At 41.4% G+C, this 142,175-nt stretch overlaps 13 protein-coding genes across 17 annotated transcripts; 9 read left to right on the top strand and 4 right to left on the bottom strand.

Annotated features, from left to right (window-relative positions):
- Nucleotides 1-3,479: 3,479 nt before the first annotated feature.
- LOC145437493 (uncharacterized) lies at nucleotides 3,480-11,382 on the top strand. Its single transcript, XM_080314753.1, has 4 exons — nucleotides 3,480-3,696; nucleotides 7,334-7,521; nucleotides 7,605-7,784; nucleotides 10,653-11,382. The coding sequence occupies exons 1-4, from the start codon at nucleotides 3,573-3,575 to the stop codon at nucleotides 11,355-11,357; spliced, it is 1,197 nt and encodes a 398-aa protein (XP_080170879.1). The 5' UTR covers nucleotides 3,480-3,572; the 3' UTR covers nucleotides 11,358-11,382.
- A 4,331-nt stretch (nucleotides 11,383-15,713) lies between these two features.
- LOC145437498 (uncharacterized) lies at nucleotides 15,714-23,125 on the top strand. Its single transcript, XM_080314757.1, has 4 exons — nucleotides 15,714-15,953; nucleotides 18,071-18,258; nucleotides 18,588-18,767; nucleotides 21,712-23,125. Exons 1-4 carry the CDS (start codon nucleotides 15,836-15,838, stop codon nucleotides 22,507-22,509), a joined length of 1,284 nt encoding a protein of 427 aa, XP_080170883.1. The 5' UTR covers nucleotides 15,714-15,835; the 3' UTR covers nucleotides 22,510-23,125.
- Nucleotides 23,126-23,520: 395 nt separating this feature from the next.
- Nucleotides 23,521-42,063, top strand: LOC145437499 (uncharacterized). Of its 3 annotated transcripts, XM_080314759.1 has the most exons (5): nucleotides 23,521-23,943; nucleotides 25,307-25,379; nucleotides 26,324-26,514; nucleotides 37,559-37,738; nucleotides 39,890-42,063. In XM_080314759.1, the coding sequence occupies exons 1-5, from the start codon at nucleotides 23,935-23,937 to the stop codon at nucleotides 40,631-40,633; spliced, it is 1,197 nt and encodes a 398-aa protein (XP_080170885.1). In that variant the 5' UTR covers nucleotides 23,521-23,934; the 3' UTR covers nucleotides 40,634-42,063. The 3 variants fall into 3 exon arrangements, with proteins under 3 accessions (XP_080170885.1, XP_080170884.1, XP_080170887.1); XM_080314758.1 differs by having other exon boundaries at nucleotides 23,521-25,379; XM_080314761.1 differs by lacking the exon at nucleotides 37,559-37,738 and having other exon boundaries at nucleotides 23,521-25,379.
- Nucleotides 42,064-48,804: 6,741 nt separating this feature from the next.
- LOC145437500 (uncharacterized) lies at nucleotides 48,805-57,138 on the top strand. 2 transcript variants are annotated; one of them, XM_080314762.1, is made up of 4 exons: nucleotides 48,806-48,991; nucleotides 51,242-51,432; nucleotides 52,416-52,595; nucleotides 55,267-57,138. In XM_080314762.1, exons 1-4 carry the CDS (start codon nucleotides 48,862-48,864, stop codon nucleotides 55,999-56,001), a joined length of 1,236 nt encoding a protein of 411 aa, XP_080170888.1. In that variant the 5' UTR covers nucleotides 48,806-48,861; the 3' UTR covers nucleotides 56,002-57,138. The 2 variants fall into 2 exon arrangements, with proteins under 2 accessions (XP_080170889.1, XP_080170888.1); XM_080314763.1 differs by lacking the exon at nucleotides 52,416-52,595 and having other exon boundaries at nucleotides 48,805-48,991.
- Nucleotides 57,139-57,309: 171 nt separating this feature from the next.
- Nucleotides 57,310-67,192, top strand: LOC145437497 (uncharacterized). The gene is made up of 4 exons (XM_080314756.1): nucleotides 57,310-57,484; nucleotides 63,012-63,202; nucleotides 64,359-64,538; nucleotides 65,111-67,192. Exons 1-4 carry the CDS (start codon nucleotides 57,310-57,312, stop codon nucleotides 65,879-65,881), a joined length of 1,317 nt encoding a protein of 438 aa, XP_080170882.1. The 3' UTR covers nucleotides 65,882-67,192.
- Nucleotides 67,193-67,968: 776 nt separating this feature from the next.
- On the bottom strand, nucleotides 67,969-74,044 carry LOC145437503 (uncharacterized). Of its 2 annotated transcripts, XM_080314766.1 has the most exons (7): nucleotides 73,250-73,472; nucleotides 72,957-73,189; nucleotides 72,000-72,167; nucleotides 71,859-71,931; nucleotides 71,283-71,391; nucleotides 71,065-71,223; nucleotides 67,969-68,622 (listed from the first exon to the last, which is right to left on the bottom strand). In XM_080314766.1, exons 1-7 carry the CDS (start codon nucleotides 73,309-73,311, stop codon nucleotides 68,398-68,400), a joined length of 1,029 nt encoding a protein of 342 aa, XP_080170892.1. In that variant the 5' UTR covers nucleotides 73,312-73,472; the 3' UTR covers nucleotides 67,969-68,397. The 2 variants fall into 2 exon arrangements, with proteins under 2 accessions (XP_080170892.1, XP_080170893.1); XM_080314767.1 differs by lacking the exons at nucleotides 72,957-73,189; nucleotides 73,250-73,472 and adding an exon at nucleotides 73,916-74,044.
- LOC145437508 (uncharacterized) lies at nucleotides 73,977-80,011 on the top strand. Its single transcript, XM_080314771.1, has 4 exons — nucleotides 73,977-74,110; nucleotides 74,950-75,098; nucleotides 77,634-77,771; nucleotides 78,606-80,011. The coding sequence occupies exons 1-4, from the start codon at nucleotides 74,011-74,013 to the stop codon at nucleotides 78,921-78,923; spliced, it is 705 nt and encodes a 234-aa protein (XP_080170897.1). The 5' UTR covers nucleotides 73,977-74,010; the 3' UTR covers nucleotides 78,924-80,011.
- Nucleotides 80,012-87,166: 7,155 nt separating this feature from the next.
- Nucleotides 87,167-91,071, top strand: LOC145437509 (cilia- and flagella-associated protein 107-like). The gene is made up of 5 exons (XM_080314772.1): nucleotides 87,167-87,357; nucleotides 88,265-88,416; nucleotides 89,709-89,851; nucleotides 89,909-90,099; nucleotides 90,602-91,071. Exons 1-5 carry the CDS (start codon nucleotides 87,247-87,249, stop codon nucleotides 90,683-90,685), a joined length of 681 nt encoding a protein of 226 aa, XP_080170898.1. The 5' UTR covers nucleotides 87,167-87,246; the 3' UTR covers nucleotides 90,686-91,071.
- LOC145437507 (mitochondrial coenzyme A diphosphatase NUDT8-like) lies at nucleotides 89,944-94,988 on the bottom strand. The gene is made up of 4 exons (XM_080314770.1): nucleotides 94,684-94,988; nucleotides 94,072-94,201; nucleotides 93,926-94,006; nucleotides 89,944-91,785 (listed from the first exon to the last, which is right to left on the bottom strand). Exons 1-4 carry the CDS (start codon nucleotides 94,986-94,988, stop codon nucleotides 91,552-91,554), a joined length of 750 nt encoding a protein of 249 aa, XP_080170896.1. The 3' UTR covers nucleotides 89,944-91,551.
- Nucleotides 94,989-95,099: 111 nt separating this feature from the next.
- On the bottom strand, nucleotides 95,100-98,198 carry LOC145437506 (WD repeat-containing protein 82-like). Its single transcript, XM_080314769.1, has one exon. The coding sequence runs from the start codon at nucleotides 97,514-97,516 to the stop codon at nucleotides 96,572-96,574; it is 945 nt and encodes a 314-aa protein (XP_080170895.1). The 5' UTR covers nucleotides 97,517-98,198; the 3' UTR covers nucleotides 95,100-96,571.
- Nucleotides 98,199-102,843: 4,645 nt separating this feature from the next.
- Nucleotides 102,844-119,290, bottom strand: LOC145437490 (uncharacterized). Its single transcript, XM_080314750.1, has 23 exons — nucleotides 116,496-119,290; nucleotides 116,112-116,435; nucleotides 115,701-115,930; nucleotides 115,527-115,642; nucleotides 114,435-114,569; nucleotides 114,217-114,371; nucleotides 113,951-114,154; nucleotides 113,778-113,883; nucleotides 113,594-113,713; nucleotides 112,631-112,739; nucleotides 112,485-112,571; nucleotides 111,513-111,628; nucleotides 111,352-111,447; nucleotides 111,047-111,151; nucleotides 109,929-109,987; nucleotides 109,627-109,868; nucleotides 108,494-108,711; nucleotides 107,256-107,387; nucleotides 106,820-106,985; nucleotides 106,063-106,172; nucleotides 105,907-105,998; nucleotides 105,009-105,296; nucleotides 102,844-103,577 (listed from the first exon to the last, which is right to left on the bottom strand). The coding sequence occupies exons 1-23, from the start codon at nucleotides 116,670-116,672 to the stop codon at nucleotides 103,383-103,385; spliced, it is 3,582 nt and encodes a 1,193-aa protein (XP_080170876.1). The 5' UTR covers nucleotides 116,673-119,290; the 3' UTR covers nucleotides 102,844-103,382.
- Nucleotides 119,291-119,533: 243 nt separating this feature from the next.
- On the top strand, nucleotides 119,534-123,899 carry LOC145437492 (uncharacterized). The gene has a single exon (XM_080314752.1). It carries the CDS (start codon nucleotides 121,208-121,210, stop codon nucleotides 122,255-122,257), a length of 1,050 nt encoding a protein of 349 aa, XP_080170878.1. The 5' UTR covers nucleotides 119,534-121,207; the 3' UTR covers nucleotides 122,258-123,899.
- A 19-nt stretch (nucleotides 123,900-123,918) lies between these two features.
- LOC145437491 (kelch-like protein 18) lies at nucleotides 123,919-141,672 on the top strand. The gene is made up of 11 exons (XM_080314751.1): nucleotides 123,919-124,052; nucleotides 124,408-124,551; nucleotides 125,992-126,141; nucleotides 128,982-129,185; nucleotides 130,774-130,950; nucleotides 133,911-134,077; nucleotides 134,138-134,309; nucleotides 136,227-136,351; nucleotides 138,168-138,411; nucleotides 139,205-139,320; nucleotides 141,228-141,672. Exons 1-11 carry the CDS (start codon nucleotides 123,945-123,947, stop codon nucleotides 141,349-141,351), a joined length of 1,731 nt encoding a protein of 576 aa, XP_080170877.1. The 5' UTR covers nucleotides 123,919-123,944; the 3' UTR covers nucleotides 141,352-141,672.
- The last annotated feature ends 503 nt before the right edge of the window (nucleotides 141,673-142,175 follow it).

The raw sequence follows: 142,175 nt of genomic DNA, 5'->3' as shown, positions 1-142,175 counted from the left end.
GTTTCGGAAAAATCATTTACCTGCCGTTCCATTACCGTGGCTTTGTGAAGAAAAGGGCTGTGGGGCCGAAATTTTTTTCCCGGTTTTATCTTTAATTTGAGACCACGTCATAATTAGAACGCAGTGCCCCTTTAAGAGTAATGGAATGATGTATAATTGTATATATATTCATATTCACATTTCAATATGAATATATTATTCAATTGTATATTGAAGAAGCTCTTCAATTGTATAAATCATTGCTAGAAACCAAATAGGCCTACCTATAGTAAGCCGACCGTTTGTGAATCGCCACATACTTCGGAAAGAGTCCCTTTTTGTGGATGTTATGTTTAAAATCTCGTGAAAAAATGCACCGTTGCAGAAAGGAGGTTCTGGGGGTCAAGTCAGTCGCAACAAGAACTAATGACAAAACCAACCCTAGCCTAGAGATCACGAGAGGTCACATCAGGGATGATCCATATAGCCTTGTAAATTCACGACACAATGTTCAAAAATCCACTCCTCTATACAATGGATAGGCAACGCATTACTATAGTGTGACGATGTTTTGCCGTAAAATGTATTCATATCTCATTTTAAAACCGCTAGATGGCACCCAAGAATCTGCGGATTTTAGGCCACGAAAATATGGTAACCCTACGTCTACAAGCTTGCCCGGTGGAAACAGCGAAACAACCGCAGACTGCTGTCAACTACTTCGCACGTCGGACGAATTCACGTTGATTTCCTCTTCCTTTTGACACGTCTAACTGTAAAAACGAGGTTAAAGTTCTAAGACATCACCTGTACACGTACAGTTTCCGAAGTATATTTCTGTGATGCAGCATTACTAAAGAAATAGTCTCAAGACAGAGGTCGCGTCGAGAAAGTACAACAGTGTAGAAATGCGTGCCATAAATTTCGCAGTGGGTTAAGAACCGATGACGACTGATGAGCAGGCCTGTTTATTTTTGGATATTGGGTTTTATTTTTGGAGATTCTCCAAAAATAAGATTTGAAAACATCCAAAAATAAGCTCTTTTTGGATGATGTTTTTTCAGGTTTTTTAGTGAAATAAACGAGTCAGAGCAGCTGAAATACTGCTGCAACAACCAGGGAACTCATAAAAACACGCAAGAAACAGCATGTATGTGTGAGAGGGGGTCTCCGAAGCGCTAAAAGTACTTCCCCTTACTGGATTGATCAGAGGCGTGGCGACAAGGGTTGAACAGGCAGCAGCGTAAGAAATTGTGCGAGTGCGGTGCGGGCTGCACCACTTAACCTTGTGGCGCAGGCCGAATACCGCCAGCTCTACAAGAATCACCTCGTCCACACGACAATGGGACTGAATAGCTACATCAGACGGCAACAGAACTTGATCCGAGAGATGAAAAGTACCTGCCCCAAGTTTGTTGACACCGGTTGATTGGCAATTGGGAACGTGAGCACTTGCTGGGCTAAGTTCACTGAGGCACACAACTTCGTGGAGGATCAGGGGCGTGCAGTCCTCGACCTCGAAGGCGTTCGATCAGGCGACCAGTCCTCGACGAAGAGGAGACACACCACACGTTCGATACAGCCGGGGGCCTATTGCAGGGCTCATCGACGGCAATAAGAATATCGAAGTTGCCGACAATGAAAGGTCCTGCCCTGTCTATAACACCAAGTGGTGCAACCTCGTGGGCCGTGAGAGAGGACACAACAAAAACTTCTTGCTCTTTTTGATTCTGATAATATAAACAACAATGATACATAGGCTACTTTATTTGCGGCTCCGTGAATTGATCCACAAACACCGAGGTCGGCTGTCGATCAAGTGAACATCCGAGTAAATACAGAATATCGAAGACCAATTCCAATCCATGTCTTTCCGATACAAAATGGACGTCACTTCCAAGAGCATTATTGACCAGCGCTTGTCAGGAGAAAAGGCTTGGAAGATTGAAGAGTTTGAAGCCATCCGACAGTTCTTTGGGCCTCTATCGGCTCGATGTTTCCCACAACTGCGACGGTCGAAGCCGATTTCTTGAAAATCAAGTGCGAGAAGGGTCTCTGAAGGGCGTCTGTCACTGATATTGGAGGGCATTCTCCAGGCCAAAGCCTTTATGATGAAAGTATTGGGAAGTTAGATCAAGATCACTAATGATGTCGATACGTTGGAGGACATGAATACATGATATAACATACTTCCGGTGAAGTTTTCTAGCGGTATTAGGGATATAAACACCTTCATTCCTTATTTTTGGAGATTCTCCAAAAATAAAATTTGAAAACATCCAAAACTAAGCTATTATAGTTATTTTTGGAGAAATCCAAAAATAAACAGGCCTGCTGATGAGTGATCTCGATGCCACAAGATATGTAAGTGCAGCTGGACTGGAATGGTAAATTCCATGAAAATCGACAGTCCGAATACGGGGAATTTGAGAAGAAATTGGCTGCTGCAGAATATATTTCTTATCTTTACCTTGTTACATTTACCTTCTTTTATTTCTTCTTGCATTCGAATTGGTTCTTGCGTTTACCTTACGTAGCAATTGGAAAGTTTATCTGAGTCAGGCTATTTTGGATAGGAATTTAGCAATTGAACTCGGGAATCGAGTTCACGTGAACGTTTCATGCACGACGATGGTGCGTCGTGATCGTGAACTTGATAATTATTCACGCCAGCACAGGTCACGTTCAACTCCCGACGGACAATGGTGCATACGTCCCTTATATTTGTATTGTATAGGCTAGTATTAGTAATAACTACGAAGACAATGTTGAGAAATAGTTGCAAAAAAATAACGAATGAACAGAAAATACAACTTTTAAAAGAGAATTGAAAGATATTGATGATACCTACATCTTAGTACTAGTAAATAATAGTAACTTTAAACGTCATTACAAATTACCCACCCAAATCGGAGTTACGAAGGATTAAGCTTAATGAGTAAATCTTTCCTGCATGTCGAACCGGTCGAACTATTGAAAACTTTCAGCAAGGAAGCTGAAACAGCCGCTAAGGCCATTTTCATTGTATCGCGAAATTGCCCAGTCCAATTGTTCAGTTTTGACCAGCCGGGCTGAACGAAGTGTCCCACGGTGCTTTGGCGTCATTTCAGTCGAATTTTAATCACTTGGCTCCCAGATGGAGATTCCCAGTATCTCCACACAACAATAGTCACTATTTCGTAGACTCCACTTCATTGTGAGTGAAAAATTTGGTATTTGGATTTTTGTGCTGCGACTCTTTTAAAACTGCCTTTTGCGACATGCGACTCGCACTTGTAACAAGTCTGGCCACCACTGCGTTAGAAAGTCTCTGAAATTAAAAGAGTATATAGTAATCATGGGATAACACAGAATAAATTGAACTCTCTATAAATATGCGCAAATACTTGAGATGACATAATCTTTGCTTTCTCGCGTGTTTATATGATTTACCTATATAGATAAACTGGAATTTTTCAATGATTAACCAAAACGACACAAAGAGTCCTATAATATATGCCTGCGATATGAAATCGAGCGGTTTGCTACAGACTATAACGTCCATGAAGAATCATGCTTCTGCGTAGTTTATTCAAAATTCGTATTGCCGTGTCATGAGATTGAAGGCGGCGCTTATGCTAGGTACCTTCGCCTACGTATGTGGAGTTCCATCAAACTGTGGCTGCGTTAAAAAGATTCAATGTGAGTGCAAGGATAATCAAACAGTGATCTGCAAAGGTGAGTTCCGAACGCCAAAAAATGAGTATGAAAAGTGGCCTATATAGCAGGGTTTTGAATGCGGGATACGGGATATGGGATATACATTGATAGGCAGTTGGAACATGTCATCATTTCACGCGAATCCCCGAAACCGATGATGTATAGCTCGTGTGTATAAAACAATGCTAATTATTAAGAATATTTTTTGATTGAATTAAACAGTAAGGTTATTTTTACATACAAGGATTCTACTTACTAGGATGCTTATGTTCGTGGACAGCTCCTAGTGCATGAGCGATTGAACACCTAGTGTCAACCCAGAGGCAACATCTTAACAAATAAAATAGTCTTTAGTGTAAAGTGGTTTGGAGACACGCAAGGTAATTGCCTATCGATTAACATCATAGTATATAGTCAATGAGCCAACCTTATCATTGCGGAGAAAACAGTTTCTGGAAATTGTGCCTCTATTACAGCAATATTATTCGTTCTACGACAGGAGTGTATACGGCCAGCCAGACGGTTTCATCCGGCCCGCGAAGCAATTCCGAATAGGTTGAAAAATGCTGCATCACATATCTAACAAAAATTTGGATTTTTAAAATGGAAATACTTCTAATAAATAATCCCTCACGAAAGCAATTGTAGAGTATTTTCATAGCCCACATTATAACCATTAGACCAGTGGTTCCCAACCTATACCCCCCCCCCCCCCTTCAAGGGCGTGAAAAGGGGGCGAAGAAGCGGTCAACTGAAAAAAATTAGCGATCTGCGCGATTTACCTCCAATTCACGCATGTTTCTCAATATATTTCATATGTTTTAATTCTCTCATCAACATCATAACCTTCCACGCCATCAAACAATCTGTTGGGGTTGCTAGCATCCCGGTTGGATTTTGTGATATGACGATAAGGGGGGTGCGAAATTTTTCACTATCATAAAGGGGGGCGTGTCTAAAAAAAGGTTGAGAACCACTGCATTAGACGGTGGTGTTGTGGTTTCACTCAAGTCAGGCTAGGTCGCTCACATTTACGCCCAATTCCGAGAAGGCACAAAAGTGCATACATAGTTATGGAAACACGAACCCAAAAATAGCTATACACAGTAGCGAAAACGCCAATGCGAAACCCATATATGCAGGTTACATGGAGAATGTTATAGAAAATTCAAATATGTGTGGTCAGCCTTTGTATTACTCACAACGAACACGCAGGGCTGACGCCATAGTATACGACTAGAACAATTGGAGCATAGAAATATGGCAACTTATATCATCGTCAGAGACGCTGCTTTGGCCGTTTGTAACTGAATTCAACCACCACCCCCAGTCATCGTATTATTGCCAATTCCAATTTTTACGAATAGTGATGCAGTGACTAGAGCCCTTATATGATCTGAATATATCATACACTATTGTCCATATAGGCGTGATTGTGATTGTTTGGTGACCTTTGAAAGAAATGCAACTATATGCCATAGCCTCTACTATACTGCCAAGTACTCTTTTGATTGCATGGGATTTAGCGAAGTTTGTTTGAAAGTCTCAGTAGCTTTCACGGATTACGTTTGTGACGAGCTGTGGGCTACTATTAAACAGTTTCGTCACAGAAGATTCACACCGTTGTGACGTACGGCCAAAGTCTGAAAGTGGATTCTCTATTGCGCCACCGTGCGGAAAAATACATTCCGGACTTTTGAACATAACATAATATCGTTGGGTTATATTTTTCATCGGAACAAGTCACACAAAATGTACAATGCGATAAGATTCAACGCGATGTCATGAACAGATAGGAGGATGTCGAACGACACGCATCAGTAGCGATCCTTTACTCTAACATCCACCTCGGCCTAGAGTGCCCGATGTCACAGTTTTTTTCGATGTTGATCTTTTTTGAAGCCGCGGCCCTTTCTACTAGTTCTTTCCATTCCTTGTGAGTGCTTTCTTTCGTCGGGTCTTTTACTGGGCTTTTTTGAAGTTGCGACCATAAAAGTTTGGAAACCAACGGATGTGCAACCTGATGGCGCGGACCGGCATTTCGTCCCATTAATAGTCTTATCCGTGTGACATGAACATTACTTTGCGACATTCAAATATTTTCCCTACATGTTCAAAGTCATCTCCACCAGCTCTACCGCTAACTTTGATCACGTGGGCTGAGAGATGGAAAACATTTTTATAGTGATTTATGGAAGAACCAATATTATTGACTGAGTTCATTCACAAAATTTAACAACCACAGGCACAATTGCACATAGAAACCAACTGCATATGTCCACCAGAAGTTGCATCGATCACACTATGGTTGGCCCCAGACCAGTGTTTTTGGGGCGTGAGTTGGCTTAAGTGTTGTTTCGACCTTGGCTACAACATACGGTGACATATCTGAACCGATATAACAGGGCTGTCAAACAAACGGCCGGCGGGTCAAACAATTTTATCCGGCCGTGAAGAAGTCTGTTGCAGACCAAATGAGAATACCGACCCCAGCAATCACCAGAGCTCAAATTACAGACGGCCCAATTATCTAGTTAATTCACGACCTAAGTTTAAAAAAATCCACTCCTGTATAAAATCGACACAGGCACACATGGCCAGTGTGACGTCATATGTCCATACCTTCTTTAAAAAAACGCCAGGGGGCGTTAGAGTGTGTCCGGCATTTTGTTCACGAAAATATGGTAACCCTACTATATACCACTATGAAAACTATTAGCAAAACCATATTTCTCTTAGTGGCAAGGAGCGTTAATTTCAATACTCGAAGAAATCTTCTCTATCACTATTCGACTCAAATGACGACTCGAATAAATACTCGATTCACAATCAAGTACTCGAGCCTTATAGCCATAGTCAAACGGATCAAGTTCGTTTTTCCCTCCGACTGGAAATATTACATATAATCAGTTTTCATCAAAGCCAAATGTCTTGGGTCAAGATTTCCGTTCAAGACATCAGACATGTCATACCTGTGTTTTATATGTAATACAAGGACAGTGGTCTACAGCAGGGGTTCCCAACCGGGGGGTCATGGGGGCCATGAGCCTTTCTCGGGGAGGTCATGAAAAAACTTGAAGAATATATCATCTCCAATTGATACTCCACTGTAACAAAAGAAATAAATTAACATTTAATAAGAGTACAGAAGTAGTATACAGAAAAATTTCATGTCATTACTGTTGCTTTTCCCATCAACATTTTGCTGTGAATGTGGGTTTTCAGCTATGTTACTTCTAAAGACAAAGCGGCGCAATGTCTTAGATATTCGATTTGACACGAGACCGGCTCTTTCCATCGCCAAACCAGCATTTAAGACATTGTCAGGGCAGAAACAATGTCAACGATCACGTTAACTGAATTGTAATAAAACTAAACGTAATTATGTTTATTGTGTGTTGTGTTTACATCATTCTATCACTCTATTAACTACTGGTCCCTGTATAAACCAGATTATTATTAAAAATAACGGTTCTTACTGGCTGGAAAATAAGTAGGCCATCAATTTCCTAAATTCTTCAAACGGGGCCACGCTGTGAAAAGGGTTGGGAACCCCTGATGTATAGGCAGATGATCCATAATACCCTTTAGTTTAGTGATAGTTTTTAACCCCTCGTTTCCCAGGATAACTCTCTGCATCTTCAATTGCTCGCAGATATCACGCATGTGCCATCATGCTTGCCATCAGACACGAAGTTCTTACACATAGTGAAGTCGCCAGGCTTCGTCGAATTGACAGCGGATGGCTTGAATACATATTCGTCACTCAAACTTCTCTCGGTCAGTGACACCGGACTTCGCGTATTCGATAAACACGCGCTTCGCAAATTACGTGATTTGGAGGTGGGATATGAAAAAGTGTTATTTGTAATATGGAGACTACGCGGTAGCATGAAAGTATGTGATTCCATGCATTTTGTGTTCAGACATTGGAAATCATAGCCGCGAAAGACATCAAAAGCTTTGCTAGCGGCACTTTCGAATTCAATGGAAATCTGAGGACGGTTAAACTCGAGAATTGTCCATCCTTTCGTACCTTGCCTAGCAGACTATTTGCTTCTCTGCCTTCTTTACAACGGTTGGATCTTAGAAATAATTCTATTCATGTAAGCATTGTACATATGTTGAATGGATTTGTGATATGGAACGATAATAGAGTATCATGCGTCGAATATTTTGAAATACTTAACATCGCTGTCATGTCTTCCAAACGTGATAAATCTGCCTTTGCCTTCCACTTACTTCATTACGAACGGCTGCACAAGTGCAAATGCAAACTTCAGTCTAATTGTTAATAAATAATTGAATAGATGAATATAGATTGAATACTATAAACATAAACATGCTACCAGTCAACTAAAGTACCAAATAACTATAGGTATATCAATAAAGACGCGGTTGACCAGGGTGTTGTTTCGTAATAATTCCTACGAATTCTGTATATACCGTGGGCTAACCAATATTTATTGTTGGCCTTGTTGGGTTTGTCAATATTTTTGTAGGCATTATGTCGATTTTGTACGTCATATCCCGTAGGCTTATATTGAAATATTGTTGGCAATATTAGCGATAATGCTGGGAAAGCGATATAGTCGCTGTACTCTGGACAGTGAACGGCCATCGGATTTATTCACTGCGCGCTGTAATATACTAGGGTCATACATGTCCTCCGACGACTCCCAAATATCCTCCTTTTTTGCAATTCGTCCTCCTTCATAACTTTGACAGCCAGGCGATTGTACAGGCACAACTAAATCGCCATAAATGACGCGAAATCTGGAATCTGAACGTTCGAGCGGGTATTTTGGGAGTCTAGTTTCAAATATGACCTTTTCTAGTCAATACAACAGTATTTCCCGTAAAGATTTTGAGATTACCCGTTTTCTCGTCCGATGATATAAATTTTGTGATTTGTTAAAGTATCCTCTTTTCCGGATATCAAAATATGGTAACCCAAAATATACTCAAACAAATGTTGTGAAACAGCACACCAGTAGCATCATCGATCGAAAAATTTATAGATGACTAACGCGAGTACGGCCAACAGAAATAATGAAAGTCTTATTATCGCTTTTATAAGGACCGTAACTGCTGCACCCCAACCCTCCGAATTGGGGGGGCGAGCTCGAAGGGGCCCAAAATTATTTCGTGTATGAACATAAATTATAGAGTATTTTTTTAAATTATGCAACTTTATTCAAATTTTTTCCGCGCTACGCGCGAGCTCCTGTTGCCATATATCTTGATTAGTGGGTGCCCTCTCCCCCGAGGAAAAATACGCATGATTTATAGAAATGGGCATTTCGTCAATATACATGTATGTTTAATTGTCCATAGGCGCCTAAATGGTTGTCGCCGAATGTTCCTGTCCACCCAATCTGAACCGCACAAAACAATTGCCATCCCGAAGAGAAAAATTATTTGCCACAGTGAAGAATTACCAATTTGAAACCGTGTGCGTCTTTTAGTTTAGTACGTTTGGGCGATTTCGATATCTTTTGACATGGCAGACAGGGGGTCACGAAATAACATCCTGTAACGAAGTCATTATACCAACGGGCACGCCCGAATATGTTAATTATTATTTACGGGCCCTACATTGCAAGAGAAAATCTCACTCTGCTCCACCGGTAAATCTCATTACGTGGGCAGAGAGAAGATAAAAAATATTTAGCAAGGTAGGCCTATATGCAATTGTTGATATTATAGATCGATTCAATCATGAATTATAGGAATTTTTCGCGCTCGGCGCGATTAGGCGATATAAACCGGCTAACTAATTAGTATAATAAATCTCGCTCAGAAGTCGCGGTGAAAACATACACCCTTATAGAGGGTCTGGGAGCGAAGGCCACCAGAAGTTTGGATTATCACCCTGTGGGGGGCCCGAGGTCAACGTTTTGGGGGGGCTAACGAAGTGCTGTTTCGAGCCTGGCTTTATACTAATATTACTACTAATACTATAGGGCTGAGCACAATGATTCGAGTAATCGAATCTCAATCGAGTATTAATTCTAATGATTCGAGTCTGGTAGTGGGAGATGATTTTTTCAAGTTCTGAAATTGTAAGGTCAACAAGAATTTCAGTTTCCATAATATTTTCCATAGGGGGAGCCTTGAAAACTCGATTGGTCCTAACTAGGGTTGCATTTAAAACAAACGGTGTTTTAAAACACTTTGTTTAAAACATGTTTTACACGGTGTTTTCAACAAATGCCTTTTTGAAAAAAACGAATTTTTTTTCAAACGTTATCTAATTATGCCATAATTGTGTAAATACGTCCTAAAAACCATGTAGTATGAGCCTACGGATGATTTGCACCCAAAATGTTCGATGTATACGATGTGGGGTGTCTGGAACCCTCGCAATCGTCGTCGGTTCAACAGTTTTTGCATGTAGATATAGATCATTTGCACGGAATGGGTGTTCTGATGATGATGACCACCGACCGAAAAAATGCCGCATAACGATGTAGTCCTGGTTAAAGATATTGTTGGTCTGTTTATGACAGTGATCGGAAGCCCTTTTCGTCGAAGGAGCCATATTTTCCTATATTTTCAATTGTCAATGTCAATCCACTGTGACATCACAATTAAATATTCGTGACGTCATGGCTAGAAAAAAACTTTTAAAAAAACAATAAAAACATGTTGTAAACAAGAGCCTTGTTTCAAACATGTTTGTTTTATATTTATTTTTGTTTTAAATGCAACCCATGGTCGTATCGCAGAATACGAAACGTGTAGTACAAAGTTACTGTGAATGTACTCGATCTATCCAAACCCTATATTAAGTCACAAAGCAGACGCAGTTAGCTTAGACTTCCCCGCGAAGTGCTGAGGCTGTAACTTCACTATAATTCGTACTCGCTTAAATTTAGCAGTAATGATGATCGTCATAATTACAAACAATGCACATTATGGTAAAAATTATTAATGTGGTGATACATTAATATATATTCTTCTTATCCCAGGAAATACGAGAAGATATCTTACAGGGATCTACGAACGTGCAAGTGATCGACCTGTCGGATAACACCTTTTTAAAACAACTCCCTCGGATGACATTCGCGCATTTGGAGCTGTTGAAACAGTTATCGGTCGCCAGCTGTGACCTGGAAGTGCTCTATCCCGAGCACGTAAAAACTCCGTACGAAAAAGGCTCATTGACTCATTTTAAAGCCGGTTCAAATCCGTGGAAATGCGATAATAGGATGTGTGACTTCGTGACCTGGTCAAGTAACACTGAATCATTCAGTGATATCGCTTCCGTGGGGAATTGCACGTCGCCAGAACACTTGAAAAATCATAGAGTGCTATCTTTGCAGCCCGCCGCATTGTGCCCCTCCCCATCACCAAGCCAAGCGAACGGCGCTGTTTTCATTGTTTTAGTTGTTATGGTCAGTTGCGTGCTCGTGGTGGCCGCTTGCTTCCTATTCGCTGGGCGCTTAGCGAAATCGTGCTACCCTGCTTCAACCTCACTCAATCCAGTAACTATCACTAACACTAGAAGAAATGGCGCTGAGAATTATAGCTGTTCTGACACACAAGACAGTCACAGGGAACCCGTAGCAGCTGGATCTGTAACTACGGATTCCGCAAGTCCTCCACCATGTTATGATGACCCTCCTTCTTACGATGAAGTGGTAAAGGATGGATTTGATTTTCAAGTGCAATAATAAAAAAATCGACGCTGGTTAAAAAGTCTCGCGTACTTGTGCTGATTGTGTGTGGTTACAAGTCGTTCCGCGTCGCGAAACGTTAGTTGAGATAGCGCAGACATGTGGGTTGCATTTAAAACAAATGGTTCTTGAAACACTTTGTTTAAAACATGTTTTAAACCATGTTTCAAACAAAGGCCTTCTAAAAATGTGTTTTTTCAGGTTGTATAATTATGACATAATTATGTAAAAATTGAAATGAACCCGAGTATTATCGGCTAACAAACGTCAGGGGTAACCGTCAGCAACTAATAGAGAATTGGAAAGAACATTGTACTTCAACAATCGTATCACGAAATATGACGTCACAAGCAAGAAATTTGAATAATCGCTTAATCTCAATGTACTATTTTTAGATGGTACACGGAATCATTCTGTTGGCACAAACATGGTTGGAGTATTTTGATAAAAGTCGACTCCAAGGCACTCAAATCAAAGTATGGAGGCCTCTCCCGACGACGCAAAATCTGCCGTCAAAATAATTTTTCGCACCAACAGAATTATCCAACAAATGTTTGCCAATGGCAGAATTCGTGACATTTGCCTGTTCTGAATCAAGCTCCAGGGAATGGGTCAAGGGGTGAGCTTTTCTCCGTGCGTGACGCACATGTTTTAATAAATCTAGGGGCATGCTGTTTTATGCGGTCCCGGAAACGTTGTGACGTTCTTACCACGTAGCCACAATAACTGTGATAATTATATTTATTAAGCTAGCCCTTGTTGACTCATACCCTGAAGCTTGATTCAAAACAGGCACAAAGGCCATGAACTACAGTAATAGTCTTGTAACAAAACAAGAGCAGGCTTAAACTCGTTCAGTATGCCTATACATTAAATGTTGTTAAATTATGTGTAAGTCAATCAACTATCAATAGGTTTTACCGTCTCCGTTACCTCACAGACTCATTAAATACATACCTATAGTTTCATTGCATCACAATCTTGTGGAACGGAAGCGATGAAACATCGGTCACGTCTTCACCGCCGGTATCGCGCTCTTAAATATGATGTGTTCGCAAGGTACTAGCCAGAAAAAAAATGATGGGGGGGGGGAATTTTTTATGAGTTCAGGGCACTCCTCCCAGAAGAGCGTTCCCAGACCCGTCCATCACTCTCAAAGCAATTTCATCACTACCATTTATACATATGATTCATAGACACACACACACCGGTATCACACGACTCACGAACGAAGTATAGTTTTCGTAAGGGCGAACTCAAGACTTATCCGTTCATATCAATTGGCTTACCACGCACTAGAATCCCTAATATTAATGTTATGAAACGTCATTGTACTGTACATTTATGTTCACCCGAAGCGCGAAAAATTTGCAAAGTTAGTGAATAAATTTGGTCAATATTATTGATACTTGCATTCACGTTATCTGATCTACCGGAGCTATACATGAACGATTTTCTCTACTAAAAAATATGGGAATCGCTCACACGTATACCACACCAAACTAAAGGAAGATTTGGTTCTGGTTGGGTGCAGCCTATCACGGGTGTATATTCACACCTGTAGGTCACGGGTGTGCACATGGGTGTGAAAGCACACTCTTTTCGCTGAGAGCGTATAGCAGAGCTTTTGGGATTCTTTAGTGTATGGGCGTGTAACGAGTGGGTGCGTGACCATGAGACACATGTGTTTCGAGGCCAGCGCCTTCCAAGCCGAGACACATGGATGTATGACGTGTTGTCTAACATGCGGCTGGGTGATGTGCGGTGCCAAAAATATCTGCCGCAATAAAACCTTAGTCAAAAAAGACCTTCGATGGATGTCCTAAACCTTCGATATTGATATGTCCTGTCGTCGAAATAGTCAGCGCCGAATAGTCCCAGCCTTGCAGTCTGAGTAGACGGTAGTGCAAATGCAGTACAAATACACAGAGCTGCGTCGCGCACTGTCTGCGCGTTTTCTCTATACATGGGAAATCCATAAAAAGGTATATCTGCACCTTCCTTGTCCTGCGCCATATGCTCATCATTAGGGCTGGGCACAATGATTCGAGTACTCGAATCTGAATCGAGTATTAATTTTAATGATTCGAGTCGAGTAGCAAAAGTCGATTTTTTCGAGTACTGAAGTCATACGCTTATCGCCACTGAAAGTTAATTTATCATCTAGAATTATAGTTTCGATACTATCATCCACTGTTGAAGCCTTGAAACCTTGATTGGCGGTATCGTAGCATACTAAACATATCGTACAAAGCTACGAAGGTTACTAGACGTAGCACATTTCCGAAGTCATGATTATCCCACAACATTGTCACCAAGTGGAATGAAATCGGTATGGTCGAAAAATACCAAAGTATCATTTATGAGATGGATAACAGGCATTATATTCTTTGTGGTGGCATAAACGGTACATATTTGAACTTTGACGTATTACATTCTGTTATGACGTCATAATGAGTGATACTCGATTACTCGACTCGACTCGAAGCATATTGCATGATTCAGAATCGAATCACTCAGGTACTCGATTTTGCCCAGCCCTACTCATCATGCACTCATCGTGTGTATGTATATCATGGGTCGGTGTATATGCCGCAAAAACATCAAGGACAAAAATAAACTACGTCCTTTCCTTTCATACATGGGAGTTATTCTAGTGTACTGTTGTCTGAAGGTGGTATAGAACAGTGGTTCTCAACCTTTTTGACCTCGCGGACCGGTATAACTACAAAACGAATTTTGCGCCTTAAAAAACCAAAAGCCACACTAAATTTAATTAGGACAATTGCATGCAACTTAAATGTAACATTAGAAACTAAATTTATTGATGTGTTTTTGATAATAGATATTTTACGTTGTTCCAATGAAGTTTCTGCCAGGCGAAACTCGCGAAGTTCTGTGACCAACTAACCTGATTGTGATTGCTCGGTATCCTTTGAAAGAAATGCGACTTGGATATTTGCTATTGGCTTATTATACTGCTACGTGTCGCCTAATTGCACTGTCATAAACGTGATTTAACGTTTGCTGAAAACTCTCTGTAGATTTCACATATAACTTGTCTGAAACGAGTTGTAAGCTACTTTGAAACACTTTTAAGCACTTGCACCATTGTGACCCACGGCTTGTGAAGCATTGGACCATGAACTATCTATTGCGATACGATACGAAAAAGACGTTCCACACTTTCAAATATTAAATGTAAATTTGATGTTCTATATCTCTAATTAACGGATAAGCGCCCAATTTCTTGCATTGTGGAATTGAGATATAAAAATCGCATATATCCGGAGGACCGGCAGGAAACTTGCCTCGGACCGGCGGTTGAGAACCACTGGTGAACATTATTCACGAAAACACAAAATAATATTTCTGTAATCGTCCCTACAGACATTATCGTAATGTAATCCTCGGAGAATATGTGCCTTTAGCAGACGAACGCTTCAGGTGGTTTAGATGAGGACTTGTCAAAATATTTAGGCCGGTATGATCAGTTTGAATTCTTGTTACGCTATTAGCGAAAAAGGTGTATTCACCACACCCGTATACCACCCGTGATATACAGGTGTGAATACACACCGGTGGTACACCAAACCAGACCCTAACTCAGACTTATACCACCGTATAATTCAAACACAACATTTTATTTCAAATTATGCCTGTACGTGGGGACATAGGACGGTATGCACATAGGTACAGTACAGGCTACGTCGAAATTACATTAGTGGATACTGTATACATAACTGAAGAGTGGATAGAAACCAGAACATGTTCTGTGCCTTTGCGAATGTGAAAAATAAAGGTGTCGATTCTGGATATGAAGTCCGCTAGATGACACTATAGGAAGTCTATCGCGTTTGACCTTACGCCAACTTTCGCAATCCAGCTAACGTCAGCAGATATGCAGATCTCCTGGCCTTGAAAGCTTTGAATAAACGGTGCCTTGTTTTGCGTGAGGATACAGACGAAATCAAAAACGAATTGTTGATCACAAGGTAACTAACCAGAATAGTGACACTAGTGGTAAATCCGAATTTAGATATGAAAAATCAATCTATTCTTCAACAAAACCTCAGATTTGCTCAGAATAATTATTATTTACCACTCGCTGTGAGATTATTCAGCACCACTATTGATATACCCTTTTTCATATAACACAACTGTGATAGCCTTCCATCGGTGGTGATCGGATAGTCGTTACTATGATCGTCACAATTTTGGACTTTACACAATGTGAACGTGAAACACCTTTTTGAAGTACTTGCTCCCCGTGCGATGCGATGGGGGGGAAACTGTTTTGATCAATGATTAACGACAGTTTCGTCCATTTAGCCGCGGAGTTGCATAAAACCGTGCATGTTGTACAACTATAGCATCAGCAGACCAGCGATGTGATGGTACAGATGTAAATCAAATTTACAGGTGAAGGTATTGGGATCGATTTATGAGACAAGAGAAGATTTACTTGCCATGCCATGACTCGTAAACTATTGATGGTGATTGCTCTGAGTTTCTTGGGATTGACTCAAGTACGTTCTGACGATCGATGCAACAAACGATGTACATGTGATAAAGATGTTGTGATATGTGAAGGTAATACTACAGTATCATTAGAGTTTTCGACTGTCTACACAAATTTTATTATATATATGTATCTTCGATAACTACAGATAGTGCGGTTTGTGTGAAAGCGAATGGCCATAGTTCTATAAATCAGTCACAATAAAATGATATGGTATTATATTGTATAATATATACGTAGGCCTACCTGATAAGGCAGTGTCTAGGGATGGTGTGAACCTCTGAAAGGTTCAGGTTCGTGTGAACGCGAACCTTTTTGAAAGGTTCTGTGTGAACGCGATCGTGAACCTCGTGGCGTCACATGACGTAATATTGCTAATTCCAGCCCTACATTTCAGTGAAGTGATATATATAAATGTACACGTTGCCTATAGCGACGACTCGGGCCACATAATGTCACATTGCCGAAGTACATACTGACTTTTTAAATGTCGCCAAATGTATCAACTGAAACAATCAAATGATATAATAATCCCTTAGAATCATCAATATCTTCCGTCGCTTTGCCAACAATTTCGACGAGGACTTACAAGGGAAGATAAGATTACGCCTTAACGGTCTAGGGCAGACCGGACAATGTATTCGGCGTCTGAGTATTGCTACGTTGATATTGAGCAGAGTGTGAAACGGGTTTTACCACAATAACAAGTTATACAGCAGTAGCCAACACCCCAATCGGACGGATTTGGTTTTTATGATACAATAAACCTATGAAATCGCGAGATTGACCCCGCACGCTTGCTAGATTTTTATCATCAGACAACGATATCAATTTGATTGATTGGTTGAATAAGCATTATTCGCTGACTACCTTCATGTAACGTATTTCGTTCTTGATGTTGTTGATTCCGGGTCAAGCTCACAGCAGAGAGTCACTAAATATTCACAAACAGAAAGCTGGATATTTTGAGCACACTTTTGTAACAAAGCAGGTAAAATTTTTGAGATTGTCAAGGTGCATGGTCGTTTAGTGTTGATTTTTAATTTTGGCAGCGCCATGCATAGAGTGGCCCGCAGTTGAAATGCAATAAATTTCAACCAAAGATGCTATAATAACGTGAAAATTGTAATAGATGAAAAACGTTCACAGTGCAGAACCTGCCAAGGTTCGTTTGTGAACGTGAACCTCTAAATTTCCGAGCTTCACACACCGAACGCGAACGTTCACACCATCCCTATACAGTGTACACCGTACACTCTCCACTAAAGTAGACAACTACTTCATTTAATGTGAACTGTATGTATTGCCTTGCTGGTCGAAAAGTAATGAATACTATCGCAATGTTCTAGATCCGTAAATTGAAGGATATGAATTATACTTTCTCTGTCATTGTGTCGACGACATGAATCGTAGAAATATAATCGTAGGGTGCAATAGCGTTGTATTGGGCAGCACCGAAACATTCAACGGGTGCGTGATATTGTAAAAAGAGACAAAATAAACTGGGTTAGAGATGAATCCGAAAACAGCAAATAGGCTACATAACAAAACGTCGGTCACTCCGGATGAACGGTTATAGAGATCCGTCTCATGGTTCATAGGCGTTACATGTAAGTAACTTCGTTCAAGAAAGTATATACAAGCAGAAGGCAAGGGTGGAGTCGGGTAAGAGAAAATGCAGTTTGGGTAATTGTTTAGAAGTCATCCCTGAACTAGGCGTAGAAATGGATTATGTAACAGCATGTGGCGGTGGGTGTCCTAGGTGAGGCCAGGCCTACGATATTTGGATATTTGGTAGTCCCCTACTTAATCACTTCTTGTCGTTATATTAACACCACTGTTGCCCTACCTTGCCCACACATTGCTTCATTCATCGTTTGATCATTTGCTACCATCGTTTGATTTTTCATTTATATTGTCCTATTTTAACCAACATTTTTTTCAGCCAGACTGGTATAGAGCCAAGTGTACCTGTTTGATGCGGATGTGATCAGACTAGTTGACCTACACGGTCATATCGATCATTCCTATCTGATACCGAATACTTTGGAGTGTGCATGCATATTTTCTGTATAAGCATCATTGCCGTCTGTTTGTTGTGTATTTTGGTTGAATGAAAATGAAGTCTCTCTCTCTCTCTCTCTCCGCGTGGAGCATATTTTCAGTGCGTGACTGCCTTCATTTGCAGGCATCAACTCGATGCCGCGAGATCTGCCCGATGACACAGAAGTGCTGCGCATAGTAAACTCACCCAAATTAATGAAGATTGGCAGATTTGACTTGGACGAATATGAAGAACTACAGACATTATCGTTCGACAATACTGGGATTGGGGAGTGGCATCAGAAAGCTCTATCGAATCTTGAAGACTTGAGGGTAACATATACTAAATTCAAGTCGCGGTTTCTAGCATGTTGTTCTGTCATTGGTTATTCTTGCAATTTCAAACGACATGGTCATATGCGCCCATATTCGATGATTTTTTTATTCAATCCTGTGATGTCGGCTTGATGTTGTCACAATCTCAACGAAAAAGCGGTAATATGCGGGCCTACTTGGTGGAATGTTATATAAACTACAAGTAGGTTACAGATAGCTTATATTGTGATATGTTCTACAACGAGTTCGAGTCCGATATTGCCGCGTATGTTATACCTTCACGTCACAACGATTATAACGTTGAACTGATGTTCACTTCTGTTCAGACCTTCGAGATCATATCTGCGTCAAACATTAGAAGTTTCGAAAATGGATCATTCGACGGGAACGGAAAGCTTGAGGCCATAACTGTTCGCGATTGCCCGCTGTTTAGTTTATTACAGGATGGAATATTCGGAAATAAATATTCGTTGGAAAGGCTCGATCTTATGAATAATAGTATTCAGGTAAAAAAAAATTGTTATGACTGCCACATAGATACTGGTACAATTGAGTTCGTATGTCGTTTTTTAAATACATTGTTACTCCATATTTTTCCAAATTGGTTTTCCATTTGAATTTCCCTTTCATATGTTTACAGCGCCGTTGACTCTAAATAGCGGGCACAGAAAACGTCTTCGAGTTAAACAAATTAATCTGCAATGAATGTAGCACTGAAATCAGTATGAGTTTAATTGGTAGGATTTTATCGATGCATACTTTGATTACAGCAGTGGTTCCGAACGTGGGCGAATTTGAGAAGCAGAGGAGAGAAAATAACAAAGGGGCGATTGGGGGCGAAAACGTACGAAGGGGGCGATAGGGGGTGAAAATGTTAGCACGTTCAGTCAGATAAATTTAATTACCCGGCAACCGGCACAAATTACACGTGGCAAATGGTTATTCTGGAACTGCCGCGAAAGTTGACTAAAAAAGTTCAACTCGCCAAAATTATCCTCTGATACTGGGACGCCGCGAAAAGTTGCCCTATATTTTTATTTAGTCAATTTTAGAGTTAGCACTATAAATTTCCCGTTTATATGTCCTCTTTCTCGGATCCGAAAATATGGGGGGGCAATAAATATATGTCGAGCTTGATATGGGGGCGATGAGTGGAAAAAGTTTGGGAACCACTGGCTTAGAGAGTGTGTAATGAGTGAATGACTAAAGTAAGTGCTACGTGCTATCACCTTGTGGAAGATTGATTTAAAAATGGCTGTTCCAAATTAATAACTCATAATCGTAAATGTGAGAAATTCATAAATTCGGATCATATTGCCATTACATACACGAATTTTTATCATAAAAAACTTGGTTGGGAAGGGTTAACTCGTCAGAGCTAATCCTATTATACATAGAATATTATTTATAGATTGACAAATAAACTTTCCGTTTATCGGGCCAGCTCTGTTTATTTCATACTGGCAATGCAAACACTATACCATGTGATTTTCGACAAATATTTGGTGTATAATGCTAGTGGCTCTTAAACTGGGGGCGGAAAGACTACAATAAGGATACGTTCTTGAGTTTGAGTTTGGATTGTGTTGAATCTTTAAATTGTTCCAAAATACCAATACCAATCAACCTTTACTAACCTGCAAAACACCTACCCAAATCTGCAAGCCTTCACTGAACACCAATTCCCGCTGAGTCATAAAAACAAAAATCGACCGCAATACGCATCTAACTACACATCTAATACATCACCATAGATCACTGGTGAACAAAATGAACTAAACATCAATAGACTGTTAAAGGAACAAAATCATTCAAATATAATTTTCACGCGAAACGAGAACATTATAATGAATATGCATTGCAAATCAGTGATACTTCTTCTACTCCCTTTCATGTAGCAATTCAGAAATACGAAACTTCACCTTGGAAAGAGTCATCGTATTGTTCTGTCAAAACGCAGCAGTGTGATAACAATTGCTGAATTACAAATGAGCTATAGATATTGTAGGTAGAATTAGCAGTTCAGAAGGACGGGGTTTCGATTTTGAGCATCCACCTCTCGTGCATTCGCCGCTGTACCTAACGTACCACCACAACAGTAGCAATTCGACAACTGATGGGGCCTAATTACCATATTTATGAGTTGAGTGCATGTTTTGTCCTTCATGGAACCTTTGAGACTGGCTTACGGAGCCCCTAATGTTCCATGGAATGCCGTTCAAGCATAGTGTCCTATATGGTGTGGACACAGCGAGAGTGAATGACTCGCTGCATTTGGGTTACGTCATACTTTCCATTAGACCAAAGGCAACTTTACGGCCATTTTTGACCCACTTGCCAAGCGCCAAAATCAATAAAACGGGTATCATTGGAAAGTTGCTGCTATACTGATTACGAAAATATAAATATGATTCTGTTCATGATCCTGGAACCCCCCAAAATCAGCCTAGAATTTGCAATGTTATCGACTTTTTGTCATTGTGACGCAACAGAACTGTCTGGCGCTTTCTTCTCAGCTTCACTCTTGTTTTGCCAGACAGTCCTGTTGCGTCACAAGGCCAAAACTCGATCACAATGCAAATTACTAGGCTGATTTTGGGGGGTTCCAGGACCATGAACAGAATCATATTTATATTTTCGTAATCAGTATAGCAGTATAAATTTTGTTCTGCTCATTGTCCAGGAACCCCCAAAATCAGCTTCGAATTTTGCATTGTGATCGAGTTTGGATTAGTGACGTAACAATTCTGTCTGGAAAAACGAGAGTGAAGCTAAGAAGAAAGAACCAGACAGCATGACACGCATGACACCGGGGACTACGATAACTAAGTCATGGAAATTTAAATTTAAATTATCGCAGGCCTCGTGAACCCCTTGAATTTGCAAATGCCCATACCTCGGACCGAACCTGAATCGCCTAAAGCTAAACGTATATCTAAATTCAACCAAATAACCAAATTTTCCACTGTGGTAAAAGAGCCCCTGTATCACGGTTACAAAATATATGTTCGAAGATTGCATCTACTTTTAACACTTGAGATCATTTGAAGTACAAAACATGTTTTAGGTTTTAGGATCATTTTTATGAGTGAAATTTTGAACATATATTGTTACCCTCTAACTGAATAAATTGTCTGAAATTGTTGCTATTTGCACTTTCATCAGTAATTTTGCATTAGTGGCGAAGATACATCTCGCATCTTCGAATGCACCCATCCCCCACTCACTGTATGCATCTCCTCGAGCCTCTTTGGAAACTACTTACTCGTATACTTTTCGTATCTTCCACTTGAAGTAGTCTTGGCATGTCTCGGAAGTCACTGCTTTTACCTGTAATTTGAGTAGAAATTTATGACATTTTTTCTACTTCAACTTGAGTATCAACGCCGAGACCTTTTATCATAGTATGAATCCGATTTACCAAATTGCTATCGTCTTGAACCATTACAGAGTTTTGCGGAAGGCGTACTACGCAATTCGCCACACGTGGAAACGATCGACTTGTCAAACAATACCCCCCTGCGGAGTTTACCTCGCTACGCGTTCTCCCACCTGACTAGCTTAACGACCTTGTTGCTCCAAAACTGCCAGCTTGAAGTGCTCTATCCTGAACACGTCCAGGCGTCGTACGAAAGCGGATCGCTGTCCATCTTCGACGGACGCGACAATAATTGGCACTGCGACGATATGTGCGAGTTTATCGCTTGGAAGGACGACGTTGACAAGGCCAACGACGTTTCTAGCCGCATGGGATTTTGTTCGTACCCCAAGGACTTGAGAAGCAGCCGAGTGCTTTCTTTAGAGCCGTCGGACTTGTGTTACAACGCCACACCCAGCGACGCGTTCATTATTACTCTCGGCGTATTATTCGGATCTGTCATCCTAGTGACATGCTGCTTCCTGTTGGCTGCGAGATATTGCTTGGGCGGTTTATTTTCCAGGACGCCAACCCCTGCAGCCTCCGGCACTAGCGCCGTTGGTGAAAGACGCAGGACTGCACAAACTTTACAAACCAACTCTGATTTCGCGGATATCGAAGGCCAGCGCGGCTCGTGTGATGTTGTTAACGGCGCTTTTCAAGCGGATTGTGAAGTCGGCAGTTGGAACATTGGCGACATCGAGCCGCCGTCGTACGATGCTGTATATAAAATCAAACCAAACTCGGAGGTTCGAGTGGGGATTGGGGAGGATGATATTGAGACGGGTGAAGACATGGCGCCGCCGCCTTACGAAGAACGCAGCGCCTAACTATAGATAACTAACCTGAGGATAGATGCGCAACACGTGATTCACGATCGAGTGATTCGATGGTCGGCCGATTGTTTTCGCTTCATAGCATGAAACGGCAACGAAATTGCTAATCCCATAAATCACGACCAGCTACAGTCGCACTGATTCTGATAATATACATCAAACTTTCGTCAAGGCAATGGAACCACCCCGAAATAGCCTTCAAAATCTGAAAATCGGCGTTGTTCTGAAAAATCGCAACCACGCAAGGACCGCTGTTATGGTCATTGTGCTGCGTCGTTGCGATTGTTTAGAGATCAATGAAACAAATCTGCCGATCATCGCATCACTCGACCGTGAATCACGTGTTGCACATCTATCCGTAGGTTAGTTATCTATAACCTTACAGCACCTGCCATTTTTATCTGTGGAAAGTTTTTTTTATAATATATAACGGGTACTTTCATTTTCGAGTTTTGTAACATATTTTATTGTATTTGGAGCATGAAAATAATCACGTGCATCATGCGGTACGTGAGCTATTGCTGTTGTTGTTGTTATTTGTAGTGTTCGTGTTTTTTCCGACTGCAATGGTCATTTACACCATTGCGATATTATAGATTTTGATTCCGTAGCGGCCAACTTGTGACACGACCCACCGCTAAGCTTTTAAGGCATCGCTTGCGGGGATCAGTTGAGCAGAAGGAGCCTAGATAAATCTCCGGAAAGGATTCTGGGGTCGATCTCGGTTTTTAGTGTTAAGACTGTAGAAGTTATGACATTATCCGCAAAATTACCAATGACACGATAAATAAGTGCAATTTTCGGAAATATATTCAGTTACAGAGATACAGAGTCTCTGTCATTCAGTTATCGTGACGATGTCGTTCACAAGAAGTGATGCAAGCATATCCAAAAACTATTTTCTGTTTTTCAAAATACAAAGTGTAAAGGTAAACAGTTTTGCCTGAAACTGAGTTAAGTAGAAGCGGAAGTAATGCATTTGCGAAGTTCTGTAGCAGCAAATTGCTGTTATCAAGTTCACCGTGTTTACGGTGATATGTTTCTAGTTTCTTTGTTTTCTCCGCTCCTATTCTCGTATAAACGTAGCCTGTCTCTCGTTTTTCACGCATGGCTTGGCCGCTTGAGAATCGTACCAGGGATATCTAGAACTTCTAGATATCCTTGAATCGAACGCTGGTATGGTAGGCTGCGAGCCCTGTGCGAGGACGAGCTCATGTGAATCGGGCTTTATGCCTTTTCGTACAGCTATAGGGGTGATTTCGGAATTGTAGAGGGGAATTGGAGCAGCGTGCGTAATTTAGAAACCTTGCCTCTGCTTGGATTTAAAGAATTCACCACGAAGTCGCCATAAAGTCAGCACGTCGCGGCCTTGATGATTATTTACACCTCGTACACTATGGTGGAGGATATTAGCAAGGAATGATAAATGTATTACAAATTATGCCAATTTCTGAACGGATATTTTGCTACGAATGCCGATGTGAGATCAACAATGTCCTAATGTTAAGAAATAGTTTACAATTGTGGGCTACCGCTGTCAGTTATAGTATTTGTGGATATCGATTAGCATAGTCTTGGCGGTCAGAAACAAGACATTTTCGCAAGGCGAACTCATCAATATGCTCCAACGGCATGGGCCTAACGAATAATACTTCGTATTGCAGTCCTTACGTAAGGATAACTGTCTGTCACGATTATTTTGACGTCTATATGCCAAGCGGGGAACAAGTTTAAGGTTACTAAATTCAGCCTTCGGCTAGAACCACCACGCTGTGACATAGGGATATCTAGAATGGTGACGTAATGGCTGAGCTTTGACATACTGTGTGACGTTACTCGCCTCAGCCGCATTGAATGAAGTGTAGAGAATTTGTTTGTCTACAGCGGCCGCGATGGGAATTTTTCGTAGATTAGTTCTACCAGAACCTGTTTCATTTTATTGTACGGTTACCATACGTCCACTTTTAGGAGGATTTGTCCTCCTTTTTCGGGTTTCTGAAAATGTCCTCCGAGGACGCCTAAATGCCCTCCTTTTTGGCAATTCGTCTTCCTTTACAGCTTTTTGAGCCAAGTTGATGGGTAGGTTCGAGTGAAAATGGGCATAAATGACGCGAAACAGGGAATTCGTGGTTTGAAAGTAAATGACTCGATCTTTTTTTTTAGTCAACCGACCACGAATTGGGAAAAATGTACCATATTGTTTCAAAATTTCCCTCCGGTATTCTAAGTTTAAAAATATTGAAAAAATGACCTCCTCTCCCGATTCCAAAATATGGTAACCCTATTTTACTGTTATGAAGTCTACTTCATTGCTTGTGTAAAAGGAGAAGCAGGCTATATTTAATAGGATTTTACATTGCGCCGGACCTGGTTCACTTCTACCAGGCCGCCAAGGCCCCATTAGCGTATAAGTGCCAGAAATTCTTTTGGCTGAAGTTTAATTTTTGCAGTTGGACCTATATAGTCATTGCTTCCAAGCCGTTAAATAGAGTATTATATGGAAAGTCCTACATTAAGTATGTATTCATATTCTTTTAAGGGGTACACCATATACGCATGTAAATCGAAAGAGTCGATAAACGTTTCAGAACTCCTGCTGGTCACGATTCGCGAATCCATATATACCTTAACCATCTGAATTTTAATGCAATATTGTCGAAATGAATGCATTGTGTGCCACGTATTGTAGGGCATATGATTAATGGCCACAACTGAGGGTATATTACTAATGACTATGTACTTGTACACGACGATACTGATTATAACTGTGGTAAGCTCTTTTGCCGCGCAGGTGATCACCGCAAATGAATGCGCATGTGATGATAAATGCGAATGTATGGATGAGTCAGTGGTGAAATGTCAAGGTGAGTAGCCTTTGACTCTTTACACTCTCCTTGTTTTAGTCAAATACGTGAGAAGCGTTACGTCGAATTACAAATCCTGAAGGACGCGATACACTGATACAGTGGCCTATAGTGTTGTCGTTTGAACGCATTGGGTCATTTTCTGCAGAACAAAATGCTTTAGGCCTACTATACCGATACATAGGTGTATTATGTATAGAGATTCTAATACGTCCAACGGTTACTGTCATGATACTAGGTAAAGTAAAATTATATTCACCCCGACGGCGTTGAATAGGTTTCAAGTATTATAGTTACTTCGTGGCACACAAGACCTTAACAGGTCATAAGTGCCACACGAACCTTTTTACAATAACAATAACAATAACAACAACAAGTATTTGTCATATAAATACTTATGGTGACCAGTGGCCATCACTCATCTTGCTTTGATCACCGAGATTTTTGAGCTATTATGATTGGCGCCTAATTTCGTTTTGAAAATATTCTGTGACCAGCCACTCGGAAAATAGAAGTAATTTATTCCCTGTGCCGTAACGTATCCAGTAAACAGACTCGTGAACGGTATACGACATCAGTGATATAAGGTAGACCCTGGGAATTCACCTCGTGGTGGAATTCGGTTATTTTTAAACCATATTCTTCTTCATTACTATAGCAACTGTGGATTCATATACTGTGGTTGAATCTTTTCACCTATCCTGATTGCGTCGGGGCCAAATAATTCTTTGCATATTTCGACCTTGATAGATGTTGTTTCATGTCGTTGGCTCCCGATTACCATGACAATGAGGTGTAACGCTTGAAGTGGCATTCATTGGTAACTGAACTGCAAAATGAAACTAAACTTTTCACAAGCTTCTCCTATTTTGAGGTAGCTCAGCGGCCCATCTGAAAATGCCAATGTGTTTCACATGATTTCCGGTACCACATTTCTACCACAGACATAGGAGTCCACATCCCAAGGTGTCTGCCAGACAGTACTAAAGAATTGCATGTCAGTCACTCGCAGTCCTTCACGGAACTCACGAGTGAAGACTTGAGTGAGCTGAGGACGTTAAGAAGTCTGCACTTCTATAATACAAATCTGTCCGTAATCAACAAGTCCGCCTTGAAGGGTCTCGATTCCTTAGAGGTAAGAAGTGGCCAGATCGTTAACATTCCATGGTATTGTAATTCAGTGGTTCTCAACCTTTTTCGCCTCACGGACCGGTAAAATTTCAAAAAATGTCCGGCGGACCGGTTACCTTCCAAAATTGAAATGAAGCCAAAATGTAAAGTATGCAACCGTTATTTGCAATTGTATGGTGCTAGTGTGACATTTGGAGGGTTTTGATCATAGTCAATTATCTTCATGATGGCATCCATGCGATTTTATGGTAGTGAGTCAGTCTGCTGAGTGGAGGTAAAATTGCCTTGTCCAGATATATGTGCTACCGTCGAGAGTCGTTTAGAGTCTTTCGCGCAGAAGGCCGGCCGTGGGTTTAACCGACTATGCCAAGACGAATATTATTCTCCTATTTGATAATATCGAGAGAAGAAGCGTTTCGGAGTAGAACCAAGCACCTTGTCGTGCTACCTTGCTCATTGCCCACAGCCACCAGACGCAGGCGACTCTGGCAACTACGATTACAATGCGTGCCGCAAGACAACACATTACAGCAGCTATACCGGCCATGCGAAAACTCGGACCGAAAAATGACTTCGTCAGCTCACCCCAAAAAACGCTGGTCTTGGCCCCCACAGGGCGATAAGCCAAACTTCCGCGGGCTTCTCCCCCAGACCCTACAGTTGGATGGATGTTTTCACCTGCACTATAGTGAGCACGTTCATTCTACTCAGTGTAAGCAGAGAGTTTTTATGTAGCTTAATAATAGCGCCAATAGCGAAAATTTTCGATCATTCATGACTGAATCAGTATTCTCGCAGCCGAATTTCTGGCACAACTTTCGGAGTCCTATGTTAGCCTGAACTTCATTATGTGTTGGTACGTCGTGGTGCGGTAATGGCTGACGCCGAAATGCCTATTTGTATAAATCATGCGTATTTCTCGGAAAAAGGACACCTATAAGCAAGGCATTTAGTGACGCTAAATCGCGCAAAGTGCGAAAAGAAATTGAAAAATGTAGGAAAAACTTTCAAAAAATTACGCTATGATTTATGTTCATTTGCAAAATAATTTTTGGCCCTTTTCAAGCTCGGCCCCTCTCCAATTAGGCGGGTTTGGGGTGCCCCAGTTACGGTTATGCACAAAATGAATGAATCGACAACGAATGCAAACTGCGCTGCATGCTTAGCGATGAGTCAGCTCGTGTCTGTTCTGTACTTGTCGCCTTCAACATTGCATATTGAAATTAAGGTATAAAATTGTAATATACCTGACGGACCGGCAGGAAGGTCGTCGCGGACCGGCGGTTGAGAACCACTGGTATATAACACTGCTCCAAGTTTGAGGCTTGCTACTTGAAGATTAGGGTAGTAATTTCTTTTTCGAAGTTCAGTGTGTGCGAATCCATCATGTACAGAAAACATATTTTACTCAAAAGCCGATGTTGGTCTCCATTGATTTTGACGATGTTCCATACCGAGATCGGTCATGACATTTGGCACGGTAAGTCTTAACGATAGTATCGACCGCTGTAACAAGTTTTAAGTTTGTCACTGAACGATGTGGGTGGTAATTTCGTTTCCTAAGTCGAGTGAGATCTGACTCGTCATTTATCGCTAACAGATTTACGCAAAAGCCGCTATTGGTCTCTATTGATTTCAACGATGCTCCAGTGTTGGGATGACTCGAGTCAGACTCGAGTCACCTTTTTCGCATGACTTGACTTGACTCGAGTCACTTTGCTAAAATGACTTGACTTGACTTGACTCGGCGTATCAGAAATGTGGATTGACTCGTGACTCGGAGCAAAATTCACGAGTCAATTTCAAGTCATCAAGTAATCGGTGTCGATATAAATCACAGTATCTTGCATATGTTCGGATTGTTCGCGAAACGCTTGTGTAACCCATGAAAGCGACCAATCATTCAATGACCGTGCGTTTCACTGAGCCTCGATTGTTCTCTCACAAATAAATTGACCGCAAACGAAGTGATATTAGCTTACAGTATACGTTGTCGTAACTCAAGCAGTAAAGTAATAGAATAGCAAAATGTATATTTCTGTTATCTGTTCTTACCATAACCAAACCTCTTGTTTTATTGAAATTCAAGTCGAATATAGTTTATGTAGTCCTCGACCATTGTCGCAGGCTCCAATAGTATCGTATCTATTTGTAACTGGGTAGGCTACAATGTATTGCATCATTGTCATTCCGATTCTCTATTCTCTATTTTGGCTGGTAACCCTAAACTGAGACTATGCAATTACGTAGTTTACCAGTTCTACGCATATGTGACCGATACAGCACCTTCTTGCGCATATATTTAACTCTATATTCGTTCATCGGTTCGGAATCAATGACCACTCGAACTGTATTTCAGACAGCTAGCAAATTGCAATGACGTATTCATGCCTCATACGTACTTCGAAAGGGCAACTTGACTTGAAATGTGACTTGACTCGTGACTTGACTTGACTTGACTTGACTCGAGTCACCTCCAAAAATCGAGTGACTTGACTTGACTCGAGTCACCTTTGAAAATCGATTGACTTGACTTGACTCGAGTCAAAATGTGCAATGACTCGAAATGACTCGTGACTCGAAGGTAGTGACTTGATCCCAACACTGCGATGCTCCATACCTAGATCTGTCATCAGCTTTTGCACAGTATGTCTTGATTTTAGTGTCGAACGCCGTGCTAAGTCTCAACGTTGACACTCAATGATTGAGGCAGTTATTTCGTTTTCGAGATCGAGAGATGCGCGCTGACCTTATACTCACCGACATCATTGAGGATTTCACGCAAAAGCCGGTGTCGGTCTGTGATAATTTAGTCTGCGTTCCATAACGAGATCGATTGAATAGTATATTCATATTGAAATGAACCCGAATATTTTCGGCTGACACTCGTCAGGGGTAATCAGCAACAAGTAGAGAATTCGAAAGAACAGCGTATATATCAACCATCGTAACACAAAATATGACGTCACCAGCACGAATACGATAGCGTTCAATGTACTATTTTTAGATGATACACGAACTCTTTTTGTTGACACAGCCTTGGCTGGTGTATTTTGATAAAAGTCGACTCCAAGGCACACAAATGAAAGTGTGAGCGACCCTTTCCGAGTATGCAAAATCTGTCGTCTCGATAATTTTTCGCACAAGCGGGATTATCCAACAAGTGTTTGCCAATTGCAGAATTTATGGCCTTTGATTGTTCCGCATCAATCTTGAGCGGGTGAGTTGAGGGTGAGCTTTTCACCGAGCGTGTTCTAATGAATCTAGGGACATGGTGATTTATGCGTTCCTGCAAGCGCTTTGACATTCTTCCCACGTAGTCACAATTAGAGCCCGACCGATTATCGGCTCGCCGATAATATCGAGTCGATATCACGCTTGGAGAGAAATATCGGTATCGGCCATTGAAGGTAAAAAAATATCGGCCATTTTCGTGACGTCACAACATGGTGGCAGGGAGTCGAAGAAGTCGATAGAAGACGTGAGGACGGTAAATTATAGAGGACGGTAAATTATAAAAATAAATGGCCAAGCTGCATATAATGCATACTGCATACAGGCAGTAGACGTGCCTATCAGAGATGAGCGGATTTGAAATTTCTATGTCCTAATCCTAATCCAATCCAAATCCGAACCTTCAAATCCAAATCCTAATCCATAACTTTTTCATATTCAAGTCCATGTCCAATCCTAATCCGATTCCAACTGGAAATTAAAAAAAATACTAATTTATGCAATGGAGGGATTCGAAAATTTTCTTTCCCAACCAACGATTCACTTGATTCAAGATAACTTAGTAACCATAAGTATATTAATAACTGATCTGAATAAAGTTTGTCGCCATTCGCCACACGACATTTCCATCTCCCAGAAAATAGTTCAATCCAATCCAAATCCTAATCCGTTCTGAAAAAAATGTCTAATCCAAATCCAATCCAAATCCGACAAAATTTCACAAATCCTGTTTTTTCAAAACCTAATCCTAATCCATGCTCATCTCTGGTGCCTATCTGAAAAATATTGTAGATAACTAACCACCGTATTGATGCCCCACTGACTTCGTGGGAATCCCCCTGCAGTAATCGATCACCATGAAGACACTAGACCAGGGGTGGGCAAACTTTTGAGCTCGCGGGCCGCATTCAACATATGAATCCATTCGCGGGCCGCACTTTATAAAATTGAGATTATAAACCCAAACGCGATATTGATATTTGATTATAGTGAGGCCATGGAGATAATATATGGGCTCATCTAAAATAAGCCAAACATTGCTTTGATGATATCGTACACGTGTCAGAAACATAAAGTGGCGAGATTTCATTGGTTATTGAGGTCCGCCAGCCTATTTGTCAAAACTACAGAGATGAAAGTCGGTTTGCCCGATTCTTAGAAAAGGATTGAAATTTCAAACTGTGACAGCGATCTGCACATAGATTTACTAATTCCACTTTTGGTTAAGTTCCAGGACACACAATTCTGACAGCATCGTAACCATGTTAGATTCCAACACGCTTCTGCTATGTGTAGATGAAATATAAATACCCCGATTCTACTCATATAGACAACGAATCTACCTAAGACACGCTCGAATCGTTTTTACAAGCACAACACTGAAATAATTAAAAATGGAGTCATGGCCAATCTGAAATACCACCCGTGATCCAAATTACGTCAACCTCATTGCAGCTATCCCGCTGTGACATTAAGTATTTACCTTGGATCAGTGGTTCTCAAACTTTGTAAGACACGCCCCCCCCCCCCCCCCCCCCCCATATAATGGTGAAATATTTCGCGCCCCCTTATCGTCATATCACAAAATGCAACCGGGATGCTATCAAACCTAACGGGTAGTTTAATGGCATGGAAGGTTACGACTGTGGATGAGAGATTTTTAACAAAAATCTCTCATCCAGACTACATGCGGAGCAATAACTTTGAAACGGATGTGAATCGCGCGTAGCGCGAAATTTTTTTTCAGTTGTGCTCAGCTTCGCGCCACCCCTCCAGATGCTTTCAAGCCCCTAAGGGAGACGCACCCACCAGTTTGAGAACCCCTGTCTTAGAATTATCATGGTGAAATATACTATGAAAAATTTAATCAAATCCCTGCATTAATTCGATTTTTAGTACGCATTTTATCAATATTTGAAAAAAGTTTCTTTAGACTCTCGGGGGCCGCACAGAACTGTGTCGCGGGCCGTAGTTTGCCCACCCCTGCACTAGACAGAGAGCAGCTGGATGGATAGTTGTCTGCAGAAGATTTCAATCAGTAAGAGAAATGAGAACTTCAATCATGCTGGACTGACCCTCGTGATGATAGAGAAAAGCGTCGCGTCGAAACATTTCTCTGAAGATAGTACTATTGGTTCGGTACCAAGACCAACAGAGCTAATTATACCAGTAATGTATGAATTCGTCTGACTGAGGCCTGCGGGGCCACCATGATAGGAAATGTGCAAGCATAGAGGGCAAGAAAATCAAGCAAACGTGGAATAAAGCAAATAGTTGATACGAAAATTTTTGATTCCATGATGACATTGGTCAATTATTATTGATCAATTGATTGTTGAAATGCTGGTCATGGTCCAAGGCCTAAGGGGATGGGTGGAGCAGTTGCAGACGTGGACAATCTGAGTTGATTTGCTCATTCTCTTCAGCTATTTGTTAATGATGTGCTGAAGTCTCCAGGTGTACTGCCAGAAGAATATCAATATTTAGTGAAACCATGAAGGAAAGATCCCCTGCAAGGGAGCGGTGAAACCGAAATGAAGAAAGATTTCCAATTCATGCTGTGCCACTAACTATGGTACCAAGTGAAAGACTGCTCACTGTGTTTAGTACTATATACATCATTTATGGAAGACCACGGAAGTTCACTCCTTGGAGAAAGGGCCGAGAAATTGTGCTTCGTGAACTGTAATCTGCAACTGCTGAATTGGTGCTTTTTTATATATTTTTATAGCCCCTATATCATTTATTTCATGTTCAAGCATATCAATGGCCGTAAAGTTGTTGAAATAAATGCTCTGAGGTGTTGAATATGGGCCTTGAGCTAGATTCCACATCTTTTGAATATCGGCTGAATATATCGGGGTTATCGGTGGAGGTACTGGATATCGGTCTTATCGGTATCGGCTCAGAAATCCAATATCGGTCGGGCTCTAGTCACAATCACAGTGACACTTAAATTCGTAAACTACATTGCTTTGCTGAAGTGCGGGTAGCACGTCTTTACGTGTTGCAGGGAGCAGTTGCGTTGTCGTCCCAGCGTGTGTCCGTCAAACCGTTGTTGTACCGACGTTATGTAGACGATACTTTTGTCATATTCAGAAATGAGATGGACTGTGATCAATTTCTCATTCACTTAAACTCGCTTCACCCGGCTCTGCTATTCACAATTGAAAAAGAACGAAATAACTCATTGTCATTTTTGGACGTTTTAGTCGAAAAACATGATACCAATAAATTTGAAACATCAATCTTCCGGAAACCGACATTCACTGGCCAATACCTTCGTTGGAATTCATTTAGTCCTTGACTCAGAAAAATCAACCTCATAGGTACCCTCGTGCATAGAGCGTTGATGATATGTTCGGGTAATAAACTGAACTCAGAACTTGACAATATCCGGAAAATCTTACTTGATAACGGTTACCCTGAACATGTCATCAACCGCGGCATAGAGAGGAAAGTAACGCATTTCAATGCAGAAAAGTCAACAGAGCCTACCGAACGAACAACCAAAGATGTTTACATCCACCTTGGATAGGGCCTATTTCCACCCGCTTTGAAAAGCAATTGATTTCAGCGGTCAATAAGTGTTACGACACAGTGAAGACCAACGTGATTTTCACGACATCGCAACTGCTCCCTGCAACACGTAAAGACGTGCTACCCGCACTTCAGCAAAGCAATGTAGTTTACGAATTTAAGTGTCACTGTGATTGTGACTACGTGGGAAGAACGTCAAAGCGCTTGCAGGAACGCATAAATCAGCATGTCCCTAGATTCATTAGAACACGCTCGGTGAAAAGCTCACCCTTAACTCACCCGCTCAAGATTGATGCGGAACAATCAAAGGCCATAAATTCTGCAATTGGCAAACACTTGTTGGATAATCCTGCTCGTGCGAAAAATTATCGAGACGACAGATTTCGCATACTCGGAAAGGGTCCTTCACACTTTAATTAATAAACGAGTGTCAGCCGAAAATATTCGGGTTCATTTCAATATGAATATACTATTCAATTATATATTGAAGTTCTGTACCTCAAAGAAGCTGTTCAAATAACGAGATCGGTGATGATATTTCCAATGGTATATCTCGATGAACGCATGAAACTGCGTACTAAGATTCTCGGTTTGCATTCGAATATTCACTTAATTTTATGTTCTCCAATGCTCATTTCACTGTGAAATTGTGGCCTTCAAACCATTTGCTTACAATCCCCTGTCAAATGTGATAGCTATTTCATTTTCGATGTCGGCTAACAGCTGATCAGTGATCACTCGATCAGCCTATTCCTCGATCCATTTTACTCAAAAGTTCGGTGTTCGTCTGTCTGTGTTGATTTGGACAGCTATGTACCATGCCGGAATGGGTCATGAGATTGCGTATGCTACTTCTCGATGATGTCATGTCACAGTGTACTAAGTTTACGGCTTTCAGTCGCGTATTTATTGAGTAATATATTTTCCAACGGCGATTTCGCAGCAGGCTTATAGACAGTAAACCGTATGTGTTGTGTCACAGTCTCCAGTTTAAGGCCAAAATGTCCTATGTTGATCCGAGACCGAAGTTCCGAGGCTGCTACCCAGTGTTGCCAACTCCGGATGGAAGAAAATCGCTAAAACCGGTGTCAAAAATCGCTAGATGTCGCTAAATATTGAAAAAAAAGCGCTATGAAATAGCGCTAAATCTGCATTAATTGCCCAAGGTGTTAAATTGAACCATTATATCAATACATTCTTCTCAGCTATATTTCACTCGTCTGGGGCCAAAGTCACTTATCATATTTCTAGTTCATAATACGTAATAATCATCTCTAAGCGGGACAAAACATGCAATGCATTTCGATCAAGCAGATCGCTTCGCGAAATGATCGCTATACGTGACCATTGACCACTGACCAGGTTTGCAGGCATAACGGCTCACTCACAGCGTGCCTTGGTCACTCACAGATCGCTTCGCGAAATGATCGCTATACGTGACCATTGACCACTGACCAGGTTTGCAGGCATAACGGCTCACTCACAGCGTGCCTTGGTCAATGCGTCCGTGAATACGTGTTGCGATGCACCGTAGAAATGCGCTTGACTTCTTCTCTAGCTGTGTTGGAGTACTTGAACACGAAATGTGACTTGACACACGTGTACACGACATGCGACTTGACGTGACATAACACGACTCGAACCGGGTTTGTCAGCCGCTAAGTAGAGACCTTACGAAAATAATCCGAGGACCAACCCGGGTTATGAAATGTAATTAATCTGGTCTTAAGCGAAAGTTAGTGACACACTGATTCCGACAATACGAACTTGTCAAGATAATGGAACGACCTCAAAACAGCCCCAAAATTCTGAAAATCGGCATTGATAAGAACAATCGCTGAACGAAATTGGTAATTGTTATGTTCATTGTGTTGTGGCGATGTCATTGTTAGAGTAATGCCTGTTTTCAGACTTTGAGGGCTGTTTCGGGGTGCATGGTTCCATTGTCCGGACGAGATTTAATTTTGTATTTTCGAAATCATTGCGACACTATCTTTCGATCATGGCCAATTATATTAAATTTCAGCGCTCAGGTCGCCAGATGTAGCACTACCAATTATGCTACTTTTACATTACTCAGCAAGAAGAGACACTGTTTAAACCAGGGGTGGGCAAACTACGGCCCGCGGGCCGCATGCGGCCCTCCACACCGTTCTGTGCGGCCCGCGAGAGTGTGAACAAACTCATTAAAAATATTGAGAAAATGTGTAATAAAAATCGAATTAATGCTGGAACTTGATTAAACTTTTTCTTAATATACTTCACATGATAATTCTAAGGCAGTGGTTCTCAAACATGGGGTGAAAGCATTTGAAGATGGGCGCGGAGCCGAGCTCAACTGAAAAAAATTTTCGCGCTACGCGCGATCTACATCTCATTTATACTTGTTCCTCTGTGTTTTGAGTCTGAATTTCCTATTTAAATATCTCTCATCCACAGTCGTAACCTTCCATGCCATATAACTATCCGTTAGGTTTTCTAGCATCCTGGTTGCGTTTTGTGATATGATGATAGGGGGGGGGGCGAATTCTTTTACCGTCATAAGGGTGGCGTGTCTTAAAAAGTTATTGTGTGTCCCGGTACTTATCCAAAAGTAGAATAAGTACATCTATGAACGGATCGCTGCTCACAGATTTAAATTTCAATCCTGTTCTAAGAATCGGGACAACCTACTTTCATCTCTATAGTTTTGACAAATTGGTTATCGAGGTCGACCAGCTTATGAAATCTCGCCACCGTTTCTGATGCCTGTACGATATATCATCAAAGCAATTTTTAGATTGTTTTAAATAAGCATTATCTCCTTGTCCTCATAAAAATAATCAAATACCAATATTGCGTTTCGGTTTGTAATCCAAATTTTATATAGTGCGGCCCGCGAATGGATACGGATATTGAATGCGGCCCGCGAGCTCAAAAGTTTGCCCACCCCTGGTTTAAACCCATGCGTAACCGCCGGGAGTTACGTATCTACTATCTATCCGTAGGTTAGTAATCTATAATTATAGATCATCGGAGTCCGCACTCTGGTGACCGGTATAGCCAGTGCAGTCGTCAGCCAGAACTGATCTTTATTTGTTATGTTCGGTAACAAAGCGCTAAATAATCGCTATAAACTTTTTCAGAAATCGCTAGAATTATCGCTAGGCGCTAGATCCATATTTTTTGGCGCTAAACCGAATGAAAAATCGCTCGATCTAGCGCGAAAATCGCTAAATTGGCAACACTGCAGTGCTACCTTAGTTCTTCAAAGACCATTCAAAATGATGTTTGGGATTCAATATGACAGGCCCAATCTATGAGATAACAATTGCGCAATGCGCATGTGTCCGAACTCGTTGACCTTTTCAGTTAGGCTTACGCAATCTCTCGAGTTCTAGTCATTAGAATTAGTCAGGTCAAGTGCGAACATGAATCGTGTTGAATCTTTGCTCCGTACGTCGTTCACACAGTTGCCTTTAGAGCGAAAATTAGAGGCCTAGAAATTCTCCATTGATCCAATCGTACGCCAGATGCCTCCGCTTTGGTCGCCTATCACCTGGTCGTAACACACCAGGATCGTCTACGAAACACTTTCGGACGGGCTTAGAAAAACTAGGGTCAATCGATTTGCTTAATCTCTACCACGGAATCATAACGCATGCTACTAAGGATGCCCTGATGATTGATTCGTGGCATAGGGACGATTCTTAGTTCGCGTACATTTTGTAAGATAATCCTTTGAAAAAAAGAAAGAATAAATCATTTGTTACCACTCTTCAAGTCACGGCTCACCGGCAAACCTATCGCGGCACCTACGTTAAAATCACTGATGTTGGGAAATTCATGTGACCATCATAATGTTACTTTTTTACGTTGGAAAACGGCATTGTGACGTCATCTTGATAAAAAGTCGCTTGCAGCCCTTGCCCGACCACCCGATATTGTCACGAGCCGCCACTGCCAATTGGTATCGGAATTTCACTCAAAAAGACACACAAACATATCCCAAATCTGCTTTCTACATTACAAAATTCGCCGTGTAAAAAGTAAGTAGTTTTGTCTATTAAGTTGAGCGGTAGAAGCGGAAGTTGTATACAAGCAAAACAACGTTGGAGAGTAGTACAAGTTGGCAAACCCTACTCGAGTAATCCGAATTGTAAAACTGAACTTCGTTAATGACCACCTGTATAGTGTAAACCAAAGCAGCGGGTCACCAACACGCGACCCGCGAGGTCAAGTGGTATCCCTAAATAATGCATAAGTTACCATATTATTTTATTTTTTCGATTCAGACTTTTGAGATACGATACTCGCCGTTCCTGCAAAGTTTTGAGAGCGGGACGTTCATTGGTTTAGACAGTCTCACAACAATTACCATTCGGGACTGTTCAAGATTTAGCGTTCTGCGAAGCAACGCATTTGCTCACCTGAGCAAGTTAGAGAAATTGTATCTGTCGGGTAACGCAATCGAGGTACGTAACGCGTGCGTCTTAACGAAGAACAAACGTTGTTATGATGGCAGACTGTGTCTTGCGTCTCATAGAATCAACTAGTTATTGAGATATAAAAGGATCATGAACTCCGAAAACCAACTACTAGGCCTTTGTAGATCACCACATCACCCAGCGTCTTATCAGCTCAAAACACAAGGTTGCGATTCACTGAACAGACATAAAGGAGTCAAAACAATTTGAGATGAACTTTAAATCAAACGCCCATTTAGCCTAAAGATAATAATAAAAGAACATTTAAATAAGAGGCATGCTCAATTTGACATCGTAACTGTATAGCAGTGGTCGGGGACCAATGGCTCGCGAGCCATATATGGCTCTTTTGGGTATAAGATATGGCTCTTTGCCAAATATTTATTTTTGTACTGAATTGATCAACATTGCAGCGACTTGTTGGTAAATTTTCATCACTGACAAAATAATTATTCTTGTGACAGTATAAACAAGGCTTTGAGAGGTAAGAACAATGCCATCTTCGGGTTTAAGGGCTCGGGCCCCCTGTTTTCAAAATCATCAAATTTAAGTGACTGTCACGCCGGCGGCCAATATCAATCACAAATTCTATGTACCCGACTCGAAGTCTTGCATTGTGCGACACGTGTATTAATCAAAGAGCATAGCAGACACGGCGACGCCCATTTCAAAGCGCAGTTTTCGAATACAAATTGTATTCCTGATCTACGGCGCGAAATGAACTGTTGTGGATGTGACATTCACAATTACTAACTCGAATTAAAAAAGTGACGCCATGGCTATCCACGTTCTTGATTGGTAAGTATATAGCTCTGTGTAGTACAGGCGATAAAATGTATGAGTGTAGCGCAATGTTATGTTACCGCCGAATACTTTGAGAACTGAAAAGTCGATAAGTATTTAGGTTTTCGGAATCAGTGTGGCAGTCACATTCGATTAATATCAGCTATAATAAATTATAAGCAACCTACGATGAATTGCGTTATCAACGATGAGGCTTGGCCCGTTTGTGCCTTACCTCTCGTTTCGAGCTATATTTTTGAGCAATAAATACAGTTTTTACAAAGAAAATATGGCTCACACGAGGAATCCCATGTAGTGAGTTCGAATTGGTGCTACCATGACGTCACGAATTTTCAATTGCGACGTAACAGTTGATTGACATGTATGGCTCTTTGGGAGTCGAGAGGGCAAATATGGCTCTTCGGACAAAAAAGGTTCCTGACCACTGCTATATAGGTATACAGTGAATGAAAAGTAACATAAGATATCATAAAGTGGACTTGTACTATGAAAATGCAGTGGTATGTGTAGGTAGGCGAAATAGACAATTTCAGATCGTGGAACGGTGATCTCAGACTCAGGCCAGTCATCATTCAGTAGAATCTGCTTGAATTCAGTCTTGGTTGCAGAGGCTGGACATGGGCATGCCCGGCGACTGTCAGGTGGCTGGCTAAATACGAATTCACAGTCGTGGTCCATCATTCTTGATAGAGTGTTGTGTTGTCCTGTAGATCGCCAAGGCATGTTAGCGGCGCAACACAAGATCACATAGACGAAATTGAGTAGTACGGCTGTTCAAAAATGACCTTTTTTCCTGAATCAACAAATTTGAATTCATTCCAGCCAATATTCGCGGGTTACGTAGTCTTTGAAATTTTTGAATTTGCCCAAAAACGAAAAAAAAAAATTCAAATTTTTTTTGCCAACCCCATGAAATTGTTGAGCTGTCTTCAAAAACTATGCATAACAAATTTGACTCAATTCTAAGCCGTAAAAGTGGAGTTATTTCAGTTTTTCGATGATAATTCTTGGATTATCCACCGATCTACCGTTGAGTAGCCATCACTCCACACACAAACGTATTGAATGAACTCTTAATGCTTACTGGTACCGCACACACAAATTGTCCTAAATATGATAGCGAATCGATTATACGAGTATCAACTTAGCTGAAGCCAGAAACTTCAACGATTTACACGCAATAACATTTATATTGTTTTTGTCCCGGATGTTGCCACTGTGACATCCGCCTGCGAATCCTATGCTAATCCGCCGCGGGTTCAACAGTCAACATCGCCTCTTGAGCGAGCTCATTGAATAAAAAATGGTTATCATATGATTTTTTTTCAAATATAGATAATAACTGAAGACATCTTGGACGGTACAGAACAATTGCGGATACTCGACTTGTCTCATAACAAGCCATTGGCATACCTGCCTCGCAATGTCTTCTCGAAGCTGCGCTCTCTGGAAAGACTAATGATGAGTAGCTGCAGTCTACGAGTCTTATATCCGGAGCATGTACAGACAGCTTACGAGTCAGGCTCGCTAACTAATTTCGACGGACGATACAACGATTGGCAGTGCGGGGAGCTGTGCGAGCTCATCAAATGGACGAGTAGCAACAACTTCAGCGAAATCGCTGACATGGGTCTCTGCTCCTCTCCAGAACATTCGCAAGCAGACACAGTTCTCAGTCAAAGCCAGTTCATTGTGTGCCCCATCTCCGAAGAGAGCTTGAACGCCATCATTACAATCTTTGCGATACTTTCTGTTATGATTATCGTATCAATCGTTTGGTGTTGTCACAAAAAGCGCCACGAGAAGCTGTGTTCCGAGCTGTCCACCGTTAGAATAGAAGAGTATTTCGGCGACTGCCTGACTCATACGCGTCAAGAGCCGAACGCGGAACCCCGTGCCGGAAATCGCGTTGACTTGAGTCCTGAATTACAGCTGCCACGCGAAGAAAGGCCGACACCCTCCGCGCCCGTGATGTTTCATAATATTTTCGGACGTAGCCGCGCTGTGACGGAACCGAGAGTCGCTCGCGAAGATCCGCCGTCCTATGAAGATATCGTCGGAAATTCGAAAGGGCTATGACAGTTTCAAATTTGGGCAGCAGCTCATTCCGTGACATCGCACACGCTTGGAGGATATACGGCTTGTCCCGTATATTATCCAGCATGTGACTTGAACACTTCATTATAGATATAGAGCTTCGAGAACGCACATAAGCAATCCTATTCTTTCAATCGCGTTAATTTCCAAACACGTTTTGCACCTTTCCAAACCATGCAAACAATATTACCAGCGTCAATGGTGTGAGTCATCTTACAGACCTGTCAAATATGCGATACGTCGTGTAACTATGACTCACAAATAGGCTTTCTAACGGTGCCGATGTTCACCATTGCATTTGAAGTTGGAAACGGTGATGGCGAGACATAGAACAATCGTGATTACCTGAATACGTACCCCGCCTATCGCGAAACAACACCCCGGGTTATCGTAGTCATGTATACTTTAGCGATCTTTGATTTATCTAAGACCTTGTGTAAATTCACATGCGTTTTGCTTGTACGCGAAAGACCAAGGTCAATTTGGAACTCATTACGCGTGCTGCACACCTTTCAAATGTGGCACTTCACACACACATTTTCTCGGGGGTCGCAGGTTGTACACACTTGATTTAGATTATCAGCATTATCAGTAATTATATTTTATGAATAAAACAGTAAACTCCATACTGCTTATCGAAGCTAAACTATTATTGGCTTCATCGAACGCTGTTTCTTGCCTTTACCTCTTACCAATTGTGCAAAACTTGATCTCTCTCGACTATACCCATTAATCATTCCGATGTTTGTTGAGAATGACAGTAAATTAATCTGGCGCAAGAGACCAATGTATACGTTCCAACTAGCGTTGCATTTAAAACAAATGGCTGTTTAAAACACTTTGTTTAAAACATGTTTTAAACAGTGTTTTAAACAAAGGTATTTAAAAATAAAATAAAAAATAAGTTGTAAAATCATGCCATAATACTGTAAATACTTTCCAACAAACATGTTGTTTGAGCCTACGGACAATTACCACCCGATATATAGCCGACGGATACTAAATGGAATGGTTGGAACCCTCAAAATAGTCGGTTCAACAGCTATTGCATGTAGATATTTCGTCAAAGGATCTATATCTACCCTATATTTTCCATTGTTAATGTCAATCCACTATGACGTCACAATTGATATTCGTGACAACAATGAAAAACATGTTTTAAACAAGGGCCTTGTTTCAAACATGTTTGTTTTAAATTGATTTTTGTTTTAAATGCAACCCTAGTTCCACCATGTTGTGAAAGTGCGGAATTCTGGTCGGCAGAAATTTATTTCGTCGTCGAGTTAACTTTTAGTTGTTGTTTTTGAATGCATGCATTTCCTTTATACTGTATAGGGGATACTTGCCGCTATTTCTTGTGATTTAGTGTAGAAAAGGTGTTCGAATATGAAAATGAAATGATAATTAATTCACGACGAATTCAAAGTATTTTGGAAGCGAACGCATTCCCCTCTCAACCGAGCGAGATAGTGTAATGGTTATGCGTCCGGCTTCTCGAGCGGTAAGTCGTGGGTTCGATCCCCGGCCGGGTCATACCAAAGACTCGAAAAATGGTATCCGCAGCTATCCTGGTAGGCGCTCAGCAATCACGGATAGCATGGAGGAGAAAAAAAAAACGGGGGCGCAGACTAGATGACCTCATGGGGCCGTATCGCAACTCCGTCGCCAAAGCATCTCGATGGTGCAGGCGAGAAAGAATATCATATCTCTCTCTCTCTCCAACACCACTGGCTCAGGTTATTAGCAATTTTTATCAGTTCAATACACGACAAAATTGGAATACAATGAATAGACGGTGTCTCGACGACTTGGAGTGGTCTTTGAAATCAGACACTGACCTGGGCCCATAGGCGATGTAATGAGGAGGCATGCGCACTGCATGAAAAATAAAAAGAAGATAATATAAAAAGCAAGCGACAAAATGAGTTGGCATGTCAAGGAAGGCGAGATCGATAGGTCAGGTCGTGGTCCGCACACAGCGATAAACTTTGTAATTATTATATATTTTCTACGATAGGAAACACTGTGTCTATGCAAACAACGACGATTATATTTTAGCCTGAATGATTCAGTGTACTGTCAAGGTCAGTAGCTTTCTGCTTTTTACACTTCTTCCTGCATTAGGATATCATGCGAAGCGCTACCCTAAACTATATGTGTTGAATTTCGAATGTAGCATATGATGTTATCGTTGGTACACGTCAAGTCATTTTCAGGAGTGGACATTGCCATGCTATGCATACAATAAAAGTAATGTATGTAACAAGATTAATACGTCTACCGGATATAGTTCGACATTGGTTTGAACGAGGAACATATAATCTAAGAATGATCAAATTTATAAGATAAAATTTTTTGAAATATTTGCCCTGCCAATGTGTCGACTAAGCGACCTTCGCCTACTTTAATTATCATGAGCTCCGAGCGTTGTAAGTAGGGCTGGGCAAAATGATTCGAGTACTCGAATCTGAATCGAGTAGTAATTTTAATGATTCGAGTCGAGTAGTAAAATACGATTTTTTCGAGTACTGAAATTATACGGTCCTCGCAACTCAAAGTTAATTTACTGACGAGAATTATAGTTTTGATACTATTTTCCACTGAGGAAGCCGTGAAACCTTGATTGGCCGTGTTTCAGCATACCAGGCACAGTTTAAAGCTACGAACGTTACTGGAAATAACACATTTCCGAAGTCATTATCATCCACCAACATTGTTAAGAAGTGCAATGAAATCGGTATGGTCGAAAAATACCAAAGTGTCTTTAATGTGATGGATAACAGGCATTACGTTCTTTGTGGTGGCATAAAAGGTTCATATTTGGACTTCGACATGGTATATCCTGTTGTGACGTCATAATGAGTGATACTCGATTACTCGACTCGACTCGAAGCATATTACGTGATTCAGAATCGAATCACTCAGGTACTCGATTTTGCCCAGCCCTAGTTGTAAGGTGTGCACTGTGCACGCGCTTTCATTTTGTGTATATTTAGTGGCTCACCTCTTCCAGTTCAGCTCGGAATATAGAAGGAATTCCGTCCTTGGGACATGAAATAGCCAGTAAGCAAACCCGTGAACGGCACATGGCTGTATTGATGATTAGTGTAAGGGCGAATATCTTTCGGCGTGTCAGACTTTTGTCAAAAGTGTAGCGTTAGGACCTAAGTCAGAATTTTTGCACATCTTCATTTCGTTGGGGTCGTAGAGGTTGCCATTTCGGGGCACTTATCATTTCTCATTTTACACCTTGTAGCCTTCTACCCTCGAATGAAACCGTTGATATGGCGTGATGATCAACACACCTAAAAGCGGGTGAATTTTTTTAGTACGAAGCTTTTACAAGCTCATGCCGATATCTCAAATCTGAACCTTGACTGTGTGGTGAACAATGGTGCTAATGGCGCATTGATCCTCTACGTATGGATGGATTGCGAGATGTAAACAAAACTCAGATGGTGGTACGATCTAAAAGTGTGATGTAGACAACATTGTAGGTATGGAGCAATGGGTTTGTTTCTACCACTCCAGCAGTATAGGCCATACACTGAGCTTCAATACTGCGAGCAATCAACTGCTGCTGTTGAAAGCTTTTCACTCCATTCTTACCAAGCTACTTCGTAACGGCAGACAGTCCTTACCGTAAATGCAGAAAAGTACCACAATTCTAACATTACACTGATCAATGCATATTTTACGCAGGCAAAAAAAGAGTGGTTTAGGGGGTTGTGAAAGGCACTGATTACTTTATGACCTTACTTTTTTTTCAAATTGGCTCTGGTTTCGGAGTTAACCGATGGGGCTATTCTGACTAAAATATCTTTTTTTTCGCTGTATGGGCTAGACGCTAGATCATAGGGGTGGCCAACCTGCGGTAGTAGAAGAAAATGTGTGCGTCCGTCGACACATAATTCAATTAGTATGTGTTGGCGGTCGGCGACATGCAAATTGAGTTTACAAATTAACTCTCGAAATTTTGAGAGATTTTCATTAATCTTGAAATTTTCGTCGCACTATGCGCGATTCAAATATGCGACTTCATTTTTCAATATTAATATAGTAGCGCCCTTTGCAATCTGAACCCCACAGTGCAGATGCGAACAGCAGAGGAAATGATGCGCCGCATATAGATATACCAACTCGGAATCCTGTGCTCCTCATGACATTAAATTATCTTTCAGGTATATTTGGGAGATTCTAATATATTTCCACTATACCGACAATCCCGATGGGAGATCAAGAAATAACAACATGCAACGAAGTGACCAATAACTATTAGCCCACTGAAAGTTGCATCGTCATTTATAACTTTCTTCTAAATTTCCATCAACTCTACAGGTGAATCTGATCACGTGGGCTAAGAAAGGATAAATGTTCGAAAGTAATATATGAAACTACTAATATAATGACGAAATTCATCCGTGAATCTAAAACAATCCGCGCATTGCGCGATAGAAACCGTTCTCCATACGTTACCACTCGCGATTTCGGTGCGAAGAGGAAGCCGATATCAATAAATAGATTAGCCGGAGTTCACCGGAAATGGACAATTGGACATGGACAGTTTAACATGGGTATTTGGCTCCCAGCTGGTTCATTACGACTATGTCCTGGAGTTTGGCCGTAGGCAACATGATTAATCGAAATGCGGCCATGAAAAGTAAAAAGGTTGGCCACCCCTGCTCCAGAGCCATCAATCGTGTGTTACAACACCACAGCTAGCGAAGTGTTCATTATTACTCTCGGCTTATTATTCGGATCTGTTCTCCTGGTGACATACTGTTTCCTGTTGGCTGCGATATATTGCATGAGCGGTTTATTTTTCAGGGCACCGACCCCTGCAGCCACCGGTACTAGAGCCGTAGGTGAAAGCCACAGGAATGCACAAACTTCAGTAACTATCTCTGATCTCGCGGATGAAGACCAGCGCGGTTCGTCTGGTTCGGTACGGGGGAGATAGCGTAGTGGTAACAATAAGCGCCAACGAATAGGGCGGCCCCGGTTCGATTCCCGTCGGAGATTCATCTGGGCCCCTCTTTCCCCGCCATCGCCATTCTTATGGCGGTAAAAAAGCCCAGAAAAAGTCCCGACGAAAGAAAGCACTCACAAGGAATATGGAAAGAACTAGAAAGGGCCGCGGCTTTAAAAGATCAAAATCGAAAAGAACTGTTACATCGGGTACTCTAGGCCGAGCTGGGTTTCAGTCTAAAAAGGATCGCACCTGCGTGTCGTTCGATATCCTCCTATCTGTTCATTACATCGCAGTGTGTCTTATCGCATTGTGCATTGTGCATTGTACATTTTGTAACTTGTTCAGATGAAAATTGTAACCCAACGATTATTAAATTATTATTGATGCTGTCAACGGCGCTTTTCAACGGATTGTGGAGTCGGTATTTGGATCATTGGCGATATCGAGCCGACGCCGTACGATGCTGTTTGTAAGATCAACCAAACGGGGAGGATAATGTTGAGACGGATTCTTCCTCTGAAATCGTGGCGCCGCCGACTTACGAAAAAGGCTATGCCTAACAGTGCCTGTCATTTTTATCTGTGAAATGTTTTTTATACAAATAATATGTAACTCGTACTTCCATGGTCTAGTTTTGTAATATATTTTATTGTGTTTGGAGCATGATAATAACCATGTGCATTATGCGATGCGCGAACTCTTGTTGTTGATGCTGTTTCCCGACTGCAATGGTCATTTTCACCATGCCGATATTCTTGATTTTGATTTCGTTGCTTCGCCAGCATGTGGCACGACCCACTTCTAGGCTTTTTAGGGCACCGCTTACGGGGATCCGATGACGAGGAGGAACCTAAATAAACCTCCAACACTTGGGAATTGATTCTGTAGTCGACCTCGGTTTTTTGTGTTAACATACTTCTAATTCGAAATCAGACTAGAACAATACATTTTTGAAAAGAACTAGTTTCATACTTTGAGATTTTGCAAAAAAAAAATTGGAAAATTTTGTGAGTCCAGCAGTACCTTAGGGCCTTACTGGATCTGAAGAAAAATTTTTAAAGGCTCGGATCAAAGAGCTGCATGTTCTAAATACATTCATGAAAGGCTTCCCAACTTGAGTTTATACAGCAGAGAATACATTTGTAGGACCTCAAATCAGAACACTCACCGAAAACCCCTATTTCTAGTTAGGAAGGCGGATTTGGAAAAAAAATACATGACTCTCGTTCATTGAAGTTACTTCTAAATTTCTTGGAAATAATAAGGATCCTGATTATTTGGAGGGTTTAGTTTAAGGTAACAACACCTCAAATCCAATAAAGTAAGTTGAGAGCATTGTAGGAAGTGTTTCGTATCATTTACGGGCATAAGCGTCCTTAATATAGCCGTTTTTTAGTAAAAATTTTATTCGATTTTTGCGATAAATTGTGACGAGATGAGTGAATTCTGACGGCAATTTCGGAATCAGCATCGTCCAATTAGGTAAACTCGAATAATCGCTCTAAAAAAAAGTTGAAAAATGTCGACCAGTGTAAGTGCAATTTTTGGAAATATATTCAGTTACCGCGGTACAGGGCCTCTTTCATTGAGTTGTGGCGACGATTTCACTCATAAGAAGTAATGCAAGCCTGTCCCATTTCATGCTTTTCAAAATACAGAGTGCAAAAGTAAATAGTTTTGCCTAAAACTGAGTTTAGTAGAAGCGAAAGTAATGCACAAGCGAAGTTCTGTTGCAGCAAATTCTTATAGCGATAAGTTCACCGTGTTTACTGTGATATATATTTCGTTTCTTTGTGTTCTCTGCTGCAAGTCTCGTATAAACGTAGCCTCGTTTTACGCTTGGCTTACGCTTGAGAATCGTACGCTCGCGTGGTACGAGGACGAGCTCATGTGACTCGGGCTGCCTTTTCGTGCAGCTATAGGGTGTTGTTGATTTCGGAATTGTAAAGGGGAAATGGAGCGGTCTGTGTAATGTAAAAAACCTTGCCCCTACCTGGCTTTGAAGAATTCAATACGAAGTCGCAATAAAGTCAGCACGTCACGGCATTGATGATTATTTATACCTCGTACCCTACGATGGACGACATTAGCGAGGAGCGGCAAGTGCATCTTAAATTATGCCACGTTCTAAGCGAATATTATGCTACAAATGCCGAAATAAGGTCGATAATGTCCTGATGTTAATAATTAGTTTACAATTGTAGGCTACCGCTGTCAGTTATAGTATTTGTGGATGTCGATTACCATAGTCGTGGCGGTCAGAAACAAGACGTTGTCACGAGGCGAACTCGTCGATATGATCACACGACAGCGACCTAATGATTAATCTTTCGTATTCCAGTCCTGATCTACGGTGGAGGACGATTTTAACGTTTATGTGCCAAGCGGCAAACAAGTTTAAGGTTACTAAATGCAGCCTTCGGGCTTAAACCACCATGTTGTGACATAGGGATATCTAGAATGATGACGTAATGACTGAGACAAAGAGAGAGAGATGATATTCTTTTTCGCCTGCACCATCGAGATGCTTTGACGACGGGGTTGCGGAGGTCATCTAGTCTGTGCCCCCGTTTTTACATGCTGTGTGACGTTACTCGCGGCCTTGCAACTACGTTGACTGTACAGAATTTCTGTTTGTCTACAGCAGCCGTGATGGGAATTTTTCGTAGCTTGCGTTCGTAGATTAGTTCTACCAGAACCAGTGTCATTCTCTTGTTATCAAGGCTACTTCATTGCTTGTGTAAAATTATAAGCAGGCTATATATAATAGGAGTCTACGTCGCACAAATCATGATTCACTTTCGCCAGGCCGCTAGGAGTATTCATCTATTTCAAGGGTTGACAAGGATTTCGTTGGGCAAATTCAATGCAAAGATAGTATCCCCATTAGCCCCTTAAAGCACAGGGAATTCTTTTCGCTAGAGTTTAATTTTTGCAGTTGAATCTATAGTCATGGCTTCCTAGCCTACAGATAGACTATACGGACACTCGGACAGTCTTGCATTAAATTTGTATTCATATTTTTAAATGGGTACAACATATACGCAATTACGCATGTAAATCGATAGGGTATACGCAGAAGTGGATAAAAGTTGGAGAACCTTTGCTGTACAGGATTCGCGAATCCATATATTACGAAACCACCTGAATTTTCATGCGATATTGTCGAAATGACTGCATTGTGTACTACGAATTGTAGGGATTATGAGTTATGATCACAACTGCGGGTATATGAATAATGACTGCTAACACGGCGATACTGATAGTAACGGCGGTATGCTCTTTTGCCGCGCAGGTGATCACCGCATATGCATGCGCTTGTCATACTGGATGCCAATGTGAGGATGATTCAGTGGTGACATGTCAAGGTGAGTACCAAGTAGCTTTCGACTCACAACACTTCGTCTTGTTTTAGTTGAATACGTGAGAAGCGGTACATCGAATGAGAAATGCCGTAAGACATGATACCAGTAGTCAATAGTGTTCTCGTCGGAATGCATTGGGCCATTTTCTACATAACAAATTGGTGTACTATGCATACTCATACATGAATATAATAGGTGTAATATGTGCGTAACGATTCTAATACGTCAAACGGTTACTGTCATCTATACTAGGTAAAATTAAATTAGATTCGCCCCTACGTCGTTGAATAGGTTTAAAGTATTCGTCATACTCCGTGTCACACAAGACTTTAACAGGTGATTAAGTGCCACCCGAAAATTTTAATAATAATAAGTATTTGTAATATGAATATTCAATACTAATGGTGACCATCACTCGCCTTGCTTTAATCACCGGTTTTGTTCGAGCTATTATGATTGCGGCCAACTTTCGTTTTCAAAATATTCTGTAGCCAGCGACTCGGAAAATAGAAGAAATTTATTCCATGTGCCGTAACGTATCCAGTAAACAGACTCGTGAACGGAATACGACATCAGTGATATAAGGTAGACCCTGGGCATATCCCGCCTTGGTGGAATTCGGTTATTAGTAACTGTGGTATCATATAGCCAGGGCCGCAACTGCCGCACCCCAAACCCGCCAATTGGGGGGGGGCGAGCTCGAAGGGGGCCCAAAATTATCGTGAATTAGCATAAATTATAGACTATTTTTTGAAAATTGATGCGACTTTTTCAAAAATTTTTCGCGCTGCGCGCGATTTCAAGTTGCCAGATATTTTCATTATTGGGTACTCTTCCCCAAGAAGAAATACGCAAGATTTATAAAAGTGGGCATATCGGCGTTGGCCATTACCGTGCCACGACGCACCAAGACATATCAAGTTTAATGCCAAGTAACATGCGACTCCAAGAAGTGTGTCAGAGCGATCGGCAGCGAGTTAACCTTGGCCGAAAAGAACTACCCTTATGCTGACCGAAAACTTCGTTATATATACAAAATACGTTTAGGTTTAATCGTTCATAGGCGCCCAAATGACTGGCGCCGAATGTTCCTGTCTTGGCAATCTGAACCTCACAAGACAAATACCATCCCGCAGGGAAGAAGTATATGCCAGTGAAGAAATAGCCTACCAATTTGAAATCGTGTGATTTTTTAGTTTAGTACGTTTGGGCGATTCTATATTTTTGATATAGCAGACAGGAGATCACGAAATAACATCATGTAACGAAGTCATACCAACGGGTCCGACCGACCGAAGATGTTTAATTATTATTTATGGGCTATACAGTTTCAAAGACACCTCACTCAGCTCTACCGGTAAAACTGATTACGTGAGCAGAGTGGACAAGAAAGTGATAGCAGTATGCAATTCCCGATCTTATTGACCGATTTTATCGTGAATTATCGAGATTTTCGGGCTTGGCGCTGGGTCACTAAATATAGTACAACTATAATTTCGTGGCAAAAGCGAACAACGTGATGGGGGGTCGGTTTATCACCCTGTAGGAGCCCAAGACTCAAGTTTTTTTTAGCCTGACGAAGTGCTGTTTCGTTCCTGCCAACGGGTAGACACCCGGAGGTGTTTAATTATTATTGAACGGACCTACCTTTTCAAACACACCTCACTCAGCTGTACCGGTAAATCAGAATACGCGAGCAGAGAGAGGATAAAAATTGATAGCAATATATATGTATTTCCCGATCATATTGACTGATTCAGTCATGAATTATCGAAATTTCTCGCGCTTCACGCGTTTAGGCGAGAAAAGCTGTCTCACTAAACGGACACCCAATGCAGATGATGAATAATGGCCGTAAACAGAGTGGAGCCTGAGGCGGTCTGGGGGGCGAATCCTCCCAGAAGTTAGGTTTATCACCCTATGGGGGGCCAAGACCAACGTTTTGGGGGGGGCTGACGAAGTGCTGTTACGGCCCTGCATATAGCCTACTGTGCGTGTGCGTGAATCTCAATACGTCTGGGTCAAATAATTCTTAACATATTTCGAATTTGATAGACCTTATTTCATGGCGTGGCTCCCGATTACCATGACAATGAGGTGTAACGCTTGAAGTGGCATTCGTTGGTAATTTAACTGCAAAATGAAACTAAACTAAACTAAGCTTCTCTTATTTTTAGATAGCTCAGTGGCCCATCTGCAAATGCCAATGAACCAATGTTTTACATAATTTCCGGCACCACATTTCTACGACAGGCATAGGAGTCAACTTCCCGGGCTGTCTGCCAGACAGTACTAAAGTATTGCATGTCATTCACTCGCACTCCTTCACGAAACTCAGGAGCCAAGACTTGCTGAAGCTGAGGATGTTAAGGCGTCTGCGCTTCTACGATACAAATCTGTCAATAATCGACAAGTCCGCTTTGAAGGGACTCGATTCCTTGGAGGTACGAAATGACGATGTCGTGTTTACATTCCATGGTATCGTAATCTATATGTAATTTCTTTGCTGGCGATGCAACATGTTTATGTTTGAAAAGTCGGTCTCCCGGTAACACGGAGAGACGCGATCTCTGCATGTTGTATTGGTCTCCGAAGAGTGAGTTAGTGTGTTTGCCTTTGCCGTATTGAAAGCCTGTAGCCTACTTCTGCTCCCAAATTTCATTTTTCGGTGTAAGACAATATAGCATCAGAAGTGACCAAAGCATAGCCAGCGTTGGTAATCAAGTAGAAGTATATAGCCCTAAACCCGCAAATATCTAGTCAGGTACAAGAGGAAGTAATGATGTCAGAACATACCAAAATTACATCAGGTTGAAGTAGAAAATTAACGTCTGAAAGTTAGCCAAGAAAGTAGCTTGAAAAATAGATTAGGTCGAGGGATAGTATAGCAGCCAACCGGAGTTGACTATTTTTTGAATTGCATGGTGCATCTTCACGACCAACAAAGGACCTTACAAATGGGTGCAACTTTCGAAGATCTGTTGAGTAGGCCTCTTCAAAAATGACTTTTTTCTCAAATCGTACTGGCTACGTGACAAAATTGTTAGGTTACCTAATTTACGCCTACACACCAAATTTGGTTCAATTCCAACCAGTAGCCGCATTGCTACAGGAGAAGAAAGTTTCTATTAATTATATAAAAATAAATTTGAAAATTTTCTGTTCACCCCATGAAAGTGTTAGGTTGTCTATAGAAATGATGTTCACCAAATTTGGTTCAACTTCAACCAGTGGAAGCGGAGTTATTGCCGTCGAAAAATTTGGATTATGAATAAAATAGTATTTACGGTGATCAATTCTTCAATTATTTATTATAGTGTTGCCCACCGTAAATACTATTTTATTCAAGTCCAAATTCGGTTACTGTACAGTGTACAATCATCGTAAGAATGCATAAGTTACGTTATAATTTTAATATTTGTTTCAGACTTTTGAGATAGGATACTGCCCGTTCCTGCAAAGTTTCGAAAGCGGTACGTTTATTGGTTTGGAAAATCTCAAAAAAATTACAATTCAAGAATGTTCAAGATTTAGCGTTCTGCCACGCAACGCATTTGCTTACCTAGACAATTTGGAGGAATTGTATCTGTCGAGTAACGCAATCGAGGTACGTAAAACGAAGAACAAAAGTTATTATGATAACAAACTGTGTCTTGCGTCTCATAGAATTGTTTTTGAGGGATAAAAGTATCATGAATCCCGAAAATCAACTAGACCAGTGGTTCTCAACCGGGGGTCCGCGATTTCAGGGGGTCCGCGAGACCCCTCAATTTGCAAAATGATTGATAATCTAATTTTTTTTTAATTAGGCAAAACATGAGGCAGTTTTTTTACACAACTGCTACTACCTCATCAGAATAATCGTCTGACATGTAATATCTTATAATTCAAATTAATTTTAATTGCCAAAGCGCCAATAACCTATTAATACAAATATATTGGTGTTTAGAGGCGTTTTGTTGGGGTTTGTGGAAAAAATAATAATATGGAGATCTGGGTGACTTCATAATGCTTGCGAAACCTCTTCGATTTGAAGTTTTCAGTGTCATCAAATTCGGAAACAGTCGATTGAAATGAAAATTGCTGATGTATTTTCCATAATTTGTCACAATGAAGGGATTGAAGAAATTCATTTTATCTTATCATGCACATAACCAATATTCCAGAATAACTAAATGCTAGATAAAAATTACTAGGCTGGACGTGATATGTTCCCTAACAATATGTTTCTTCATTATGGTGCCATAAATCTTGCGATCACATCACAAATGTTGTCGGAAGCGTTACGCGTGCATATCTTACTAATAGCCCCCATCTATATTTGCGGGCATGGATTTTGGCACTCGTTCATATCAAATCGAAGACGCGGATTTTCAAGACACCACCATGTACTGCAAGAAATGGCCTACAGATATAAAATTAGCTATGGAATAATAAAGGTCTACCCAATTTCTACATGAATAGTATGATGTTATTTTCAATAAAAGTCATTTCGTTGCTGTTTATCACAAGCCTACAGTTCATATTTGCGCAAGACAGATGACGGTGGCACCATAATTGAGCTAAATTTGAACTAAAAGTTTAGGGGGTCGGCGAGGTCCGTGGCGGTCAAAAAGGGGTCCGCGAAGCAAAAATGTTGAGAACCACTGAACTAGACCATTGTAGATCATCACATACGTTGAATCCAGTGTTGAGATCAAGTCACTACGCTCGAGTCACGAGTCATCTCGAGTCATTGCAAATATTGACTCGAGTCAAGTCAAGTCAATCGATTTTCGAAGGTGACTCGAGTCAAGTCAAGTCACACGATTTCGAAGGTGACTCGAGTCAAGTCAAGTCAAGTCACGAGTCAAGTCACAATTCAAGTCAAATTGAATTTTCGAAGTATGAGAGATGATTCAAAGTCATAACATTTTGCCAGCTGTGTGAATGACAGATTAATGGCTACTTATCTTGAATCAAATAACAAATATAAAGTTAATTATACATGCAACAACGCGCTGTATCGCACACGGACACGTAGAACTGCTAATGAAATACGCGAATAACTGTATACAGTTACATGGTACAATTTGCTATTATCAACCAAAATAGCGGATCGAATACGAAGGCTCGAGCGATTTAAACAAATTTATATGGTACAATACATACCCATCTACGCATACGTGAGAACATAAACGCATAAGCTATATTCATTCGATTTATACCATACATAAAGGTTGGTAAAGGTGAGCACTAGGCAATGAAAGCACTGAGCCGACTATAGGAAACAGAGATACGTTGTTATTAATGTACTACTACCGACAACGTAAGCTGTGATCATTTCATTTGCGGCCAATTTGTTTGTGATGTAACAATGCGGAGGACCAGTGAAACGTACAATTTAAGTGAATGACTGGTCACTGGTTGCTCTCACGAGTGTCACGAGCGTGTCGCGAATAATCTGAATATACACATAATGCAGTGTAGACGCCATAAGTCGAGACCATTTACTTATTAATGACTTGAAATTGACTCGTAAATTTTGCTTCGAGTCACGAGTCAATCCGCATTTCTGAAGCGTCGAGTCAAGTCAAGTCAAGTCATTTTTGCAAAGTGACTCGAGTCAAGTCAAGTCATACGAAAAAGTTGACTCGAGTCATCCCAACACTGGTTGAATCTGATTTGCATCCATGATATCCAGTAAATTGAGTACTGTCAGCAGTTGTAGGCCTACATACTTCGAGTTACTGTAGTATTCTCATCTTCATTTACCATCGTTTTCATCAGCTCAAAACACAACAAGGTTGCGATACAATGAAAAGACACGAAGGAGTCAAAACGATTTGAGATGATCTTTGAATCAAACGCCCATTTAGCCTACAGATATTAATAAAAGGACATTGGAATAAGAGGCATGCTCGATTTCACATCGTATGCTATATATACAGTGAATGAAAAGTAACAGAAGGTAATATAAAATGGACTTGTACAGTGAAAATGTAGTGATACGTGTCTGTAGATAGGCGAAATCGACATTTCAGATCGTGGACTGGTGGACTCAGAGTCGGGCTATTTATCATTCAGTAGAACCTGCCTGTATTCAGTCTTGATTGCGGACGCTAGACATGGGCAATTGGTATGCCCGGCGACTGTCAGATTTCCGGTTAAAACGGTTTCACAGTCGTGATCCACCGTGACATCCACCTGCGAATCCCATGCTAATCTGCCGCGGGCTCAACAGTCAACATCGATGTTGATAAATAAATGAATACCACACCATATTTTTTTCAATACAGTCAATAGCTGAAGATATCTTGGACGGATCAGAAGGCTTGAGGATACTCGACCTGTCTAGTAACGAGCCGTTGACATACCTGCCTCGCAATGTCTTCTCGATGTTGCGCTCTTTGGAAAGGGTATCGATGAGTAGCTGCAGTCTGCGAGTCTTATATCCAGAGCATGTACAGACAGCTTACGAGTCAGGCTCGCTAACTCATTTCGACGGAAGATACAATGATTGGCAATGCACGGGGATGTGTGAATTCATCAACTGGACGAGTAGCAACAATTTCAGCGAAATCGCCAACATGGGTTTCTGCTCCGAAGAGGAAGATTCGCAAGAGGAAGGGGTTCTCAACAAGGACCCTCTCGATGTGTGTAATGCCTCACTAGGAGCTGGTATTACTGTCGCAATAGCATTTGTGTTTATCATTATTTTTGTAATCGCTGTATGTTGTCACAAAAAGCGTTACAAGAAGCTGTGGTCCAAGTTGATGACCGTTGAAATAACGGGGTCCCGCGGCGACACCATGACTCATGCACGTCAAGAGTCGAACGCGGAACAGCGTAGCGGAAGTCGCGTTGACTTGAGTCCTGATTTACAGCTTCCACGCGAAGAAAGGCCGACACCTACCCCGCCCGTGATATTCCAAAATATTCCCGGCCGGGGCCGCGCTGTGACGGAACCGAGAGTCGCTCGCGACGATCCGCCGTCCTATGAAGATGTCGTTGGAAATGCAAAAGGGCTATGACAGTTTTAAATTTGGACAGTTTTATTTAAATAGTAACCAACTCCGTGGCATCGCACAAGCTTCGAGTACGACTTGTCCCGTATATTATCCTTCGTTTGGCTTAAAAACTTTATTATACAACTTCGATAACGCACATAAATAATCCTGTTATGTCATTTTCTTTAATTTTCCAAGCACGTCTTGCACTTTACCAAACCATACAAACAGTATTACCAGCGTCAAGAATGTGCGATACTTTTACAGGCCTGGCAAATAGCCCCTAATCTCGTTAGAAATTAGTAAGGGTGATGGCGAAACATAGAACAATAGTGAATACCTGAACCTGAAGGTATATCACTCTTAGCGCGAAATAACACTTCGGGTTATCGCATATATTTTGTCAAAGATTTTCATGTACAAATTCATGTATATTTTAGTGATCTTTGATTGATCTTAGCTCTTGTGCAAAGTCACATGCGTTTTGCTTAAATGCCCAATATCAAAGTCAATTTGGAACTCCTTTCGCGTTCGTCACACTATTTAAATACGGCACTTCTTCGAGGACGCACAAATTATCTCTGGTGGCCACAAGTTTCACATGCACACCCTTGCCGGCTTGATTTAAGTTAGTATTTACATTCGAAAAATTAACATAATCGCTGCTTTTTTGTCGAAGCGGAAGTATTATTAGCTACACCTAACGCTATTTTCTTGCCTCTACCTGGTACCAATTGCACAAAAATTGATATCTCTCGATTATATTCATTAATTATTCCGATGTTTGTTGAGAATGAAAGAAAATTAATCTGATGCAAGAGGCCAATGCATACGTTACGTGAAAGTGTGGAGATCCGGTCGCAAGCAATTTATTCTGTAGATATTCGGTATTGAATTAGCGTTGTTGAGACTTATTCGGTGCGTAGTTATATGATGGTGCAATGAATACCGTTGATGTTGACATTCGACGCCCAGTCGAGTTCGTTTTTGGTTGTTGTTGAATGCATGCATTTCCTGTATTTTGTATTGGGGATTAATTTCGTTTTTCTTGTAGTTTAGTGTGGATAAGGTGATCTAATATGAAATATGAGTGCTTCGAAAAAGCATAAGGGCTACTTTGTTGCTGACCTCTTCTGGATAAATTATATACCTCCCGTCTCCGTTTGTGGAAATCAATTACCAAGTTGACGCTGTCAGAACCATGTTGTATTTGAAATGCGAACTCGTCGATTCGGGCTCACGACAGCCACCTTACCGAATTAATGATTAACATGGCGCATTCCTGACATGATGCACAACAATCTGTATTGTCAGATAGTATTGTCGAAATGAATGCGTTGTGTGTTAAGAATTCTAGGGCGTTCGACCACAGCTGAGGAGGGTATGTACGCACGGATTCTTATATTAACGGTGGTAAGCTCTTTTGTCGTGCAGGCGATCTCAGCGTACAAATGCGCATGTAATAATGAATGCGAATGTCTGGATGATTCAGTGGTATACTGTAGAGGTCAGTAGCTTTCTACTTTTTACACTTCCTCCTGTACTAGGATATCACGCGAAGCGCTGCATAGCCTAAACTAGATATATTGAATGTCGAAAGATACCATAATGTTATCGTGGGTCATTTTCTGGAGGGGACATTGCTATGCTATGCATACTAGTATATAATTATACTAAAAAATGATGTGTGTAACAAGTTACCGGATGGAGTTCGGCATTGATTTGAGCGAAGAACATAATCTGAGATTAGTCAAATTTATAACAAAATAAGTTTGAAATATTTGTCCTACCAATGCTTTTGCTAACCAACATTCGCGTGCTTTAATGATCACGAGCTTCTCGCCTTGTGTGGTATGATGGACCCGCTTTAATGTGGTGTATATCTAGTGACTCGCCTCTTCAAGTTCAGCTCGGAAAACAGGATAAGAAATTTTGTCCTTGCGACATAAAGTAAGCAAAGCCAGTAAGCATACTCGTGAACGGCGCATGGCGGCATTGGTGATTAGTAGGGCGATGACTTTTTGACAGTCAAACTTTTGTCAAAATTGTAGTGTTGAGTCAAAAATATTTTCAAGTCAACATCTTTTTTTCACACTCCACTTCGTTAGTGTCGTAGAGGTTGCACTGTCGAAGTACTTATCATTTGACATTTTACACCTCATAGCGTAGGCCTACTACCATCACATGAAACAGATACGCTGATACGGAGTGATGATGAACGCACCTAAAGACAAGTGAATTTATAGTAGGTCCCAAGTTTTTACAAGCTCATGCCGATATCTCAAATCTGAGTCTGAAACTTGACTGCGTGGTGGACATTGGTGCTTATGGCACAGTATGGTTCTCGACGTATGGATGGATCGCGAGATGTCAACAAAACTCAGATTCGGGAGTGGTCTCTAAAAAGTGTGATGTAGGCCAGTGGTTCTTAACATGGAGGTAATTCAGGGTTGTAATGACTCGAGTCCGACTCGAGTCACGTTTTTCAGATGACTTGACTTGACTCGAGACATTTTCTCAAAATACGGAAATGACTCGAATCGACTCGAGTCAATTTGTGTATTCACTCGACTTGGACTCGAGTCATTGCGCATGACTCGAACCAAGTCATATGACTCGAGACTCAGAAGGTCAAGACCTACGTTTCATTGTAATTTCGAGGAATAGTTAAGTAATCACTAGGGCCATTTTTATATGACCTTAAAAAATCAATTATATGACTTTATTTTTGGGAAAATATGACTTTATATGACTTTATGCGAAAATCGTGTATTTTTAGATTTATAGTGTGGAATGTTGGAGTCTTTAAAGGTACTATTTGGACGTAAAAATGACTTTAGTGAGGAAAATGAGCGCTTCACAGACGTAGATGTTTGTTGACACTTCTGCAGTTTTGCATACAGCGCTGGTGATATGTCCTGTCTTTGTAGCTCCATAGTTTGTTTCACATCGTTTTTGTTCGATCGCTTCCTAATGTAATTTTTAAGCTCAAGCGAATCTTTTCCGAAATCGAGGCCATTTAGATCAGCATGATCCTCTTTGACGTGTACCTACAACTCCATTTTCAGTATCAAGTTTGAAATATTGTTGTAGTGGAGGCATATTTCTGTTAACTGACTCGTCAACTTTGGATCGTTCACTTAATCTTTGACGCTCTTTACAATAACTCCTTCGGCTTCCCGTGCGTTGACCATTTCTTTCACTTGTGGAAGTCTCTGAACTTCAAATTACGTCCCACTTCAGTGCACAGAAGTAAAACAGATTGTGTAGCAACACAATGCAATGTGTGACCTCATAGGTCTGCGACTGTGATGTTATGTAGGCTAACCTTACAGTTTGCCTTTGTTCAATCAGAAATTGTCCTACTCTTTTAGTGCGTAATTGCTTCCGTTGACACATTTTATTTAAAGTATACAACAATATGACTTTATAACTCAAATATGACCTAACCAGGAAAATATGACTTTATATGACTTTATAACTTTCTTAATATACCCCATATGGATGTGATTTTTGCGTTAAAATTGATTTCACGACTTACTGATGCATAGAAAAAAATATGACTTTAATGACTTTAAATGGCCCTAGTAATCACACTATTGGGATTTCGTCTATTGGTACTGGTACTTGAAAATGCGTCTAGAACAGTGCTCTTCAACCTTTTTCGTCGTGGTACACCCTTTTAACATTTTCTCAAAACTCGTACACCCCTGACCGTATAATACACCGATAACGCCGAAAGCCGCATTTTGACTACATATACAATACGTCCGGATTCCAACGGGGATTCGCCATGGCGCATGGACGACAAATGCTCATATGAAATTTGATACTCTCAACACCACGGAGAGCCCTTGTGGTGTTCTGTGCCTTCACTTATTTCTTGAGATATGCAATGCGCAAATTTTCTTACTGTAGAAGCAAAACATCCCAGCAGGCTTACAATGTATAATTTATGTACCAAAATCGCGAGTATAAATGTCAAGAAACGACACTAGGATGGATTTCATCGAAAATGTTGGTAGTTTCACATATTATTGTCAAAAATTTATAAATTCTCAGCTCACGTGATCAGATTAACCCGTAGAGCTGATGGAGGGTGTTTTCGAAAATATTGGGTACAATATTAATGATGATGCATCTTGCGGTTCCTATTAATCACTTAGTTGCATGTTGTTATTTCTTGGCCTCCCACGAGGATTGTTTGTATTGTTATTAATAATATTTTATTACACATCAATGACAGTGGTGATAATCGCCTGTTTAGAATTCGTGCGCCTCGACAGTGCATTTCCTAAAGTTTAGTATTTTTGCTTTGGGTAATGAGGACGACTTTTGCTTGCACGCGCACTCCCATTCTTCATTCTCTCTCGCTAACGTGCGTCCACTTTCAGGACTTCGCTGCTGACTTTGAAGCTCGGTTAAATCTTCTTCTGGGCTTTTCAAGACGCTACGTTAACAGGGGGTCGGCGACGAGGAGCCTAGATAAACCTCCGACACATAGAAACATGGCAGAGCCGAGACTAGAACCAGCAACAATTGGTTACATAATGACGGCCGCCAACACACGCTAATTTAAATAGGTGTAGAAGATCGCAAAATTATGATTATGCGGCTGAATGAGGCCGTACGTCCGCAGGTTGAGCACCCCTGACGTAGCCGAAATAAGGATGGACATTTGAGCAAGGCAGCAACGTATAGTAAATGATAATACGAATAAGGGCTCGAGGTTACTGGACCACCATCTAACGCAGTGGTTCGCAAACTCGACGCCGTGGCTGCGTAAGTAGGCTATGTATTCTGCACTATTCATAAGCTGGCCGCAGGAAGCACAAATTCAAAATGTCCGAGATTTAGCGGTGGTTTCCTCGAGAATCATCAGACAGATATCGCAAGCTGAACACATGCTAACTCCACCCTGCTCTACTCGAAAAGGAAGTAATAAGTCCATTACCAAAGTTTGAATAATTAGAAACATTTGCTTATGACATCACATTGTACGATATTACACATCCAGTCATTCTGTTTTGAAGCATAAACTGGCGTATTTTTGTGATAGCTATAGTCATCGTATCATCGGTTCATCATAATGTGGATCTGGTACACCCCTGTACACCCCATCCGAGTGGTACACCCTTTGAAAATTCTGGTACACCCTAGGGTGTACGACAACCCCGGTTGAAGAGCACTGGTCTAGAAACTGCTAGAAATGACGAAAATTAGAATATTATAAATGCGAACCATTCGATATCACCAAACAGAGTCATATAAAGTGGATTTAACAAGCCTTTTACTGGAAACTGGGCAGTCAACACAATGACTTGGACTCGACCCGAGTCATAATACCATGACTCGGACTCGACCCTCTGCTCGGTGACTTGGACTCGGACTTGACTCGGTGGTGAATTGAAAATGACTCGAATTGACTCGAGTCAAAACTATAAAACTGAGATTGACTTGTGACTCGGAGCCTTGTGACTTGGTTACAACCCTGGGGTAATTACCTCCAAAGGGGTAATTTACCAATTTTGGGAGGGTAATTCGAATTGACGTTTTTCTATATAGTCGTAAAGGTGAACTGAAGTATTTTCATACGTAATTAATGTAAGCTAACATATATTTTTGGGAGCTTGTATGTATTTCGTTTCACTTAACACGCCATCCCTGCTGTGATATCATAGTAGCAATTAGTGATGAATATGAATAGCAGGGCGGAATGTAGTTTAGTATAGTGCTTGGTAAGTCCAATTTATTTCGCAGTATAGTGCGGATCATATATTGTTGTGCATGCTGGTAAATTGGACGATAACAAGGGGCATCTCTGTTTAGCTATACACCTGTAATGCAGTAACAATATCGTAGAAATATAGGTGTTAGTATTGAAAAGTGTAGTAGTCTAGTCTAGTCTGTGAAATTAAGTCTGAAATCATCAAAATGTCATTTGGGTTCGACTTCAAAATGAATAACCAATCTTTGACATGATGGCATTGAACTTTCTAATTGAATTTCCTTCAACTTATTGCTTTGAAGTAGGATTTGCTACAATGGTATCCATCAAAACGAAATAGGTTTGTGGTTGACAATTACGTGAGATGCTGTCCATTATCCCACCCTTTGTATAGATTTGACCACTGGATAACACGAAAACAGCAACCGCCGGATCCCATTGACTTGATCTTTTTAACGCACATTACGACGTCATCTTTGTGCTGTTTCAAAATTAATTAAAAGCAAGCTGTAATTTGTTATTTTTTGAAAAGGGCTAATTACATCCCGTTATGATCTTCTTGGAGGCAACGACATGAAAAGAGTTAAGAACCACTGATGTAGACGATATTGTCGGTATATGTAGCTTCAATTCTGCCAGCAAACAACTGCTGCCGTTGGATTTTTTTTCTCTGTTCTTGCCAAAGCTTCTTGGTCAGGGCAGACATAGTTCCAACCGGAAATGTAGAAAAGTACTACAGTTTTAACATTATGTGTAGCAATGCCTAATTTAAACACTCGAGGCAAAATTTTCTAAAAATCAAGTTTTTTAATGCCAAAATATGTCAAAATTTTCATTGATAGCGCAAAATCTTCCGTTTTTAGGGCAAAAAATAGTCGCCTTAGTGATTAGACAGACCCCTGGAAAAACTTCTTGTTGGGGGGATTTTGGTTATTTGTAATCATGTTCTATACTTGCTCCTGGTAACTGTGGATTATCATAAACTATTCGTGAATCTGTTCAAGTGGCAAAATTATGACATTCGAAATTTCTTTGTGTATTACGAATTCCATTGGCGTAATTTCATGACTTTTGCCCGTGATGACCATGATAATATCAGGCGAAAAGCTTGGAGTTGCTTTAATTTGAAATGGAACTAAAGATTGAAACTAAACTGTTCGTCATGTTAAGGCCCTAGGGGTGCCAAAGAAATAAATTAAAATTTAATATACTAGCTCTGTATCTCATCTCAAAATGTGCCATTTGCACACCGACTGAAGCCCTGCTTTTGCTTTACAAGATTCACGGTCGCATATTTTTACGACAGGTATAGGAGTCAACTTCCCGAAGTGTCTGCCAAACAGTACTAAGGAACTACATGTCATAGAATCGCCCTCCTTCGCGGAACTCGCTAGTCAAGACTTGAAAGATCTAAGGATGTTAAGCCGTCTGCACTTCTTCAAAACAAGTCTGGAATTAATCGACGAGTCTGCTTTGAGTGGTCTGGATTCCTTGGAGGTAAAATATCACGAGGCTGTGTTTACATTCGATGTTATTGTAATTTATATTATGTAGAAGGGTCTCTCCATATATTGCACAGCTTCTTGGAGGTACAGAACTTCAATTTCAATATGCAATTGAATAGTATAATCATATTGAAATGAACCCGAATATTTTTGGCTGACACAGATGGCGTTGTAACAACATTTTTAGTCTCGAACTTTGTTGGTCTTTCGGTTCCATACGGATAGAGTGCGGTTTACCGCATAGAGTGGTAGTTTTGGAACTTGAATAGAATGTTGTTGGAGTACAGTGGGCTAATTTACTTTACTTTGACTAATTGGAGACATCTAGCCTACTTCTCCTCGCAGATTGGATTTTAGTTTTGTAAATGGGGGAGTATTTATAGCACTAAGCCGATCCTCGATACCTTAACAACGCTAGAGTAGGGGTTATAGTACCTATACTGTCGCTCTTGTTGTTTACAACTATTTGCATCTTGACTATATATAGGCCTATTCGAATTTGACAGACCTCGGGATTACACCGACACTGAGTAACTGAAAATGTAGCCAGACCGAACCATATTGACATGACTATTCGGGCCTTATTATTATAGACATAGCCAATGTTCCGTCTAAGCTTCTGCGCGCGTGCGCTGCCGCGCACTGCTGACCAGTCAGCGCTCACAGAAAATCCGTGCCGGGCACAAAAAAAATTAATTATCACTGTATCTTTTGCAGAAGGTACTGATGATCCATAAAAAAACTAACCATTTTCCATGTACAACTTCCGAAAATGTAGTAAAATGAAAATGCGATGAATAACTCGACTACGACGCAGCGAACGTCAAAGTTTCGGGGGAAAAACGTGGAATTTGGGAGTCTAGTCAGAGTGATGACCCTTTTTTAGTCAACACATTGTCCTCTGTTTCGGATCTCAAAATGTTGTCAAACGCACTGTTGTCCAAGGGACCGCGCAGTGAGTTGGTGAGTGCGCGCAGACCCATGAAAAATTGGAGGGAAAATTTAGCATGTCATTGAAGTCGTGGGCTTGAGTAATACTAATGAGTATTCGACATTTACAGCGGTTCATTTCATGATCAACTGATTTACTACTATCATCGTTACAATATACAATTTCCTATGTTATGTGATGTTATTATTTGTTTCAGATTTTTGAGATTCAAAACTCGCCGTCTCTACAAAGCTTTGGGAGTGGGACTTTTGTAGGTTTGAACAATCTCACAACAATAATCATCCGAGAATGTTCGCGACTCCGCGTTCTGCCACGCTACGCATTTGCTTACCTGGTCAGCTTAAAGGAGTTGTATCTTTCGGACAACGCAATCGAGGTACGTAATACGTGTGTCTTGCGAGTAAAACTAGTTGGTATAATGATAAGCTGTGCCTTGTGTCTCATGAGTCAAACCGGAAATGTCATCGCTGTTATATCAACTCTGGAAACCAAATACATTTGCGTAGACCAGATTGGATTGCTGGCCAAATACTGTTACACATTCGTGTTAGGTCATACTTGATAGAGTCCTCTAGTAATTATGGAATCTTCCGGGTATTTTAGCACATTGCATCGCGACAAATATCACATCGACGAAATTCAGTACGCACAGACTTCAAGCAGATGTAGGCTACCAAATAATTAGGCCTACTGCTCCAGAGGTGGCAGCGTATCGATTAATACTACAATAGGTGCAACTCAGGCCCTGGTTAACGATTTAACGTAATACTATATAAAATGGGCTACAAAAAAGGATGAACTGCTACTCCCATTCGATTGAAAAGGATTTTGCCACATACGTCATTCTGGATTACTTACTGATTCACCTGAAGACTCAACAGCGCACCTTGTGCGAGATTATGGAAACATGAATTATATCAACCTCCTTGCTTTTCTTTTCATATATAGTCAGTACCTGAGGACATCCTGGATGGAACAGAAGATTTGCGAATGCTAGACTTATCTAATAACAAGCCATTGACGCATCTGCCTCGCGAAGTTTTCATGTCTCTGCGATTTATGGAACACTTATCAATAAGCAGCTGCAGTTTGCAAGTTCTATACCCGGAACATGTACGGGCGTCTTACGAGTCGGGATCGTTGACTCAATTCGATGGACAGTATAATGAGTGGCGATGTACTGACATGTGCGAATTCATCACCTGGACTAGTGGCAATAATTTCAGCGACATAGCTGACATGGGTGTATGTTCCTATCCGCAACATTCCAGAGAGGACGAGGTTCTCGGCAAAGATCCGCTCGATGTGTGTCCTTCGCCTAATCCCACGTTAACCATCATACTCTTAGTGATATTTTCGGCTTGTTTTATTTGTCCAATCATGTATTGTTGTTGCGGAAATCCTTTCAAGAAGCTGTGCTCAAAGTCGACCACCGTTGAAATAGCAGAGAGTGGTGGCGACACCGTTGCTCGTACGCGTCAAGAGCCGAACGCTGAACCGCAGACGGAAGAAAATCGCGACGGCTCTGGTCGTGATTATGAATTCCCACGTGAAGTAAGGCCGACGCCTAGCGCACCTGTGATGTTTCATAATGTTTTCGAGCTTGACCGCGATGTCACGGAACCGAGATCCGTTAAGGATGACCCGCCGTCCTATGACGACGTCGTCGAGAATGCGAAGGAGTATGACTTTCAATTGGGTACAATGTCGAAATCGTGATGAGCCCAGAAGTGGTCAAATAGTCATCGTTCGTACTCAAGCTGTAGCAGTATAGGCACACTGTGAACGAAAATCGTATATTTCTCCGATTATCGCTTTCGCGCAGGGTTAAATCTGGTAACATAACGCGCACTTTCAGATATACCAAATTATTATTTCACGCGCTTTCAACTGGTGAAAAAGAGCAAAAAAACAGCATTTTCTTTATTTGTGTAATTCGATTTCAGCTAATCATAATTATCAATCGGCGTTTTTCTTTTGTTGTATGTATATTCAATCGCTAGTTTAGATCTTTCGGTTAGTTCACGTGAGACACGTTTTGATTTATTCATGGTGTAAAGCAGCGGTTGTCAAACTCCCCCCCCTCACCCCCTTTGTGAGGCGTGAAAGCATCTGACGGGGGCGCGAATCCGCAGTCAACTGAAATTTTTTCGCGCAAACCACGATTTACCTCATAGTTGTAGCTCCGTGTATAATCCGAATTTCGTATTTGAGAATTCTCTCATCAAGAGCAATAACCCTCCACGCCATCAAATTTTCCATTGGGACTGCTATAGCATTCTGGTTACTATTTCATTATTTTGTTTTATGACGAGAAGGGTTATGAATATTTATAGGTGCCTACGTTTTTTTTAAATATTTTTGAATACTTACAGGTGCCTACGTTCCCTTTGTACTCTATTTGTACTTATTCTAGTTTGACAAGCATCATTTGAATGGAAAAATTCCGCAACGAGCGTCTTGCACTTACCAGGCCATTCAGACAGTATTTCAGAAATCTAAACCTGCGCTGTGCAACTTTTTTTACAAACGAGCCATATATGAAACATGGCGCGAAACGACTAACCTGAGATAGGCTTTTTTGGTTGTTGCGAGGCCCACGATTTCAACAGGGATTTTTAACGGTGATTGTCACTATAATTAGGAATCGCGCGACACATAACAATCGTGAAAACCTTGAATCACAGATAGCGCGAAAAAAGCATCGAATAAATTTATTTAGAATATCCATGCGCAAAGTCAACATATGCATGTTTATGTGTTGTTGGCCATTCATTTAGAACTCACCATTAGCAAAATTAGCAATTCGTAAAGGGTCGCGTGAATGTCCACTGCGTGGCACAGTTTGCACAACCGTGAAATTATTAGTAGACTATAATCCCCATTTTATGTATGAAATTTTAAAAATAAACTTTTTATAGAAGCCAACTTATAATTAATTGCATGTAACGCTATTTTCTTGCCTGTACTTCTTATGAATTGTGCAAAAATTGAAGTCTATCGATATTATACCGTTATTTGTTCTGATAATTGTTTTTGTTAAAATTCTATATTATAAAACTGTGCCAAAACGACGTAGGAGACTAATAATCAGGGCTGGGTGAATCGATTCCCAGTCGAGTATTCGACCATCAGCTGTTGTGATGGTACTAGTGACCTGGAAACTCGGAAATGTCTCGTTTTGGTGGGTTGTTGACGGATCTAATCTCAAGTAGTTTCAATACCCACTTATTTCATTCTCTCTCTTTGAAGGTATATGCCTGAATTGCCTGTACGGTCTTTTATCTGTTTGAATAAACATGTTTAGAGTGCGAAAATGAGTATATTATGAATCCGAGGCATTCGATATCACCCAGAAGTTTCAAGGAAGCGAGTTGAATCTGACTTGAACTCGATAGTGAACAGTAAACACTATGACTTGGAATCGGACTCGACCCGTTGCTCCTCACTTGGACTCCCACTTGACGACTCAGTGGTGAATTGAAAATGACTCGACTTGGCCGGAGTCAAAACGATATAACTCAAATTGACTTGTGGCTCGGAACCTTGATTTGATTACAACCCTGAAACGAATTAGGTATCAGTACACCTAAAATATCCAACTGTAGTCAGAGCTTGAGTAACAAATGCTGTTCTCATTCTCTATAATTGCTTCAATTCCTCGAAACCAGAATGACACCTTTCCGAGTCATGCAAACAGTATTGCATTAGGCCTACACTAGTCAGAGTCACCCAGAAGTGAAAAAGCGGATCCATGTTGCGTTTTCTTTCTTGCCCTCGTCGAGTGTCAATAAATTCAAAAAGTCTATATCGTAAGTATTGTTTATTTTATAAAATATTATAGTTTAAAATATCACAAAAATGTTGCAAAACAACACAAAAGACGATCGTTCACACTTGACGCTGTGATAACACTAAAAATGTTTCAAGTTATGGTTTCACAAATGAGTAGGTCACACTACCCATGCATATGATGGATTGGTAAGAAAACAAAATGTCTTCGTATACTCAACTGTGGTAAGTACAAGAACTAACTATTAGGTAGCCACACATTCTCCTAAACATATATCTTTTATATCTATCTACGAAGGATAGTCGCAAACGTACAGACAAGATTGAGATGAGAAGATCAGTAGTTTATGATCGCTATAAATAATTGATTAGAAGTGTGTTATCGTGTTTCTATTCGTACGTAGCATATCTCTTCTTTGTATATTAGAATGCTACGACATGACTCACTCCTCTTCTCTGGAATGCGCTTTGGAATTCCATACATTAAGATATGCTCCAGAAATATTCTTCCTCGCCTGTTCTACCGAGGTCAAAGTTTTAGGCTTGCTGAAAAAGTTCGCATAGTCGTCTGCACTTTCCATAGAAGCGGTCGGAATGAATATGGGTTCCCTCCTGATCCCGAGCAGCACCGCTGTCATTTGATCCGCCAGTATGTTGTGTCGCTTCACCTAAAAGTACATGCGAGAGGGGTCGGGTATATGCTTCGTGATATCGAGGTGTTTGCGTCATATTGTTGTTATCATATTCATAACTAGGAGGACGAATTCACAAATCTGATATCAGCCAATCTGCTTTCAGTCAACTCAGCGTAGAACTGTGTAATTTATTATCTGAAGTTTTCTGATTATAAGTTAAATTATAAGTTTTTAGTCAGTTGGTAATGATTCTAGTACATCAGCACTATAGAGTCAGAGAACTAGAAAACTTTCGGCTTTTCCAAATTAGATGAAAGCTATAATTACTGAATTTGCAAAAACCTGGGTAATGAAATAAACTCAGTAACAGACATAAATACAACAATATTGAAGTTTGGTTCATATTAAATAAGAGGTAATTCCCAAAAGTAAGAGAATGCCACCAAGTTTGACTCATTTCGAACCATACAGTCTCCATTACCATTTTCAGGACAACCAGAAATTAAATTAGAATTAAAATTAAAACATAGAAACATTTCGCAGATTAGATTAACATTTGATAACCGGCATTTTCTCTTACTTAGTCTAATTATCCTACTAGAAATATACAGTTGTCAAAGTTCGGTCAGTACACATTGCGTCACTTTTTCGGAACTCGTTTCGAACTACACAGTTCTCGATTAGCATTTTCAGGAAAACCAGAAATTAGTTAAGAATTAAAATTAGGGCATATCAACATTTCGAGAATTAGATTAGAATTAGAGTACCGATATTTCGCTTTAATAAGTCTAACAATATCGCGTTGTTCTAGACTGGTCAGCACATGTTGCGTATAGCTGTTTCGTAACGACAGTGTATAATCGAGTCGATTGACTTCAATATATTCAGAGGTGGTTACTTTCATCATCATCATCATTGGGTTTATTAGCAATTTTATCAGTTCAATACACCACAAAAATGCGATACAATGAAATGACAGGAAGATGTCGAAGCGACAAGGAGTAGTCTATGGAATCTGACACCCACCTTGGCCTAGGCGATGTAAAGAGGAGGCATGCACTGCACACTGAATGAAAGTAAAGAAGATAGTATAGAAAAAGAATGCGACAAGAAAATAGGGCGGCGTGTCATGGGAAGCGAGATCGATAGGTCAGTCGTGGTCCGGTAATCTTGAGGATGGACTGTATTTATTTAGTAGTAATTGCTTGTATTTCGACTTGAATGTTGACATGCTCGTCGACTGTCGGATGGCCGGCGGGATACTGTTCCACACATCAGGTCCGGCATATTTGATGGAGCGATGATCTTTTCGGTCGATCATATGATATTTGGACGACGTGGACGCGCGTGTGTTGTACTTGTGCGCTTTTGATTCAGTGGTAAAGAAGTCATTGAAATATTCGGGGCAACGACCGCAGTGAAACTGATACATAAACTTGGCGATTTCTAGTTTCCGCATATCTTCTATGTTTAGGACGCCGAATCTCTTCAGCAGCGACTTATTGGATGGGCAGCCAGGACCCTTTGGGGTCCTAGCTATGATTCGGAGTACTTTATGCTGTAGTTTCTGCAGTGGCTTGAGTGCAGTTTTACTGGCAGCCCCCCAACAGAGGATGCCATAATGTAACTTCGATTGGATTAAGGATTTGAAGAGTATCAGAAGAACCCATGCTGGCATGAAGCGCCCAAGGCTGTAGAACAGGCCGCACTTCGGTGATAATTTAGTTTCTAGGGACTGAATATGACTCTTCCAGGACATGTTCGAGTCCAGTAAAACTCCGAGATATTTGGCATTATCTGTGTTGGAAACGGGCTGACCAGCGATATTAACGGTTAGGTTATTTTTTGAATTTATTGTCAGCAATTGCGATTTCGAGGCGTTTATGCAAAGGTTGTTCTGGGCCGTCCACTCATGGACTTTTGGCATTTGGTCACCAGTCAGGGCATCCAGCTCTGCCGTAGAAGATGCGGAAGAGAGGAGGTGAGTATCATCAGCGAACAGTGTGGTGTTCAATGAGGAGGTTTCAAAAATGTCGTTGACATATAAGGTGAAAAGGACCGGTCCAAGTACTGAGCCCTGGGGCACACCACAGGTCACCGGGTGAGGAGAGGACAAGGTGTCTGAGATCGCAACCATTTGTTGGCGTCCAGTGAGGTAACTTTTCATGAGCTCAAGTTGTGGGCCCCGAAGTCCGTAACGGGCCAATTTTGAGATGAGAATTTTATGATCTACGCAGTCAAACGCTTTTTTTAGGTCGAGAAAAATGCTACATCCCACATTTCGCTTCTCCGAGATATCATAGTACTGTTCGGTCACTGTTAGGAGGGCATGAGCGGTTTGGTGTTTGTTGCGGAAGCCAAATTGTTGAGGGGAAATGACAGACATTTTGGCGAGGAATGAGGACAGGCGGGAGAGGAGCAACTTACTTCAATACATTATTTATTGTGTATGAATTTTGTCACAGGTTGCGATACCTTATCTGCGTTATAAATCTTTCTCTTTAGGATTTCAGAGCGTTTCTTCCGGTGATGTTCAAATGATCGCAGGTAAGCCTCTCCTAGTCTTTTCTTCTTCAGTTTTTCCAAACTCGTAAAATAGTAATCCTCATACGCATGGGGCAAGACAGTCAGATCCTAAAAGCATCGTGTTTATTGTAAAATTGCATTGGCAAAATGACATGATTAGTTGTAACCTCGTCATATTCCGGCATGGAGGACATTCTGCCCAGGAATTTGTCAGAATGATGAACGGCTGCTTCTTTGCTTCCCTTCAAAGCGTGCACCAGAGACCCGGTGTCAGCTCTGAAATGAAATTATATCGACGCTCCTGTATATAGATTCATTTTATCGGTACGGACTAACGACATTTTAGAATTTTCGAAAACAGCAAAAGTTGGACTACATATTTCGTCCGTTCTCAACACGTAATATACAATGCTATACAGAATACAGAATACACAATAGATACAATGTACGGCTAAGAAGGTACATCTAATTGTAGGGCTATGCGTATATTTCAGTATTTGCTTTAGGGATACTTTCAGGATAATTTAACGTACTGAAAATATTATTTCATATTTTAAAATTTATCGTGAATCGTTTTTGGCATGTAAACTCACGCTAATTAGATGGCTGCATTTACATATAGCCTACATTCCGTATAAAAAGCATTCCTAGCTTATCTCTATTTCATAAAATAGACGGACAATAATGCGATGTATCGTGGTGACACTGCACAGTGCACATACGGCATCTAATCTCGCACGAACCTGGACGCTGCAAAACCTTTTGCGAATCCAGGACGAAAAACAGTGTCGATGGTGCTAATTCCGGCCGTTTGCTCTGCAAATACATACACAGCACGGTTTGTTACAACCCGTTACCGCATCATCCCCTATGTTTAATATTACTTGCAATTTCGGGAAGGGTATTATGATTATGTTTGAATGAATATTGCCTTTCGTTGGGAGAAGTGTTGCACCGTTTCGATCTGGACGTGTGACTAGTCATAGATCCGCCACTTGTTGACGTTACGGGATCATTTTCCAACCGAGGGAAGTGAAAAAGCCGTGTTCTTCCTGCAATATAAATAATGGCATGTTGGGTGGCACGGAACTCAACAAATTTGTCCCTGTGCCGATTATAAAGTATAGGCCGATAGCATAAGCGATGCGTATACAGTGAAAAGGCTAAATGTTTTTCTTTCCCCGAAATACGAATTCGAAACCTGGTCCTTGTGTCAGGGTAATAACTGTATTTCATGATACTTCAATATTATCTCCTTCAAAATAGATTGGTTGATACCCCATTGCCAGCTGTGCGTACATATAAGCTACGCTGGCCGTTATTAAGCACTCATTGCGAAATATATATATATTTTGTTCATGCATGAGATCTACTTTGCAATTGTTATGCCGAAATCGGAAATAACGCCTTGCGTTTCTCGGAAACATGCGAGGGTCTCAGAGGTCACCTTACTTTTCACTTCTAAATCCCCCATGCACAGCGTTATATAAATAATATCACGCTGGGTGATCTTATTCGTATATATGGATTGCCCATCCTTATCACTACGTGAGCACTCACTGCATCTAATTTTGTAATTTTTCTATATTTTCTACATGGTGAATATATGAGGAGTGACGGTATCTTGACAAAATTAATCAACCTCCTATCTGAAACATGTATGATGTGTCTGTAATATGTCTATAATATTTCACGGTCAATATTGAGGCCATATTCGCATTAACAAACGAAATATAGGCTACATAAAATAATGCTACTCATGCCAGCCCTTCGCCACCATAAGACAATGTTGTTCGATCATATTGTAATAAACCGACACCAAATTATTCGACGCAACTGACTTTGCCGTTGCTGCCCTTGGTGGTTTAACCCTCGCGCATGATATGGCCTTGCGTTGACATTCGGTAATTTTTTAAATTCATCTTGAAGTCTTGTGGTCTGCAGTAGTCGGGCTCTGTAACTCTGGCTGCCATTTTTGTCATTCGTCCGCTCCGATCTGCATTGTTTTTGATGGTATTCATCCGGAGAGCTAGCAGGTACGTGAAAAACGTTTGATCCGTATCCTGTATAGTTTCTGTAATCCTCTCAGAGTTAGTGACGTTAATTGACAGGTAATGTTATATCCTCGACTCACCCCGGACCTCCTCCTAAAACATATCCGTAATCTCCGAAAGCATCATTTCGAACATTTACCATTTTAGACCAAGGTCATTTGCGTCCAAATGTAACGCGTTTCCGATAATCTCGTCTATATCATCACAGTATTTCTGCAGTGATCTGACCGTAAATATATCTAGCACTAAGCCCGTACCATTTTCATGAATGGCGCTGTATATGCCAGACCACCATTTGCCCTAATGCCCAAGTTAATTAAATTGCTAAATTAGCTTTCCTTAGTAGGACACAAGCAATGGGAGGAGACATAATACAGGAAGGTTGTGTTACTCCCCGCAAATATGGCTGCGATTGTTCTTAACGTCACGGAATGATAATTGTGTATGCCATAATTGAGTCGTGTAAGTGTACATTATATATTGAAACAAGGGTTTTATTCTTGTATACAATACAGTTGATCGTCTTACACAGTGCTATATTATTTACTTGCCCTATCCGGGAAAGGGTATCTAGTAGCGTCACCGGACAGGCCTACACTGTCGCATATTTACGCTAGTCTCTTTGGAAGCCTAGTGTTCACTTTTGGGAGCTGTTGAAACACGATTCCATAATCGAAAAAAAGACTAACCAATTGATCCAAATACCATAGATGAAATCATATAGCATAATTGACGCTGCAACAAACCTGACACGCTCTTTTCACTCGCGGATCTCCAGGAACAGTGTGTAGGTTCTGTAGCAGCGCCTCTGCAGCAGTCGGGCCTCACATTTATCATCGCGATGTCTACAGCTACGTCTCCTAGTCCGACACATTTTGCTGCGAGAAGTTACTCAAGGACCACCAATTCAGGCAGTCCGATGATGAGGTCCGTTAGCGCATGTAAGTTGTATTGTTAGTACATAATGATATGATGAAGTCTACCACGCCTTTTCCGTGTCACTAACGTTTAGTATTCTATTTTCTGTATTGAATTACTCGTAAGCATGCATTGTTCTGATTGATGTGGGGACATCACAACTGCTTGTGTAGCTTGTTTTGTCGACAATGATGTAAACTTCACAGTGTACGCGTGTAGGCAATAAATGATACACTGCTTCATACTTTGTCATAATATTAGTCCATATTTACACTAAATATCAAAATATGTATTCACACAGGCGATCCATCATATACGCGCTGGTTTAAAAGGAAGCCTAAATGGGAATTGTATTGACAAAGCTTGCTTACTTGTATCGGGACAATGGTGGTAGCATTCTATGTATTGTATTTTAACATTGTTCACTACTAGATAATCTTGCCTAATTGTTTTATTACACGGTAAAGTCTTGTAGAGAGCAAAATTCAGTTAACCCTCCGTCTACATCACCTAATTGCAGAAAGCTCCACCGCTGTAACATTTGAAACGGGTTAATCAATCCTCAAGCCATCTGTGAAAAGTGCGAATATATCCTCAATCATATTTCTAAGGCACAATTCCCTATTGAAAGCTGTAGGGATGTTCCATTCAAGATCTCCACCTTAGCCCATTGATTTAAGAATAAAATCATGTCCCTAGCTTGTTTTCCAATAGTTACGGAATATATTGGCTATTGTTTAACACGCAGTGTCGAACAGATGGTTTTAGGCATTCTGAGTTCGTCGCGGTGACCCTTCCATCGGTATACGTTGGAAGATTTTATCAGTGTTACTGAGGTATAGCTGGTCTTCTCCACAACCAGGTTCATCGATGGCCAAGTTTTCTCATCTAACAAGCGGCTCTCCGCTGAGAATACGTGATTCATTGCCGGATGTTAGGCCGAGGCCGCCAGTACTTGGATCGAGGCTGCGAGAAGACACGTACGTCCTAGATGGGATAAGGACTGACGTAGTAAGACCGCCACTGTTAGATCTATATTAATCGGGTATATTTGCTATTGAGCTGTGAAATGAGAAATATATTTGTTATGGATAGCATATAAGCCCATTGTGTAAGGAATTTCCTCTAGCACAGTGGTTCTCAACCGCCGGTACGAGGACCTGTGTCAGTTCGCGTCCAACCGTCTGGTCGGGTCACCAAATATATTTCAATTTGATTCTCAATTGCAGAATGTACAAGATTGGAGGCATAGGTTTATCTGTTAATTAGAAAGCTATAATACTAAATTTTGGACTGATGTACAAATTTAGAATGGTCTCTGACGCAATAGGAGTTCATCATGGTCTACCTTCGACTTATCCTATCTCATTGTAGCTGACGGCTTTTCGTACCTGAAGTAATAAGATAGCTGACCAAATATTATGGATCGTGCTGTGCCAATTCCTAGCTTATGACTATACTTCAGATAATCTCGTCGTAGTTCTGTCTAGCGGTCCGTTGCAGTCACCAAGCTGTTTAAAAGTAGCCTTCTTAATAGCAATAATATGTGAAGGCCGACAAGACATTTTAAACAAAATTAGACGAAATTCGACAGTACAATTTAGCGCCATATGGCAGTATATATAGAATCTAACAAACAGCCAAGTCACATTTCTCTCAAAAGAACCAAACATTCCATATTGAGCTAAAGGTTTTAACAGGACTTTTCCTTGCAGAAACGTGAATAGAACAACGCATACCAGGTTTAATATCAAAATGATAGCAGTGGACCTCTTAATTAAATAGAAGTTCAAAGTCTCTGCCGTCAGTTGCGTGTTTTTGTCGTAATCAAATTCTGGGTTAATTGTGATTTGGGAAAGTTGACCGGTCCGAAAAATTTGTTTTAAAATTTTATCGGTACGCAAAACCTGAAAAGGTTGAGAATCACTGCTCTGGAGTCCAGTCCACCACTTTCTTCAGTGTTCTCTTCGCTGGATCTGGATATATGAATGAATTCTTGGTTTTTGTGATACCATAATTATTATCAGGGCCGTAACTGCCGCACCCCAAACCCTCCGATTGGGGGGGCCCGAGCTCGAAGGAGGCCCAAAATTATTTCATGAATTAGCATAAATTGTAGAGTATTTTTTGAAAATTCGTACAACTTCTTCAGAAAGTTTTCGCGCTGCGCGCGATTTCAAGTTGCCGAATTTCTTTATTGTTAGATACTTTTTCCCCAAGAAAAATTACGCAACATTTATAGAAATGGGCATATCAGCGTTGGTCATTACCGCGCCACGATGAATTAAGACGTATAAAGTCTTAGACCATGCAATATGCGACTCCAAGAAGTGTGCCAGAACGATCGGCAGCGAGAAAACTTCGGCCGAAAGGGACTGCCCTTATACTGACCGAAAACGTCGATATATATACAAATTACACAGGTTTAATTGTCCATAGGCGCCTGTATGCCTGGCGCCGAATGTCTTGGCAACCTGAACCTTACAAGACAGATACCATCACGCAGAGAAAAATTATATGACAATGAAGAATACCAATTTGAAATCGTGTGTACTTTTAGCTTAGTACGTTTGGGCGATTCTATATTTTTTGATATAGCAGACAGGAGGTCACGAAATAACATCATGTAACGAAGTCATACCAACGTGTACGCCCGCCCGAATATGTTTAATTATTATTTACGGGCTCTACAGTTTCGAAGACACCTCACTAAGCTATACCGGCAAATATGAGTAGAGAGGACAAGAAAATTATAGCAATATATATGCAATTCCCGACCGATTTATCATGAATTATCGAAGATTTACGCGCATAGCGCTGGCTCACGAAACGGTACCACTATAACTTCGTCGTAAAAGTGAACAACATGATGGGGGACGGTTTATCACCTAATGGAAGCCCATGACTCAAGTTTTTTTGGGGGCCTGAGGAAGTGCTGTTTCGTTCCTGTCGACGGGTATACACCCGGAGATGTTTAGCTATTATTGAGGGTTCCTACCTTTTCAAACACATCTCACTCAGCTCTACCGGTAAATCAGATTACGTGAGCAGAGAGAGGGTAAAAATTCATAGCAATATATATGCAATTCCCGATCATATTGACCGATTCAGTCATGAATTATAGAAATTTCTTCGCGCCGAGCGCGGTAAGCCTAGAAAAGCTGACACACTAAACCGACACCCAATGTAGAGGACATGTAGCGGTAAACAGCGTACAGCCTGAGGGGGGTCTGGGGTGCCCAAGAAGTTAGGTTTATCACCCTATGGGGGGCCCAAGACCAACGCGAAGTGCTGTTACGGCCCTGATTATTATAGCACCATACATATTATAGCACATACCAGAATGTTCTAAATGTCGGAGGAAAATTTGAAAGATATCGTTACGTCCATATGATCTGTTTATACATGGGAATTGGTGGGCCAAAAATGTATTTCTAGTATGAAAGTATGGCTGTAGAGGGCCTTGGAACAGGAACGGAGATTAGTAGCTACGATAACCAAATTCAGAATTTAAAACACTGAGACACCATGCTGTTTTATTTGCAGTACCATAACAGCCCTTTCACAAGACCTAAAAGAACGCCTATCATACGACCGTATAATGCTACTCAGGATCGATATTCAGCAGGATATTTCAGATCTCCAAACGTACAGGAGGTAATGGGAAGAATACATTCCGCTCAGGTACGTAACTTCTGGTATACCGGCGACTGCTAGTTTGTGTTCAATCCCATGCGAACCGAATTCATATATGAGCATACGCTTGGATTATAGCTTATAATAAATCATGTAGATTTCGATTGATGCAATCAGCGAGGTTTGAAATAATTCATGCTGTTTCACAAGCGTCAGGAGTGTAATTGCTAATCAGAACTCGATAATGATAAACGGACAGTCGGTTTCACAACCGATAGGAATCATCATCATGTCCGATCGATCTTATCAACCATGATTAATGCACTTTGATACAAATCCGCGCAGATATATTTGCATGTATGTTTCAGATCTATAAGTCGGCAGTTCTGGAATCTATTAAGGAATATCGGCCTGGTATAAATGACCCAGTAGTAAAGATGTCATGAGTACCAAAGGCAATAACAATTTATCTCAGGAATTGTACGCAATAGAAGCGCGCCCGATAAGGGACTTGAACACTTGACCGTTGGATTAAAAGTCCAACGCTCTACCGACTGAGCTAACCGGGCTTTCGGGAATATGCACCGTGTTACATGCTCCAATCCATCCCAAGCACATGCAGACGTTTATGATTATACCGGTAATCCGGAAATAATATTATTATATACATAGTGACGATATCCCAATTGTAACGGCTAATACTTAACAGAAATAATGATTCCAAATTATAATATAGCATAATTATTTAAATATGCAAATAAAATACACGATATCATATGGAAGCTGATCAGTATGTAATGTAAGTCATTATAATTCTAGCAAGTAATAACTCGGCTACTCCTTTATCACCATCAGAGCAATAAAATACCTTCCTTTTTGCAGGAATACAGAAGAATCCCACCCGAGAAAAGAGGACTGCATCGGATGTCCGCGCGAAGACGTTCAATCCCGACGCCACCTCCGCGAGAAATTGAAGAAAAGGAAAAAGGATTTATATTAGACAGTGTGAAATCCGAAAGACTGCGCAACAAACAGAACCCGATCTATACGGAATATAACGCACTGAACGACGCACATGCGAGGCGCTACATCCACCGCCGATTGGTGCAGCGCCTTTTGAAGAAGACAGCGTTTACGCCGCAGAAATTATACCCAACTATAACCTTTTACGCGCCAACAAAGAACGATATCGTCGTGTGATAAGCGGAAGAGGAGCGGATTTCAGCAACATTCTTTCGTGCACGATCTTCTCATACTTAGTGCTAAAGCTTGGACATCTTTCCAGAAAAAAAATCGATGAATTCCTGCAGTAAAATGCCAGTATTTTACTATACTTTACAACCCATCCAGATTTAAGGATTTAGCTTATTTGGTGATGGGACAATAGTCTAAAATATACCTTTGTGGGATTTTATACATTTTGAACGAATGCAATGCTTACGATAAGGAGGTAGGTTATGTCATTTACTGAAACACCGCTGGTAGATACAATGTCCCCCTGTGATTTACATTCGACGGTGGTCTTTGATTCTCAAGTTAGCGTTTATTTTCGTAAATATTTTAGCAATTTCTACTTTACCCTAGCTGCGGTTCTCCCGGTAGCCTAGAAATATCCACAGAGTTAGTCACCTGAACAGAACGTCTATATATATTTCGGAGTATTTAAATAGGAGCAGTTAACACCCACTAGTTACTCGGGGAGTTTGAATTTAGACTACACCCCTCTACTGCGACAACCTGCGAACCTGAAGTGTTATACAATATATACATAGATCTGCCCTGCATTTTACTTTTTCTAGTTAGCGCGCATAAATTCGTCGTTGTGAAGATAATAGTATGGTTTCTATTATTCAAATCAACATATACTTGCCATACGATTACAGCCGAAGACCATATGATTTTGAAATTGTACTTACTCATCGTAACGTAACTAATTCTCCATCAAAAGCGTATTGCATTCTCCAGATTAGAAATTTAATTATCACCGGTGACTAACTTAGTAGCGAAGTCTGTAACGCCACACGAGTAGGCTATACTCTATCATTTTACCTACTTTCATTCTTCGTATTTACTTGTCTTCGATATCCCCGCTTTCACTGCGAATTCATAGTAGTATTTCTCGTTGGTTCTAAAACGATCAATTCATTGTCCTCCTCTGCCTCTTTATCTGCATGCATTGTACGTACATTTAAGCATATCGCGTAAAACGATTTTATAAGTCATTTGAAACCATGAGATTGTGGCGTTGTCCGGGTGACTTAGTAATCAATAAACATTGAATTTCGAAATTCTGCACCAAGATATAGGCCTATCAAACAATATTTAGGGAGTTCCGGCGCATTTCGGCCGGATAATTGGGATTTGGACCAAAACGAGTTTATTCTTTGCACCGGCCTACTACTGTGCTGTGTGAACAAAGCTCTGATCTATTTCTAATCGTGATTATGGCTGGATTCAATGCTCAGTATGCGTGATCCGCTGTCCCCGTATAAGAGCCCCTTTTCTTTCAACTTGGTTCACTCATTGTGACTAAGCCAAACTCCAGGTTCTAAGGCCTATGACCACAAGCACTTGAAAAATCAGTCTATAGACTCGTTATCTTCATGTTGAAACCATGCCTTGCGCGAAACATTGTGCAATGTATAATGTAGAGTAGATGATCATGACCAGGACCGTAACTGCCGCACCCCAAACCCCCCAATCGGGGGGGGGGCGAGCTCGAAGGGGGCCCAAAATTATTTCGTGAATTAGCATAAATTATAGAGTATTTTTTGAAAATTTATGCAACTTTTTCAAAAATTTTTCGCGCTCTGCGCGATTTCAAGCTGCAAAATATCTTGAATATTTGGTACTCTTCCTCCAAAAAAAACACGCAAGATTTATAGAAATATCAGCGTTGGCCATTACCGTGCCACGACGCACCAAGACATATAACTATTCAGGACATACTACATGCGACTCCAAGAAGTGTGCCAGAACGATCGGCAGCGCGGAAACTTTGGCCGAAAAGGACTGCCCTAACACTGTCCGTTATATATACAAAATACATATAGGTTTAATTGTCCATAGGCGCCTAAATGACTGGCGCCAAATGTTCCTGTCTTGGCAATCTGAACCTCAGAAGACAAATACCATCCCGCAAGGAAAAATTATATGCCAGTGAAGAAATACCAATTTGAAATCGTCTGCGTCTTTTAGTTTAGTACGTTTGGGCTATTCTATATTTTTTTATATAGCAGACAGGGAGGTCACGTCACATCATGCAACGAAGTCATACCAACGGGTCCGCCCGCCCGAAGATGTTGAATTATTATTTACGGGCCCTACAGTTTCCGGTAAATCTGATAACGTGAGCAGAGAGGACAAGAAATTGATAGCAATATATATGCAATTCCCGGTCTTATTGGCCGCCTTTATCATGAATAGGGCTGGGCACAATGATCCGAGTACTGAAATTGTACGCTTCTCGCCACTGAATGTTAATTTATCAACGAGAATTATAGTTTCGATACTCATTTTCACTGTAGAAGCCTTGTAACCTTGATTGGCTGTATCGTATAGCATACGAAACATAGTACAAAGCTACGAAGGTTACTGATGGACGTAGCACATTTCCGAAGTCATGATTATCCCACATCATCACCAAGTGAAATGAAATCGGTACAGTCGAAAAAATACCAAAGTATCATTTATGAGACGGATAACAGACATCAAATTATTTGTGGTGGCATAAGATTTGGATATTTGAACTTTGACGTATTATATTATGTTATGACGTCATAATGGGTGATACTCGACTCTAAGCATATTACGTGTTTCAGAATCGAATCACTCAGGTACTCGATTTTGCCCAGCCCTAATTATGAATTATCGAAAATTTTCGCGCTTAGCGCTGGCTCACTAGACAGTACGACTAATTTCGTGATAAAAGCGAACAACGTGATGGGGGAGGGGGCGTCTTATCAGCCAAAGACCCAATTTTTTGGGGGGGCTGACGAAGTGCTGTTTCATTCCTGCCAACGGGTATATACGCCCGATAATATTGACCGATTCAATCATGAAGTTAATAATTTTTTCGCGCGTCCATTCGGGAGTATCTGACTCACTAAACGGACACCCAATGTAGATGACAAGTAGCGCCAAATATCCGTCCAGAAGTCCGGTTTATCACCGTATGGGGGGCCCAAGACCAACGTTTTGGGGGGCCTGACGAAGTGCTGTTACGGCCCTGATCATGACCACCTTCAAGACATAGCATACAGGGGAAAGCCTTACACCGACGGCAGAGATGAGCAGTGTTGGGATCAAGTCACTACCTTCGAGTCACGAGTCATCTCGAGTCATTGCTCATTTTGACTCGAGTCAAGTCAAGTCAATCGATTTTCGAAGGTGACTCGAGTCAAGTCAAGTCACTCGTTTTTTGGAGGTGACTCGAGTCAAGTCGAGTCAAGTCAAGTCACGAGTCAAGTCACAATTCAAGTCAATTTGAATTTTCAAAGCATGAGTGATGAATCAAAGTCATTACATTTTGCTCGCTGCGTGAAGTACATATTAATTGGCTATTTATCCGGAATGAAATAACAAATTTGAAGCTGAATACATGTCAAAAGGTGTTGTGTCACTCATGCATATGTAGAACTGGTAATAAAATACGTGAGTATCTGTATAGCTCCATGCTTCAGCCTGTTATTATCATCCAAAATTGAAGATCGAATTCGAAGCCTCGGGAAGTTGAAACAAATGGATATCGTACATTACACTACCCATCCAACCACACATCCGTAAGCTTATAAACGCATAAACTAAATTCGTTCGATTTAAATCACGCAATAAAGTTGGTAAAGGTGAGCCGTCTAAGAATTAGAGATGCGTTGCTATTAGAATTAGATTAATCTACTATTACTACAACGTAACCTGTGATAATTTCGCTTGCGGTCAATTTATTTGTGATGTAACAATGGAGGATCAGTGAAACGTACAATGAGTGAATGAGTGGTTATTCTAACAAGTGACATCGGCGTATCGCAAACAATCCGAACATACACAAGACACAGATACTTGATCGAGCCAGTTAACTTGATGACTTGATATTGACTCGTGAATTTTGCTCCGAGTCACGAGTCAATCCACATTTTTGAAGCGCCGAGTCAAGTCAAGTCATTTTGGCAAAGTGACTCGAGTCAAGTCAAGTCATACGAAAAAGTTGACTCGAGTCAAGTCATGACTCGAGTCATTCCAACACTGGAGATGAGTGATCACAGGTGATGGAGCAAGAACCAACTTTACGAATAACGGATACTGAATGGTGTGGTGGTGTCACAATTGAGTGTGATTTTCGGAATGATGTTATTTTATGGGCTTGGGCGCAAGTTATTTCGCAAATTTCGATTATATAGGCTATGTGGTCAAATCTGTCCGAATTCTATGTTCTACTTGACAACCTCAATAACCGCTGGAGTTAAAGTAGTGGTATAAAACCATCACCTGAGTAATTAGTGATGGTAGAGAACCCTGCTAAGAGTATTTAGTTACTGAACCCCTCTCATCCTCATGCTGAATTATCATGGCGGGGGAGATAGCGTAGAGGTGAAAGAGCGGTCCCGGTTGGATTCCCGTCGGAGGTTCATCTGGGCTCCCCTTCCCCCGCCGTTCCTGCGGCGACAAAAAAAGCCCAGAAAAAGACCCGACGAAAGAAAGCACTCACAAGGAATGTAAAGAACTAGAAAGTGCCGCAGCTTCAAATCGATTAGAATCGAAAAGAACTCTGACCGCGGGCACTCTACGCCGAGGTAGATGTCTGTTCATTACATCGCATTGTCATATTATGTTGTGCGTGTCTTGTTCAGATGAAAATATAACTCTACGATTATCGAATGATGTTCCTGATGTAGTGGCAGTAGATTAGGATTTGGACAGGGCATTTCGGACAGTTTCTAACTTCCATTTAACCTTTCTGCCCATCAATAAATATACCCGAGCAATAGCAGTATATATAAATTAAATATCCGCAAAGCGTTAAATAGATCAATCTAACACAAATTTTTGTGAGTCGCGCAGCTCACACCATATAATAAAAACAACCATTCCGTGATTCAAATTTCACTGGAAATGGCATGATGAAACATGTCAAAAAGTGATTGCCAATGCTCTCGTAACATCTGATGACGTTGACAGGATTTGGTCTACACCAGTGGTTCCCAACCTTTTTTGACCCATCGCCCCCTTTTCAAGCCCAACACCGATCATCGCCCCCCACATTTTGTGTACCGAAAAATGGGCATACAAACTCTAACCACCTGCGTCAACTTAAACAAAAAAGGTCAGCCGTTTTGACGCGTAATCGCCCCCTTCGTCATTTTCACCCCCCTAGACCGCCAAATCGCCCACGTTGGGGACCACTGGTCTACACCATGGCCTAATTAATTGGAAATACATCAAGGACCAGACACAACAATTATTCTATGCACATGCAGAGAAAGGCCGAGATACGGCATGTAAGAGTGAAATTATACACTATAACAAACAGGAAATACATTTCTATATTTCTATGGACGTGAGTAAAAATTATTATAGAAGTACTGTCCCCATGCCAACGACAGTCTCCTCGATAATGCCGTCATTAAAATTAGCGTAGTCATGTAGATCAGCAGTATCGCAAGAAATTCTGTCATTATCTTGCATCCTGTGTGCGCATTGGATTCCGTGAGACTTGCATCTGGCTTTGTTGCGAAATTTTTTGGCGCAAAACTGACAATTGTACCGGTACCGACCCTCGTGTTTATCAACATGTTCATCATATACAAGCCGCTTAGCAAATGTTTTCGGACAGTATGAGCATATATATTTTGCATGGACCAACTTCCTATGTACACGATCAATGTGGGAGTTGAATACATCCTTATAAAATGTGGAAAATTGACATAAATCACAGGAGAATTCACCCTCTTTAAAATGCTGAATTTTTACATGACTAATCATGTTTGACTTTTTCGTGAAGGTTTTCTCACAGTGCGGACATTTGAACGGTGTTCTCGCAATGTGGATCTTCAAGTGTTGAGTGTAGCATCTGCGATCACTGAAAGTTTTACCACATTGCTCACAAGTGAATGATCGACCATGCATAAGAACGTGCCTTTGATAAGATGCCCGGTTTTTACAAATATTTCCGCAAATGTGACATGGTACGTTGATGCAGGTGTGGAATTGAGAGATATGATGCTGAAGTGCTCTGTGAGAAGTACATTCTTTCCCACAAACATCACAAGTTATTTTTTCGACGATCCCGTGGACTTCCATCAAGTGTCTCGTCAGTCTGCCTTTTCTTTTGACAATGAAGTCGCATTCGGGGCACTTTGTAAGTGTTCCTTCACGTACCAACACTTCATTACGTACACGAGATACGCTAAGTTGTTTGAGATGTGCTTCACGGCCATGTCGATACAGATCTGCTTTGGAGGAGTGGCTCAACTCACAAATCGGGCACTTTAACGGGCTGATGTCCTTATAATTGCGGATTGAAGGTGGGTTTGTACATACACTATCGCTTGCGAGTGAACTTGATGAAGATTCAATATGGACTTCAATTATTCCGTCTTTACTTGAAAAGTGATGATTTAGCATTGTGTATCGTATCAATGACTGGTAACAGATCAGAACCAAACCTCCAGCCAGCAGCGGTGTTGTGTACACTTCTTTATTCGAACATTGTTCAATATCTTCAACATACAGCTGAGAGAGAGAGAGAGATAGATAGACATAAATTACTCATCATCACATCATAGTAATAGAATTCTATCTTCCTCCTTTTTCGGATGAAAGAAAAACTGTATTTCTGGAGTTGAGCCAGGAAGTTGACCTTTCTTTTAGTCAACCAACCGCAAAGTCGGGAAATCGTTTTTTCCCAATTTTACCCAACAATCCTGAGTCTGAAAATTTTGACAAAGTGTCCTCCTTTCCCGATCCAAAATATGGTAACCCTACCCAAGACCCAAGTTGGCTCAACCCAACAGTGAACACCATATCCGTGATTAGCTATGCATTTAATATACTATAATGAAGTACGTTACCATAGCTGACCAAAAGACTATAGATAACTAAAAACTAACCTACAGTCCTAGTACAGCAGCATGCTGTTGCCCATAACTTTTGCCGTTATAAAAATCAAAAGTGTAGTATCAGAATCAGTTTGTCATGTTCAGCAAATGCGTTAAAATCATCGGTAATTGACTAATGACTATAGATTTATCGAATCACATTATGATTTATATTTTCGGAATCGGTGCGACAGTAGCTTTCGATCAAGACCAGATTCAGTAAATTCTGCGCTCTCGAAGATAACTTAAATTGCCGGAAGAAATACTACATTCGCTGCTGCAAAACAATCATGAAATACAGCCTCAGCGAAGCGGAACGCAGCCGCAAGATCGGTCGTTGCCACTGAGCTATATAAACATTTGACAACAAATTGACTCCAACCATTGCAATTTACAGCGTAATAACCCTACGCTGTCAATTGCTATGCTCCAACCACAATACCAGCGATCACAATCAAGCTCGCACATTTACATGCATTATACAAGGTCCTATATGTGAATATATGAATAAGGTAAACAAAAGGTCCGCCAAAACTGAAATCATGAGTTTCTATGCGAGAGAGAGAGATCTGATATTCTTTTTCGCCTGCACCATCGAGATGCTTTGACGACGGAGTTGCGATACGGCCGTAAGGTCATCTAGTCTGCGCCCCCGTTTTTATTTTTTCTCCTCCATGCTATCCGTTATTGCTGAGCGTACCAATTTTCCAATTTACCAATTTTCTAGTCTTTGGTGTGACCCGGCCGGGGATCGAACCCACGACCAACCGATCGAGAAGCCAGACTCATAACCATTACACTATCTCGCTCGGGCGGGATTCTTTTCAGAAAGAAAAGCACGGATTCCGTGCGAATTTTTGATACTTGTTCAAGATATGACGTACCGAAAGTCTAATCGAAGCGGGTTCAAAATCCCCATTCATAGAATACACATCGCGGGTTTTTATACACACTGCTGGATTTACGATAGCTGGAAAAACACTATGTAGCGGACTTTTGACAACAACAACGTAGCTACGCTGTAAATTGGGATGTTTACACATCCGTACCAAATTTCAATGACATTCATCTGCGAAACAGGGTTCTAAAAGGCATATCCTCCCCCATATCGCAGTGTTGGGTGCATTGAAGTGATGAAATTGTTTACAATAAATTGAATTGAAATACAAATAAAGATACATGAAGAGCTTAATAATAAATTATAATAATTATCGATATCGAACCATAGCCTTTATAAAGGCCATAGCCTATGATAAAGGCTATGAAGCCTGACATTTTGCGTCATACGAGAAGACGACTTACATACGCAAGATGGCCAGCTGCATAGCAACATCCATAGCAACGTGTACCACTTTATTTCCTGTCCACTTTGGTGTTATCAGAGACGCTGTCGTCCTTCTTGAGTCCAGATTCCGTACGTCATCATCAATATGGACGCCGCTCTGGGGGACCATACGAAATGGAAGATGCCTGGCTGGCGCATTGAACAGCGGTTTTCGAACCGTACCCTCATCGGGAACTGGTGCGAGGAACGAGACCAGGTATGGCACCAGTGCAGAGTGCTTTTGACGGATATTGTTTTGTTCTGTACATGTTAGGCCAAAGTAAGCGCATACTTCTATAACTCAACAATACTCCATTCAGGCTGCAGCTGACTTAATCATCTTACGATCCATGAGCTGCAGTTTTGTCATGCATTAGTATGCACTTTGTATTTATATATATTTTTCTTGTCGCGTACCGAACAAACAATTCTCTCTCCCTCTCTTTCACAATAGCGTTATCGACCATGTATTTTGAATGATCACTATGCTCCTATGAATTTCTTGGTAATGGCAATCTGAAGAGCTTTCTTTGTTTAAAGCTGTTTCGACAATAACAAACTTTTCATGTAAGCCATTCGGGGTACACAACTTCATAATTACACAAAACGAAATGTTCCTACAGCGCCAGACTGGAAACGGTGGTTGTTTTCAGCAATAAGTTGCGCGTGACAGAAGGGTTTCTTGCATAGAATAATCTAGTAATTGAGCGAAAAGTTGCGCGTGACATTGCCACCAATTCCACTCTGGCTACAGCGGTCATATTCAGTCAGGGCCCACCGGTTCTACAGAACTGACTCACAAAATTTTATGATATCAGTAAACAGGTAATAGCATTACCGGGGATTATTAATGACTTATGTAACAAAATCACCTGAAAAAACCGTATTGCATTCGTGATGCATTCGGCTGACCAGGAAACTGATACTGTAAACTGCATCCGTATTGTTTATTTATTCATTAAAAGCCCACCGGTATCTGAAAGCTTATCATATCTGAAATCTTATCTATTGCAGCAAATGTCAGTAATATGATGAATCAAATTCAAAATTTAGGAAATACAGTGGTCTGATTCAATGTTTGTTGAACATATTGCTTCATGTAACTCGGTTCTTCCTAATCACAGTTTACCAGAGGTACGCACCGCAATGACAGTACACATCGCACGGATTTCAAGCTGTATCCGGACCACAAACCTGACGTGACAGTGCGCAGATCATGCCTAATGAGAAGCGACGGCTTACGGAAGGAACATCTTTTCACACATCACGGAAAAACGTATATATATGTATATATGCTTTATTTGGCCAAGAATGTCATCTCTTCTTTGATGTGCGCACTGCATTGAGAAGTGTACCCCATGATACTCGACCGATGTGCATTATTGACTGAGAAAGTTGACAGTCAATAAATTTTCCTGTAGCCAGGATCATTTTTCAAAGTGCTACTACTGATCAGTAGGGTTGTTCAAGTATTACTTTTTTTCGGACCGGGGGATTCACTGATTAAATCGTTACGCTTCTTGAAAAACGCTACACACCAAATTTGGTACAAGCAACAGAGCCAATTAAAATTTTTTATTCATTATAAAAAGATATTCAAGTTTCTTTTTCAAATATTATGGTAAACCTCAAGAAATTGTTTAGTTGTCTACGAAAACGATTCAAAACAAATTTGACGCAATTTCAACCCCTAGGAGCGAAGTTGTTTTGAGTTTTTCATTAATAATTCTGGGTTTTCCCACCGTCAACGCTATTTTTGCAGATTTAAAACTTTCAACTGCAATAACTTCGCCTCTGCCGGTTGGAATTGAGCAAAAATTGTTATGCATCGTTCCTTTAAACAACTTGACAATTTTATGGGGTTGACACTAATTTGAAAAAAAAATTATTTTTATTTTTTTATAATTCAAAAATTTTAATTGGCTCTGCGTCGGCTTTTACTGGTTGGAATCCAGGCAAATTAGGTGTGCAGCGTTTTTTTAGGCAACCTTACAATTTAATCAGTGAATCCCCGTAATCCGGAACGCTGATAATATCTACTCAATTGCAAGTAGAAGTAGCAATTTCAAAGACATGTCAAAACTACATCAAGTAGAAAATGAAGATATGAAAAGTACCCCTGTAGTTTCGAAAATAAAATTTGGTCGATGGGTCATATGCTTCCAGCACTTACTCAGAGCTGCCTTTAGGAATCCCAGGTTGCATCATCAAAAGTAACATATTATGATCAATGACGCCACAAGTAGGTGCAATTTTCGAAAATATATTCAGTTACCGTGATATAAAGCATATTCGCCCAGTTGTTATGACAATTTTTCTCCAAATGTGATGCAAGCATATCCCAAAACTACTTTCTGCTTTACGAAACCCATGATGTGAATAGTTAGGTGCGCCTAAAAACTGTTTGCGCCTAAAAACTGTTTAAGTAGACAAAAAATGTAAGTACTGGATGTAGGAAGAATCCAATTTAACACTCGGAAAGAGTAGATGTAGCCTACTTCACTACTGACCAGTCCGTACGCTTTTGGTACCATTAAAAGGGTGCAAGTTTACAATCCGATTTTACAGATACAGCAATAACTTGATATCATGGTACGATGAGCAATTTAACAAAAGAACGCGCGGGGCCGGAGATAGACTACCCGACTTACGAGCCTGGGACGGTCACAAGCTAGCGTGGGCGCCTGAAAAGTCAGACTATCCCATGAAGGGTAACCGCCACCAGTACACAGCACCAAACACACAATTTTGTACACGATTACGTTAAGGTGACCCGACAAATTACGGCCTGCACGCTAAAATGAAATCAAAGTGGATCGCGGAATTGAAAGCAGAACGAATGGGACACTACTCCACCGATTACAGTCAAGCTTACACAGGACACCCGTCTAGTGCCTTCCCGAAAAGATACGCCTCGGCACCTAAATATCTGTCCAGTCACTTTAACCCAATTAGCAAGGTAAGATTTTATGCGTAGGGTCAGGTCAGTGATTAACTGATTACTGACCCTTCAACCCACACTCTTACCGCCAAAAGTGAAAAAATAAGTCCAGCACTAGAAAAACTATGATATTTCCTAGCGTGCATGCCTAGAGGGTTCAATTGTAGCAATTACATTGTTTCTTACAGCTAAAATAGCACAAATAGTACATAGGCATGAGCAGAATGAAAATTGGGGGGGATGGAATTTGACTTCCAACTACAAGTAATCACAAGCACTGCATCCTGATGGTGACCAAAAACATCTCAAATCCCAACTTATCTAATCAGCTGATACAACTTTCTCATTCCTGTATGGTATTTCTATATACCGGTACAGCTTTTATTCGTAGTTTATTCCCCCATTTAATTTTGTAAACCAAGGGTTCAATTCCATTAATTGAGTTCAAGTGTTAGCCAGGGCCTCAACCTTGCATGTCTTTTAGATACTGAATGAATCAATGACCAATGTATATTCACAGCTCAACAAAGATCTCTGGCTCCGTAGGACACCGTTCAATATGGCACCAGAGTATCCACCCATGGTGACGGCACCGTCAGTCTGATCATTCCTTCTTTTATTCGTACTTCACTAGTGTTATTGCGTCGATGAGATTACGTACACGTTACATTGTGAAACGCACTTTGTCTTATTTAAGAATAACATCTTTACCTGTCAACGCTTCGCAACGGATCTGCCGAGCATTGTTCTATAGCCATAAAATGCTGTACCGCGAGGCTGCATTTATTGCAAACGGTATCAAATTTCTTTAATCATTTCCAGATGTAGCATCATTGTGCTCGTTACTGTGAAGGCTGTAGATTTGTTGAGATTTTTTTGTAATTCCCAATATAATTTGCGATAGACGACTCGAGTTTTTTTCGAAACTATAGCTTTTATTTGCGGAAAAAATGAACTACTTTTTTCGAATAAAAGAAAGTTATCAGGCAACATGCATTGAGTTGAGAGCAAGGAAAAGGTCCTTCATAGGTACTTGAGTATATTATGTGGGGCAGCTCAGTTCTAAATACAAACTCCCCATAGAGTTTTAGATGCACCAGCTAAATTGCAGAGTAAAATACATAAATAGTAATAGTCATCACCCATGTTATCACCTATCATCGAGCAATTACCAAGTACTCGACCCGAATTATTTTTACAGCCACAGATTGCTATTTTGGAATCACAGTCATAAAATACATTCACTATGGGAAAATGCAGGAAAATATTGATGTTAGTAGTGGAAGATATATTCCTCTAAAATTAAATAGTTCAAATAGCACGGTATTATGTTGGCATGAAAATGCTTGGAAGTAGTCACAATCGGACTAATATAGAAGTACAGTACAACAGTTGACAACCATAAAGAAAAATAGAAGTGATGTCATTAGTAAGAACATATTTGGTTGATTGCATAGCAAGAAGGCAATATCACAACGTCAAATAGCGACCGTAAGGTTTAGGAAAAAGGTCCTTATACATACAACTCAAGAATAACTCCGTCACGGTGGCAGTCAAGCCCCACACCCTGGGACTGGTTACGAACACTGGAATCGGAAACACGAGCGTAGTTTTCCTCGAAAAATTCGGACGACGGAACACTGTGTGTCCGTAATTGCGCCGGTCGCACAGAAATTCCAGAGGCACAGCAAAAATCTTTGATACCTGAAAAATTTGAATATGTGAATATATCAAATCTACAAGATATCGTTGTGTTTCGGAAGATTAGTCCAATACCTTTTAATGCAGAATGGCTAATGGTACAACCCGAAGGGGTCAGTAACGAAATAGTCTACTTTTACAGGCATTAGGGTTGTAATGACTCGACTCCAGTGACTTTGTGTATTGACCTGACTCGTATGCCTGCAACGTCTCGACCAAGTCATATGATTCCATCTGCCAAAACATGCATTTCATTGTAACTTCGAAGAATAGTAAAGCCACCACGCTATCGGTGTTTCGTCTATCATCACCGGTGACTGTAAAATAGGGCTAGAAACTGTTGAAAGTGAGGGAAATTGCTACTATGAATGCGAGGCATTCGATATCCCCTAACCCAGTGGTTCTTAACCATGCCACCAGCGCCCCCCAGGGGGCGCTGGCGATCTTGAAGGGGGGCGGAAACGCTCAGGGGGCGATATGGGGGGCGCTGGGCTCAGGGGGGCGGTATGGGGGGCGCTGGAGAAAAATGACTTCGCAGTAGATGATGTGGTGATAGGACATATCCTTAATGAGTATTCAGAGCAAATTAACACCGAAAACGTCGTTACATATAGCCTTCAAAATACATATAGGTTTAATTGTCCATGGGCGCCTAAATGACTGACACCGAATGTTCCTGTCTTGGCAATCAGAACCCCAGAAGACGAATTCCATCTGGCAGGGAAAAATTATATGTCAGTAAAGAAATATCAACCTGAAATCGTGTGCGTCTTTTAGTTTAGTACGATTGGGCGACAGGGATATTCCTGCTGGGCGATATCCCCGTTGAGCGATTCTATATTTTTTGATATTGCAGACAGGGGGTCAGGAAATAACATTATGCAACGAAGTCATACCAACGGGTTCGCCCGCCCGAATATGTTTAATTATTAGTAACGGGCCCTACAGTTTCCAAGAAACCTCACAATGTTCGCTTTAAGTTTTGATTAGTCTGCGCACACTCAACGACTCACTGCGCTGACCCTTGGACAACAGTGCGTAACGACTTAAAAAAGGTAATAACTCCGGATTTGTTGTGCGCAACGTAGATTTTCTGTGTGCAGAGACCGTGTCAGTACAGCGCACGTGCGCAGCTTAGAGGGAACATTGCACCTCACTCAGCTCTACCGGTAAATGTGTTTACGTGAGCAGAGAGAGGATAAAAATTGATCTCAATTTACATGCAATTCCCGGTGATATTGACCAATTCAATCATTAATTAGTGAATTTTTTCGCACTTCGCGCGAATAGACGAGAATAGCTGCCTCAGTAAATGGACACCCAATGTAGATACCTAATAGGCTATCAGCAAATAGCGGACAGCCTAATGGGGGTCTGGGAGTGAAGTCCCCCGGAAGTTTGGTTTATCACCCGATGGGGCCCAGGACCAACGTTTTTAGTTTGGGGGGAGGGGGGCTGACGAAGTGCTGTTACGGCCCTGGTAACGAATAATTGTACTTGCGGGCACGCCCGAATGTGTTTAATTAATAATTACGTGCCCTTTATTTTCCTATACAACAGCTCACTCAGTGCTACTGGTAAATCTGATTACGTGGGCTGAGAGGATAAAAAGTTTATATAGCGACTTATATATGTAACTACCACCTATTCATTCATGCATTATGGAAAATTTTGGTACTTAGGGCGACCAGGCCACACAAACTTTGCTGACCATCAAAATCACGATATGGGGTTCGTGGGGGCGAAGCCCTCAGAAGTTCGGTTTATCACGCTATGGGTGCGCAAGGCAATCGTTTTTAGGGGGGTTAACGAAGTGCTGTTACGGCCCTCCCTCTTACTCATTGTCTTTATTACATTCCTTACAATATGAAGTTGGGGGGGGGGGCGCTGGAGCACGATAATTTTTGAAAGGGGGCGCTGGAAGAAAAAAGGTTAAGAACCACTGCCCTAACCAGACCAACTTCATCAAAAATTAAAGAGATAGAGGTCCTACCAAATCATTACCAAATCCATGTTGTACTTCAAAAAGTAGAAGTACATCGTCAATGGTCATACCTGTGCTTATTTGCAAATTTGCTCAACAGCTCTACTAAATCCAAAGACGGAAGATAAGTCTACATGTACAATATGCCTATCTACTAACCTCATCGTCATTATGCTTGAGATCAGCGATGGAAACATCTCCCAGATTACCAACAACAGGAAATATAGGCTTGTCGAGTTGCTGTCAATAAATATCCAAAGTTGAAAATATGTGAGCTGAGTTACGATAAAAGCCCGCGATCATACCCGAGCGATCGGCGGCATAACGGCCCAGACGTCCACTGAACTTTGCGGGACGCCGATTTCTTCTTCCGTTTCCCTTAAAGCTGTGTGAATCACGTCACGATCTGTCGGATCACAACCACCACCAGGAAAACTGTGACAAGTGACATGCCGTCAACAGGAAAAATCCGCTACGACGAGTAACTGACAATTTAATGCTTCGAAATGAAATCATATAGAATATTCCTGATGAATCGCGGAGGTGGTCAGCAACTAGTAGAGAATTAGAAAGAACATTGTTCATCAGCAATCGTATCAAGGATATACAATGTTCTTTCCAATTCTCTACTAGTTGCTGACGATTACCCCTGAAGAGTGTCAGCCAAAAATATTCGGGTTCATTTCAATATGAATATTCAATATGCTATTCAATTGTATATTCAAGTTATGCACCTTCAAGAAGCACTTGTACTCGAGTAAAAATTTACAGCAATACTTCTACTCGAATACAAACGATGACTACTTCCTACTTGGACCACCACTGGGTCAATGGGAAAATTATTCACTGTGCTAAGGTTACATGAAAAGAGTGCATCTTATATGAGAGTAGCCTGTGTTGAAGAAAAAATATAGTACCTGACTTGACCACTGTGGCTCTTCAAATCGGAAGACCGCAGTGTATAAAGCAACGAAGGCACCCCGTCCACTCGACATAGCGACACAAGAACTGCGTAAGTTCGACAGTCTGAACGTGGCTTCGGATGCTTGAGTTTCTGGATATTCTTTACAGTTGTGGCCCGACTCTCAGGCCCTAAAGCGCTTTTGAATCTATTTTCCGATTGAGTTCGAGAAGCAGTGCGATGCATACATGCTCGGCAATAAATGATGGATCGCCTTCCCGCAGAAATTTTTAAAAATATTCCGCCATTGCAAAACACCATGCTCTTTTCATAGACTTGCTGCACGGATAGCTTTTATACCTTCGTCAAATTGCAGATATCCAGAAGCAAGTTGATGCATTGCCGAGTGGACTTACAAGATAGCCTAATATCCTGTAAAAAAATCAGTAAGAAACAGAATCGCAAACCAACAAATACGGCGTACACATAATTATGATTGAAGTCATCGTTTGCATCACTCTTGGTAATCGTTGAAACAGCACCTCAAATGCCAACAGTTGGAATGTGTACTCGGTCTGGCATCTTTCGATGTAAAATTCAGCATGTTAAGGTCATGTTACCATGTGCAGGCTAAGTGTATCTAGAATAAAACAATTAAACCTTCGCAAAAAGACTGTTAGAAAACTAGGTTTTCTTTCTACACGGTAAACTCATAATGTAAATCAGCGAAACACAACAATTATACCTTAACTTTAAAAACACAACAAACCCATATTATGTACAGTACACTGTGTAGCGTTCCAGCATCAAGTAAGGATTGCAACAGTAAATAGTATTGTTTGCAGGTCTTTGCACTTTCTACACATCCCGCGAATGATTTGGACTAGCCCCACAACAGAAGTAATATGGTCAAGAAGATATTGGCTGGAAGACACTCAATGAAATATGTTCTGAATTTCAAGGAAGCATTATTACACCATGTTTACAACCTTTGGCAGTGTCAGGAAACATGGAAGTTGGTCTGGGATGCCTCAAACAATGCCTACAAACTTTGATGACAATGTTATTTATTCAACCCTCAGAGCCGCAACTTGGGATACCATCATATTAAAACCACTGGAATCTGGTATCTCGGCAGAAGGGAAACATCCAGGATTTAAGCAATAGAAACCCAGGGGTTGCTGACCTCCCGTTACTACAACACAATTGAAGCTGGACCAAGAAACTACTTGAAAGAATTTGATAATACTCGCCATTGCGATCCATCCAGGCAAATTTCACAATTAGGCCAACCTTGCAATGCCAAATTGCCAATATGTGAGCAGACCATTCAATCCAAGTAGGCAAATTACTTCATTGAGCTTGAGTGAGACCATTAGACTGCCAAGTATAACAGATATAATACTCTGACAAGTGACAGGTGAAAAGATGCATGAGCTTTGGCCAAAGTGTCATGATATTCAGATACCAAAAATACACTTCGAATAAGCTTGTCTCCGTTGCCTGGCTACTGTGAAATGTCGGTAATTTACCCCATTAAAGACCTTTAGACTTGTGGGAATAGGGATGGATAGACCGCCAGCAAAACCAGAGCACAATTGCGCTAGGCCGATATTCCGCTATCGTTGCTCTATTAGGCCTGCGTCGAAAAACAGGTTTGCAAGGTTGGAAACGTACAAACTAACCTATTCCTACGTAAAACCAGTTGAGCGACACCGACACCAAGTTTCATGAACTAGATACATGGAAAAGTCATCATTTTGAAATGCTTAGAAGTTTCTAAGATTATGAAGGATTCCACAAAAAACACAGCTGTTTGCAAGTACATATTCCGTTGGATAGCAGCATCAGTTGCTCAGGAGTTAGTATACCGTTGTACACCACCAAGTGTAAGCATATGCTATTTACTCCTCGACTGTCGGCAGCCAGAAGGCCATATTTGAACAGGTCGATGCTATCATCATATATTTTGGGTTGAATTGAACACACTGTAATGGTCCAGGGTGTTTTCCGTCGAGAACAGCCGTCTTACTGCCATCCTCCGTACTCCAAATGTGGATCTGTCCGTCTTGGGACCCAGACAAAATATACTGCCCGTCAGGGCTGAAGCTAGCTTCGATATTTAGACCCTTCGTGTTTGTGTGACCCATAAAAGTCTGCAGGGGTTCGCCGTGGAATGCGTCGATCAATCGTAACGTAGAACCATTGGTTGAAATGAGTATCATTTTCCCATCAGAGCTGAATTTTAGTTTCGTCCAATCACAATCTTTGTCTGGGGTAAGGCAGAATGTTGTGAAAGGGCCTTTATCGAAAGACCTCAAATCGTATAACTTTATCATTTCCGAATTGATCCCGGCAGCGAAAATTAACCCTTCAGGGTCAAACGAAGCCACGGGTCGTCCTGGCAAATGCATCAGTCCCTGGCAATTCGGGGAACGTAGATCCCACAAGCGTATCGTCTTATCCAGAGACCCGGAAAGAAACGAGTCATCCACGGGAGACATACTGAGAGTCACAACTTTTTTTGAATGCCCAGTGAAATACCGAAGGTATTTGTTATCATGGAGAGACTGATATCGGATGGCATCATCAACTTTGTTTGAAGCGTATATCACAGTATTGCCGGCGTGCGTGTAGTTGATATGGTCGACACCATATTTCTTGCTGTAGAGAGTTCGTTTTGGCTTTCCTTCTTGAAAACAATCGTATATAACGATCGAATCATCGTCGCTGGCTGATATCAAGGATTCGCCGCCTGGCGAGAAGTCAACGCTGTTTATTTTCTCGTTGTTTTCGCGGAAGACTTTCGCGACGCGAAAGCTCTTCACTACATTATCCACCAGTTTCATTTTAGCATTCAATTACCCTGTCGAAAAGTCAAAACATCAGGCAAATCGGATAATCAAATCAATGCAGTATTTATTATGCCTGTTTCAGTAAAGGCTGTTATTGGTGTTGCTACATTGTCAAATAAAATGAAATTTGTGAACTCTGTAAACACACAGGGATAGGCCTATACATCTCAACACAGTAGCTTAACAATGATACATACCCTCTATCTCCCCTACTGGAATCTCGGTATGTTGCCTAATATAACATGTTAGTAGCGATGATTCTCCAAGTTAAAGTAATTTAATATAAAATGAAGAATTGTGTGAGCGCACACTCCGCACAGGACAGCGATTCCATGGTACAGGCCCTTCTTCCTTCAAATACGGTAACACAGTTGGCCACGGAGTCTGAGAATACGAGTTTATAGTTTCGTAACGTCATCATTGGGAGAGTATTTTGCCGGACCTTCAATATGCCACTCCCCGTGACTATGAACGTTTTGTTTCATGTTAAAGTTATTGAGCAATACTGGCGTAACTCGCCTATAGCTGCTAGCTGGTTTATTTACTCGATTTATACGGTTGCTTCGGAGGTTGGAGCCGGTACGCGGACCGTCTGCTATTCTGATTATTACACAGATGCAATGTTACGCTAATATTCATGACGAATCTACAGTCTTTCGCAACCGAAGCTTGTACTGGAAGGCTTTTCTTGCCTGCTCGGCATTTGACTCGTAAGTTCACTCAAGCGAAACGAGCGCTCGTCAGTCAGTCGTATATTTTTATTCATTCAGAATCGGTTCGGTCAGTCCGCTACACCACGAAATTGCAATACAATGAAAAGATAGGAAGGTGTCGAAACGACTTGGAGTAGTCTTTGAAATCATACACCCACCTTGGCCTAGGCCAGTGGTTCTCGACCTTTTTAGACACGCCCCCTTTATGATTGTGAAAAATTTCGCGCACCCCTTATATCGTCATATCACAAAATCCAACCGGGATGCTAGCAACCCCATCAGATTGTTTGATGGCATTATAGAGATTATACAATCTTGATAATGGCATGGAAGGTTATGACTGTTGATGAGAGAATTCAAAAATGTGAAATTCGGTCTATATATAGAGAAACACGCGTGAATTGGACGTAAAATCGCGCGAAGCGCGAAAAAAAATCAGTTGACAGCTTCTTCGCGCCCTCTTCAAATGCTTTCACGCAGGGTTGTAACCAAGTCACAAAGCGCCGAGTCCCTAGTCAATCTCACTTTTATAGTTTTGACTCGAGTCAAGTCGAGTCATTTTCAATTCACCACCGAGTCAAGTCCGAGTCCAAGTCATCGAGCAGAGGTTCGAGTCCGAGTCATGGTATTAATGACTCGAGTCCGAGTCCAAGTCATGTATGTTGACTGCTCAGTTTCCAGTTAAAGTCTTTCAGTTAAAGTCTCACTGTTATAACTCTGTTTGGTGATATCGAATGGTTCGCATTTGTAATATACTAATTTTCCTTACTAAGCACCAGTACCAATGTACGAAATCCCAATAATAGGGTGGTTACTTTACTGTTCTTCGAAATTACAATGAAATGTAGGTATTGGTCGTCTGAGTCTCGCGAGTCATATGATTTGGTTCGAGTCATGAGCAATGACTCGAGTCCAAGTCGAGTCAATACACTAATTGACTCGAGTCGGCGAGTCGAGTCATTTCCGTATTTTGAGAAAATGACTCGAGTCAAGTCGAGTCATCAAAAAATCGTGACTCGAGTCATGACTCGAGTCATTACAACCCTGCTTTCACGCCCCCCAGGTTGAGAACCACTGGCCTAGGCGATATAAAGAGGAGGCATGCACCAGTGCTGGGATGACTCGAGTCACCTTTTTCGTATGACTTATTGACTTAACTCGAGTCACTTTGCTAAAATGATTTGACTTGACTTGACTCGGCGTATCAGAAATGTGAATTGACTCGTGACTTGAAGCAAAATTCACGAGTCAATTTCAAGTCATCGAGTAATCGGTGTCGATAAAAATCAATAGCCTATGTATCCTGCATATGTTCGGATTGTTCGCGAAACGCTGGTGCAACCCGTGAGAGCGACCAATCATTCAATGATCGTGTTATACCGAGTCTCCATTGTTCTCTCACAATTAAATTGACCACGAACGAAGTGATCGAAGCTTACAGCTTACCTTACGTTGTCGTAAAGTAGTAGTTAAGTAATTTAATAGCAAAATATATCTTTCTGTTCTCTGTTCTAAACCTTAGCCAAACCTCGTTTTATTGAAATTGAATTCGAATATAGTTGCCTACTCCTCAACCATTGGCGCAGGCTCGAATTGTATCATATCAATATGGAATGGGGTAATGTATTGCATCTTATTAATTCGTTTCTCTATTTTGGCTGGTAACTATCAATAGGTCTATACAACTACTCACATAGTTTAACAGTTCTACTGCAGGTATCAAGTCAAGTATAGCCGAAATCCCAAGATATTTGGTTAGCTACGCTTCTAATACAGATCACCAGAGACAATAAGCTCTAAAATCCTGCACTACGTATATGTGAGCGCTACAGCGCCTTCTTGCGTGTATACTGTATATGTAACTCCATATTCGTTCATAGGTTTGTTTGTTTGTTTTGGGGTATTCATGGTGTTTGTCGACTACTGTGGTCATTTACACCAGGCCGATATTCTTCTTATATTCCATAACTGCCTACTTATAGCACGGCCCACCTCTAGGCTTTCTGTAAGCCACCGCTGACGCGGATGAGGTGGCGAGGAGGAGCCTAGGTAAACCTCCAACACTTAGGTATCGGAATTCGGAAGTCGACCTCGGTCGGACTCGAACCCGCACCCATTGGTGTTGCAGACGCGGATTATACCACTGGACTATCATAGGTTCTGAATCAATGACCGCTTAATCGATCTGTATTTCAGACAGCTAGCAAAATGAAATGACGTAATCATGCCTCATACTTCGAAAAGGCAATTTGACATGAATTGGGACTTGACTCGTGACTTGACTTGACTTGACTCGACTTGACTCGATTGAGTCATCTCCAAAAATCTAGTGACTTGACTTGAATCGAGTCACCTACGAAAATCGATTGACTTGACTTGACTCGAGTCAAAATGTGCAATGACTCGTGACTCGAAGGTATAGTGACTTGATCCCAACCCTGGCATGCACACTGAATGAAAAGTAAAAGAAGATAATAAAAAAAAGCAAGCAACGAAATGAGGTGGCATGTCACGGAAGGCGAGATCGAAAGGTCAGGTCTTGGTCCGGTAATGTTGAGAGCGCGGACTAGAACACCACATGATTGTGATTTAATGAAAAGTTACAAGAGTGTCGAACGACTTGTTTTAACCAGACTCCCACCCATCCCCAGCACAGAGAGAGAGATATATGGTATTCTTTTTCGCCTGCACCATCGAGATGCTTTGACGACGGTACGGCCCCATGAGGTCATCTATAGTCTGCGCCCCCGTTTTTTTTTCTCCTCCATGCTATCCGTGATTGCTGAGCGCCTAGAAGGATAGCTGCGGATACCAATTTCGAGTCTTCGGTATGACGGGGATCGAACCCACGACCTACCGTTCGAGAAGCCGGACGCATAACCATTACACTATCTCGATTTCGCATGCCTGTTACATGCGGGGTAGTTAGTGTTGGTGACGATAAGCGCCTGCTACCCGGGTGGAAATCAGACACTCACCTGGCTTAGGCGTTGTAAAAAGGACCCAGCAAACATTGGATCGACAGAGGGATTCAACAAACCCAGTCCACTTGGATATTCAACGAAGAGGCCCAGGGATTTTGAAGATTTATCCATGGGCTATCTGCGGACCATCAAATGTTTGCTGGGGAGGCATACACATTGCACACTGAATGAGAGAAAAAGAAGATGATATAAAAGGTTGTAACATTTATACACTTATATTGATTTTAGATTAAAATCCAAAATTTATCCGCATGTTCGAATCCAAGTCTGAGTTGCGGAGTGACACAAATTATTGCTTCTAAGTCGCATGAAATCCTAATGGAATGATGGAGTAGTCAGATTCAAATGTTTCACTCTGCTACAAACGTACCGCTGATCGCAGCAGTACGACTACATAGCGGAAATTGTCAGTACCGAAGTACGTCTGTAGACCTTTTTCGAAAGACTTAGTGGAGTGTGTTTCGTCTACATCGGTTACCTACTCGAGTGAGAGTAGTTCAGATTACTTCCACTTTGGTAAGTCAAACTGCTTACTTTTCATGTTTTAGATTTTGCCAAGTGGAAAGTAATTTTTGTAGAGGTTTTCGACAATTCGACAAAATATGACAGATCGTAAAAATGCCATATAGTGTACAGCTTTATTTTCGGAAAATATAAGACATTACTACACTTGCTTTTATACTTCTACATGTATGTTCTCCAGACAAAACAACTGAAACTGTTATTAGAACTCATCGTTTACTCGTAATTGTAAGAAAAATACAAATACTACTTCTTAAAAGCAAAAAAAACATATTTCATGTCTTTTGTCCAGAAAGTTTCAACGGTGGTTGCTAAAAAAGGTCAAAGTCCACTCTTCCAGAAGAGGACACGTCATGGGCTGCTAGGTATATTAGGTAATTGCTAGATTCCGAAACGGTAGTTTTAAACGTTATGGGGGGGGGGCATACTTACTGTGGTGAAATATTTGATATAGGCGACAATGCGGTGCGAACGTAACCCCGTACCTAAATTATGTTCAGCGATACTTTCGTTAAAACATATACTGCACGCGAAGTGAAAATCTGTGTGTTACACGACTTTTATGATAAGTGTCGGTACTACGTGAAAACAGCCCCAAAATTCCTTAGGCTATCTTTCTTATTGGTGATTAAACTACTTCTACTTGACAAACTGAAAATAGCGAAAAGTAAGTAAGTAGTTATAATATTACAACGTAGAAGTGGCGGAAAAAAGATCTACTTGAGTAAGCACCAGAAGTAGAGGAAAACTACTTGAGTACTTCGGCCTCTGGTCACACAACAGTTACTTCCTCAAGCTTCAAGGGTTACGATTCCCTGTTACGACGAATAGTCAACAACCGTTAAGGACTGCTTGAAATTATGGAAAATTGGATCCCAGGGTTAGCCACACAAGTAATCAGAACAGCAGGGACTTCTGTCACTAAATAGCTGTTAGAGAATCTAAACTACCCACACTCTGCAACGCATATATCATGTAGATATCAAAACAGGAAACTATAAATCCATGTGTGGCGTTACAAAACTCCTCGAAGTCTAATTGGAGAGATAATTTAATGCTGTCAATCCTTCCCACTTGAATACCGACACAACAGACAAAAAAATCGAGAAAAATAACGTATATTCAATGACAAAGTATAAAAAGCAATAAATTTTGAGTTTGTGTCGCAGAATGAGTAGCCGGCAACAAGTACAGTACATTGTCAAAAAATATACCTTTTTTCCCCAGCAGACAGCTAGTAACGGGCACTGATAGAGACCAGCAGTAGCAAGGCTGATTTCGGGCACACTCGTGGAACCGTGCGATAGCGTCGCGCGCCGGCAGACAGGTTCAAAGTTTGGCAACGTCACGAAATGGAACAAAGCTCACAAACCACGCCGAGTTGCACGCAGAGGCCCGCGAATACCGTAAGACTAACTATACAGTGGTTAAGCACTTTCATCCCATCGGTATAACCGTGTCGTTAAATCCACCATTAGTGCATCAACTCGAAAAAAGAGAACAACTTCCTTCGATACCAGCAAATACAGCGTCTCCGCGCGACATTTTGTATCGCCGCGGAAAAGCTCTTAAACGCAGGAATCATACGAGAAGTGCAATAAATACGATAGAAGAGTAAACGGTCTAAAATTTCCCGCGTCGCTAACTGGCGTTCTTCTTCTTTAAGCGTTTCGACGAGCTGTGGCCCGTCGATAAATGCGACGCCGTTGACGACTTTTGATTGTTCGTCGAGTCTAAAATGTCCGAGACCAATTGCCGGTGATCGACGGCTTTCAGCAGCGTGGCCTTGGTGTCGGCCAGCTGGTCGGAAACCACCCGGCATCTTTGCAAGTTCGCCTGAAAATACGAGGCGCACATTAGGGTTGTTCACGACAAACTTGAGACCCAACGAAAATGTTAGGTTGACTGGAAAGATGTTGAACATCAAATTTGGCTCAACCCCAACCCGTAGAAGCAAAGTTACCAATTGAACTGCAGTACTATTCGTTTATTCTGTGTCCCAAAGTTGAACTTGGAAGCAAAGGCATACCACGAGTTGGTTGATATCGAACCTTATCAACAACTTCCTCCAGCGATTGAGCACGTAACTGATGAAGAGTTGGAAGAATGCCGCGAGAAGCCTCCGATTTTGTTTCATCCATGCCACAATCAAACAGTGGAACGACATGTGAAGCTCGTAACAGAAGCATCAGCACAAGTTTCGGGATTTGAAAGACGAGATGGCCTCATTCGCCAAAAAATTAAGTCTCGTAAACTGATGAAAAAATTTGACACAAAAATGCATTTTGAATAAGTCGTTAAATGTGAGTGTTTCATTATGATGTTTTGAACCGATTTTAAAAGGACTATGTTGTGAATATATTTGCATTATGGACCCAATATCCGGTATTGTCAGTGTCTTACTTTTCTTTTCAAAAAACTGATGACGGATCACAATTCGTCAGAATAAATGCTGAATTTCAACAAAAATGTGTGTATATATTGTTTTTTGGCTATAACTCATTTTGTGTTAACAATAGAGAAAACTTTCTTTTTAAGACAGATAGAAACATGATGCTTCCGCAGATTTTGAGCTATATATCATGACTCTACGACCAGCGGTTGCCGAGATGGGCCATTTTACCCCCCACACGCAGAAATTGGGGGGTTGCCGGCTGGAAAATGGGGGTAATACCCTGAAGTCACTTTTTATTGAAGTTTTAGGTCATTTGTCAGGATTGAGGAAGCCCTTTTTTCGATTTGAAAAAAAAAAGTCATTTTCACTCCACCCTATTACGCACTGTTGTCGAGGGTCTGCGCAGTGAGTTGGTGAGTGTGCGCTGACTTGTCAAAAATTAGAGGGAATATTGCTCAAGACCTCACAATTGATGTGATCTGGTCTCGATTTTTGTTAGATTTTCTTTTGCAAATTCAGTAATTCTAATACAATTTAGAAAAACCTCTGCAGCAATAATTCTAACTCTAATCAAATGTGAAAAAAAACCGGCTATAATTCTAATTCTAAATTATTTTGGAAAAATACTGTGTGGCAATAATTCTAACTATGATCAAATTTGAAAAACAAAATAGCTACAATTCTAAATCGACACTAATTTAGATAAAAATTGTGCAATTATATTCTAACTCCAATCGAATTTGAAATTAGTAACTGTGTAGCTATAATTTCAATTCTAAACTAATTTTGAAATGAGCTAAATATAATAACAATTCTATGTCATTTAAAAAGCTGAATATTTTCTAGTTGCAGTATACTGCGCTAGACCTCACCTGCGCCAGCTCCTCTATATTCAAGATGTCGTCTTTGACCCGGTTGGTCTTCCTGTCGAGCGGCGTAGACGGCGACTGGGCGGGTCCGTTTTCCAGCGCGCCAGACCCGGACCGATGAGCCCGTGGAGTGGCGCTTCGGAACGAGCTTGACAACGGCGTGGGGGTCGCCGGGGACGACGAACCGACAAACGTGTCAAAGGCAGACTCGGACAGGTGAGCCGACTTGTAGTCGACGAGCCCGTCGAAAACAGCCTTCATCCGGTCCCAGATCTCCGTCTCGCAAGACACCTAAACGAGAAGAGTCAATAAAATAATTTGCAATCTTCAGCAATTGCAATTGCATTTTTCGCGGGTTCCGGATTCAATCTGGTCAAGGTTGTGATGACTCGAGTCATGACTCGACTCAAGTCACGATTTTCTGATGACTCGACCTGACTCAAGTCATTTTCTCATAATACGGAAATGACTCTACTCGAGTCAATCTGCGTATCGACTCGACTCAAGACTAGGACGGCCAAGACATTGTAACATCGTAAAATAGTAAAGTCACCAAATTATTGTATTTCATCTATCAGTCCTGGTACTTGGAAAATAGGGCCGGGAACTGTTAGGACTGAGGAAATTACGGCAGTGTGAATGCGAGCCATACGATATCACTCGAGAAGAGTTGAAAAAAGTGGGCTGGACCTGGTTGAACTCGAAACTGAACAGTGAACACAATGACTCGTACTCGAGTCACAACACCTATGACTCGGTGGTGAATTGAAAACGACTCGAGTCAATACTATAAAAGTGAGATTGACTTGTGACTCGGAACCTTGCGACTTGGTTACAACCCTGGTGAGATGCGATTACTGCGATGTCACCAATACTGAAAACACCAAAGCGAATAACCCACCATGTCCTGCAGCTGCAGAGCGAACCGCGCCACGTTGTACCCTTTCAAGCGCTTCTTGTCCTGCGCCAAGTCCGCTATCGTTGTCTTTTTATCTGTGATGCATAAATCGGTGGTAAGCGCGGCCTCGATAAAACAAGGTTGATTTTAAACGCTTACCTTTCGCCCGGACGTCCGAATAGTGCATAAAGTGATTGTTGATGGAACGGGAATTCTGCTTTGTCTTGTTCAACACCGAGACGGACGGGCGCTTTCTGCTCACGACGTACCTGCGGAGAAAAGAAGTGTTCCCCTTGAATAAAACACTGTGTTACCCTTGAGCGGAACGACAGAGGAGAGTTGTGAAATTGAGAGACAGCTTAGAAAGAAAGAAAATCGTGAATAATTGTTAATTTTTATGACGTGGAATAATTCAAATAAACCCAACAGGAAATTCAGGGGCAGTGTAGCTGTTGTAGTTGGGACGCAATTGTAAAAACCTGTTTAACTTACTACGCACCACTAATCGTAGCTCTCACAAGCCGTAGTGAATTAACATTTTCGCACTATAATTATTACTTGACCAAAAGCCTGGTTTGGTAGCTGGTGCAGTGGTTGACATACAGTGTATCAGCCCGTCTGAGTCTGCGACAGGCTGGAAAAAATGACGTCAAACGGACTTTCTGCCTTCCTTCGCTAAACAATCATCGTACGAGGATAGATAGTAGTAAACATCACCATTACAGACTGTCCGACCCAATGAATATTGTTGCATCTAACATAAGTGTTAAGTGGGATCGCACAGTGATTCCCACGACCAACAGTTTCAGAGCTACATCGAGTTAGCCTAACATGCTTCAATGAATGTAGTCCTTATCATGAAATATTCAAGTTTATTATAGGTACAGTAAGTATTTGACCCAAAAACAGTCCGTACCTGACGCCGTTTCGATCGGTGAATTCGGACTGGGGCTTCGACTCGCTCGAGATCGGAGCGTGCTCGCTCTTCACTTTCGCTTTGCTCCTCGGCTCGTCGAAGTGAGCCTTCTTGCAGGGAGGCTCCGACTTGATGGGTTTACCGCTCGAGGCTGTGCCTTGCGCATCTAAACACACACAAAGGATCGTTGCAGCGCAGAAATGATTCCATAATGTAAGCGCATTGATCCCAGACTTGACCAAGAACATTAAACTGAAGTGAAGATAAAAAGGAAAATTTCTACTTAATTGTAAGTAATAGCGGCAATTCCGAGACATGAATGCTTTTAAAAGTACTGTATTGGTTAAAATATAGATTTGGTCGAGCCACAGGGCTTTCAAAATTGCAAAATGCCAAAAAAAATTTCAAGGTCGGAATAACATCAATCGAACGTTACCGTTGCTGTGCTTTGCAGACGCTGAGGTAGTGGGGTTGAAGAACTGCGACGCGGCCTGCCGCACGCTGGGCTCGTCCTCGCATTCGTCTGCGTCGTCCGTGGACTCTTCGTCCTCCATTACGACGGACTGATCTATAGAGAAAGCCGGAAATTGGATTGAATCAGGGCGGAAATATTCGGACACGCGTACGCATTGGAAAGTGATAATTAGGGCAAGTTTTTGCAGCTTTTATTACAGCTTCCGGCAGCTTCCTAAATACTCGTAAGATAAGTAGAATGCTGTTTTAAGCTGTTTGATTTGAAGGAATCTTATAGTACAACTTTTGTCCATTTTTTCCATGCAAATTTTTGCAACATTTTGCAACTTTTTCGATTTTTCATGAAAGTATTTTCGATTTTGGTGAAATACACAGCCAAAGTCGACTGAAACACCGTAAATCAGCACCGAAGTAACGCTTTTACGGGTATTTCGGGAGCTGAGCCGGAAAATTGACCTTTTTTTTTTTAGTCAACCGAGCAAAATGTGATTATATAGTGCAACTTTTGTCAAAAACAAATGAATAAATGCAACTTCCCGCGGAATTAACTGCAACAATAACTTGCCCTAGTGATAATATGCATCAGCGATGCCGTGACTTTGACGATAACTGATCAGCAAGCCACGTTTAGCGGTTGAATCATCACAAGTACTCCTAAACAACGTGTAAACGAACGAAAATACAAGAAGCCAAGTTTTTCGGCATCCACCTCTGTGTGACCACTCTGAGGAAAGCATTATCACAATCCAGGAATTGGGAGGACTCAACAAATACGACTTCAAAATACTCGTAACCTCCCAATTCCAAAATCTAACTGCAATAGGAACTTGTCCGCTAGAACTATAATGAACCGGGTAACGAGATAACTTCAGATAACTTCGCACTGGGTGTCTAAGAAGCTGAATAGAGATTTTGACGGCGTTTTGGTAGCAAACGTCCGACATTGCAAACCCCGATCATCTTTAATTAAAGGGCGCGCTATGCTCTAAACACGACGAGGCCTCAAATTAATGTTGAAAGTGAGGAAATATTTTGGCTGAAGCCTTAAAGTTAATTTGAGACCGCATCGTATTTAGAGCCAAGCGCCCCTTGAAAATTAAATTCCTCAGATAAGAAAGGAACTCGCATCGTTTCAACATACACTTAACTCCGATTCGAGTGCCCCCCCCCCTAAAATAAGCGACAAAACCATCTAACTACCTTCCGACACGACGTGGGTTTGCTTCCTGGGCCGTTTTCGCGGCGACAGCCCCGCCAGAGGGTCGGAAGAGTTGGCGACAGTCCACGGTCTGACGGACGACATGACATGATTCGCGTGCGCCTGATTCAAAGCGTCCGACGACGGCTTGACCTCTGGGCCTGGCGCGGTTTTCATTCGGGCGGGGTCCTTTTTCATGTAGTCGTGTTGCGCGGGGCCCCTGCAAAAAAGGATTCGTCATCACGGCGATACTGTATGGTCTGCTATTCTTTTTTTGAGTACGAATCACCCAATTTTTGGGGGGTGGGTGCTGGGTGATAACGACTAAAGTCATGACTCGAGACTCAGACGGCGGAGACCGACATGTCATCGCAATTTCAAAGAATAGTAAAGCAACCACACTATAGGGCTTTCGTCTATTGGCTTGGCACTGGTCCTTGAAAATGCAACCAGAAACTGCTAAAAGTGAGAAAAATGAGTACGTTATAAATGACAACCATTCGATATCACCAAACAGAGTTATAAAAAGGGGGTTAACAAGACTAAGTGGAAACTGAGCAGTCAACACAATGACTTGGACTCTCGAGTCATAATACCATGACTCGGACTTCGTCCTCTGCTCGCTGACTTGGACTCAGACTCGACTTGGTGGTGAATTGAAAATGACTCGACTTGACTCAAGTCGAAACTATAAAAGCGAGATTGACTTGTGACTTGATTACAGCCCTGGGTGGATGCATGAGCCCAGTAAGTATTTTGTGCCTACATACATGATTAAAAATTTAGGAAGTTTGTGATGATAAGCGTCAACAGTTCCGCAAAACCCTCGTCACGGTCAAACAAGTGGAAGTAAGGACAAAATATCATTCCAAGAAACAAAAAGTCAGTATTGAACACTAGAAATTCCAGAGGAATCGAGAGAAAGGGTGTCTCAATAAGAAATATAAAAACGCCACAGCACGGAAAACAAGAGGAAATGACGTAACAACAGGTTTCCAAATCAAAAATATTCAAGAAAACAAAACACTACGCGTACCAGAGGGGCTGATATAACAACAGCTTCCACAAAAAATGACCAAAAATAAAAAATATCAGTGTGGAACACTAGAACTACAGACAATCAGAGTAAGCTCACCTGTCGAGCCCCAAATTCGCGTTTCTCTGCGCCGCAAACGAATTGACGACGTGACCCGAGTGCTTCCGCCGCTGGACCTCCTGTGCCGCGGAAGCCTTGACCACGTGCGCCGGCTTTGTCCTAGCCGCGTGCTGCTGTCCCGGGTACATCGCTATCGGCTTTGTGAAAATCGTGTTGGTCGTGATGTGGTGCCCCGACTCTTGCGACACGGTCTTGTGCGGGGCATTCGGCGCGGGCGGGCTCTAAAACAGGCGCAAGAGGTTGAGACGGGGGCGATGAAATGCAAAACGTTCAATTCTCACCTCCGCGGCATACGTGTGCATTGCCTGGTTGTGCAGCAGCAGCATTTGACTGGCGGACGCTGAAAAAATACAAGTACTACATAAGAAGACAGTAGTTTATTTTAAAAATAAGAGAAAACAATTCAGTGAAATGGTGGCCAGCGATACGGTCATTATGTCATCGAGTAAGCTGGCCGCTTGATACACTCATGTACGGGCTTAGAAATATAAATTTGTGTTGTAAAAATACAATTTCGCTTCAACACCTGATGAAGGAGTAGCGCTCCGAAAGCTTGGTGATAAGTATCATTACTACTTTGCAAGTGGACGTTAAATAAAGTATGAAAGAAACCAAGATCTTAATATTATCTTATCTACTTATCTACATCGTCTGCTACCAGTTCAGCCATTTATGCAACATATTTGAATGTAATTAGCGTATAATATGTAAATAGATAATATAGGATGTATATATTGTGACCAGTGGTTCACACGGCATTTTTATTGCCGCGACCCAATTTCCAATTAATGCAGGCTTATAATCGAAATTTTGTCATAATTGTAGCGTCAGGTCAAAAAATTGTCAAATTTCTTTACAAAGTCAACTGCTGGAATTCTTCATAGGTCCAGATTTTGTTAAAATACTGTTTTTTCATGTAAAAATTTGTCAGTTTTCAAGTCAAAAATTTTTTATCAGGCCGAACTACTTCGTAAGGACAGACGGTTCCAACCAGAAGATAAGTAGTACAATTCTAACATTACGTGCATAAACACCTAATTTACATACACGAGGGCAAAATTTTGTCAAAACCAAGTTTTTTAATGTAGAAAAATGTAAAAATTTTAGGTCATACTCGCCCTAGTTATAAATAAATATACTTGTTGTAAAAATTATGATGCAGTAATATTGTATAGGTATACCAATACATTTCTAAGTAACAGGCACTTAGAATGACAGTTAGCTAGCCTTGCGATACTGATCCCGTCCTGCGAGAGGTCGATAAAGCAAAGTTCATGATTCCGGAACAAATTTCAAGGCTCAATCTTTTTTAATTTTTGATCGTTCCTTCAACGTAACGGCCATGTCGCCGCATGCGATAACCCAGTCCCGTAGACCAATGAATTCGACCTCGACCCACCTGGCTCCGTTTTTATCGTGACCTTCTGACCCGACATGTGCTCCATCTTCGCCTTCGGGTCCAACGAGGGATGAATGGAATAAGCGTGGGCGCCGCCATCTTTAGCTTTGAAAAATCGAACGCGTTTCAAAATACACGCAAAGGCCTTCTGTGATTCCACAGAGAACGCAGAAACGACGCGATTATAAACACATACAATTGAATAATGAATACCGGTACATTCACGGATGTTACGGCTAACACTCGTCAGGGGCAATCGCCAGCAACCAGTAGAAAACTGAAACGATCACAAAAAGAAAACCAACCGGAATTGGAAGACGGTGATGCCAGGCCTTTCATGTTAGAGATGCCGATACGCTTCAGCGGCGCTGACACTCCGGCGATATGCGACTTCACAAACACTACAAGAGGAAACCGATTCTTAGTCGACGCGCGCACATATCACCAGAGACACACCGCGGCATACCTGGATTCTCCATGACCGGTTTGATTTCGGTCTGGTCCGAGTGGATGAGGACCGGCAAGTCCAGTTTCACGTCGTTTCCGCCGATTTTCGTCCTGTTCAGAGAACCCGGGATGGGCCTGCAGGAATAAAAGGGGGGAAAATTGACGAATCGCAACGTCACAAAGCCGGCCTAACTATCTCGACTCCAAATCTACACCGCAACACTTCCATTCTCGTTAAAATAAACATTGCCAATCCCTCACGCATCACAGCAGACAGGTGATGTTGTGACCATGAATTGTAATCATAAAATAGAACACAGCGATCACAGCGTGTTCATTCTCTTTAGAAATATATCAAAGTTATCTAATAGATTATTTTGCATACACAACAATCGACTGCATAGGAAAAGACGTTTGTTTTGCAAGGGCTATAACATATACTGAACAAGGACACAGAAAATTCAGATTGTGTCCATCGCTGCTCATTATTACATTGTAATGATCAGTTACGGCATCTCTATTAATTGCATCATGTCAAATTATGGAGTAGCTGGTAGACATTCGATGCGCCGGTATGATTGAAAAGCTGAGGTCTGCAGTATCTCTGGTCACTAACAGGTAGCAATACCGCTATAGCTTGTAGTAGCAGACTAAGAAGAACCACTCTGCGTGGATTCAAACTTTTGGTTGTAGCAAGAACAAAAATTAGGAGAGGCGAACATCGTCAGCAATCAAATTACTCTTTGGACATACCATGACGCCACACTTTCAAAAAGATTTGTTCCCCTGCGACACAATCTTATTTCATTGCATCATATTGTCTAAGTATATGTGTATTGATGCATCAGTCGGTTAATAAGTCGTGACCATACCAAAGGTGTACGGTTCGAGACTTGAGAAGACAGTTCTGAACTTCTGACAATACCGAAAGAAGTTCAAATATCGGGATGACCAAACCAGACGGGCCGTATCAGAAAACAAATGTTCCTACCTTCTCTCGGCTTGCTTCAACAGATCTCTTTTCGGCGCAGCGTAACCAGCGCTGCCACCAAATGTTAGCTTCTTCAAGGCGTTATTGCTGTAAAGCACAGAAAAATGAGACAGACGTCTTTGTGTAGATTAACATATTTTTTTCACTTTTCTGGTCTCGGCCTTCGGAGGATGGCCGGCTTTGGAGATTGTGTCGGTGTTGCGGCACCGACGCCGGCCTGCGACGGGCTGCGTGGTACGCTGTTTGGTCTGTTTTCTATTAAAAAATGCAGTCGCTCGTTAAATTATCGAGCCCAAGGCGAATCGAAAACATTTCGGACAGGTAACGAAAGAATCCCTACCGCCACGGACGACGTCGCTATGGAATCAAAGTCGCTTAGTCAATTTTACACATTGAGAAAATCAACCTCAGGTCAAGTTTTCATATACTTTCGGCCATAATAATTATCTTGGCCATGGTCAGCTTTGAAACAATGTGACAAAATATACATGGACAAGATATGGCAGGGAAAGAATGAAAATTTTCCAAGAGTTTCCCAAATTTTCCCAAGAGTCACAGAAACACAAAATATTCCACATTTAACAGTAATATATTACTGGTAGCGTAGCAACGAGACTGCTGTTGGTTACTGGAGACCAATAATGATATTCGAGGCTATGTCTCGGAAACAGAAATCTTCATGTCATTCTCGCATGTGTAAGCCAGTTTCGTTTTTTTTTTCAAATGGATAAGTGGATACTGATTTACCATCACATAAGCCGGAATCGAGTTTCTGGACAACATTTCCCCAAAATATTCGCTCACGTACCATTAAGTGGGCAGTGTATTAACATTTTTGAGGACATTTGTATATAACGGCTGAAACAGTTATGACGAAACCTGGTTAAGAACCACTGCCTTATGAATTAGTAACACATGAAAATGATCGAGCGGTAGTACACATGCACATTGCACACGCACTGCATTAAAATCATAACTGCGATCGAGTTGATGATCGCAGAGTTGTTTGGTACCATTGAGTGCATAATATAATCTGTCGAAAGGTATATTTATTCTAATCGCTGAATAGCAAATGCAAATCACAGCCACAAAACTCCCTAAAATCAAACCTTGTAAGACAGCCTGCGAAGCGCCACCCGGGCTTTGCAAATGCCCCGCTTTGGACTCCATAAGCAACACGTTCGTAGGCTGCACCCGTATAGTGCCTGAAAGCGGCTGCGTGTGACCAACTGAAAATATTAACATAGAATAACAGTCCTGCCATCGTTATTAGTGCACGGTGCAAGATCTTACTCGAATGAGTCAAGTTTGTTCTCAAACTCGGTGTAGTCGTAACCGTTGACAACGCAAACGTCTGGCTGTAACTCGGCCATAAAACAGACCCAGAACTGGCCGGTCCCTGTTACAGAACGCAATTAGTTAACACCGCTGATCCGTTACAGTGTCGCAAAACATAGACATCGTACCTTACTACTTATAGCCCCTGGCAGTGCGGATATATTCACAGATTGCGAGGTGGTATTGATGGAAGCGTTACTAGTTGACTTGATGGGTCCCACTTGAATGAGCGACGGGGCGCCTCTGTTTAGAGGTCCCCCGACTGATGACATCACAGGAACTGATAATCGGCCGGCGGACGTTGTGGACGTCACCGGAATCTTTGTTTTGGCCTGAAAATTCAAGTTCTTGATAAACTTAAAGTAAAACTTGAACGGAGGATCAATTAACTCACTGAAATTTGTTGTTGAGGGTAGACTTTTGCGACGGGAATGGCGGACACGGTAGTGCCATTTGGCGGGTTGCTGTTTGACATGTACGTTACGCTGTCGGACGATGTCATTATCGTGATGTGTCCGCTTGATAAAGCATTGTTGGAAGACACGAAACCTAAAAAAACGCCGACATCACACACACACTCCATTTGCAAAGAAACAAAAACAAATCCCATACCGGCCGAAGTGCAAACGGAATTTCCTACGGTCATCGACGAAGGTTGGCACACGATCATGGCCGAAATTTTTTTGATCGAATTCCCCTGAGCTTGCGCAGGCAAATCCGTGAACACTTGATAAATCGGTTTGTTCCCTGCAAACCAAAACAAAAATCCTGCGAGTTTAGCCAATCGCCGATTCGACACAAAGCTGTAGGCCTGCGAGAGAGCACTCGACCGCGTCAGAAGCCTTTTTTCCGACAAGAGCTGTTAGCAATATACAGGTATCAGATACAGCTAAACGGAATAGCAGACAGGAGGTTGAAACCAGACCAACAGTCTTCTCCAAACCAAAATAGTAACCATTACTTCAGAAAGAAGACAAACTAAAAAAACTAGTATTCAGCTTCTCCAAATTAGAATTAAAATTAAAGCTACACAGTTTCTTTAAAACTAGATTAGAGTTAAAATCACAGAATTCGCCATGCAATAAAAATCGAGTCCCGTTCATATCGAATAAGAGTTGAGCTTGGCTCGCTTAGCAAAACAATAAATTAACGGTATTCGCTCCAATCAACCTAACTAGACTAGAATTATCTAGCTATCCAAGTATGAGGCACATTGTGTTCAAGAAGCCGTCTGTCGATTATGTTGCACCGATATAATCGTGAGCAGTTTACACCATTTTGATTTATCTTGAGTCAGCCTAATGTTATGTTACATACATGATTTGTGTGACCAGTGAGAGCGTAAGCGATCATCAATCCTGTCCTCATACCATGGACTTTCAAAGGTAGCAAGTCGGGTCAGACAATGCCCATGGTGGAAATAATGCGACACTCTGATATTTAACTATTGAGCATGACTCTATAAAGACATATGTACGCTCCTAATAGCCACATTTTTCGTCGTAAACAACAGATTTCGGCCTCGCAAACGAATGCATTAAAATTCAAAGCATACCGGCCTTATTACTCCATCGGCAAAAGCCATAATACTTTCAATAAGTAGGTGAAGTACCATATCATCACCAACAACAGTGAATGATTGATCACAGACCAAAGCGACAGATGAGCTATTCTGCAACTAAACTACATTTGCAAGATTAATACCTGGCAATGGTGCAACAGTAAAACCAGAGTTTCGCTGGCCTTGGCTTTCGCGTAACGGTATATGAGCGGTCGCGCTTATATTTATCGTTGACTTTATCTGCGACTGTAAGCCATGTCTGGAATAATGGAAAACTGTTAGTTTCGCAGAAAAATCTAGGAAAGGATGTACTTTACTTTTTGCTGAGATCCTGAGTGCTGATTGCGACTGTCGCATTGTGAAACGGCGTTTTCGTCCGAACGACCGGCGCCGCCGCGTTATTTTTAACTGGGTCCGGCTGGCTTCCGGTCCATAACGGATGAGAGGTAGTACTTCGAGGTATAGCGCGCGGGTCGATCAATACGTTAGGCTTTGGATTTTGATGAGGCTTCAAGGGTTGCCGTAATCCTTGCCCCACAAGAACAGGCTGTGAATCAACAAATATGTAGTTAAAAATGGAGGAGTTGATAACTCAGCAGGGTTGTAATGACTTGTGTCACGATTTTGTGGCGACTCGACATGACTTGAGTCATTTTTTCAAATGCGTAAATTCACAAGTTATCATACAAATTTAAAATGGGCTATGAAAAACCAGCCCTCACACTCACCCTGGCTTTGTTCACATCTACATCCTTTTTTATAGTGGCTTGAACCACATTCGGCGACGACACCACGATAGACTTCACTGTCGATCCCATCGGCTGCTTGATATAGCTGACGTTCTGGATTTCTACATTTCGCACATTGGCTTTGATTCGCATTTCGCTTGTAGCGCTCAGCGTGATGGGGATTTTGTCGAGGTTTGAAAAGGCCTTGACGGTAGGGGCTCCCGACAAGGTGGATTTCGTTTGATAACTCGTCACGACGGTCAGCTGGTCTTTAGGAGGCCCCAAAGGCACTGTCACGTGAAATTGATTCGTACCTGCATTTGTCTAAAGAAAACAAGTACGCTAAAACGTCATGTACGCAGCAACGTGCGCAAAAAAACTCACGGATAAAGCTGGAGATGGTGCCGCAGACGTGCCAGTCGATTGTAAAGCTTGACTAATCTTGTGTCGCAAAGGCGGTTGAAATTGGTTTCCAGAATAAGTGTGCCCTAAAACGGCGGGGTTAGGCAACAGGCTAGGGCGTTGAATTCGATTCGACGACGGTGGTTTACTCTCTGTCATTATATTCCAATAAATCTACACCATAGTAAATATCTATTTGAAACATAAAACCTGTGAAAAGATCTCGAAATCTCAGCTTTTTTCGTAATTTACCGGTGCCAAGCAATGACGCCTAGGGGCACGCGATGAATGATAAAGGCATCAACACGTTTCGAATCATTTCCACTATAGCTTCCATATTTTCAAATGGCGGCGCCAGTAACATAAACAATACAGACTGCGACAGTTTCACCAGCCTCCTGAACTTATTAGGCCACTAGACCTAACAAGTATCTCGAACAACATAATGAATAAGTTGGAGAGATAAAACCCATACTGAAAATTGTCAGTTATCCACTGAAGACGGGAAACGGACCATGAACATTCTGCTTTGCGAAGACAGAAAATTTATAAGATTGCCAGACATTTTGTGTTTTGCGCAAATTCCCATTGTACAGCTGTTACAAACTACATGATTTATCAACATACGAAACAAGTGTGTCTTGCCAGCATAAGTGCTCCATTCACCATAACTTCACAATAACAGATTATATTCATATTGCTGACGATTAACCCTGACGAGTGTCAGCCGAAAATATTCGGGTTCATTTCAATATGAATACACTATTAGACTGTATATTGAAGGTCTGTACCTCCAAGAAGCCGTCCAACGTCATAATTGTACAACAAAATTATCACCAAAAGAATAGTACATGCCTATACAGAGTTGAATTATGCATCCAGGAGCCTGAATTCACATTTAACAAAACTTTAGAGCGTTTTAGTATCGCAGCTTATTCAACTGAAAACTTCTATTGCAGATTTACTATTTATTATCAATAATTTCAATTGTCTGTGAGCATTGGTATTTCCAAGTTGTTAATAATTGATTTGATTTGATTGTATTTGTGAAATGTGGATGAAATAGGTCATGTTATGAGGCATGCTATCAATACATGTCAGCTGAGCCTACTCAAATTTCAACGAAAGGAAGCGCAATAAAGTATCCAGTCTACTAGGCTTACAGTAGGCTAATCTGTTCGATGACTGAAAGGCAGGCAAACTTTGTGATATTGTGCTATAGTGGTAACAACGTCTCATTAAAATCATCCCTAGACACTTAATTTTCACGAATGACTCATTTAATGAAGCGGGATGTAGAAAAAAAAGGTTGCAGCTATCTCAAATGAAATTTTGGTTTGTCGTCCTCAATTAGCTATTTGTAACGAGACATTGCCTTAAATAACAGGTCTGATTTTAGTATGTGAAGTTTGTATAATCTTTTAGGTTTCTAAATGAGTATGACCTCAGTCAGCTTGATAATGGGCTGCACATTATAAGACAGGCTGCCCAAACATTACCAAACTTAATTATAGGTTATCTGCCTTGAAGAAATGTAGTGAACTTGGTGTAAAGGGAATCCATGGAATTTACCTTCAAGTTGGCTGGTTTGCGTTCACTAGCTTTTCGCTGACAAATACAATTGCAGATGGAAAGGATACCACTTCAAGAGCAGTGCTTGAATTTTAAGAACCCAAAATTGATGCGTGGACACTGTTGATGTCACAATGTAGATTTGTTAGATATCAGTAATTACAAAAAATACCATATAATCACTAAATCAGTACAATTTCAAAGCAGATACAGCATGTATAGGGCCTGATGACAGCGAACAGGTATGGATTATATAATTACTAATTTACACTGCAAGCTCACGTAAAGTCTCGTAATCTGAGTGACATGTGCCAGCATGGAGTCATTGTCTGTGACAAGTACAGTCACTGGAATTCATCGATTATTGCATGAGGTCACAAATAGCTACGGCCGACAGGCTGAATTTTGAAAATAGGTCATCGGGTTCACTATTGTTTGGTTTATATTGCTTTTCAACACTCAAGTATGATGGGGCTGGGTTGATTTTATGCCTAATGGTAAAAACACCAACTGAAGCCCTCCTCTATTCAAGTTTACCTCTGGATTTTTTGACATATATATTATGGGCTGAAACATGTACCTTTGACACAAATCAATTTGTTTTTTTTTCAATCACACCAACTAATAGCGGGAAAGGTGCTTTGATTCCACCACAACATATTTATTCATCGAATTTTACTGATCAATATATTTTCCACTGTCATGGCATCAGCAGTATAAAAAAGGTCAGCACCACGACTTTGGAATGCGAATGAATGTAAATTTTATGAAGATCCCAGCATATAGCCCTTTGAAATATAGTGGTCGTTCCTCATTCACTTTACTACAGCAGTTTTCAAAATGGACACAAAAAATCGAAACTCACTATTCATAAAATCACATGTTGTGGACAATAAATCATATACATCATCTTCCTTAAAAACTTGTCATATTCTGTACACGGAATGACCCATGTTATGAATGGCGTTGAAATTAACAGTTACAGGCGTACGCAGTGCGCGTCTTTTCATGGCGCGGTTGACATCTCGTTTCATCTCACGTACAGTTACTATGGTACAAAGGCTCTGTCTAACTCCTGTTTACAGTCTTATATCTTACTAACGCCGTGTCTCGCAACAGCAAATACCAAATCACAATGCTTCAATATTACAGAGAAAACTTTGCCTACCTCACGCTACATACACAAGAGAAATTCTAAAAACTTTTCAAACTGCTGTAACACAGAAACGCTATCCGCTTGAAAAATTCTTACTGGTACAACAACATGATTGAGCTGAGTACCGTAAGCAAAAGGTTGTAACCCGCCAAACTTTGCTCCGATTGGCTGCTGCAATGAGCTGGTTCCGCGCGCGATTGGACACTTTTCCGGAATCTCCTTCGGGGCGTGACGGAGAAAAAAGGGCGGCTCGAATTTTGCAAGACGAAACACAAATCGAAATGGGCGTCTACTGAGTAGCATCGAAGAGTATATCGGTGTGAGCTCGAGGCTGTGATTTGAATTTAACCTTGACGTGTAGCAAAGGCGTCTATGGCTATGTATGTTTTGCGAGATTCAGTTTTTAAGTGTTGGAACCGCGTAAAATCAGCGCAATTTGCAAAATACGATCATCGAGCGTCCGTCTCGAGCCAGACAGCGAGTCGGTAATGGTGGTCACGCTTGAGTGAACGTTGAAACTTACGCAGGGTATACGTTATTTTGACGCAATTGCCGCGCGACAGCCGCGTATCCGAAGCGAGGTTGGCGTCGCAGCTGCCGCCTGTCTATTAATTATGGCGCGCTCTTCCCGAAATCTCATAGAAATAGGATGTATGGAACATGTGGGTATTTTGAAATGATCGAAACACATCTAATGTATTGTCAAGACGCGTGTCCGCTTAAATATATTGTTCGTACTTTGATAAATTGTCGGAACCTCGTGCGGGGTACTATGACGTCATTTCCGAATAAGTGGACGTGTAAGTATTAGATATTCACAAATCTCGGGACTATAATCTTGACGGTGTGCTTCTGCAGTGTAACTTCAGAAGTGACTGAATAAGTAACAAAGTACTTGAACTTTTTCAAAGTACTCAAGTGGTTTTTGCCGGCGATTTGTACTACTTAAGTGGTTATGTTTGCAGACTACTTCTACTTGACATTTTTTCTGGTGGAACCACATTTCAAACTTTACTTCTGTATTGAAGTATTTATGGGATATGCTCGCGTAACTTTGACTGTATTGAAATTGTTATACCAATTGGACAATTGCACATATTTTGCAGTGTACTCGATGTAGTGTCGATTTGCATTAGTCGCCAAGTTGCACCTTGTAATTTCAAGAGTGGCCACTTTCGATTAACCGCTAAAATTATGTCACCCCTTGATTTCTTGAAAAGATCAACCAAATCTACTCAATTTTCTATTTCTACAAGAAGTAGTTTAGTTGAGATGTCTTTAAAATCACCACTTCTATTGTAATTGACTAGGATTTTATGGTAGTACTTCTAATTACGTGGCAATGCAGACCACCTCTGTGTATAACTCGTGTATCAAACCTGTACACCATGGCCGCCAAAAATTAATGATCCCCATGATAGAAGTTGAATTCCAGGTGTTTCCTAGTATAAACAACCACCATGTTCTCCTGAAACTGTTGACACAAAAGATTTCATACTGTGAAATATGGAGCTGTCACGCGTTCCTAGCCTTGTCGTGCCGTAAAATCGGATTCGTCACGCGAGTAAAATTCCCATCACCCCCCAATTAGATGTGGAAAATATATAAATACCTTGACTCCACCTATGGCCCACGAACGAAGATACACTTCAATAATATATTCACAGTGAAATACGTCCAAACATTTTCTGCTGACACTCGTCAAGGGTAATCATCGGCAACTGCACATATTTACGACATGATACCTCCATATTGTGAAGTTACAGTTTGCTCTTAATCATGTTGCCCCTTTCATGATTTTATCATTACTGTTTCTGCAGGCATAAATGTTGTGACTCCATGCACACCATCAAACCTTCATGAGAATAACCATGAATACCCAATACATAATTTATGATGAATGAATTATGTACAATATATCTTGACATGTTGAACATAATCTATTTCAGAAAACGATTTCGCTATCATGCCAACATTATTAGAGAGACAAGAGTTATCCGACGCTATGAAGGACGCACTCCGGAAACACATTGTGCGCGAGAGAGAGAAAAAGAAATTAGAGGAGAAAGAAGCGGAAAAAGACTTCGAACGTCGTGCTAAGATCGAGGAGGAGAGAAAAAGAAAAGAAGAGGAAGACAGCGTCAATCTCGAGCAAATCAAAGAACAGTTGAGCGCATCTGCTCTGAAATTGGAGACGTTAAAAACGGAAAAGCATCAGCTCTTCACACAGTTGAAAAAAGTACTGCAAGAAGAAGAGAAGAAAAAAAAAGAAAAAGAATTTCGAGAATTCGGAGAAATGAACGCAGCCCATTACGGGCATCCCATCCAAAATCTCATATTACCCAGCGGACATTACCAACCGCACCAGATGCAATACTTTGCGGGACACTCGTCGTTAACAAACCAATCCTCGCAACACGTTCACCCTAGCTTGCGGCAAGCCATCACGCAAGTACACCAAAATCAGCCGCAACACCACGGCGTGAAAAGGCCGTTGAGCCCCGCATCTCCGCAACCAAGCCCTATTCAATTGTATCAAAGGAACGCGATGTCGGCACACGGGCACGGGTTACATTTATCCGCATCGCAACCGCATCCTAAGTACGAACACGGTTACAATCATTCTAATAGCCATCTGATTATTCAGAATTCGTCCAATTCTGCAGGACAGTCCAACTTGATGGGTACACAAGCGAGACATATCAGTGTGTTACATAATGTGTCTCCTAATCGAATTAGTGGTTCTAAATCTCCATACTCGCTAGGTAAATCACATGATATGGTTGCACAAATGTCTGGATATGGTGAAGGTGATCATATCAACAGCCTCACTCCTAGGTCAAGGTCTAATATTCGTATGATACCGCAGCAATCGGGGCTAATGCCGCAATCTATTTCGGCCAGTCCAAGGTCTCGATCGGGCTCGCCTGGTAGATATTCCGGTATGCATCAAGACAAGTCTCATAGTCCGTTTCACGGCTCGAGTCCGATTCCGGGCTCAAGGTATTACAAATGATGTCAAATCAGTGTGTGTGTGTGTTTACTAGGGCTGTTCAAAAATATACTTTTCCTTCAGATTTCACATGCTACTTGATAAAATTGTTAAGTTGGTTAAAAAAAATGCTGCACACCAACTTTGGCTCCATTCCATCCAGTAGAAGCCAGATTCGTGCAGTAGAAAGTTTCGAATTTATCATTGAAAAACGAAAAAATAAAATTTCAAGATTTTTCTGCCGACCCCATTAAATTGTTGGGCTGTCAGTAGAGATGATGCACACCAAATTTGACTCAATTCCAACCACTCGAAGCGAAGTTATTGCAGTGGAAATACTTGGAATTTTAATAAAATAGTAATTGCGGTGATTAACTCTTTAATTATTTATTATAAAGTCATGAATGGTGGAATTAGAAATCTTTCTACTGCAATAACTTCGCTTCTTGTAGTTGGAATTGAGCCAAATTTGGTATGCATTATCTCTACTGACATGACAGCCTAATTGTTTGATGGTATTATTTTTTAATGATAAATTCGAAACATTCTACTGGTTGGAATGGAGCTGAAGTTGGTGTGCAGCGTTTTTTAACCAACCTAACAATTTTATCAAGTAGCCAGTGAAATCTGAAAGAAAAGTTTTTTTGAACAGCCCTAGTGTTTACGTATTGTAATTGAACCTGGACACAAAGGTACGATAGGCTTACCATAATTTGGAAATCTAAAAAGAGGACACTTTTTCAGAAATTTGAGACTTGCAAAACCGGAGAAGAATTCTCAAAAATCGGTGAATTTTTCCCACTTTGTGATCGGTTGACTGAAAAAAAAAGGTCAACTTTTCGCTCAGAGCTCAAAATACCGTTTTCTCTCCACATTGCTAGTGGTTGACTAATAAAAAAAAGCTCAAATCACCCTTTTTCACTCTGAACCCCCCCCCCCCCCGGAGCATCACTTCTGTGCTAATTTACGGCGTATCACTCGCATTTTGCTCTAAATGTGACCTAAATTTTCAAAAAAGAGGACAAAAGGACGTCCTCCGAGGACACTTTCAAAAAAGTCAAAAAAGAGGACATATGGTGGTAACCCTAGGTACGAGAGTACTCATTACCCAAATTAAGTAATAATTGTGAGTTGTATTATCAACGGAAATTATTTGATGCTTTTTTCCCTCGATGTGGCAGCCTTGAAACCTCAATAAGTCGTATCACAGCAGCGGCACAAAGTCAGCTCGCGGTCATATTTCAACATGACCTCTATCCTTATGACGTTGTAATTAGTGATACTGGATTTTGTCCAGGCCTAATTGTAATGTGTATTAAATGATTCTACAAATGGTTTGAATTGATGTTGGTTTTGTTTCATTTCAATGCCACGAGTGATACGCCAATATGAAACGTTAGCGGTTGATGCGTATGCGGAAATATTTTATAGCGAAGATTGACGGTATATATCAACTACATCTCTCTCTATTTTTCTTTTGAATTGAATGGAATGTTGTTAGATTCTGAAACAAGCTCTTCCTTACAGCATTCTGACACTTATTGTAGTGTAGCGTTGTTTGTGGTATATATTTTTTACAAGCGAGAAGTCAAAGCGCAAATTTATTAATTTCAGTGCAATCCGTGGTTCTAACATTTAATAGAAAATCTATATTTTGCCTTTTAAGTTGATTTTATGTAAGACAGCAAAGAGATCTAGGCGCAATATTATAATGGCCCTTGATCTATCGGAGCTGATGGATTTTGAGCCGGAAGAGACCTTCGATACTGATGGATTCGGGAGTTCTCTATTATCTGTATTTCAACGCATCAGAATGGAGGTAAGGAAATTTGCTGGTCTTTGTTGAATTGTAAAATTTGATGTTGCGTACTTGGTACTTCTGTTTTGAGCTAGTCGCAAGCCTTCTCGTGGTTGTGTTTCAAAATTAAATAGGTATTTTTTCCTTTAAAGCTATTTTTGGACAATCTTCGCGCTCAATTGTTGCCAACATGAATGTTAATAGTATCGTACAGATTGTCTAATTTTTTCCAACTAGTAGGACCTACCTAGTTTCGTGCTCTGTTTATACCTATATCTGCTGATTGCATCCTGCTTGGTCGCTACAAGTGAACATGCTATTCTTGGGATCTTGTCGAAATATTTTATCAAGTATTAACTTATTCTCTTTTTTCAAGGGGAAAATGTGTGACGTCATTCTGAAATTAGATGGTTGTCAATTTTCCGCTCATCGGATTATACTTGCCGGCTGCATTCCATACTTCAACACCATGTTCACGACGGATATGGCCGAGGCTAACATGCCAGTTATCTGTATGCAAGTGAGTGCAACTAGACTAACAAGCGTGCGGTTTATTTTGAACTGCTTAATTGACGGTCTCTTAGGAAATTGACTGTTGTAGGTATCATCAAAGTTTTTTGAAATTAACTTGGGCGCGATTTATTTTTCCTATGTTCAGCTTTCTCCAATGACGTGGAATTATGTTGCTTTGTAGAATACCACCGTGTTTTTAGACTATGCCCTTGTAGTCTGTTACATTTTAATATAACTGCTCTCTGTAGGTGGCAATTTGTTGGTTGACAGAATGTGTCTTTGTCCGCAGTTGCAAGTATCAAATATGGCGACACCACTTTTGTTGCACTGGTTAACCTTTTTCAAATTACTATAGTGTGGTTATATTGTTGGAAACTAAAATTTTCTTATAAAAGAAGGCAGAAGCATATGCTTTCATGCTGCCAATGCAGTGGCATGTAATTATTAGTAATGAAGTTGAGCGAGGAGACACAATTTTGCCAAAATATTGCCTGAAGTAACGATTTCAGAGACCTACATAGTGTAAACGATAAATTGTTTTTTTTAAAGATTATTCTTACCATACGCGTTCACTTATAGGTGTGATATTCTGATTTTGTTTGTCATCAAGTCAAAAGATTTCTCACTTCTATAGTTTTGAGTCTAGTCAAGTCAATGTCGGGAGGCAGAGGGGCAAGTCTGAGTCATAGTGTTGAGACTCAAGTCGTGTTCAACTGATATTGCACGCGTCGCAATATAATATTCTGATTTTCCTTACTCTTCAGAGTTTCTGACCCCATTTTCCACAATCCACATACCAGTACTGATGGACGAAATACCAACATTGTGGTAACTTCACTATACTTCAAATGTACATTAAAATGCCTTTTTTGGTTGCCCTAGCCTCGAGTCAAATTCTTGTGCACAGCCCTATTGGTTGAATCGTTCAAGGATTTTCAATCACTGATCAGTAGGGCAAGTTTTTGTTGCAGTTAAATCCGCGGAAAGTTGCATGTATTTATTTATTTTTGACAAAAGTTGCACTAAAAGACCACATTTGCTCGGTTGACTAAATAAAGGTCAATTTACCGGCTCAGCTCACGAAATACCCGTACTTCGGTGGTGATTTACGGTGTTTCAGTCGAATTTGGCCGTTTATTTCACTAAAACCGAAAATACTTTCGTGAAAAATCGAAAAAGTTGCAAAAAGTTGCATGAAAAAAATGGACAAAAGTTGCACTATGAGATTCCTTCAAACAGCTTAAAACAGCATTCTACATATCTTACGAGTATTTAGGAAGCTGCGGAAGCTGTAAAAAAAAGTTGCAAAAACTTGCCCTACTGATCAGTTATTCACCAAAGCAGGCATGTTATCCATCATGAGTTTTGATTAAAATATTGCTTGTTCTAGTTCTGTTTTTTAATGTCCTTCTGCTGCCCATTTCAACGTGAAGTACCTTATTGACAGGGAATGGACGAGACCGCGTTAGAAGCAATTGTGAACTATGCATATTCTGGACGGATTACCTTGAATATCAACAACGTGCAAAATATACTCGTGGGTGCAAACTTTCTCCAGCTGCAGGAAGTGAAGGCTTATTGTTGCGAATTTATCAAGGTAGGATATCGTGTGAGAATGGTTTGGGCTGGACATCGGATATCCTTGCGAATGCAGCACGGTCGTGTACCAATTTTAAAGGGGCACTGCAGTCTAAAAATGATGTGGTCTCAAATTGAAGGGCAAAACGAAATGAAAATTTTGGCCGCAGCCGTTTTCTTCAGAACGCCGCTGTAATGGAGCTGCAATTTATTGAAATTTCGATAGCAACTTCATGCTCCAGCGGTCACGCAGAGATCGAACTTTATATCGTTATCAGCCGATGTTATGAAGGAACTATGTCGTACACGGTAAGGTGATTTAGATACCGCGTTCATCGGAAGATGTTCAGTGAGGAGATTTATGTCAAAATCGGGCCTAGTGCATTCTATTTCTTTAGGACATCGGGCGTGTACGACATATTTCCTTCATAGCATCGGCTGACGACGATTTAAAATTCGATCTCTGTGTGTCTGCTTGAGCGTGAAGTTGCTATCGAAATTTCAATTAATTGCAGCTCCATTACGGTGGCGTTCTGAAGAAAACGGCTGCGGCCAAAATTTTCATTTTGTTTTGCCCTTCAATTTGAGACCACATCATTTTCAGAATGCAGTGCCCCTTTAACCACTGGATTGTCTCTCCAGATATTGTTTTGTCGAGGCATACTTGTAGTGTGATATGAAAATGGAAAATTGATAGTATCATGCTGCTGCCAGAGGCTTACCCTCTTTCGTTTAAACTCGATGAAATGTTTCGCGTAAGACGTGAAATCAGGAATCTGCTCAACCGTACCAGTCTAATATAGTGATGTAAATGTGTTCTTGTTCTCCGGTACCGGTAATCTTGAAGGCGTTAGCCTCAGATTGCCATTTGACGGTCTCAAGTTTTCGTGACTATACCCCCCCCATTTGTTAGTGACACTGTGGCAAGCCATAAAGCATCAAGATTATATTCCATACACACTTTCGTAAATTGAATGCTCATTTTTGTACCCTGCCCAACTTATGAAAGCTAGACAATTTTCATTCGAAATACACAATTTTCATTCGAAATACAGTCTGATTTCAAGTGCTGCCAACAGTGAAAGTAGTAAACATCTTCTGAACAACCTATTCTAAGCATGAGTAGCGTGACGCTACCCGTCAACAACATTCCGTGACGATTAGGGTTGTCCATAATTTGGAAAATCTTACAAATCCTCGGTTGTAATGTCTTATTCGATAGATTATTGATAAAAGACGACACTGAGCCTGAAAGAAGCTCACAGAAAGGCCGTTAAGATTTCGTGCAAAGCGTTTGAAAGTAGCTGCCGAAGAATGGGCGTGCTACCGACCATAGAACGGCGAGAAGACTAGTAATCAAGAATCCACGGCTCTTGATTGGATAATCGGCTATGCTTCAATGACCACGTCAGCAGCAGCTTGCTTATTAGGTGAACAAGGAGTCTACTACTGGCGGCGATTCTGAAAGCGCATTGTATATAGGTTGACAGATAATGATTTAGGATTGATTAAGGGTATGTTGAGGTACGAAATACATGATGAACAAATAACAGCTGCTTCACAAAAACGTCTAAAGCATGACTGCTTTATTGTGAAAGAAACCGCCGTAGCCGATATGCCTTGTTTTCAACGAGGGAAAGCATAGGCGCTTATGCAAGTGGCGACGGATTCCTAGTTTCAGAAATAATATATCATTATTGAATACAAAGATAAAGCTTAACAATGACACTATAGTTTGTGTGATCTCATTGGGCTCAGGTTGTAGTACATAGTTGAAGTTTTGAAAGCTCTAAGGGTCGGCTAAATCAGCGGGTTATGCTTGGCGCTTGTCAGATGCTTGCATCAAACTGCATTCACTTGCAAGTGTTGTCAGAGTCCTTGATGATGACGCAGAAAAGAGGCGTAAAAGTAAGCACATAATATGCTGGATATGATATGTCAAATTCCTTAATAATCGTGCAGAAAAGGGCTGTAAAGGTAAACACAGACAATGCTGCATAGTGCATAGTATCCAGCATAGTTTACATATCATATCAAGCAGGGCCTGTGCTTGCATTTAAACCTCGTTTCTGCGACATCATTGGGAACTTTGAAAACATTTACGAGTGAATTCAATTTGCTGCAAACATCTGATGAGTGCTAAGCCTAACCGTCTGATTCAGCCGATCGCTAGAGCATTCAAAACTTCAACTATGTACTGCAACCTGAGCCCAATAAGATCACCTAACTTATAGTGTCATTGTTAAGCTTTATCTTTGTATTCAATAATGATATATTATTTCTGAAACTAGGAATCCGTCGCCACTTGCATAAGCGCCTATGCTTTCCCTCGTTGAAAACAAGACATATAGGCTACGGCGGTTTCTTTCACAATAAAGCAGTTATGCTTTAGACGTTTTTGTGAAGCAGCTGTTATTTGTTCATCATGTATTTCGTACCTCAACATACCCTTAATCAATCCTAAATCATCATCTGTCAACCTATATACAATGCGCTTTCAGAATCGCCGCCAGTAGCAGACTCCTTGTTCACCTAGTCAGCAAGCTGCTGCTGACGTGGTCATTGAAGCATAGCCGATTATCCAATCAAGAGCCGTGGTTTCTTGATTACTAGTCTTCTCGCCGTTCTATGGTCGGTGGCACGCCCATTCTTCGGCAGCTACTTTCAAACGCTTTGCACGAAATCTTAACGGCCTTTCTGTGAGCTTCTTTCAGGCTCAGTGTCGTTTTTTATCAATAATCTATCGAATAAGACATTACAACCGAGGATTTGTAAGATTTTCCAAATTATGGACAACCCTAGTGACGATATATATTTGCAATGGAACTAGTCTTTCATGCCGTTGCGTTCCTTGCTCAGAAACGAATGCAGCCGTCAAACTCGATAAGCGTGCGACAGTTCGCGGACGCCCTGATGTGCTCGACCTTGGTCGAAAAAGCCAACAGTTTCATCGATCAGAAATTTTTGGAAGTGGTCAAGTCGCCGGAATATGTGCAGCTCGCGTTGTCGGAAGTTATTGACTTGCTGTCGCGAAACGAGATAAACGTGTCGTCCGAAGAGCAGGTTTGTTTGTCTTTCGGTTCATGTTTGTAACGATTCTACCGCATTGTTAAATCCGGAGTAGAAGCTACCGTAATTTTCCATGTAAAATGCGCAAAATTTTCCCGATTGTTTGGCCTAAAATCAGGGGTGCGTATTATGCATGGGTACAACAAGCCTTGAAAAAAATCTCCCCCGAAACATAGCTTGAAATCACCCTTTCTTCATGTTTGTTTTAATCGAGCAACACATTCAGCCATCATGCCCCGTAATTCGTATTATCAGTGTTACAGGCTGCCAATTAGCGAGAAGCGCGTTGCCAATTTGCATCTGCGCTGTTCTGCTGTACAACAGTACGCAAGCGAAATTAGGTCACTGGATTGCTTCACCCGCACGCAGCAATTCTCGCGAATTTATCGCGTCAACTACAGGCCTGAACAGTCGCATTAACAGGACGCCGTGTGCGCAAGACGTAATCGCTGGCCTACACACTAAAGTCGCATCTCCAACAGGCCTAGTGCGCACGACATGACCGTTTGCCTGAGCAATCGCATCTATAATAGGCCTCGTGCGCAAGATGTCGTCGCTGGCCTGAACTATCGCGTCGCGGGCCTCGCAGGCTTTGGCTGCTATCTACTATCGTTTGAGACAATGCCGTTAAGTGTATAATGATTAGCCCGATGGTGATGTCATGATTGTTGAACAGTGACATCGCAAAACGGAATGACATCAAATACTGAAACATAACTATTAATGTGCTGCGGATGCAGCGTGCGTACTCTACACGCCATTTTAAGGGTGCGTGTTATACATGGGACGCACTATATTCGGAAAATCACGGTATTCATTTGCTGTCATGATGTCCGTCCAATACACCGGAACACATTTTTGAGGACGATTTCCTTTGTAATCCGGGATTCTGGAACGTGAGGTCCACAAAACGAAGTTCTGTTCTTCTGATTTTGAAAATACCCTATGTTTTCATTCTGTAAGGTAATAATTCTACCAATTTCAGGCCGCAATTGCAGCCAAACCCCCAATAGTTTAGGCAAATTAGAAATATTCTCCGTGACGCCACGATACGGCTGCAATTCCAGCATCAGTCCCGCCTCATATGTTTTTATTTGCTGGTTACACTAAGCAGATAGCCTTGGCATACATATATTGCACAAGTGTAGTTGGGGCTGCAGCTATGTTTTTTTTCACCTCGCATACCTAAAGCAGTACATAGCACTCTCCCTGCCAGTAAAATGAGATGAGTTGCATGTCGCAGATGACATGCTTTTTCCTCTGTCGATCATCATCATATTGGGTGATTGGATTGTTAATATACATACAATGTTTTTTATAATTCTCTACTAGTTGTTGACAATTACCCCTGTCAGCCAAGAATATTCGGGTTCACTTCAATATGAATATAATATTACTCATATTGTATACTTTGTATTGTATTTTTTCGATTTTTCTCGTAATAACTTTCTATCGGTTGTTTATTGGTAGGCCTATACGACTAAAAAGTCTTTTTCCGTCAACAATTTGCTCCAATTATCATCATTACGAGGCTATTATAGTATTATGTCATGGAATGTCACAAGAGTCTTTGTTCTTTCAGGTGTTTTTTGCCGCGGTCGCATGGATCAAACACAAGCCGGCGGAGAGGACCTGCCACATGAAGCAGCTCTTGCAACACATCCGGCTTCCCTTGCTGCGGCCGCAGTTTTTAACCGACGTGGTTCAGATGCACCCGACTGTGAAGACGTGTCTCAAGTGTAGAGATCTCGTGGACAAGGTACGTTCGCTGGCAGTATTTCTTCTCTGTCAGACCCCGGTGTCCTTATATGTCAGATGCGGCTGTAGGCCTAGTCCAGTTGTTCCCAACCGGCAGGGAATCGGGGGATTTTTCTGGTGTGGAAGTAAATGCATACAGTATATGTATACATAGGGACTAGGTACCGAGGCATACCACCATGATTGCATACCAGTTCATTGCGCGGGACTGCATCCGTCGCTAATATTATGGCGAGTTCACAAAAACTCATTTTGAATTCTGGATAACCAATATTGAGGTCACAAACACGTTTAGAGCGAGCAGTTTCGCGGCCATTTGTACCGTTTTTATGAATGCCAATGGCATTGCTTTTATTCTTATGGCGTGTGGTTAATATTTTCAACAACATTCACGAACACTAGCAGTGCTGGACTGCTAAACGATTTTTGTATTGTCAGCATTTTAGCAAACAAATGCCGAGTACGAGTGAGTCAATACTGAGCATTAAATTGTGTTGATGTGATGCATTCATGAAAGCTGTTCATAAACAGTCTGTTCAGTAACAAACCATGTGCGTTAATGGTGATGTAGTTAGTTCCTAATACCAGAGATGCCAATAATGTGAGATGTTGGTCAGGTATCATCTGAAACAGGGCTGGCCAACCTTTTCGGCCAAAGGGCCACATTCAATTGATGAACTTTTGCGCGGGCCGCTATCCGCGCGAAGCGCGAAAAAATTTTGAAGTTCATAGGTCAATAATATTGTCACTTGACTATATTGCGGGCCTGCTATATATCGCTGGGCTAAGTTTGCGAGGACTGGGCTATTCGGCGCATGGACACATCGATATCGAAAGCTGTGACCAACATGCGTCAATCATTTCGTGCCTAGGTTTCACGGTGGACGGTCTTACTGCGAGCGCAAACGCAAGGTCGCATATGTTGAACGTAATCGTAATCGCGAATATAGTCAGACTCAATCTGATACATTAGGTGTTCTTCCATTTTCACAAAAGGGCAACAATATTAAAAACAATAAATCGAGTGACAACATATTGCGCTAAGCTTGTAGAAAATTGATAAATCTATCGCAAATTATTCTGATTTATTGTAGTGTACGAAGATGTACCAATATGTGAATGGCCGATGGATCTGTCAATGCGTCGGAACTGATATTTTAGTTATCACATCTCAAGTATTGCGGCCAGACTAATCAAATTTTTGGTTGGCCTTGCAAGCTCAAAATCTGTGCAATCCATTTTTGATGATATTAGAAATTTCGGAAATTACCTCGCGGGCCACCCAAAACCTTCTCGCGGGCCACATGTGGCCCGCGGGCCACGGGTTGGCCGGCCCTGATCTGAAACCTCGTTACGTTTATGGATGCAATTTGTCTAATACCGGGTGACGCCAGATTCTTGATTTTAGAATTTTTTAACTTTAATTGGTTCGAATTAAGCAAGGGCGGTTTGTGTCATTCCAACGAGTGAAATCAGTGGCGTATCCAGGGGGGGGTTTTAGGGGGTCGGAACCCCCCCCTTTTCAAAATCCTAAAAATTGATGTAAAATATAGCCTCTAGTATTTGCTAATTTATTAGTTTAACATATTCATTTTTACGTATGAGAAGGCGAATATGGCGTGTTAATGTTATTTAAGGGGACTAAAACCCCTAGCAAATCTTGGAATCATGCGCCGAATTAGTCGAAAGGATAAAATAGGTCGTTATATTTCGCTAATTCCATACGAATTCTGCGCTTGTTCAGCTACATTTCAGCGGTAGTTGCTGACGTTCTCAACTTTCTTCCCTCGATTTCTCTCTCGCCTTGCTAAAACGAGAGACGCATTTTAGGAAAATCTAATCTAATTGGCCGACGCGATACGTAATTGCAAAGACGAAGTTGTCGGCAATCCACATCGCCCGCGAATTCGCTGCGCCTGCTCGCCTCGAAATCCTAATTAAGAATTGCACGGCGTGTTGATTGATCAGCGAGACGCAGACACGGCGGCACCGGTACGACAATGCTATTCTCAAATCCACATTGTCTTCGCGATTATGTGCGAGAAATGGTCTACGATTGACATTCACATTTCAAAATACAAGCCTAGCAATCCACGTTCCCGATTATTAGGTGGCTTGCTGGCGTCCAAATACAGGCCTGTGTTGTCGCTGAACGGGAGAATTGAGTAGGCCTAGTAGTAAAGTCAACCTAATTATATCGGCTGACTAGTTTCTCTGTCGATCAAGTTATTATCCCAGTGTGTACTCTGTATTAATTGACTGACTTGCGTATTTGCAATTAAAGTCGAATTACCTTCGCGCGTACTACACGCTCAGCCGTAAGGCTAGTAAAGCCATCGAAAAGCACACTTTCGTGTACGACGTACACTGTTCACACCACACCTCTCTGTGGCGATTGCGATCGCCCTCGTTTATGCTACCGCCTTATTCCGCGCTTGTTCGTCCGCTGCGATACTACCGACCGTGCGCATAATATCGTCAAAACCCAACAAAATCGCGCATCTCTGGCCGGAACTAGGCGCTTGGAGACGGGCGGCGTTTGCTGGCTCATGACTAAATGTGAGCAATTACGAATTTCTTTCAATCATACCGTAAAAGAAACGCGATTTTCAGGCAATGTCTGTATCATATTCGTACATCTCCCACTCACCGCAAATCTCTTTTTATTATTAAACTATACAATATCGTAAATATTCGCCATGGCGTGGAGACGAGTAATTGTAATGATGACGTCATAATAGCCTATTTCGTAACGCAAAACCCCCCCCCCCTTTTTCGCGCTCTGGATACGCGCCTGAGTGAAATAGTCGCTAAAACTAGGCGAAATAGCATCGCACATCACGGTAACTGAATTTTACTAATACCGCTTACATAAAGAAGTTGCGGTAGCGTTGGTAGTGGTTATATGAGACGGTAGTAAGACTTCTGTACTGAGCAACCTCCTTTTTCTTATGTGCTCAGGCGAAAGACTACCACCTGATGCCTGAACGCAGATCCGCGTTTCCCATCGATATGATACGCCCCCGATGCTGCACTGACGTGGAAGCCATGATCTACGCCGTCGGCGGCCTGACTTCGGGCGGCGAGGCTGTGAGCTCGGTGGAAAGATACGACCCCGTCGTCAGAAGGTCATGTCCGAACGAGTTTAAGCCCGGTTCCTACCCCGTTATCTAATTTTTGTCGTACAGATGGGTTTCCGTGTCTTCGATGATAGTGAAGAGAAGCAGGGTCGGCGTGGCCTCGCTTGACGGACGCCTGTACGCCATTGGGGGATACGATGGGCGGGACAGGTTGAACGCGGCGGAGATGTACTTGCCGGACCAGGACGTGTGGAAGCCGATAAAGTCCATGAATATGAAGGTGCGCGAGATTGAATCAGTTCAAATGCAGGAAGCACTTTTACGGTTGACGCCAGTGATTCTCGACATTTTTCAACTTGATTATTATCGGTGAATCTTTGAAATTATCCTAAAATGTAGCAACGTAAGTTGACGGAAATATTGGAAACTTCAATTTGGTGAGGAATCAGCTGCTGATGTTGCACAAGTGTTTCTGATAGGCGAAGTCCTGTTATTTACCACAAACTTGATTTTGATTGTGCAGTTCCTTTCGAAAAAACCGCGACCTTGCTAGGCCTGCTTGCCTCTATTATACTGCCCAACATCGATATATTGCACTGTCAAAAGTGTAGACAAGGGAGTGGAAACTTTGTCCTCTCCACCCCCTTTTAAAATCCACTATTGCTCCTCTCGGAGAGAGTAATCTGCTTATCCCTTATTCTAAATGCATTCACATATTGTTACACACTGCTTTAATTAACTGAATCCTTTTGATTATCCATTCATCATACTGGATTAGGTCCTATGATGGGTAGGGTATCCCACTAGCACACTTGGCTCATTCAGTCACCAATGGAGGCTCGGAAATTTGGTTTGCAATTCTAAATCCTTATTTTAATAAACCTTAACTGGCATATGTTCAAGCTTATAGAGACGTTACACTAACAAAATTATCTGATCCTTTCTGTGTTGGCGTTTGTACGTAGATTTAACCCGATTAATCAATGATGATAATTTAGAACTTAGTCTTTATGCAAAATATCTCTCCTCTCCCGTCTTTTCTCTTGACTGGCTATGCTCCTGGCTCAAAGGGGCACTGCACTCTGAAAATGATGTGGTCTCTAATTGAAGGGCAAAACGGAATGAAAATTTTGGCCGCAGCCGTTTTCTTCAGAACGCCACCGTAATGGAGCTGCAATTTATTGAAATTTCCACAGCAACTTCACGCTCCAGCGATCACGCAGAGATGGAACTTTATATAGTTGTCAGCCGATGCTATGAAGGAAATATGTCTTCCGTTGTACGTGTATACTAAGGTGGTTTAGATACCGCGTTTAACGGAAGATGTTCAGTCAGCAGATTTGTGTCAAAATCGGGCCTAGTGTATTCTATTTCTCTAAGCGTGTGCGACATATTTCCTTCATAACATCGGCTGACAACGGTATGAAGATCGATCTCTGCGTGACTGCTGCTGGAGCATGAAGTTGCTGTGGGAATTTCAATAAATCGCAGCTCCGTTACGGTGGCGTTCTGAAGAAAATGGCTGCGGCCAAAGACTTTTTTTCGTTTTGCCCTTCAATTTGAGACCACATCATTTTTAGAGTGCAGTGCCTCTTTAAGTCGAAAGCTTTCACAATTAATTGGCATTGAGCGCGTTTTAAGCTACTTTTGAACATTTTGGAATAACTCTAACTGTATTGTGACATGCCTATCTATACGCCATGTCTACAATAAACCGTGGATTTAAGTTATGACACTATGCAGAAACATATGTCAAAAATATATATATATATATATGTATTTCTATTTAAAATTTGCTGTTTCATTCCTCAAATTAGGGGACGAGTGTCCCAGCTTCGTGCGCTTTGCAAAGAGATAGCAGCACGTTCAGTGTACCGGCAGAAAATATTACATTTCACGGTAGCAGCGGCAATGAGGTTTTTGTTGAGCATATCACGGTGAAGAAGTCTTGTCAGAAATCCTGGCATTTCAACTCGGTAATTCGAACACGTCAATGGCTCCGTAACAACAGGTACCGGGCATGCACCGGTCGGATTATTTCTTGCCGCGTCCTGACATGGAAAAAAGGCAGTTGTCACTAATGATATCGTCTCGTGGCTGTAACAGTCGAATCGTGGCCATCCCTAATTCAAAACCAAGTGTTGGTCCTTGAAACGGGCCGGCGCCTGTGACGCTCATTTTGCCCCGTCGCTTTCAGAGGAGTGCTCTCGGCTGCGTTTCGCTGGACGGACGTGTTTATGTTTGCGGCGGTTACGACGGCGTTTCCTCGCAGAGCTCGTGCGAAGTTTACAGTCAGGAAACCGACACGTGGAAGATGATAGAGTGAGTTACCAGTTATAGGATTTTGAACCCTTTCGACTTACTCTCCTGTGCTCTTTACTCACTTGGAAATCGCTGTTTCTACTTGTGCTCGCGTAGAAATTTCTGTAGGTAACTGCTGCTCGCGGCTGCGACCAAACCACAAGGTTCCGAGTCAGATCGGGTACCGAGTATCGAGTCCAAGTCGTTGAGTTCACTGCTCAGTTTCGAGCAGGGTTGTAACCAAGTCGCAAGGTTCCGAGTCACAAGTCAATCTCACTTTTATAGTTTTGACTCGAGTCAAGTCGAGTCATCTTCAATTCTCGTCAAGTCCGATTCCAATAGGCATGCGACATACCTGGAGCTCCGTTTGGCATAAGCGTCAATTGTGCTATTTAGAACAAATCGCAATATATTTCCGTTTACGACATTACCTACTGCCGCATATGTGCGCGCGGCAATCTTCGCTGGCCTGATTTATCGCGTCTCTAGCAAGCCTAGTTCCGCTGGCTTGAAAATTCGCATCTGCAATAGGCCCGGTGCGCACTATACCATTGCTGGCCTGCACAATCGCATCTGCATTAGCTTGTTGCGCACGATATCATCTCTGGCCTCCACAATCGCAGCTGCAATAGGCCTGGTACGAAAGATATCATCGCTGGCCAACTATCGCGTCTAGGGCCTAGCATGTGTTGGCTCCTATCTCTTGATGGCTTGGAGTCAATGGGGTTAAGTGTATGCTGATTAGCGATTGTGATTGAAGAGTGACATCGCGAAACTGAATGACATCGAATGTCCGCAGACGTGTGCGATTGTGCGTGCGTGCATAATTCAATTCCACTAGTACTTGAACATAAACATCAGAAGATGTGTGTCAAAAGGCTTGAGTTATAAAAGACGAGAAAGGTTTGAACCACCTGAAATCGGTGCCATTAGAGAAAAGATTCCATAACAACTCGGACATTTTGACTTCGGCAAATCGTCGCCGAGGTTACATAATTGTTGACAAGCGGCGTCATTAATTGTTTGCGAGATTTAAAGGACTCGCTGATTGACAGCACTCCCGGACTCATTTACAAGCTTATTATACGAGTAAGTTCGTCAACACGAGGAGATTGTGTCATCGGCATTTACGCATGCACTTTACCCCAATAAATCGACGCTATATTAACCATAATTATCAATTCTGTCACATTATGACGTCATTCCTTTGTGACGTCATCGAACCCGCCTACCTAAGGGAAATTAGCGTCCGGTGCCTATGAGTCCGAGTCATAGTGTTGTGACTCGAATTCTAATCCAAGTCATTGTGTTCACTGTTCTGCATTTAGTTCTACCCACTTTTACCAACTCTTGAGTGATACTGACCGGCTCGCATTCATAATACCGCAATTTCGTTAGTCCTAGCAGTTTCTGGCGCTATTTTCCAAGTATCAACACTGATAGACGAAATACCAATAATGTGGTGACTTTACTGTTCTTCAAAGTTGCAGTGAAATGTCTGTCTTGGCCGTCCTAGTCTCTAGTCAAATGACTTGGTTTGCGTTTTAAAGGATGACTCGCGTCAAGTCGAGTCATCAAGGAATCGGGACTCGAGTCGTTACACCCCTGCTACCCGTACTGATAGACGAATTTGGTAACTTTGCTACTCTTCGAAAGCAAGACGAGTGGCCTGCCTTGGCCATCTGAGTCTCGAGTGATATGACTTGGTCAACTCGTGCTCAATGACTCGATTCGAATCACCAGAAATTCGCGACTCGAGTCATTACAACCCCGCTGCCGCTTGTACTCCAGAGATCGGCAAACATTTGTGGTTGGTTATAATTCAGATTCCGTTTAGGCCCATGCAAAAAGCACGCAGCGCCGGCGCTCTCTGCGTCTTCAACCGGTGTATCTACATGACGGGCGGCCACGACGGGCTGCAGATTTTCGACTCGATGGAATATTACGCGCCGGAAGCCCGCGAGTGGATCAGCTCGGTGCCGATGCTATCGAAACGCTGCCGTCACGGAATGGCGGCGTTGCGCGGTCGCATGTTTGTGTTTGGCGGATATGACGGTCAGAGGTTTCTGGACAGTGTCGAGGTAGGGCTGGGCCAGACTTGCACCAACCACCGACGGTAAACTCAAGTAACGTTTTTACGTGGTTCTAGTTCTAGTTGCTCAGAAAAAAATTTAGTTTTTAAACAACAATTTTGATACCAGTGTTCTGTTGGCAATATTCTTGCAGTCATTGCTGGCTCATATTTTTTAGGAGTCCGCGCCCGCTCACCAACTCACTGCGCGGCCCCTTGTACAACAGTGCGTAACGACTAAAAAAAAGTAGTCACTTCGGATTTTTTGTGCCCGACTTCGATTTTCTGTGCGCAGAGACCGTGTCAGCCAAGGTTGTAACCAAGTCTTAAGGCTCCGAGTCACAAGTCAATCTCGGTTTTATAGCTTTGACTCGAGTCCAAGTCATTGTTGACTGCTCAGTTTCCAGTCTTATTGAACTCACCTTTTATAACTCTGTTTGGTGATATCGAATGGTTCGCATTTATCATATACTAATTTCTCTTACTTTTACCAGTTTCTGGTCGCATTTTCAAGTACCAGTAACAAAATAGACAAAATCCCAATAGTGTGGTTACTTTACTATTCTTCAAAATTACGATGAAATGTCGGTCTTGGCCGTCTGAGGCTCGATACATATGACTTGGTTCGAGTCATGCGCAATGACTCGAGTCCAAGTCGAGTCAATACACAAATTGACTCGAGTCGAGTCATTCCTGATTTTATCTTTCATTTGAGAACACGTTATATTTTGAGCGAACTGCCCCTTCATAATTTCGTGTTTGAATTTTTGAGATAATTAATATATTCGCTCTTATCTTGACAGCTGTTCGACCCTGTCATAACGCAGTGGTGCCGCGTGGCTCCCATGAGCCTGCGTAGAAGCCGGGTCAGCGTCACTACCAGCGGTGGCAGAATTTACGTCGTCGGGGGCTATGACGGGTGAGTTTCGGCGAGGCAGATCGTGAATCCTAATGACAAAGTTGTAGCTAATAGATACTGAAGGTTAGAGGTCAAAGTAGTCTTCGTTGTTACTGAATCTGAGGTAGAAGTAACTTAAATGTCCAGTACAGTAGAAGGTAGATCCTCGTTCGACCTCAACTGATAGGCTTAAGTAACTTACTAACCATCAAGTGTGTGAATGATACTTAGGGCAAGTTTTTGCAACTTTTTTTCAGCATCCGGCAGCTTCCTAAATACTCGTAAGATATGTAGAATGCTGTTTGAAGTAATCTTATAGTCAGAGGTGGTCAAAGTAGTCAAGAAAGCTACTCAAGTAGAAGTAGAAGTAGTGACGAAAGAATCTAAGTACGAGTAGAAGTACTTCTTACATGAGCAACCTAAAACTACTTGAAGTAGAAGTAGAATTGACTGGCTTTCAATCTACTCAAGTAAGTAAGTAGTTGTGAAAACGATAAACGTAATTTGTTCGCATGGACTGTCAAAAGCTGCAAATAGAGCTATGCGGAAGGTGCAGAGAGCTTGATTCATATTGATGCATCCCAGGAGGTGTCAATTTTCGACAGAACAAGCAATCGTCCACATCATGGGATGTAAATGATGGTATTGATATGGAATTGCGAGACTAATCCTTTGTTTACTCGAACACCCATCTATAGAGAATATCATAGCATGGCGCCCCGCCCCCATATTATAAGGCACTAGTTCAGTCGAAGAGCAAAACGGAGAAGTTGTGTCGGATACGGCTTTAACCCTTGGCGCGGTTAGTATACGTTAATTTAAAATATGGCAGGCCGTAAAAATGTTATATATTCTATAGCTTTATTGTCGGAAAATATAAGGCATTACTACACTTGCTTTTATACTTCAACATGTATGTTCTCCAGACGAAAGAATTGAAACTATAATTAGAACTCAACGTATAATACTCGTTTTCGTACTTGAAAGAAAAATACAAATATTACTTCTAAAAAGCGCAAAATATATTTCATGTCTTTTGTCCAGAAAGTTTCAATCGTAGTCTGCTAAAAAAGTCAAAGTCCACTTTTCCAGATTAGGACACGTCATGGGCTGCTAGGTATAATAGGTAGCCTAATTGCTAGATTGCGAAACGGTAGTTTCAAACGTTATGGGAGCCATACTTACTGTGATGAAATATTTGGTATGGGCGACAACGCGGTGTCAACGGAACCACGCAACCATGTATCTAAATTATATTCAGCGATACTTTCGTTAAAACATATGTTTTTCACCCCATATCTACTGTGCGCGAAGCGCAACGAAAATTCTGGGTATTACATGACTTTTATGAAAATTGAATGCTGGTACTACGTGATAACAGCCTTGAAATTCCTTCGGCTATCTTTCTTGTTGTGGTATTAAACTACTTCTACTTGAGAAACTAAAAATAGCGAGAAGTAAGTAAGTAGTTCACAAAATATTACAAAGAAGAAGTAGCGAAAAAAGATCTACTTGACTAAGTACCAGAAGTAGAGGAAAACTACTTAAGTACCTCGAAAAAGTAGAAGTACTTCGTTACTGACCACCTCTGCTTATAGTGCAACTTTTGTCCATATTTTTCATGCAACTTTTTCGATTTCTCATGAAAGTATTTTCGATTTTGGTGAGACACACGGCCAAATTCAACTGAAACACCGTAAATCAGCACCGAAGTAACGTTTTTACGGGTATTTCGGGAGCTGACCGGAAAATCGACCTTTTTTTTAGTCAACCGAGCAAAATGTGGTCAAAATGCAACTTCGGCAACTTTTTTCGAAAATAAATGAATAAATGCAACTTTCCACGGATTTAACTGCAACAACAACTTGCCCTAATGACAATTGTTTGGTTCGAAGGAATGGCGGATGTCTTATTCTTTAATTTCACAGATCTTCCAACTTGGCATCGGTAGAAGTTTACAATCCGGACAACAACAAATGGAGGGCCGGAGATCGAATGTGGGACCACGAAGGGGGCGTAGGAGTGGGCACGTTACCCATCGAATCCATTTGAATCCCCCTCAACGATTTCAAGTGTTACTTCGATTGCAATCAACCCTTGCTCATGTATGCTACCTAGATTGTGCCGCCATTACATTGCCCCATGACTCTGTCCAATTAGGTATTATCGCTCGCGAATTTCTTCACGCTGCTTCACACCATCTGCTCGTTAGTCTTCGATTTGCTTTCAATCATTACCCAGCACGCCGTTGTATTTATGAATATCACTGTGCAATGCCGTCTTCTCTGTCGTATCTATTTATCTGAATTCGATAAGTGAGTATTTTACTTCTGTAATTATGTTTCGCATTCGTACATTTATATTCTCAAGTGACACGGTGTCGGTTTGATCTAGGGGTGGTTTGAGTGCTGTTGTGAACAGGCATGGACGCAAAGAGCGGTCGTTATCTGGTTGTTTTGTGTGCCAAGGTATCGTTACTCTACGATCTGTGGTTCCTGAGATGAGCAGAAACTGGTGGGTTGCCGGCTGTGAAATGGGAGCAACACCAAATTTTTAATGAATTTTTGGGTCTTTTGCTGGGATGTTAGAACCAAGTTTCTTTTCCGATTTCAACAAACTTTTTTCGCTCCACGCTGGTACAGATGTCGTACTTCGCTAAGTGAGGTGGATTCGGTTAGCATGGCAGTGTTGGGTCTCGCCAGGGTAAGCTAAGGAATTTGTTGACCGAACAGCAGTCCAGATATATCTGTCTTGGTACCATCCCCAATGCCGCGGGATAGTGCTTAGGACGTCGATTTGTAGGACTATTTAATCCAGTGGGGATTTCTAGCGGAAGACGAAGAGAGTGCCACACAGTCACAGTATCTTGAGAGTTG

The sequence above is a fragment of the Botryllus schlosseri genome, chromosome 4 (assembly GCF_051294905.1).
Source record: "Botryllus schlosseri isolate E-star chromosome 4, Bs_hap1, whole genome shotgun sequence".
Taxonomy (NCBI): Eukaryota; Metazoa; Chordata; class Ascidiacea; order Stolidobranchia; family Styelidae; genus Botryllus; species Botryllus schlosseri.
The sequence above is the reverse complement of the archived record's forward strand: the minus strand, read 5'-3'. Positions and strand labels throughout refer to the sequence as shown.

What these genes read in the sequence shown, in the direction of transcription:
- LOC145437499 (XM_080314758.1), top strand. Translation starts at nt 25,217, where the DNA reads ATGGCCACAACTGAGGGTATATTACTAATGACTATGTACTTGTACACG. An exon ending in AGGGTCTCGATTCCTTAGAG is followed by an intron (nt 26,515 to 37,558) that starts GTAAGAAGTGGC and finishes TTTTCGATTCAG; the next exon opens with ACTTTTGAGATACGATACTC. An exon ending in TGTCGGGTAACGCAATCGAG is followed by an intron (nt 37,739 to 39,889) that starts GTACGTAACGCG and finishes TTTCAAATATAG; the next exon opens with ATAATAACTGAAGACATCTT.
- LOC145437497 (XM_080314756.1), top strand. Translation starts at nt 57,310, where the DNA reads ATGCGTTGTGTGTTAAGAATTCTAGGGCGTTCGACCACAGCTGAGGAG. An exon ending in TTCAGTGGTATACTGTAGAG is followed by an intron (nt 57,485 to 63,011) that starts GTCAGTAGCTTT and finishes TTTTTACGACAG; the next exon opens with GTATAGGAGTCAACTTCCCG. An exon ending in TTTCGGACAACGCAATCGAG is followed by an intron (nt 64,539 to 65,110) that starts GTACGTAATACG and finishes TTTCATATATAG; the next exon opens with TCAGTACCTGAGGACATCCT.
- LOC145437493 (XM_080314753.1), top strand. Translation starts at nt 3,573, where the DNA reads ATGAGATTGAAGGCGGCGCTTATGCTAGGTACCTTCGCCTACGTATGT. An exon ending in GCAAATTACGTGATTTGGAG is followed by an intron (nt 7,522 to 7,604) that starts GTGGGATATGAA and finishes TTTTGTGTTCAG; the next exon opens with ACATTGGAAATCATAGCCGC. An exon ending in TTAGAAATAATTCTATTCAT is followed by an intron (nt 7,785 to 10,652) that starts GTAAGCATTGTA and finishes TTCTTATCCCAG; the next exon opens with GAAATACGAGAAGATATCTT.
- LOC145437498 (XM_080314757.1), top strand. Translation starts at nt 15,836, where the DNA reads ATGACTCGTAAACTATTGATGGTGATTGCTCTGAGTTTCTTGGGATTG. An exon ending in CGAATCTTGAAGACTTGAGG is followed by an intron (nt 18,259 to 18,587) that starts GTAACATATACT and finishes ACTTCTGTTCAG; the next exon opens with ACCTTCGAGATCATATCTGC. An exon ending in TTATGAATAATAGTATTCAG is followed by an intron (nt 18,768 to 21,711) that starts GTAAAAAAAAAT and finishes GAACCATTACAG; the next exon opens with AGTTTTGCGGAAGGCGTACT.
- LOC145437491 (XM_080314751.1), top strand. Translation starts at nt 123,945, where the DNA reads ATGGCCCTTGATCTATCGGAGCTGATGGATTTTGAGCCGGAAGAGACC. An exon ending in GTAGAGATCTCGTGGACAAG is followed by an intron (nt 130,951 to 133,910) that starts GTACGTTCGCTG and finishes TTATGTGCTCAG; the next exon opens with GCGAAAGACTACCACCTGAT. An exon ending in GACACGTGGAAGATGATAGA is followed by an intron (nt 136,352 to 138,167) that starts GTGAGTTACCAG and finishes GATTCCGTTTAG; the next exon opens with GCCCATGCAAAAAGCACGCA.
- LOC145437507 (XM_080314770.1), bottom strand. Translation starts at nt 94,988, where the DNA reads ATGGTGTTTTGCAATGGCGGAATATTTTTAAAAATTTCTGCGGGAAGG. An exon ending in AGCCACAGTGGTCAAGTCAG is followed by an intron (nt 94,202 to 94,683) that starts GTACTATATTTT and finishes CACTTGTCACAG; the next exon opens with TTTTCCTGGTGGTGGTTGTG. An exon ending in TCAAGCATAATGACGATGAG is followed by an intron (nt 91,786 to 93,925) that starts GTTAGTAGATAG and finishes CAAATTTTTCAG; the next exon opens with GTATCAAAGATTTTTGCTGT.
- LOC145437508 (XM_080314771.1), top strand. Translation starts at nt 74,011, where the DNA reads ATGTCTACAGCTACGTCTCCTAGTCCGACACATTTTGCTGCGAGAAGT. An exon ending in GATGAGGTCCGTTAGCGCAT is followed by an intron (nt 74,111 to 74,949) that starts GTAAGTTGTATT and finishes CTCCACAACCAG; the next exon opens with GTTCATCGATGGCCAAGTTT. An exon ending in ATGGGATAAGGACTGACGTA is followed by an intron (nt 75,099 to 77,633) that starts GTAAGACCGCCA and finishes TTTTATTTGCAG; the next exon opens with TACCATAACAGCCCTTTCAC.
- LOC145437492 (XM_080314752.1), top strand. Translation starts at nt 121,208, where the DNA reads ATGCCAACATTATTAGAGAGACAAGAGTTATCCGACGCTATGAAGGAC.
- LOC145437500 (XM_080314762.1), top strand. Translation starts at nt 48,862, where the DNA reads ATGACTGCTAACACGGCGATACTGATAGTAACGGCGGTATGCTCTTTT. An exon ending in TTCAGTGGTGACATGTCAAG is followed by an intron (nt 48,992 to 51,241) that starts GTGAGTACCAAG and finishes TTTCTACGACAG; the next exon opens with GCATAGGAGTCAACTTCCCG. An exon ending in TGTCGAGTAACGCAATCGAG is followed by an intron (nt 52,596 to 55,266) that starts GTACGTAAAACG and finishes TTTTCAATACAG; the next exon opens with TCAATAGCTGAAGATATCTT.
- LOC145437503 (XM_080314766.1), bottom strand. Translation starts at nt 73,311, where the DNA reads ATGGTAAATGTTCGAAATGATGCTTTCGGAGATTACGGATATGTTTTA. An exon ending in GTTTTAGGAGGAGGTCCGGG is followed by an intron (nt 73,190 to 73,249) that starts GTGAGTCGAGGA and finishes AGAGGATTACAG; the next exon opens with AAACTATACAGGATACGGAT. An exon ending in AGATTTATAACGCAGATAAG is followed by an intron (nt 68,623 to 71,064) that starts GTATCGCAACCT and finishes ATGTACTTTTAG; the next exon opens with GTGAAGCGACACAACATACT.
- LOC145437509 (XM_080314772.1), top strand. Translation starts at nt 87,247, where the DNA reads ATGGACGCCGCTCTGGGGGACCATACGAAATGGAAGATGCCTGGCTGG. An exon ending in GTCAGACTATCCCATGAAGG is followed by an intron (nt 89,852 to 89,908) that starts GTAACCGCCACC and finishes GATTACGTTAAG; the next exon opens with GTGACCCGACAAATTACGGC. An exon ending in ACTTTAACCCAATTAGCAAG is followed by an intron (nt 90,100 to 90,601) that starts GTAAGATTTTAT and finishes GTATATTCACAG; the next exon opens with CTCAACAAAGATCTCTGGCT.
- LOC145437506 (XM_080314769.1), bottom strand. Translation starts at nt 97,516, where the DNA reads ATGAAACTGGTGGATAATGTAGTGAAGAGCTTTCGCGTCGCGAAAGTC.
- LOC145437490 (XM_080314750.1), bottom strand. Translation starts at nt 116,672, where the DNA reads ATGACAGAGAGTAAACCACCGTCGTCGAATCGAATTCAACGCCCTAGC. An exon ending in ACCCTCAACAACAAATTTCA is followed by an intron (nt 114,155 to 114,216) that starts GTGAGTTAATTG and finishes TTGAATTTTCAG; the next exon opens with GCCAAAACAAAGATTCCGGT. An exon ending in GCGAATTTGGGGCTCGACAG is followed by an intron (nt 108,712 to 109,626) that starts GTGAGCTTACTC and finishes CCTTTTTTGCAG; the next exon opens with GGGCCCCGCGCAACACGACT.